Source organism: Amblyomma maculatum, chromosome 10, assembly GCF_055883805.1.
Source record: "Amblyomma maculatum isolate TAMU_Amacu chromosome 10, ASM5588380v1, whole genome shotgun sequence".
Taxonomy (NCBI): Eukaryota; Metazoa; Arthropoda; class Arachnida; order Ixodida; family Ixodidae; genus Amblyomma; species Amblyomma maculatum.
Window position 1 is genome coordinate 104,729,489 of NC_139353.1, and position 144,179 is coordinate 104,873,667.

Genomic DNA, 144,179 nt, shown 5'->3' on the forward strand with positions numbered 1-144,179 from the left:
AGCCCGATATTTTGAAGACGATGTATGGATGTAACATGTCATACCAAAGAGTTTTACTGGATAATAATGATTTGAATCAGGTGGCGACTCGCGCCATGATTTGCTGTAGCGCCGCACGATCCAAGGAAAATTTCTAGTTAGCATCGCTTCGCAGGCAAGTAACACGGAAATGTTCTTTGCTACGTTAACTATTAGTTTCAGAATTAGTCTCTAACGACGCACCTAAACATTAGCTGGCAGTCATAGGGCAATGCATACATTAGGACCACCTTATTTCGGAGAGAAGCAACGCTGCTCTGTGGCTGAGTGACTGCGTGTTGACATCGAAATGCGAAGGAACAATTTTCCTCTCCGCGGGTTTCCGTAAACGTTTATTCTTTCTTTACGTTCTTGTAATTTTCGAGATACGGCCAAAACGCTGACACCGGCTTTTTGGAGACAAGTGGCTCATAACGCCATCGTGTTAATATGCGTCATACTTGCGTGACAGGCATAAAAAATGTTGGTGCAAGGCCAGGACTGGTAGCACTCAATTAGAGAAATAGAATTAGCCTAAAGGTACTAAAATGCACCGAATGTAATCAAACGAACAGCACTCCATATGGAGGGAATAGAGCAATGTGTTACGGCAAGTTAGTGAAAAAGTCAGTGGATAAAATAGCTAAATTGCTCTGAATGTAATAAGATAAAAAGTACTTGAATGGGAGGTCATATAGTTTGAATAGTGAAACCTAACAGATATCGTAATTAGTTAATATAATTGGTGGACGAAACGAGATAATTTTCCATGGATGCAGAGGAAGCAACAGTAGTTGAACTACAGGAAGGAAAACCTTAAGAAAAAAAATGTGTTCTGTAGGTTAATTTCAAATGTACTGCATTTATTTCAGGGTGAATTGGTATCATTTTGCCCTATACTTAATATGCAGAATAAATGCGTTATAAATATACTAGGAGTACAATATTACCTACTTCTTAAAAAATCCTAAATATAAAATATTTGGCAGCTCAATGTATTTCTGCATATTAAAAAAGTATTGTGTAAAGTTCGGCTAGTTATGCAGGGAGGAAATATGTCCTGAAAACAGACTAATAGTGTACTTTCAGTTATTTATTAATACTTCATAATCTTTTTTTCTTCCAGCAGACCGTATACAAAATGTGCCAAAAGTAAATTTCTAGCATGCTTCGAATACACTAACAATTCATCAGAATTAGGATGCACTTTTCGAAACAGACAAGAAAAAAATAAGATCAGGAGAATGCACCATAAACATACTCATGAATGCTGTAAGAAAAGAAAACTACACAAAACTTTTTCTGAAGACACAAAAAATAAACAAAAAAGCTATCATTCACTAATGTACCTATAAGTTACCTTGCGTGAGGAAATGTAAATGGGAGCTGAAATGATTTTCAAATTGCATGAAGTTCAGTGGTTGGAAAGAAGGGGCTTTATTAATCACGTGCGGTATTTATTTCTGAATTCTGTCGATAGAAAAAGCTCAAATCAGCTATTAAAAACGTGCCACGAGCACGTCCTCTTCCAAGCCGGGAGCGGCAGGGGCGGGACGCCGAAAACGTGGAACAGGAGGATGTGACGTCAATGCCGGAATGGCGGTGGCCAACGCCGGTCCCGCTGTTTGCACGCTTGCTCCGTTCCATCCAGCGGTTTTCTTATCGACATATCAGCACAATCTGCTGCTGGTGAGGTTCGTTTTTTTTTTTTTTTTTTTTTTTTGTACGCAAGCTTGCCATAAGGCATACTGTAGAAACTCATGTAAATGGTTTTCTGAGAGGAACCGGAGCAGGCTCCCACTCTTAGCGTTGTCGGTGAGCCATTCAGAAACGTCCTCTTTCCTTGTTGTGGTCAGTTCCACTTCGCGCAGAATTTGTGTCCTTGATGCCCTTGCCCTGCACAAGTCCATAGCAGGTGGCGAACATCCACTTCTGCAGCTGGTGTGGAACACTTCGGGCATGTGGTTGGTCCGATGTCTGCTTGCAATTCCCATCGGCATTTTATCGGCGGGGTAAGGGCCGCCCCAGCTCATATCCTTCTAAGGGAAACCTCCTCCAATCTCGTTAAGTTACGAGGGAGTGGGAATGTAGACGGGGGAATGAGGGCACGTGTACTTTTCCTTAAAGAGGATGCTAAGATGGGGACAGCGGGGGGTGCATTAGTGTTTGGAGGTTCGTTTTCTCCAGTTCGGTCTTTATGTGCTAACGATTCCGGGTATTCAAAGGTTCTACGAGGTCGACCAAAGAGAGGCGGCTATTGTCGAGTAGCGCGCTCCGCGCTTCGAACTCCTCCGACGAGGGTGCCTCTTGCATTTTTGCTTAGTTGTAAAATAAACGTCGTTAGATGTTCGAGATGTATTTCCCCCTGTCATTAAACACACATTCTTAGTGTGGACGTAATTTAACTGGTAATGTATTATAGTTTGCCAGAAATTAAACTTTCAGCGCAGTGGTGGGTCTCTGAAATCAAAAAGAAAACTTTCCTGCCTTTGAAATCATCTGTTATGTGCACTGCAGATTTTCGTGCCGACGACGGTAATCGAAAATTGGCAGTGACTGCGGCCACTTCGGATCCTAATTAAATCAGTGCAGTGGTTATCGGGTGCCGCTCTTTCATTGTTCGCGCACTTATTAAGTTAATACCCTTGCAGCACGGCTAACTTCACCGCTGTTTCGCTTAACCGAAGGTACTGAATATAAAACGCGTGTCGCGGCTCACTTGTTACAGAGCTCGTCGCCGTTCTTGGAGACGGTAACAATTACAAATTAGGTGCAGCAAACGAAATGCACAATGTGGTGGTCGTCAGAACGAAGCTGCATTTGCAAAAGGCACTTTTAAAGCAGCGTTTTGAATGCACTACGGCTCGCACAGTCACAGCGGGCTCAAAGATCATCGGACGGCAGCACTACATGACTCCACGTGCCGCGCTGGCTGCGTCTCTCGCAAGCCGTACGTGGATTCCTATCGCTGGCTTCAGAAAACTGCGCTAAGATTTATTGTTGCCTTAAATAATAAGCCCAGGGGTAAAAGAATATCACATATGTACTCTTATGGAGGTTCGCTGACCAGACCACTTCCTTTCCATTCATTTCTCCGACCACAAAGCCTCTTTCATGACAGCCAAGAAGTGTTGTGGATTCTTTCTTGAAGGAATACGTGTGAAAAAAAAAAGTTGTCTGTAATTGTAGATACTTGTCTTGCTCGAAATCGTTGCCTCAATCTATCAAAAAGGTAAAATAGCTGATGAGCTGCGCTCAAATGTCGCATTCTGAAGTAAAATAATCGTCTGCAATTCTTTTGTAAACACCTGCTGTCCGAGTTTATTTCTGAAATTTTTAATCATGATAGTCGTGTTCAGTGAACTTAAAAGTGTTCAAGATTAGCAAATATGTTTCAGCCTCCCTTTAATGACGCATAACGTGAGCACTAGGCATCCTGTAACAATAGACGTCATCCCTAGTGGATGTAAATCTGGTGCTACTTATGAGATATATGTGTCAGGTATGTGCTCGTCACCTATTGTTAGCCCAGCGTTCCGAGTGTTGCCATGCAATTACTTGTTTAATGTAGCATAGAACTGTTACTCAAGTTATACATTGCTTGCAACAGAGATTATAGCTTATAGAAGAAGTGGGCATTTATAAATATGAATTTTAGTGGCGAGCAATACTCGAAGTGCACTTCAGAGGACTTAATTTCATAAGCAAAATATTACATTTTGTATACATTCCCCAGATGCTTAAATATATGTTGTTGTTTTTTTCACATATGTGAAATATGTTCGAAGCGCACTTCCAGGTTTAATATTTTTGTCATTTTAAAATACATATTGAATATAGAGCAAGACTTGAAAGGCACTTCAAGAGAATTATTTTATATTTACAAAGCTACATTCCAAATACATTCGCAGTGTGCTAAAATCACATATCTATTTTTCACTCTTTGAAGGATGCTTTAAGCGCACTTTCAGGTCCAGAATTTTCGGCAGGTTTAAAAATACATTTCGTACATCGAACAAGACATGAAGTGTACTTCAGGGCAATTAATTTTATATTTACAAAACAATACTTTTAATGCATCGCCAACAGGCTAAAGCGAATACGTACTTTTCCCTATTTGAAATAAGCTCTAGTGCACTTTCATATATGTATTTTCGACGCATTTAAAAATATATTTCGAATATTCATTAGAAATTTAGCAAACCTATCTCTAATTTATTTTGAGCGCATTCTTGAGTTCATAGTGCGTTTTAAATACATCGCGAATATACCGCGCATGCTCCAAACCTATTATCTATGCTAAGGGAACTCTTACCAATATATCAGCAACCTGCCTTTAGCAAAAACGTTTTAGCTTATTTGTTGACATCAGCAGTGGCAAAAGGGCATAATTTGGGAGTGCCCACAATCTCCAGGGATAGGACAAAATATTACAAGTAGAGAAGCCTGGGATACCCTGCTGCGAAGCGCGGACCCTGCGATCCAGCACCGCACCCTCCATCTGACGGAAAAGGCCGCAACAAGCCAAGGGCTACCTGCCAGCCTCTAATCCGCGGGCGCACGACTCCCCGTCTTCCCCGGCACGCGTGGCGGGGGCGGGGAAGAGGACACCCATTTCTGCTGGAAATAAAAGTTGGGCAACCAACCAAGGGCACTGATGAGTTACAATGTATTATATTGGTCATATCAAGGGCGATGACGTCAAACAGGTTTTCTAAAAACTGATGGCACCAGAGAAGGGTCTCGAGAATGCGAGGTGGTCACCGAGCCCGCTATAGAGGAAAGGAAAACGCTAACATTTCTGAAGAGTCAGAGGTCACCGCTACCTTCGTCTGCACGCAATATGCACATGACAGCGGTGCGCCGGAAGTGTGGGAGGAATATATGATGGTGCGCGCGCTCAACGAAACAAGGAATGAACATTCCCATAATATCACAAAATGCAATCGCAATAATTTTAGGTAGGAAAACTTAACAAACACTTTGCATTGTTTTACACGGAATAATTGAGTGCCTTGTGCCACCACCGTGAGCGTTCCGAAGCGGTATAACGGGCTGCCTTATGTGAAGAATGTTTAGTGCCATGTGTTGCTATTATTCGCATTGCCATTTGTCTATGAAACGGTCACAACGTCATTGCATCATGACATTCGCAGGTTATATTTGCCGCCTGTTGTTACTATCATATATTCGTTCCATTGCATATATAGGCTAGCGGATGCTGTAAAAATTATCTAAGACCGAAAGAATAAAAGTCCATTTAGAGAAATCACGACACTTACCGAAAGCAGAACACACAACCGCAAGGAGGATGTACGCCTTCATTTTTCCATATGGTGGCAAAAACATGGGCACTTCATTCGCAGCTGCCACCTTTATGCTCCTAAGAACAATAGGAGAGATAAATGGCTTTTATCGACTGCCACAATACTTCCGGCTTGGGCGGAGAAGATAAACCCAGTTCGTGTAAAAGATGTTCGTGAATCCATACTTTGTAACTGTTTTCCAAGGAAGACACTTAGTCTTATTAACTATAAATCGCTATAATATCTTGTGCGATATAATTTCTATTGACAGAGGAATGATGTTCTTTTGAACAAAAAACCAAAATGAGGTTGGCTAATCAAAACGCGACCATGCTGAATCATACTGAGTTTCCCCAGAATAGTGTCAGTTGTGCCAGGGGATTAAAGAACTTGGTACCTTTGCCATTATTGTGAAAATAAAATGTTTTGTTATGAGCAAATATTTGAATCAATTACATAAACTCTTCTCAGCCGGTGGAGAAACGCAACTTGACAACTTTTTTGATAATGTAGCGTACAAACTATACTACAGCTATAAAGTAAACACTTAGAAGGGATGTTTCGCATGTTCTTTGAGTAGTGTTGCATTCTTGTAAAATAATTGTATTATACCTGAAAGCTGTCATAAAGATCGATGCATTCTTCTGAAATATCTTTATCTTTACGAAATGTACAATAGACACGTCTGAATTCGCCGGATAACAATGGCTTCGTGAACAGTGTTTAAGGATAGGAAAATTCGCATGATTTATCTCTACTTTAATTTTTGTCTAACAATCTCAGGCATCACGCCAATATTATACCAGTACTATTGTTATCCGTGATAGCTTAATTCTCTCACGACAGTTTCAACGCCAGAGCACTGGAGTCTACCTCCGCAACCTTCCATTCCCACTGTGAAATCTCGCTCTCTATACGCGAACCGAAGCTAAAACCTCGTGTACTAGGTTCGAGCTAGACAAATTGACAAAGGGCATTTAAAATAATTCACGGAACCCCCTGGAAGTATTTGTCCGTACGAAAACGCGCAAGACTAACCTGCCCTTAAGGATGATTATTTCAAAAAATGAGCGTGGCAGAATAGCATGGCCTAGTTTCTGCAAGAAAACCTGAACCTGCTGAGCATGTGCGACCGTTTTGTAGCTAAAGTTTTCCTCAGAAGAATTCGACTTTCTATCATCCTATCCCGACAAGAGCCTTCAGGCTTTCTAAACTGATGTCAAAGACTTGTAATACTCTGCCGCATGCCTCTCTGCTTGAATATGTTCGAGACAGCATCGGCCGCTTCGGGGTTGTCTTCTTCCAGACTGATTCCTGGGTTTTATGCGGCGGCTTTCCGAAACCTTTGCAGTTTTATCTGAAAAATACCTTTTTTGTCTTGGAATAACGAGCCCTTCCTACAGACGGAAGGTGTGTGTATTGGCTCCTGTATAGCAACGGTGCTTAGTGATCTGTTTTTAAGCTACCATGCAAGAGGCCTCCATCGCTACCTTGAGGGTTCAAAGGTGTTTAAGGTTTTCAGATTTGTGAATGACGTTTTTAATTGTTTATTGACTGTGACTGGACCTCCCTTAAGAATGAAGCTGGGCAGATTTTGGCAGCCTTGCAGAATAATCGCAGGCTACTAAAACGAACCCATGAGCTACCATCTGACGGGAAAATACGCTTTCTTGACATTACCTTTTCAGTCACCGACAACCACATTTGCTGGAACTACGAACCTCGTGGCAATAAGCCCCTCTTAGCGTTTCGCTCCGCCTACTCAAAGCTGGTAAAACGGTGAGTCATTGCACTTCGCTTTAGAAACGCATTGACAAAATTTTGCCAAAACTGCATGCCCAGTAGTTTTCACGAACAAGTCAACCGGTTATCCGCCTTGGGCTACCCCGTTCCACTTCAAGTCTCGGCAGCAGATCGCACCCTTAGGCACCTTCCCGCTCGTGAAAAAAACGCACAGAAATCTAGCGAAAGGAAAAAGGTGGCTGTGCTCCCTTACGTGCGAAGTGTCTCCCGCATCTTAAAAAAGACAGCGCCGAAAGCAGATGTGCTGTTGTGTTCCCCGCCCCTCATTTGAGGAAGCCCAACCCTTCATTCGAACGAGCATGTGCCAATAAACACCTAACCCCGTACGTGAACTGTGTAGATTGCGTTGTATATTGCATCCCTCTATTGTGTCGCATACAGTATGTTGGACGAACAGGCAATTATTTGTCTTAACTACCGGCAACGCCAGCACAAAAACAATGTCAAGAATTCTTGCGGCATGGCGACTAAACATAGCGGGCCGTCTAGATCTTGTTTCAGAAAATTATTCGCAGTATCGTGTCTGGATATATTTCAGGGTAGAATAATAAACCACGTATCAAGGCAAAGGACGAAGGCGGGAGTGTCAGAAGCAAGAGCTTCCATAGTGGTGGGCACCGGATTAACTTCGACTACCCGGGCATATTTAGCGTGCACTGAAATCACACATCACAACGACGCTTTTGCGTTTCTTCATCGAGCTGAGGCCGCCGCAATCGGGATTGAAGGCGGCTGAACATGTTGTGATGTCAGTGCAGACAGGGCTGGGTAACATACAGTCCAGCCCACTTGTTACGAACTTGATCGTCACGCGGCATTTGTTCGTTGTATCCAAAGTTCGTACTAAGTGGACCACCTATAATACGGGCAAAAAGAGCAAGCGAGACGAAAGTTAACTTTATTTTTGAAAAAAGTCCGTGATGCATGTCTGCTTCTTCAAAGCTGATCGCATCACTGCCGTTTCTAATTTTTCCAGCGCGGTAATATGTTCATCGCCAAGACCTCTGCTGGACACGAGTTCCTTAAGCGACGCGATGTAACCGATCGCGGTTGAAGCGTTCACAGCAACCGGCGGTAGAGCAGCATCCTCGTCATCATCCTCGTCGGTCTCTGGGCAGTCAGGAAGGGCTCGCACTTCACGCACAATAGCTTCGTCAGTGCATGGCTCCTCAATGTCGACGTCGTCATCAGCAGAAACGAAATCGTGCCAGGCGACTTTAGGTCCGGCCAGCTGCGTGTCAACGACGCGTTGCCACAAGTCCTCCTGCGACCGGCCTTCCGGTGGGTGATCTATGGCTTCCCCGGTGCCTGGGCCCATAAAACCTGTCTTGCGGAAGCAATTTGTTATGCACTCCGCGGTGAGTTCCATCCACGCCACTTAAATATCTCCACGGCGGCAAGCAAGCTGATGCGAACTGGCATGGCAGCGTCAATCGCGACCAACAAGAGTTGGATGACGCGCCGCCGGTAGCACACGTTGAACGCATGAATGATGCCTATAACCAGCGGGTGAATTTTGCAGGTTGCATCGGGAAGCAAGAAGAGCACTGTCACCGCACTCAAGGAAGGCTGCACATCGTGCGCCGCACAGTTATTCAGCACGAGCAGGACCTTCCTGTTTTTTCGTGCCATGTCGCAGTCGAACTCGACAAGCCATTCAGCAAATAAGTCACGACTCATCCAGGCTTTTGTATTGTTCTTGTAGCGTACGGGCACGTAGCTTCCAAAGCATCGCGGCTTACGTGACTTGCCAATGATAAAAGGCAACCGCCGGTCACTGCCGTCCGTATTGACACACAGAAGAACGGTTATGCGCAACTTGCTGTTCTTCCCTCCTGTGCACTTGTCGCTTTTCAAGGCATGCGTTTACAATGCCGACGCAGTCTCGTCGGCATTGTAAACGTCCTGTGGAGCATAGCTCGTGATTGTTGGGAGGTTGTCGGAAAGCCACGCATCGACGTCCTCGTTGTTCACAGACGCGGCCTCGCCGAAGACCGCATCGAAAACAATTCCGTGGCGAGCCTTAAACCGGTCAAGCCAACCATTGCCTGGGCTGAAATCGGGAAAGTCCAAAAGGAAGGCGAAGTATTTAGCCTTGGAGAGCATCAGCGGTCCACTGACCGGAACGTTGCGAGACCCGGTGTCAGCAAACCACTTAAGCAGTGCATCCTCAACGTCCGCGTAGGTCGCCTTCCGAAGGCGCTTTCTAGTCGTCGGGTTGGCATTCACGGTAGCACCAAGAATCTTTTCCTTGCCCTTAGCAATGGTTGAAATGGTCGATTTCGACAGTCCGTACTTCTTGACCAGTTCACAGTTTTGTGCACCTTGAGCAAGTTCATTAACAATGGCCATCTTCGTTGCAATGTCGACAGCTTTCCTTTTAGCACCTCAAGAGGTCGGCGTACAGTCCTCCATCACACCAGTCGCAAGTCAAGCCCTTGGGCTCTCGCGTTGAGGCACCCTTCAACTCCCCGATCTGGGAAAGGCACGGATGCCACTTTCTCTTCCGTCACCGCGCGCGCGCGCTTATTCGTTTTCAGTTTTTAACGCGCGCTTTTTATTTTTTTTACTTTATTTTACCCGCAAAGGAGCCCCGGGGAACGCTTTTTGGGCTCTGTGTTCGCGTCGTGTCAGGGGAGCATAAAGTGCTCGAAATTCGCCAGCCGCGGGTTCGCAGTCGAGCGAAACCGCACCAAACACCGCCGGCTGGGTCAACTTCGGTGGCCCGACAGCTTCGCGTTTGCTCTAACCGAGTGTTGAGGCCACAACAATTCGTTCTGTGTGAAACACTGTGCCATTGCCCCAATATATATTTTGACGGTAGCACCGCCCTCGTTCGTACTAAGCGAGAGTTCGTTATATCTGCGGCTGTTATAAGTAGGCTGGACTGTACTTCAAAAAAGATCTCCGATACCGATATTCGACACCTTGAGAAATTGTATTTTCGACACCGATATAAGATGCATAATCGATTTTTATACAGATACTCGGTACTGTATCGGTGGTGAAATAAGTAACGGCGCTATGAAATGTTTCCGTGCTTTCTGCAATCTTTAGTCTATTACTATATCGTAGTTTTTCAGAAAAGGCACAAACGAATCCTACAGCAAGAAGTTATTCAAGCTCCTCTGCCTGGTCATCTGGCCTTGTAAGAACTTCACACTGGGTTGGAGCCATGGTTGCAATGCAGTGATCGCTTACACAAGCGGCCCAGCGAAACTTTTATTGTTACTTCTGCTCTTCATACGAACCGAACGGCGGGCACCTGTCTGTATATACAAATATATCTGAACCTTTTTCTATTCCTTTTGATTTCATACGATACATTACTTACCCGCTGGCCCCAGCGTTTTCCCTTGTGCTAAAAGGCTCAAATTCGTGCGTTTAGAGAACTGAGCAGTTATTTTTCCATTATTACGATAGCGGACATTAGAAGCTGTGCATATTGTTCAGAGCTAAAAGGACAACGATAAAAATCAAGTGGCTGGACGTTTTTTTTTTTTTTTTTTTTTTTTTTGTCCGGAAAGAGCCCGATGGGGGCGTGCTAACATGAGGCAAATGAGAAAGCCTCGCTGCATACGTACACCACAGTGTATTAATGAATGAAGATCAGCGCCTAAGGCTGAGCCATAGACGCATCGATGCAAGGACATTGAATGTAGTCAGGTAACTCAAGTTTCAATGTTGTCGCTTGAGAACTACGGCTGGTTGTACATAAACGATAGAGGTCTTTTTTTAGCTTTGCGGCTGATATTCTGTCAATCAACCGCGTAAATGCATTAAAAAAGTAACAATTTTCGCCTTTTAGATACAAATACATCTTTAAAAGTTTGTCATTCAAAGTATGCTAAAAGGTTTGACAAAATAAAGATGCTTGACAAAGCATAATTTGTTATACAAACTTATGTGCTGGAAATTACATTCATAACTTTCGTGTCGCGTATTGCGTAAAATTTTAGACGTAATATGTTTTCAAGAAAGAAAGTCTAGTGCAAGTCTAGTGCGCTGTTGCAAAGAATGTTTTGTTTTCAAACACTGTAAACTACAAGAACGGCAGTTAGCCGACTGCATTGTGGCCGACGGAGGTCATGGAAGATCGTGTTCTTGCCGCTACGCAGAGCCGACACGCGGAGCGCAGGTCTTGCAGAAGGGTTGGGCATAATTTACTGCGTTCAACAGTATACCGAGCATACTGCTTGACGAGAATCAGATGCCGCAGAGGCGGACGTTTTCTTTTTTTTTTGGTGGGGAAGGGGGGATGGCAAAGGATAGGAGAGCGGCTAGGGGTACAGGAGTGTGCATATCCCTTACTACGCGTTGCCTTCCTTGCTGTTTCAGCTTTATCCTTTTCTGCGGTTCCGTTGACGACTTAGCGGCTTTGTGGTACGCACTCAATGCTCACAAGTAAAGAACCTCGTGGACACCTACTTAACTTTGGCTCCTTTATTCTTAAAGGAAGGCAATCTTGAAATGTGGTTGATTCTGAGGGCACGGGATATTTGCAGGTAACTCGAGGAGTACTAGAAGCCGAGCTGTCTCTGGGCTTTTACTACCGCCTGTGCTTACGCCCTCAACCCAAAGTCTAAGAGCCGCTTCAATATTTGCAGTTTTGTTTCGTATCGAGTATCATTGAATTACATGATACACTAAATATGTATTTTCAATACTGATACTTTCGTTTTCAGTACACGGCACCTAAAACAGATACACAAAATGTATCTAAAGAAAATATCAAATACATGTATCTTCGATACTGCCCATGACTGAGTGCAGTTTAGAGATCCCCAGATTGTGGAAAATATTGCAATGTCGTCCGCTAGGGCGGCCCCAAATTTTACTTGTTGCAGTCCCGCCTTCCTCCCTTGCCTTGCGGCGCGGGTCAGATGTCCGCCCAGACGTGTACCAGGTACTGCGCCTTCCCTTTCCTATAACTCAATCAAGCGATTTGTCAAAAGAAATAGTTGCGGTTTAGCGAGAAATATGTGAATAAAATAAACATTAAAACCAGCATTGTGCCCTATTTCAACTGAGCTATCGCTGACAGTTCCACACTGTTAGCCTCCTCTAATATGTTCTCCCGGCCATAAAAGAAACCATGTCGTTCATCCCAAAATTACGACTAATAGTCTTAGTCAAAGAGATCTCATTGGGTAAAAATAACGCATAGTATTAGTCTTTATTTATGATTTTCAGAGGAATTTATTGTTTTCTGTTGTTATTTGTTTTTTGATGTGCTGCTTGCCTAAATTATCAGAAATAATCGCCGGTTAGCGCTGAGCGCTGCGGCACACCGGCGGATCAGAGTAACTTGAGTGGCGAGCCTGCAGTGTATATGCCTAGCTTGCGGGCTGACGTGAGAGAGCCTTGTTCGGACGCGACTGGCAGTGCGTCATGCGCTACTGGCTGCAATGCAAGCGCGGCCACGATGCCGGCGCCATACCCGCTCTGGTTACCGGCAGATTGAAAGATCTGGCACCAAAAGAAAGAAAGCAAGGATTCAAGTACTGCCGCCGAAAAGAGCGGAAAGGCAGGTGCTTGAAAGAATGCTGTCATCGAATGGTGAGGAAAAGAAGGGCGATCCCAGCGGCACAAATGCACCCGTGCCGAGAAAATGCGCGATTGGTGCGCAAAGCGTAAGGAACGAGGCACATCGCTCAACAAAGCGAGCAACTTGTGCACGTCTATTCTTTCACGCACAAAGTGGAAATAAAGGTCTCATCTGTAGCGGAGGGAAGAGAGCCAAACCTCCCGAATACTTATGCTATTGCAACCGCCACTGCTTCGGTGGTGGACAACGGCTGTTGTTGTGGTGCTCGTCTTTCTCTTCCTCCTCTTTTTCCTTATCTTCTCTATTTTCTGTTTTGTCCGCACGAGGCAGCGGAGGTGGCTCAGCTACAAAGCCAGTAAGAGGCGCACGCATTTTCTTTTCCTTCTTCCTACAGGCGCAACAACAACCACTCACGTCGCACAGCACACGAACGCCATTTCATTTCACCTCCATGGAAACGCAGCCTCGGGTTGTCGGGATGGAACCCAGGTAGTGAGGTGGTGAAAGGTGGCTGTTCCTGGCCCTACGGTGCTGGAACTGGTAGGTCAACGCCGCCCAGTATATGGCAAGACGTGTGTGCAATATGAGGCATTATGTACACTGTGTTTCTCAGCTGACTAGCCCAGTTACACCTCTGTGAAAAGAATATAGAAAATGAATCTAACCATTCACTTTGATATTGTCAGGTGCGCTTCGTAACAATGTTTTTTATCATAAAAAGTATGTGTACTCTTGCCGTTGTCAGATTGGGAGGGGGATTGACACCCGAAGGTGCCGTGCCCCAGAGTCAAACATAACTCATCAGCCCATCATCATCCATTCAACACCTCCGGCAAGGTCCCCCCCCCCCAGGAACTGATCGGTAGGGAATGCTTATGGCAGGGGCCTCATAGAGAAACATCCTTACGTAAAGAGCGGATACTCCCGTAGGGCACTGCGGCCGAACTGCGGCTCTACCGTCAGCACCCCGAGCGGCTGGTCAGACCGGTAGTATCGTCCTTCAAGGTTTTAGGCTCGTGATTTCTCTCTATCTCGGTTTCAGTTTTGATAGCATTGCCTTCGAAACTGATTTACAATTGGCTAATAAAGTATTCAACTTTATCGTCTAAAGTGGAGTGCAAAGGCTTTAATTATTGCTAAGCATGCCATAAATACAGATATAATGAAACCGCGGATCGCAACCTTTTTACTCGAAATACCACCAAGCTCCTCAAAGGACCTAAGCAAGGCTCAATTAGTTCATGCAGATTAGAATAATACGATCAGAGATGTTCTCATTGTGATGTTTACCGATATTGAGCCGCTTTTCTCACTTGCACAGAATAAGAGGCAGTGGTTTCACAAAAGCAGTCTATATTTCTTTTTTACACATTGCATTGGTTAAAACGAATACTGGATCACATTATGAAATGCATCTTATTACAAACAGCAGCAAGAAATAAAGGACTGCAAAGCCTTGATCTGGAAGCCGGAAGTCATGAACAACCTGAAACAGTATAAAACTAAATGCGGGTGGCTTCATTCATTCGATATATTCTTGGGCATCTAGCTCGGCGGGGAAAACTACAAAGCCTTGCTCGGTGGCATGAGCATGCCCACACAGAACGAAAAATACTCGAGGCATTGCTTAGATCATTGTGCGCGTTACAAGCAAAGCGGTGAGGTCATATGTCCGCGGCTCTTCACAGCAGATAATAAAGATCATAATAGTTCGCGTCAGTATGACCCAGAGCCTACTATACCAGAATGAGCAACTCGGGGCAAATTAAAACAGGTGATTGCGAACCAGCCAAGCTGCACGCACCTTTCATATACTGTGGAGTAAACAGGCTTTACAAGACTTAAAATGTGCACTACACTGCTCGAGCACCGCCAAATAAAACGATTATGTCACGGGTGAGTCGCAGATAACAAATGGTGTTTAAAGGGAATGCATCGTAAATAAATTTTCGAAAATTATGCTTGCAAGAAATGCACATGCCCTCCCGTAGAAGAGCCCTACAACAAACGGGTGGATGCTTGGTAAATCTCCTTGATGGCTCATATTTTATGTTACATGTGAAAAATACGTTCACAGAGCATAACAAACAATCTGCAAACATGTTCTTAGCTCAAGAAACACTAAACTTTTCTATGAGCAAAAGAAAACAACTTACCGAAAAACCGACGCGACGCGTTATAATGCACTTTGAGGTGGGTGGCACCGGCAGCACATGACCGGTGCAAAACCAACGTCTATATAGAAACGGGACGCTTGAATGAAATCCCGTTGACGCATGATGAGCTGTCTATCTTTGAGGTGAAGTGGAAGCACAGATTGCTACGCCGCCTGGCGGGGGGTGAGACCCTTACTTGTTCGGCCGCAAAACGGCTCGAGTGTCCGCTCTTTACGTAAGTATGTTTCTCTATGGGGGCGTATGCCTAGCTGTACTTCGGCTGCACTGGCACTTTGAAGAATTTCACACAACGGATAATTTTTTGACAACCACTCCGCTGTAGTGTGGGAGCTGTATTTCAAGATACGATAAACAAGACTCTAGTGAAAAGAAAATTATGGCCAATGCACGCTTGGCACAAGCTGCACTTATTTTATGTCTAATCGTTAGGCTTGCTTCCTAACCATTTTCTAAACTTCTTGAAGACGTTGATTTCTTCAGAATTACGGAGTGCTACCTCCATAAAAAGGCACAGCTCTATATTCCTGCGTGCTAGTATGCTGCCAAATAAGAATCTAGCCTACAGCTCGGGATCAGCTGAAGAGGATAAAGTAAAGTGTTCACATGTGTCTTCAATGGCCTGTTTCGAATAAGCGGCTTTGTAGCGATTAGTTCCCATCAGTCACGTGAAATGATCCGAATTATGCTTTATCGTTGAACGTGCATTGAATAGCTAAAGGTCCTTCCGGGTGTGGTTGTTAAAGGCAATGTTGGGGTATAGTTGGTGTTCCAGAAGTACCCTAAAAATTACAAGGGTTCAACGCTGCTGAACCAAATATTGAGCGAAAGCATTAGCTGCGGGTGACCGAGCGTTCTTCTGTTTTTCTTCTTCCTCAGCCCACTTATAAAGCCCCGCTTTTACCAAACCGTATGAACGTGCCTTAGTGGCCTATAGGGGTAACGTGAATGCCAGGGTTCCAGCAGGCTGATTCTGACATAACCGATCCATTTGAAACGAGAGACCCAAGTTGGCAGCTCCTACCAGCCCGTGTGTCACGTGGGGTGTCACGTCAAAGCGTCACGTTGGTAAGACGTAACTGCGGAAGGGTCATCCGAAGGCTTGAAAGTGGAAGTAGTATTGCTTTCAAAATAAAACAGCACACCTCAAACCCCGCAATCTTTTGTAAATATTCTGCAGGTGTACACAAGAAGGGGTAACATTTGTTTTCATATGTGGTACCTTCATCATAGATGGTGTGAGATCCCCGCTATAACTTTGGTTTCGTGTAAACGGTGCATGCCAAGCAGAAGTCAGTTCGAACAATTGTAGCTTCAAATAGAAGCCTGGCGCAATCACTTCACCGCTTCGCACCTGTTCTATGATCGGTGGTTTTCATTATGAACGTTCCTTTTTTCGTCGAGTTTTATAGATATTTCACCCTCACCATGTGATAAAACCATATATTAGCCTCCGTTTTGTGATTATTCTTGTGAATATGTGCAAGGAAACCGTACAGCCTTCTCACAATGAATCCACCGCTGAGTGATTCTGTTTTAATTTCATTTTTCCAGAAACATATTACTTGCCCCGCTTTTCCAATGACGTCGCGCTATGCGGCAGAAGAATGTGTGCGCTGCGAAACGCCACCACCGTTTTCAGGATGGCTGCGCCGAATCTGAACTCTAACAAAACGAATCATGCAGATCGGCAAGTGCTTACTCGGCCCCTTGTACTGGTCGACATGCACTCTATCAGCTTGGCCAATGTACAGATATGTAGTTATACTGCGGACAAAGTTGGTTAGCTTTCTGTCTAAATAATACTTCTCTGACACGGAAGGGAACAGCATCTACGTAGCAGCTCAAGCAAGGAATCTTGAGCTACTCGCAGCCATGCAATCGGATGTGAACTGCTTCTCATCTGTAGCTGAACGAACGTACAAAGCGTCTGAACTAAACTACTGCTGACTCCCATCGCATGTCTGCGATGTCCGCGTCGATGCAGAAAACAAGGCCTGGACCATCATCTAAGAGACAAGCAAGGTAAAGCTTTTGCACCATGCCAAAAGCATGGAGCCCGCTAATGATGACAACTTCGACTTGTAGAGAAAGCGAGGGTAGCCTGTCAGAGCAATAAACATCAACACCTAATGACGCGAGTTAGAATAGAAGAAAGCAGGTGGAGTCTGGATTTGGATTTCCGTACACCGTCGCGGACTGAGATAAGAGTTTTCGCCACTACTGGTGGGGCAGAAGATATTCATCGTGCAGATAAAGGGCAAGTTGAGGCGTTTCTTATGTCCAGATAGCAACTGAACGGCGAAGCCATGACATAGAATTGATCATGCTGTGAGCTATTTGCACGCGGGCAGTGGCTGCATACAAGTTGATAATGGTGATAATATTACAATTCCCACAAATATGTTTAACCCGGTGGGCGGTTGCGCGGGGTGGAGAGCACGCGCAAGCGTCGCTGGCCTGTAAAGCATATATCATCATATTATGACGCAACCAATTCTCTGCTGTGTTTCCGTGCTCAATCGATTACACCACCTATCAATAATATACATCACGTTATAGCGACATAGATGTCACCATCTATGCAATTTAGTTTACTTGGAAATGTGAATGAACACACAAAAAAATTTAGTGTGAATAGGATTCAAGCCAGAGCTTCCGGTGCTATAGCACTAATCATGACACATGTTTTTGGGCGGCAGAGCAGCCTTCACTGTCCAGTGCTAAGCGTTCAAAAATTGTACAATATGACGCATTTGTCTCCCTGCCCGCAGCAGCATTGAAAAATATATATGGAGCGTCTTTTATCTGATATATATTATCATACCCCAGTAAACCATGTTCACCAACACGTCGCAGTTCTGGCGTTTCTTGTACTTCTTAATAACGAATAAAAGCACGTTTTTCTTTTGGCTTACTTAGTTGTGGTAAAGTGCATATATTAGCTTTTTCTATACACGTTATCGTCACGTAAAATATTGTCGCACTGACGCATGCTTGGTTTGGAAGCGCTATATGCCCGCGAAAATATGGTGATGCTGAACACTTAGGCTACTGGAATGTAGAGGAAGTGTTCTACTTCCATTTCAAGCCATGAAACAAGCTGAAATATACATGTCATGAATTTTCAGGCAATCATGTGGTGCTGTTAAAAGTAAAGCATGAAATGTATGCGCAGAGATCAAACTTTCTTCAACGTGTGCTTACATTGCTACTGAAATTCTCCCTGGCGCACTTTGTCTTGTTTCCAATATAGGCACCGCTTGAACAAACTGAGCCACTTTCTCATACAGTGCACGATTAGGGAGTGTACAAATCTTTTATGTCCTTCTTCAGCCATGTCCGAATGGTTTATGGTCACAATACTTCAGATTACTATGTATATTTTACCTGAGTAATTAGATATCGGATCCCTCGAAGTTGGCTAGAGACGTATTCAGATCGGGTACAAAGCTGTCTTTCGGAACCCTGTTTTGTCCCACGGTGCAAAAAGTATTCTAGTATTTTTCATTGAGATGTCAGAGTAGCGGTATTCTTTTATATACATTTTACGTAGAAATAATGTGCAAAAAAGATTAGTTTCTGCCCCACGTTGTACCATCATTTGTAAGGAAGCCGGTCATGAGAAATCATGTTTAATATTTAGCAGATGTTTATAGGTTCAGCTTCCTTTGATAGACTTCAAGGCTTAAAACGCATTTACATGTGTTGTATTTACAATTATTAACCGCACATTACGCCAACTCTTTCTTTCAATATCAATTCACTAATATTCGTTTCAAATGCGTACAAAGGGAACATACAGGTAGAAGTTAGAGGCGCAAGAACACCTTATGGAGAACCGCTAAGTGGGTTAACTGTGTTATCACTCCATGGCGTTTCTTCCATAAATAAATATCTATGCAATGTCTGTGAAAGCAATGTCTTCCATAAATATTAAAGCAATAACTCTCGTTAACCTTGTGAACATTGTCAACTTTTGAGTATATAATTTCATCACGAATCATCTGCTCTGCCTAGTGCTTTGCAACGGTGCGATATATGCTCGACAGAGTTCCTACATTCTTAATCTGGTTCCACATAGGTTCCAGTTATAAGTGAAACTTTTAAAAATGTCCCACTTATAAGCAAAACAGTTTTTAAAATTTGCACGTATAATTGGAACCTACGTGGAACCAGATTAAGAGTGCAGCCAGCTGTAACTTGCTCCTGTCCAGCCAAACTAGATTAAGAAATCTTATTTGTTTTTTCATGTAACGTTGAAATATATGTAAAATAACTGAAAACAACCGACTCTATTGTGCGCTTGGAGAAGTAGTAGTGACCACTGCATAAATATTCAGAGCAATGTACACCGACCTCACGCTGTCTATGCTTCGCTCGTTGCATTTCATTTCTAAAACTATGATGTTTACGCAGATACGCATCTCTATGAAAACGCATGTCCATTTGGAAAGCCAGCGACTTAAATGAAATCAAATAAATCAACCGGCCTACAGACTTCAAGCAAGAATTAATCATATTCGTCGAAATGGGGTAGCTCGTTTGAAAGCCTCCAAAATCGACCTAGCAGAACCTTATTAGAAACAACATTTACTTTCACTATTTCCAGTGAATCAATGCTTCCCCCAATTAGTTGAAGGATCGGAGTGAGTAATGTCATTCTGCACGCTAGGACATCTGCTATATAAGCAGTGGTATTCCATGTGGAGCTTGATAGGCTCGCTCATCGCTGACAAGCCTCAAGCAGGAGAGACGGACCACAATGCGTTGCCATCTGCGTGTCGGCGTCCTTCCGGTAAGCAAAGAGAAAGCGGAATAATTGGAACCGATTTACTGAATAATTAAAAAAATAAATGTAGCACAAAGAGAGAGTAACCGATGGTCACTGAGGATAATAAATTGGATTCCAAGGGAAGGAAAGTCTAGCAGGGAGCGGCCGAAAGTCATGTGTGCGGATGAGGTTAAGAAGTTCGCGGGGGGAAGTGGATGCAGCTATCACAGGACCGGGATAATTGGAGGAATATGGGAAAGGCCTTCGTCTTAAAGTGGGTATAAAACGGCTGATGATGATGATGATGATGATGATGATGACTAAATAGGTAAACATGACCTATTTCTGGTATCTAAACTTCATATTTTAAAGTATGATCTAGATATTTTCAAAGCATGTCGCGAGCGTCTGTGCAAAAGGAGGGTTCTCACATACTCTACACTTTTGTGCTTAGCTAAAAACATAAGCTAGAACATTCGCTTCGTGACTACCCGTAGGTATTGTTTAGAGAATATACGCCTCGAATTTCGACCCATAGGAAAAAGAATTACACGTGTGGCGGCAAGCTTTACATCAGGCTGAAGCAGTCAAATTATGCAGCTTCACCAAAACAACGGTGGGCACGACGATATGACCCAGTTCTTTTCGATCGTTTATCGAAGCAATCGGGAACCAAATATCTTGCATAAAGATGCTCAGGCATACGAACTAACCAGCATCTTAGTCTGTTATTTAAAATGGTCCTTCAGCTATAGTTCGCAATTTCTAAAACGTACTCATGATATATCATTTCCACAGCAATGTTAAGATCTGGAAGGGCACTACTTAGGTTTCAATGAAAACCAGCATTTTTTAAACACACCATATATTGTTAACATATGGTTAAAGGGTTAACACTATGTGTTAACCTCTTGCTGTGAGAGGATCGCACATACAAAACTGTGCTTTTGACTTGCTCTGCGTAAACCTAGAGACCAATGGCTCTTTCCACGCACATACCAGATGCGATAAGCGCATTAGCATTGCCAACACAATCGAGTGCAAGTAACCCGGAGTCACGGTGATGTGTTAGCGCGGTGAAACCAATAAGGATGACTTCTCGTTGCCCTTTTTCGTCCTGCTTGAGAAGTAGTGCCTCCCAGGACTCATCTGTCCGGTCAGGTTTTGCAAATCTAGGACACGTCCATATCATATGGATCATGTCCGCTATGCCATCGCAACGTTTGCACCTGGGGCTAAAAATTTCCGGGTGCTACTTGCTGCAAAGCTGGGGGTTCGGGAATACTCCAGTCTGTAGCTTACGCCACATAACCTCCTCACTTTTGGTGAGTTGCTTATACGCTTTTGGTAGTACTGATCTGCCTAATTTGTAATGATTTAGGATATCTTGGTAGGTGTTAAGGTCATCGTCAAACTGCTGGGGCTCCTCATCGCGCAAGGGGTACGGGGTTGCGCATAAGTCGTCACTGGGATCCCGGAATGTAGCTAATCCTCGGGCCAGTACGTGCTCTTTCTCGTTTCCCCTCAACCCCTGGTGCGCCGGTGTCCAAATGAGCGCGACCTGCTCTACCGATAGTGAACCACTGGCCAACACTCTTGCTGCTATGGCCGAAATGCGGCCCGCGTCAAAGTTTCTAATCGCTGATTTCGAGTCTGTAACTATAATTTTGACCTGTTGTTGTGTTAGAGCTAGCGGGATGGCCACCTCTTCCGCCTCCGTTGTGGTCGAATTTCGGGTGCTGCAGCAAACTACCGAGCCCCCGTCTTCTCTAGTTGCTACCGAAACACGTCCCCTACCGTTCGCGCATTCTGCGGCATCTGTATATAAGACGTCCTGTCTTCCCTCAAAACGGGCTTGCAGCGCTGTTGCTCTATCACTCCTCCGGCTCTCATGGCAAACGGGGTGCATGTTTTTGGGGAGCGGAGGTATTTTTAATTTGTCCCTAACCTGTCTAGGTACTTTTTCTGTACGTCTGGAGCATGCTTGCGGCTCATACCCCAGTTTTTCCAAAATGCTCCGACCATTACGACTGCGCAACAGTGTCTGGTATTGTGAAGTCCTTGCAGCTTCAATGAGCTCTTCGAGAGTATTGGAGACCCCTAGTCTCATAATCTTGTTTGTCGATGTATTGGGTGGTAAACCTAGTGCGGTTTTTATTCCTTTACGAATAAGAACGTCAAGTTTCTCCTTTTCTGCCTTGTGAAGCCGTAAATACGGCGCCACGTAGACTATCCTACTGATTATAAAAGACTGGACTAGCCTAAGGAGGTTAGCTTCTTTCATGCCCGCATGTTTGCGATCCGCTTCAGGAGTCTACAGGTTTGACTGGTGCTAGCGTCTAGCCTCTGTATCGGTTCCGAGTTCCTGCCGTTGGCCTGAATTCATAATCCCAGAACTCCAATAGTTGCCACCGTTGGTATAACGTTACCGTTGACCCTGAGTGTTATTTCCGGGTTATCCTGCTTTATACGCCGACGATGGGGCGATCGCATTGACGTGAGAGCGAGCGCTTCCGATTTCTCGGCCGAACATCTGAGCCCGATCGGTTCCAAGTATCTTTCTATAACTTCGATTGCCCGCTGGAGTGTCTGTTCAATTTCACCGTCACTGCCCTGCACATCCACAGAGTCAGGTCATCTGCATATAATGTATGGTGTAGCCCTTGGATTTCCTATAGTTTTGCGGGGCGACCAATCATGGCGATATTAAATAGCGTCGGGGACAACACCGATCCCTGTGGTGTGGCTTTGTTTCCCAGTCGAATACCTTCTACTGTGTGTCCCCCCATACTGATAGTTGCCGTTCTATTGCTGAGGAAGTCGCGTATGTAGTTGTACGTGCGAACTCCAACATCTCATGCACTGAGATTCTGCAGAATAGCCGAGGACTTCACGTCGTCAAAAGCTTTTGACACGTCTAGACCAACGATCACCCTGGTGTCTACTGTTGAATTGTGTACGATCTGTTCTTTTAGCTGCAGCATGACATCGCATGCGGCCAAATGCGGTCTAAATCCTATCATGGTGTTCGGATAGATATCGTTGTCCTCCAAAAACCGGTTCAGCCGGGCCTGAACAACATGCTCCATTAGTTTCCCCACGCATGACGTGAGCGAGATCGGACGCAAGCGTTCGAAACTCGGCCGCTTCCCTGGCTTCGGGAGGAATACGAGGTTTGCGACCTTCCATGTCGCCGGCAGCCGACCGGCCTCCCAACACTCCTGCATGAAGGCTGCGAGGTGTCGGATCGACGCGTCGTCCAAGTTTCTTAGCATTCAATTGTTGACTCTGTCCGGACCTGCAGCAGTCTTTGTTCTTCGGCAACCGTTATCGGGCTATCTAGCTCCGGGTTTTCCTGGCCCTTGTAATCAGGCATTTGTTGGCCTATACCCTCCGCACAGTTCAAATACCGGTCTCGGACTTGGGCTATGAGAGTAGCCGCGGTCCCATCAAAGGTATGTATTAGCCTGTGAATTTGCTGCCTGGCCTCCAGTTTAGATTTCTCGGGATCTAGAAGATGCCGAAGTAAGTGCCACGTACTTGCCTTCCCGATATTCCTGTCCAGTTTTTCACAAATGCTGCCCCAGTTCTGCCTCGTTAAAACGAGCGCATATTATTCAATTTCTTTGTCAAGCACTACCAATTCTCTGCGCAAGTTCCTATTCCCTCTTTTCTGTGTGAGTCTCGTTTCTAGATCCTTCTTCTTACGCCAGAGCCTGACCATGTGACGGTCTACTCCTTCAATGTCTTCGTCAATCTCCACCTCTTCCGTTGCTTCGTTGACCGACTGAATGACCTTTTCATTCCAATCGTCAATGTTACTTAGTAAACTCGTTTAATCGCTTCCTGTCTTGCAGACACGATGGACACACAATATATCTAGGCCTTGAATGGTTTCACCTTAGAATTTAACCCAGGCTAAAAATTTCTAAAAAGCAGTTACATTTAACACAGTGTTGTTCAATATAATGGGGATCATTTATTCCCCGTTTATCTTTTTCCTTTAACGATTAGGTTGGTTCATATCACATGCACATTTTGTGGCAAAAATAAAAGCCTAAAATAAATACTGAAGATATCCGGTAATAAAACAACGCCTGCGAACTACAAACGAAGCACAAAACACAACTGAAATGAACGCGACAGCATTAGGCCCTATTATGTACAAAGTCAAGCCCTGGCGGCATTCTCATTATCAGCAATGTGGGCGAAAATACACGGACTTGACTCTGACACGTGGTGGCTGGCTGGTGGCATGGCCGTGCGCTGAATGGCTGGCGGATTGCGTAACGTCGGCAGACCATGTGACATGACAAGAGCGCTGCCATTTCGTACTTCTTTTTTGAGACTTCAATTTGAGACGTGAATCTTCCCCTCCGGATTCCTTGACGATGGGTTATACACGCTAATCCTAAGCTAGTTTAAATCAGAGCTTTGTAGGTGCCTACGTGGTGTCGCCTTTCAGATATGTACTGTTTAGCCTACAACAGTCCGCTAAGAAATTGTGCCGTGTAATGCAGGCACATAAGAACCAGTGACTGAGTCAGTACGAAGGAATGTATACGCAAACGGGGACCCAGAAATCGCTTCACTGGTGGCAGCTAAAAATGATATCGCGTCATATCCTTGAAAGTCGCTGAGTTGAGCTCGAAAACATCGAGGAAGGCTGAAGATGAGTAGTCACCTGCGTTCTAACTGAAGCAAACTTACTCCTTCTTTCTGATAAGACTCGCTCGGTCGTGTCCGTGTATAAAAAGCTATAAGGGAAAGCCAACGCCAACTGCCCAACAATGCGTCACAAAAAGTAACTCTATAACCCTTTCCCCCCCCTCCCGGGGGGGGGGGGGGGTATAGAGTTAGGGCGCTCGGCTCCTGTGTCCAAGGATGTGGGTATGAGCCCTAGCCGCGGCGGCCGCTTTTCGATAGAAGCGAAAAGCAAGGCACCCGTGTGCTGCGCTATGTCAATTCACGTTAAAGAATTACAGATGGTCGAAATTTCGGAGTCCTAAAAGGCGGCGTCTCGCATGGCCTGAGTATTATCAAGATGTTAAGCCTCACAAACCAAACCAATTCTTTGCTCTCCTCCACTGGCCACTTGTCTCTATCGTTGTTTACGAGATGCGCGTGCTCCCCTCGGTGGTCGTCGCACTATGAATGCTCGTCGCGATAGTCAGCGGTAAGTGTGAACTCAGTGACAGAGCATAGATATATAACAAGACAAACCTCCGCAAGTTACTAGAGCAATTGAGAATAGTGTGGCAGCCCATGCGAGTGGCTATGATGATTCGAAATAAATATCAGCGCCTCTTGTGCTGCAAAGGAACGAAGTGATAAAGGCACATGTCGTGAACAAAAAGCACAGATCTTCAAGTTCTTTTGAGCGCTACAAGCAAAATTGATAAGGCTGCATGCATACAAGGCAAAATTACTGATAAAAATGTTAAATTTCTTTGCTGAAAGCCGCGAAATATAATTAAATTAATTATTCCTCTCAGAAAGTAAAATTAATCGCATTATACCACAATTCCTTCTGCTGAGTAATGCAATTACTTTTAAACTACTTTCTTATTTTCAACCTTACAAAGACTATTCACACATGTCTACAAACCAAACAAATATCACCAGACCCCAGTAACGTCCCGCACCATTCCTTCTTCACCCTGCTGAATTTCATCCCAGACGGCCGTTCTCTGCCTGCTTCGTACTGTACACGCTGCTAACAATATAACACGTCGCCAGAAAAAATAAAAGATTTGTCGGTCGGTCGGTCATTCAGTCAGTCAGTCAGTCAGTCTGTCGGTCGGTCGGTCGGTCGGTCGGTCGGTCGGTCGGTCGGTCGGTCGGTCGGTCGGTCGGTCGGTCGGTCGGTCGGTCGGTCGGTCGGTCGGTCGGTCGGTCGGTCGGTCGGTCGGTCGGTCGGTCGGGTTGGTTGGTTTTCGAAATTTCGACCACCTGGGGTTCTTTACCGTGCATTGACATTGCACAGCACAGGGGCGCCTTGCTTTTCGCCTCCATGGAAAAGCGGCCGCCGAGGCCGGGATTCGAAAAAAGAAACATGGGCAAAGGCTGCTTACTTTCATTGCGCTCAAGGAAGAATCAAGCGGCAAACCCAGCGCCTTGCTCACCCAGAGCTCTCTTCAACATTTATAGCCTACGAATCAGATTATTTTTTTCTTGCTTGTTTTTAGGAATCGACTTGAGCAGTTTCCGCTAAGTAATGTTCGCGTCATTGACATTTACGCATGTCTCTACCCTGTCGCTAAAGTCCCTTGATAATTTGAAAGTTGCGACACTCTCCTCCGCGCCGCGCTTTCCTCCTCGATTCTCCTCGCGCGGCGGCGGCGAGCGCTGCGCACGACACGCTTTTTCTCCTTGACGCCCGCCGGCCGGCCGCAGCAGTAAGTGAAGCGCAAGCTTTTGTGCCAGGTCTGCGCTCCAGGAGTGCACAAAATTTTTGAAAAATTGCGAGAAAAGCATTAAGAATGCCGAAAGTAAAGTTCATAAATTGATTAGTTTCTACTTAGAACTGTTTGAACGGGGAATACTGATAAACAGAGCTTTCAGGCGAGTTCTGTGCTGCAGACACTTTTTAAGTCACATGATAAGGTTTTACTTTGTGTACCTAATCTAGTACTGCCTCTGACTTTGTGTTTGTTTTTTTTAGAACGTGAAATCTGTCACCGCGGTAAAACCGGAAAACGATCCAGGCTGGTGCTTTGAACTTAAAGATCAGAGAAGGTCAAAGCAGGACTTAGTCGATTTCGCTACTGTCAAGCTATCTCTCTAAGCATAGTATATGTCACGTGATCAATCATGAGATTGAATTATTGGTTAATTGTACATGTATTTTGATCAATTACTGGGCCAAATTAATTGATATTTAGTAAATTGCAATTAAAATCTAAATTTTAGCTGCAACATCGAACCGTACACTATTGGAAAGCTTAGGCCAAGTGTAATGGCACTCACTGTGCTAGTTAGCGATCCGCGATAATCTGCGTTAATTAGTTAATTTTGTATAAAACCAAATTTTGAGCTGTTCCTTGCTGCTTCGAGGCAAGGAACAGGTTTGTCACGGCAGTTTTGATATGATGCTGATGGAGGAATTAAATAATTTTATGAGTACGTGGCCACTCACTGACTTCGCGTGTGGTTAAAAGACAGCAGGGTACACTGGGAGAAGTGGTGGGCCCTATTGCCGACACACTGAAGTTCTGGGGCAAGCATGCTGTGGCCTCATGCGCTATGTAAAAAAGCTTGATTTCATTGAACGCAACAATAAAATAAAAAAAATTACAGGGTGCACATAGGTCTTCAACGTGCGGAAATGAGAAAGCATATAACTGCCAAATTCATTAACTATCGCTATCCTATCTATCACTATATCTACTAATGCCACTATCCTACCACTAATGCCACTGTCCTATCCGCAACGAACACTATCACCTCACTATCCGGGCCTATTACTATAATTTACTATTATTATCCGTAACAGTCACCATCATTACCTATCACTATTCATAACCATCACTATTTAATCTGATGCCGTCCCATGACCAATTGATATACTTCAATTTTCATTGACTTACGTTGTCAGTCATGTCTCTATTATCTCATAATATCTGACGAGACAACTATACATTGATTTTTAATTCTTATACTTTCTTGTTTTCTCATAAATTGAGGTGGGAAAAGAGCGAGCCACAGAAATAACTGACTACTATCAGCGCGAGGTTCATGTCTCTGTCGAGGAGGCTTCCTTTACTTCAGGACAGGTCGGTGAGAGAAAATTGATGGAACTGCGTTTGGCCTGTTTTTTTTTTTTCGGGGTTGTGTAATATTGGCGGCTCAAACTGGTCTTCAGTGAAATGTAGCTAGATAATAGAGCGATGAGTTAATCACTCAGGCTAGGTGAAAAAAAAATCTTGCACACAATTGAAATGAGTAATATGTTACAGTGCTAAGAATTGTTGCTCGCAAAATGTTCCCCTATTTTTACATCATAACTATAATCATTATTGATTGTTTAAGTTTCGTAAATACAGAAAATTGATGCAATGATTCCGGCTGATTTGACATCGATGGGAAAACTTTTCTCGCAGTAAATGAATATGCGGAATCGCGGTTTTAGAGCTCCAGCTTTCAAAGCGAAGGTAATCTGCCAACGCCTTGTAGTCACGGGTAAAGTGGAGCGTGTGTGATCATGTGAACACCTCCTGCACATTGGCCGTATCCCTGATAAAACGAACGCATACTTTTTAACCCACGCGTGTGTCGAAGCATGGCAAGACACATTCAAGAATTGAAAAAAAAATGCCATACGACCTAACCAGCGCAGATTGCCCGCAATACCTCGGGTTTACTTGCCAAAGAGTTTTTCAGGGCCAGCATTCATTGCTCCCGAGTAACCGACGCACACTACAAGTACAAGCTGGAAAGGCTAGCTCCTCTACAAGCTCGAATTTTGATTTTTAGTGAAGGAGGCCAGGGATCCTAGCATAATCGCGACAAATGCAATCGAGAGACTGTAATTTTCCAGTTATCTCTGAGAGCAAAAAGCAGATTATAGCGCCCTATTTCTGACTGTACAGAAGTCGACAGCGTGTTATATGATGGAGCCTTGGAGCCTCGCAGAATATTCAGCATGCTGCAGAGGACAACCTTATTTTTATACAGTGAACATGTTGCCGCCGCAAAAATATTGAGGAGCAAGCAGGAATAAAAAACGCAGCGTCAGGTGACGCGTTATTACGGGAAGTGAGAAAGGTACCTTACGTCGCAAACAACTCTGTTCTTTCTAGGAATAAACGTCTTTCGACTAATCTTGTGAATCCATTGACTCGTGCGCAAGCCGTCACGCTTGCCTTGAGATATCATGAATACCGCATAACCATCTTCAGGCCGCTTGCTGCAGTTGTACGCGCAACAGCACGGCATAGAGCTTGCACGCTGCAATAAAAGCACAGCGCGCAATATTCGCTCGCCGAGACTAGGGGAAAATGGCGCGAAGGAAAAAGAAAACACAAGGAAAACGGCGGACGCGCATCGGTTTCCAAGGGCAACGGCAGGGAGACCAATCGTCGCTCAGGAAATCGGGCGGAGAGCCGGCCTTCAGCGAAGGGGCGCGCAAGGGGCGAGGAGGAGGCGAGGAGGTAGCGCGGCGGCGGCAAAGTTCAATCGTTGGCGTAACTTTGAAAGCATCAAGGGGTTTTACCCCTAGCCGCCCCAAACAGCGCTCTTCGCCCTGTGGCGACAAGTGTAACCAGGGATCACTGTGCCTTAGCCGATTTAACAGTGTGTCACTACGCGCTTCTAACTGCATCTCGTTTTGCCATCAGTTGTTCTGACCTGCGCTTGCCGAGCATTGTTTCGACTTTGGCACCACTCTACAATGTTGTGTACTGAAAGAGAAGTGGTGCACTTCAGCACAAGTCGTTTAGAAAGTAATGAATAACCTTTGCTTGCGGAAAACCTGCCCTAAATTAAATATTTACATGGAAATTACCACATTGGAGACGCAATTTGTTACATTACAAAAATACTGGGAAAAATAGTGAAGCTACCGTAATTTCATTATTGTACTTAATTACTCCTGATGGCAGCGCCAATGCCACATTCTAGATTCCGGCATTATTTTAAAACAAAATCATGGTCTACACGTGTCTGGCTGCATACCAGCTGTAGTAGGTAGCACGCGATAAATAAAGATTACTATGACCACGGCAATATGCAGACGTGTCGCGAGAGTTTAGAGCACTGCCAAGCACAACGCACCGTCATTTTACCCCTAAACGCCACAAGCGCACAACTCTCAACTAGCAGCAATGGAGACTCGGGCGCACGAAATTGCCTTCGCCGCTCGGGAGGCGGCGTTGACCACTTCAATGAATCAGTCACTGAGAATTGCAGGTACCGCAGTTTTTTCTACGCCACACGAAGCTTATTGGCTAGTTTTAATCAATACTCGCTTGAACAGCTGACTCAGCAACTCGGCGCAGCGGTGCATGCTCACGAGGCCTGCGAATGCACCACTCGTGTTGCATCAAAAAGCGCATTCCTTTTCGCACTTGGCGCTGTCCTGCCTTCGCGTGTCACGGGGCTAAGATCCCACTGTTGTGGCATAGGCTTGTTAGGTGGTAGTGCTGCGTGTGTTAGCCAAGAGATGGGCTGTAAGATTCGTTGAAGTTCGTTCACGTTCTATCTACGGTTCGGTTTCGCGTTATCCGCCTGTTCTGGTGACGAGGTCACCGTGGAACGCCGGAAGCCATAGCTAAATAAACATTAATATCCTAGCGTCAATCTCACATTTGTTTTTCAGTTACCGCTTGTTTGCAACGTCCGGCTCGTAAACAACCAAACTCACGTGACTGGAATTACGGACATCTTGCTATCGTCTGTGAGAAAGAACTTGAACTGTTCGTAAGTACCTATCAACCGTACCTATCAGCCGGAAAGTTCCTTTAGCCACAACAAGCTAGACACCTGCTAAGAGAACCAAAAACTGTGTAATTTAACGGAGAGAACAGTCTACGAGTCCAAAACGAACGTAGGCGATATTTGTTTTTGTGTTGTTGGTATAGAAAAGAGTTAGTCTTACGATGATGTTAAGGGATAAAGAATACTAAATGCAAAGGGGAAGGAAAAACAACGTGCCGCTTCGCATTTAGTATTCTTTATCCCTAAGCATCATCATGAGACTAACTCTTGTCGATACCAATAACGAAATACAGAAAAACGTATCGCCAACGTTCGCCTTGAACTCGTAGACTGGTCGCTCCTTTAAATTCTATAATAATGCACCCCTCAGTTCCCCCTAAGGTCCCCTTCAATACTCTGCTTAATAACTGTAAGAAATAAGCTCAGAAAGCTGGATGTCACAAATCCTACGCAACGACGACGGGACTCGAGCCCGTTAACTTCGCTCCGGGAAATGACTTGGCATTTGGTTGCACACTTTTGTTCTCCATGCTGGTAAACGTTTACGCGAGACGACAACTATAATAGCATGCGCATCAATATCTGGTTCCGTGTGGCTCATGTGGTTCCGTGGCTCATGAGCAACAAAGAACACCACATATCAAGATGCCTCTCGTCGTAAACAATTCGTGCAAACCCTGCAAGGAATTTATTGTGAAATAGAGCGCAATATATTTCGCTTCTCGACCAAAAACCTTTATCACGTACACTCAGGTGTCTAAAGGTCTCCTCCAGTGGCTACTAATCAATGTCGTAATGGCTCAAAATCAATTTGTTTATTGGCCGTTTATGACTATGACGTCCCTTAGGAGACATATATGAAATGTCTGAGGAAAGAGTAACAAGTTACCAGTGCATCCTTTCATATACATGTAATTTAGTTGTTGATTAGAATATATGTTTTTTTTGGTAAAGGAATTTGCGTGAGTCATAATGACTCTAGCTACTGGCCGCGTTCTGCGGCTCGGCTGCAGCCTCAAAATTGTAGGCGGTAAATGTACTGCAAATCTCGAAAAAAATATATTTCATGTTGTGAAGCGATGTCTATTGTAAAACAAGGCAGCATTTGTTACATGACTGCTGAAAAAATTAATACATGACAATAATCCGTAATCAGTATTCCGAACGACTAGTTTTGCTTTTAGTGCAATTTGTTAAAAAAATACAAACGATTGAGCTTCACAAGTAACCTATATAGCTTTTTCATTTTCCTTGCATTACCTTCAGTTTTAAACGTTGTGGAGGGCAGGACCCGCTAGGAGGCGTTGCATTCTACTTCCACGCGGTTCAAGAATAAAAAGGCATACATGGTTTTACTGTATGGGTGGACAGACTGTTTGGTTGGTTGGTTTGTGGGGTTTGACGTCCCAAAGCGACTCAGGTTATGAGAGACGCCGTAGTAGAGGACTCCAGAAATTTCGACCACCTGGGTTTCTTTAACGTGCACTGACATCGCACAGCACACGGGGGCCTTGCTTTACGCCTCTATCGAAAAGTTGCCGCCGAGGCCTGGATTCGATCCCGCGTCCTGTTTGCGAATGGGCCACCTGTTAGCCATCCTAATAACATAACAATGCTCATTTCATTGTGACCCTCACGTAAGTGCTTGATTCCACCGCTATAGGCACACAGCTGGCGGCCAAGGCCGGAGAGAATTTGAAACCGCTAGCGTTATCAGGCGTCATACATCCTTTAAGGGCAAAGAAATCACGTGAGCGACGCTGACTTATGTTTCCTACTTGCAGATATTTGCAGCAACTCCACGCATTGCTTCCATATTTAACTGCGCATCGATAGCATATGAGTCCAATTCAGTTTCTGGAGGACAACTATTATGACAAGAAAGCCGGAGTATATATATATATATATATATATATATATATATAGGATACGAGAACATTTAACGTACTTGGCCGCTTAAAAAGTTATAGAGCGAAGTGTACGCTTCATTTAAAGAAACATTTTATTGGACTCGGCATTTGGGCCAGACGCTGGCCTTCATTCGCACTCCTGATGAAGGCCAGCTTCTGGTCGAAACGTCGAGGCCAATACAATGTTTCTTTAAATGAAGCGTACACTTCGCTCTCTCTCTCTCTCTCTCTCTCTATATATATATATATATATATATATATATATATATATATATATATATATTTGCGAAAAGACATTCTTCGCTGCGGTCCGGTCTTTTTACCCCGGTCGAACCGTCGACGAAGAATAAATGAAGTTAAATGAAGTGTTAATGATCTTCGCTATATATATATATAGTAGCAACTTAATTCTTAGCTTGGGAAGTCTTATTGTTCGCTTTCATGGAGTTATGAAGGTCAGTGTGAGACGATAGTTGAGCTCACGTATTTCTTTTAACTCTTTTTAACCAGGAGTTGGTGTAATTAAAGGAAAAAATTTTTACAAAAACGCAATAATCTGTCTTTGAATATTGAAGCCGGTAAATATTGCTGACTGTTCAGATTGCGCTTCGGCGTCGGTGGGAAACAAGGTGTTCTGATTTTCGCGTCCTCTCACAGCTACAACTACCATCTGCCATCAGTTCTTACTTTCGGAAACGTGGCGCCGAACGGCACGTGGAGTGCGGGACTGATGGCCGACATCGCCAATAATGTGAGTCAATTTTTTGTCATCCGTGTTCCTAATTTCTGATGCCCGAATGGCAATATGAATGGCGCGACTGGCCTGGTATTGCTCTGAAAGCCGAAATAATACTTCATACCTGTTGACACAATTTTATAACATGACCATACCTCAACGCTAAAGCAAGGGCAACAAATTACCCGATTACGGCAACTACTAGATTTGGCAAATGACAATGATGATGTCTGTTTCAAAACAATAATGCGGAAATGAGAACCATCGCGAATTGCGCGTTACGCCCCTTAATATGAGATCGTTCTGTGTTTTGCTCCGGTTCTGACGTCTACACCGTTCATTTTTCTTTTTTTTTTTGTATTTAATATTATTTATTGCTTCATGTTTAAATTTTTAGTCTCATACGTTTACTTTTCACTTTATTATTTTCAACACTTTGCAGTTCATTTAGCACCTTTTCATTAATTAATTTCTCGGGTGAGAGTATCACGTGACTGGGACCACTATCTGGGCTCGCATTATGCGCCCAAAGTCGACCTTCAGATTTCGTGCCTCGTGTTGTTTTAGCCTAAATAAACAAACCTCAGTGAACATGCTGACGTAGGTGTTTCTAGCAGCCTTGCGTCCCACCACACTGTTGTACAGCGCCCACTTTTGGTATTAGTCTGATGCGACGCTTAGTTAACTAACTACTGCGGCATTCCATTTGCATCCCTAAAGTTAAGCACAGATGGACGAAAAGCTCTAAATTAGGTGGGAGAAAATGGTGAAGTTGATTGGATTTCGTGGCAGAGGATGTCCGACATGAAGCAATTCAAAATGAGCATCTAGAACGTTCAGAAAACGATATAGAGGAGCAACGTGACTATAAAAACAGATTTTCAGCGTATCCTACGTGCGTACTCGTGATAAATTGTTCCTAACCCCAGCTTCGCGTTCTTGGCATCGTTCATCATCTCAAAGGTACTCTGAGGCGATCACAATAGCAACGACCTCGGCCCTTACCGCCCCGATACTATTGCCTTGAACTCTTTATCTCATAGAGTGCTTGGTAGGTCGGTTTGTGGAGTTTAACGTCCCAAAGCGACTCAGACTATGAGAGACGCCGTAGTGGAGGACTCCGGAAATTTCCACCACCTGGGGTTCTTTAACGTGCACTGACATCGCACAGCACACGGGCACCTTGCTTTTCGCCTCCATCGAAAAGCGGTTGCCGAGGCCGGGATTCGATCCCGCGTCTTTGGGAACGGTAGTCGAGCGCCGTAATCACTGCGCCACCCCGGCGGGGCTCATAGAGTGCACCCTGTGCTGAGGAAATAATTTTTTTAAATATATCAGTGGCTATAAGGCGCCCGTTAGGAGCAACAGGGTGCACTCTATAAGGCGCCCGGCATAGAGTGCATTCTGTTGCTCCTAACGGGCGCAATATAGCCACTGCTTTATTTTAAAATTTTAATTCCTCGGCACAGCCTTAGCCTATCTATCTTGGACAGCTGGCTGACCAATTATCTATTGTACTCAAGGTGAATATGTGCGATAAATATTCATCCCATTTCCTTCTCAGCGTTGCCTAGGACCGTTGGCGACACTGGTTGTTTACCTAATGCCCCCTAAGAAAACATATCACCCAATTCAACTTCTCTAGTGGCGCACACTTGACTGAACGGTAAGCTGAAGCAAACGGAACAAAATAAAGATATAGGTTGGTAGCTCCGAATCATGGATTACCATAACAATCGTTCAGGTCATCAATGTGAATTATTAATGCAGAACATAGCTTGCATGTCTTTCCACGAACTGTGGCCTCGAGAGCTGAGTATACAGGACCATTCATTTTCGTACATTTTGCTTCAGCATTATCACAGACGGCCGTGAAAGCAGGGCTCGTTTTAAAATAGTTGTCTTTTGTTGCCACAACGCCGCTCAATAACTTAGCATTCTGCCGCCTTGTCGTGCCTTCTGATTATTTGCTGACGTTTAATAAATCATTACTTTTTCACGCCAGAGCAACAACGTGCACCCGCCCTTCAAATGTAAAATCCTGCTAAACTAATCGAGTGGTTTGTTGACTTCGAATTCTGTTTGTATAACTGGCTCTGTGCAGATATAAGAGTATATCGTACGGAATCGCCGCAACTGCCTTTCGTTCCAGGTCGTCGATATGACGTTTCCAAGTGTCCCGAGAGGTGTTGATGAGGACGCTCTGGCAGACCCTACGCCGCCGATTTTCAATGCGGCGATCAATATCCTGGCAGGCAGAACCCACATTCAGGACACCAATGTTACTGGCTACTTGCTGACATTTGATATACAAGTAAGCAATTGTGCAAGGTTTGCAGCGGCCTACAAAAGGTCACGGACTCTTTCGTGATATACTTACTTTTGAACTTCTCCAGAACAATTTTTGAAAACTCAATTAACTACTGTGCGACTCAATACAGCACCCTGAGTCAAGTTTTCTGACTATTCCAACAGTGTCAGCATAAGTGATAGAGGCTTGGACACCCAGATTGGTTCAGGAAAGCACATCAGTTACCAAGATGAAGGCATTTTGTACGTTAATGCTAAATTATTTGTTTGAAACTTGACTCCTTGATTCTCAGAAATATTGCGGCAATCTTATTCCTTTAAAAATGTCCACGAAAGCGAAAGCGAAAGCACACGTGTTTTTTTTTTTTGGCACTTATGTTGGAAGCATTGAAATGATGTAAAAGTCCAAGTATAACCCTTTGAAATGCATACCCTTTACCGTAAGCAAATACGGCGACCAACCAGGAACCCGTTAGGAAATTCAGCCTATTTTTCACAAAGGTGAAATTTTCACCAGCGGAGATCTGATGTTTTTTTTTTAATGCGGGCCTCAGAAGCTTGCCTAACTTCTGTAATCGAAGTCTATATATCACTGAAGCAGGCCGGCGAAGACTGCACCATGAGGCTATGAATTCACTTTAACTATGAGGGCACTTTACCGACTGAGAAAGGGAGAAGGAGAGGGACAAATATAACAAATGCAAAGAGGGTGTGCGAAGAAGTGAAAAGATAACTAGATGGCGACCAGTGTGTTACCACACGAGTGGAATTTCGAATAAAAGAATGAAAAGAAAAGAAGTACAGGAATGTGAAATTAGTTTGAACCGTTTCGTTAACCTATAATACTAGGACACACAGGGCGCCCAGTAGAATTTCACAGCATTGAGTGAACCCTTGTGCGTTTAAAAATTTGAGTAGTCCATTAACGGATATGTTGTCTAAGATATTCCAAGTGCCCGGAATCTTGGCTTCCGCTGCGGATCTAGTATTGAAACGGCAGAACGTGGAAGGCAGGTGACACCTATACGCAGAAATCGTGGATACTCAGGTCCTCAAGCACTTCACGGCCCTCTGCAGTTCTCTAAATCTGGAGTATTTGCAATTGTGATAGTAAAGATCTCGCTGTAGTTGCCTAAAAGCGCTTCAGAAGCAGGGGATATTTGATCTTTTTAGCCTTAAAAAGAACGTCCACTAAGCCTAACGGCGGAGTTTCTTGTTTTGGTGAGGCTTAGTAGAGTTTCATTAAATCTTCGTGGAACCGCCTTCTGTCTTGAGAAAAAAGACGGTCGCCTTTTCTAAACTCTCTCCTGTTTCCTGCGCTGCTATTTCGTAGGTATGGGCATTGCTTCTGTTGTTCCTGGCTCTACTGAGCGCCGTCTTGGCTATTCTCGATGTGGCATCCAGCCGGATGCGTGGAGAAATGGCTGTAGCCGCTAAATGCTGGAACCAACACTTCTGGATGCTCTTCGAAAACATGTTTTGCGAAGGTGGGTGCCTTTGAAGAAATCTACTTTGCAAAGAGCTTAAAAAGAATTTAAAAAGCCAACAATAGCATCCTGACACCGGGGCTTGAGCTTTATTCGTCTGGTCTGAAAACTATTGTACAGCCATCATGATAGATCCAAAGACGCAGATGCACTATCTAGATCAGTTCGCCGATCCCCTGCCGGTTTTATAGGCTCCCAAGTGTCTCCCGCCGGGGGGGTGCAGTGCTCAGGAATCCCGCCTGATGTCCCAAAGGTGCGAGATCGAATGCCGGCATCAGCGGTTGCTTTTTCATTACAGTGCAAATCAAGACGCCTATGTTCTGAGTGGTGTCAGAGCACGTTAAAAAACTCCAGGTGGTTGAAATTTCCGGAGGCAGCCTCTAAGCCGTCTTTCATACTCTTAGTCTCTTTGGGACGTTATGCCCCACAAACCAAACCAAAGATTTTCATTCAATGAATTTAAAGGAATCGTGTGCACTCCACACTGCCATTGGCGTTCGGGTATACGAACCATTCACGTTCAATCCTCCTTGACGGCCCCTGCAACACGTGCTGGTGTCCGTTGAGACCCCTGGACACATAATTTTCTACAGCTGCGATCTCACAATAGACCCTACTTGATTACTTCATGACGAACGAATTGACGACGCATATTCTGTGGTGAATTACTCGCTTTCAAACACACTCGTATTGTTGCTTTCATGCCTTTGAAATATTCTTATGGAAGCATTGCACCTATACTGCGAGATGGAACGTCTAGTAATCCTTTTTTACAGGCGTAAGGGCTTCCGGTCAAAGTTAAATGCCAGGAATAAGACGATTATTCGAGCAAATTTTCTTCACATCAGAGATTTCCCAGATAACAGCCCTTATGTTGTCTATTCAAAGACGAATAATACGAATATTAGAAGCATAGGTTGCTCTTGTATCAAAATATGAATATTATATTTCTATGAGACTAACAACAGGGAGGACCTAGGCACCACCTGCGTTGGCTTTCCAATGTGCTCTGTTTTCGTTCTTCTGTACACTAGAGGTGAGGTCGTGGCGTGAAAGACAGTAGGACGTTAGCTAGGACAAGTGGTCACAGTAAAAGATATTCTGCAATGAAGATAGTCAACACAATCTTGAACGAGAACATCTTCGGCAGAACTCCGCCTGGTTAGGTACTTGAAACAAAACTTTGAGAAATTCTTATCACCGAAGGAACCAAGTTGGTCCCGAAACGTCGGGTTCTAATAAATAATTTGGTCGGTGCTAGGTGTTTCTCAAACTTTTGTTTAAAGACAATCTTACATTAATTTGTGCTGAAGCGAAGGTTCAGAAATTTAATGGAGCCTGTAAAACCATTACTCACGCAAAGTGCGTTGCTAAGCAGGTACACACTCTTCACACAGCGGGAGCAGCCATTTCATGCCTTCACCATTTACGCCGGCTGAATCGGCTATGTGAGGTAATGTGAACAGTCCCGGATGTATGTCTTCAGTTCCAAGTGCTCCAAGGCACAGGTGAAAGTGACAGGGTCAAAAACACTGTGACTTCATAGAAAACCCACATCGGGCTAACATGTTTGCAGCATGCAGCACTACGAGGGTTTGAATTATCGCTCAATTGTCTTTCTCCATTGCATATTAATTGGGGAACAAAGCGTAAAATATATTGAAAATAGCGGACGTCACACTTCATATCACAAATCGCTTTTGCAGCATCTGTGGTAACGCCAAAGAGGACAGTGCTTCGAGTGGTAAGCGGCTCCTGGTGGTTAGCCATCGTGGTTCTCATGAACGCCTTCACGGGACACATGCGCGCCTGCCTCCTGGTGAAAAACGAGCTCGAGAGAATCAACACGCTGCAGGACATCGCTGCTAAACCTCACCTCAAGGTTTACCTCCTCAAGAATACCGTAGTTACCCGGCACTTGGAGGTAAGAGTTTATCTAGTTCACAATACCGCGGAACCAAATCTGAGAAAATACAGGGTGGATTGAAAAAACATCCCATCGAATTTTTAACAGCCAGACTGCACATAAACTTGAAGACAGAACAATTTTCAGCAAGTACCGTTAGACGTTTCTCCCATTCAGTTATAAATTATTTGAACACACTTGCTCCAACACACCTTAAATTATCAATTGCAATGCATCCAGATCTTGCTTATATTTTGGCTCCAGAAAACATTTTCTCTCGTGGTGAATAATACAAAGAATATAAATTTGACAGAAATCTGATTTTTGTTTCAGGTGAAAAGCAAGACGCTTGTGTGCTGTGTGGTGTCAGCGCACGCTAAAGAACCCTAGGCAGTCGATATTTGCGGAGTTCTACATTTTGGCGGCTCTCGTACCTTGATTTACTTTGCGACATAAACGCCATTAACCAAACCAATTTCGTCCCATCACAGAATTTAGAGACATTCGTAACTTTAATGCTTATAATTGGATATAACTTCTATACTCTTGGTCATCATATTGCAATTGTCAATATCGCCTTCAGCATCACTCCAAAGCGGCTTCTTTTGGGTCGCCGAAAGTGCAGATGCTGAGGATTTCGAATTATTTCTGATCAAATCACTCACGTTAATCTTCTAATTCTGGTACTGAAGGCCATAGACGGTTGTATGCTACCTGCATGTCAAACTCTAGAGCTAATATGCGAGCGTTTTAGTCTATACAAGCATTTTAGAGTAATAAACCTTAGTAGCGTTTATGTTTGAAAACTTCCACATGGTGGGAGAATCAATACAATTGTTTTCCGCGTCACTTTTAAAGACGTGTAGGGCTCTGAAAAAAAAAAACGGTGTCTATCGCCAGGCACACAATCTTGCTATTAAGACAAAAACGACCTCATACGAGTTATTCTGTTTCTAGCACTGATATATAAAGTTTTAGGACATATATATTTGCATGACTTTGTCAGCATTTATATAATTGAGTTTGGTGACGGTGTCGGCGACGGTGAAAGGCCAAGCCAGATGTGTAATCAATGGTAGCTGCTGCATAACAAACGAAAATCTTGCCGCCACATGGCAATATTGTCAAAGCACTGTAGTATGCGCCAGCTCTTTATTTCCTAGAAGAGACTGCCCTTGATCAGGGCGTCCGCGGTATTCGAGGTGTTGCCAGTCTTTTCTTACCCCGAAATGACGGTATCAACTTGGTGGCATAAGGCTAGCCCGTCTTAAATGTAGGTGACGTGGGTTTCAGGTCAGGACTGCGCACACGACTGACGGCATTTTGGCCGCGAGCATCAGAACATCTGTTTGTCAAAAGAGAGCGCGAAGCTTTTCTTTAAAGATATCCCAACTCAATTATTCTTTCTCATCGGTGTCGTGCAATAGGCTCGCTGCGCAGGGCTAATAGTAAATGGCGTTTTTCAGCAGAACGGTAAGTCCCCCTTTAATACTGCTGACACAGTGCATGGACATCCATTTGTCGACGTTTTCACCTGAGGCGATGAAAATGGTGTCAGGGTCATGGGGATGAGCCACGATCGTAAATGTAGGGGCAGTGAGGTTGCGCCAGTCGCCGTGTTGAGTCATGGTGGCAGTTCTGGTATAGCACATCTGTGAAGCTCCGTAATGCAATATTCTGGGACACGGAGAGTGGCAAAGCCGGCACCTCCACCAAGATAGTAGGTAGCAGGAAGCGTCCACAGCAAGTAAAACACGTATGCACTCTCACAGCGCAATGGCCAAGTTGAGAGCACACAGGACGTCGAAGCAGAGACCGCTGCGAAAGATTCAGGCCTCGAGTATGCATCAGACTGCCACACACACACTTCTGCCGTTCGAGTCGAAGACGAAGTCAGGGAGCTGTCTCCGCTGCCCGCTGCGAAATCTGCATGGTTTTCTTTTTAACTCTGTTTCTCTCTCTCTCTCTCTCTCTCTCTCTCTATATATATATATATATATATATATATATATATATATATATATTGAAATGTGGGTTTAATGGTTGGTTGGAACGTCTAGCGCTGGCAGTACTTTGGGCACAGCAGGATCGAATTACCAGCCGCAGGGCACAGCTTCAGCGCGAGCGAGAAGGGCGCCGGAGACAAGCGATGGGGATGGCGATGCCGCAGCGTTTTCTGGTCTTTGTCTTCTTTACATTCCCCCCCCCCCCTCTTTGTCTTCTTTACTACCCCGCCGGCTGAAAAGCACCGTCCCGGTGCGTACTAGCGTCCAAACCAGGGTCCATGTAGTACGGTTTTAGGCGTGCAACATGGACCGTCTCGGTGCGTGGTGTAGAGGCATTGCGGACGGGATGCAAGGGCGCAATTTCGCATGTCACTGATGTCACTTGTCGTAAAATACTGTAGGGTCCTGTATACCGGGGCAAAAGTTTTTCCGAAAGGCCAACGCGGCGAGCTGGAGTCCAAAGCAGCACGAGAGAGCCGCAAGAATACTCGGTGTTGCGATGACAGGAATCATAGCGACGTTTCTGGGAGTGCTGAGAGGCTGCGAGTCGGTTGCGAGCAACAACGCGGGCAGCATCAGCTCGGGCTATGGCGTCACGAGCATATGAGCTGGCAATGGTGACAGACGGGAGCAGGCTGTCAAAAGTAAGCAGAGGTTCAAGGCCGTATAGAAGATAGAAGGGGGAGTAGCAGGCAGTGTCGTGACGCGACGAATTGTAAGCGAATGTCACAAATGGCAGCGTTATGTCCCAGTCACGGTGGTCATCAGAAACGTACATAGACAACATGTCAGTCAGTGTCCGGTTAAGTCGTTCGGTAAGCCCGTTCGTCTGTGGATGGTAGGCAGTCGTGAAAGAATGACGAACGTCAACTATACGAGCTAGAAAGCAACGGCCACGGTCGGTGAGCAGTTGGCGGGGAGCTCCATGGACGAGTATAACGTCGTTGAGGAGGAAAGCAGCGACATCAGTGCACAACTGGTTGGTATTGCTCGTGTGACCGCGTAGCGTGTGGTGTAATCAGTGGCCAACGCAATCCATTTGTTCCCCGATGCAGACAGTGGAAAAGGCCCTAGAAGATCCAGACCCATTCAGGAAAATGGGTCTATGGGGATGTCGATTGGCTGCAGAAGTCCAGCTGGTAAAACTGATGGCTTTTTCCGGCGTTGACAGCGGTCAAAAGCAGCTACGTAGCGGCGGACTGCGCGATATAGTCCTGGCCAAAAGAACCGACGACGCAGACTGTCGTATGTACGAGAGACGCCTAGATGACCCGCTGTAGGAACGTCGTGAAGCGGTTGAAGGACGGCTGAGCGTAGGTGCTGAGGGACTACTAGTAGAAGGTCGGGGCCATCAGGTCGCATATTGTGCCGGTATAAGGTGCCGTCGTGGAGCACAAACAAACGAAGGGAAGGGTCATGGCGATCGGCGCTGAGGCGATTGATAATTTCGCGAAGCTGAGGGTCCTGGCGTTGGTCATGGCGAATGTTGGAGAAATCAGAAATAGAGAGCACACAAGCGTCATTGTCAGATTCAGGTTGGCTTGGCGGGTCGACTGGATGACGGGACAGGGAATCGGCGTCTCGATGCAACTGGCCAGACTTATAAACTACTGAAAAATTGTACTCCTGAAGGCGCAAGGCCCAACGTCCAAGGCGGCCAGTAGGGTCTTTGAGTGTAGAAAGCCAACACAGTGCGTGGTGGTCATTGACTACTGTGAATGGCTGCCCATAAAAGTAAGGGCGGAACTTTGTAATGGCCCAAACTAGGGCTCACACACGTTCAGTGATGGAATAATTTTGTTCAGCCGCAGAGAGGAGTCGGCTGGCATAGGCGATGACGCGAGGTAACCCGAGCTGACGTTGTGCGAGAACGGCACCAATTCCATGACCACTTGCGTCGGTGCGTACTTCTGTGGGCGCTGACGGATTGAAGTGAGCCAACACTGGCGGAACGGTGAGGTGGGCAATAAGAGCGACGAAGGCGGCCGATTGTTCGTGGCCCCAGGTAAAGGAGACCTCTTTTTTCAGAAGCTGCGTGAGCGGACGGGCTATTTCTGCGAAGTTTGGTACAAATCCCCGGAAATATGAGCAAAGTCCGAGGAAGCTACGCACGTCGCTGCTAGATTTCGGATGAGGGAAATCCCTTACAGCGCGAATTTTGTCGGGGTCCGGCTGGATGCCATGGGTGTTGACTAAATGTCCTAGGACCTTGAGTTCCCGGCGACCAAAGGTACACTTCTTGGAGTTCAACTGAAGGCCAGTTCGTCGGAAGACGCCAAGAATAGCCGAAACACGATGGAGGTGGCCTTCAAAGGTTGCTGAAAATACAATGACGTCATCGAGGTAGCATAGACATGTGGTTCATTTGAGCCCGCATAATAGGGAGTCCATCATACGCTCGAATGTCGCAGGGGCATTACATAAGCCGAAAGGCATCACCTTGTATTGGTAGAGGCCATCCGGGGTGACAAAAGCCGTGTTTTCACGATCTCTTTCGTCAACAGAGATCTGCCAATATCCAGAACGGAGATCGATGGAGAAGTGGTTAGCACCATGCAGGCAGTCGAGAGCGTCATCGATCCTTGGAAGAGGGTAAACGTCTTTCTTTGTTATCTTGTTTAGGTGTTGATAATCAACGCAAAACCTCCAGCTGTTATCTTTCTCTTTGACGAGTACTACCGGAGACGCCCAGGGGCTGCTCGACGGCTCAATAATGTTGCTTGCCAACATTTTCTCTATTTCTTCCTGAATGATCCTGCGTTCGGAAAGAGCAACTCTGTAAGGCCGTCGATGAATAGGTCGGGCATCTCCAGTATCAATACGATGTGTGACGACGGACGTTTGGCCCAGGGATCCGTGACCGAAATCAAAAATGTCGCTGTATGACCTCAAAAGGCCGGCAATGGCGCTGGCATATTCGGGACGCAGGTCAGAATATATTGGGATCGCTTAGAAGCAGTCAATAGAGAGGCAATGCGAGCCGTCACTGGCCTCCCTCGCCTGACATCCCTTACCACTCTCCAAGCGGAGGCCCAGATGAACAAAATTGACGAGCTCTTCGAGTAGCATCTTGAAGCGCGCTACCTGAAGCGTGAAGCTATTCCTGCAGCGTCTGTATCAGCGCATTATTTTGATTGGTCTTGTACGCTGCTTGAAGCAACGCCTTCGGAACCTTCATGGAATCGGCCACAGATTACAAGCAACCGTGCGCTACGAGAAAGGCGTCGGCGGTTTATCTCGCCGTGAGGAGATGGCTCTGAGAAGAATCCCCTGAACTACCCTTCCTGCCCAGCCCCAGCTACGGAGGCCACACTAGGCCACTTCGTAACAGCTTGTCCTGGTCTTCGCGTGGCCCGCATGTCGCACCTTAGAAGCCACTCTTACCGTCCTACCAAACCGCCAGAGACAGGGGTATCATGGACACATGACCCTCAGTCTGGCGGTTTGGTAGGATGGTATGGTAGGGGTATGGACACATGGCGAGAAGACGATGATTAGCTGATCGGCTGTCTGAGACCGGTCTCTAATTTTCGGTGTTTTTTTGAAGTATTCGAGTATTAAGTGTTCCTGTGATTTGTGCCCTCAACTTGCGGTGATCTGGGGGTCCCTGGCCACCGGCGGAAGCACGTCAAGTGACCTTTTAGGCGCTCTGCGCGTGTGCCCTCCGACACAATACACCACCTCCAGCCGCACTCCATGCTGCACTAATGGCAGCAGAGCCATCGGCTAGTCAAGCGGCCCCTGTAGTGGCGGCAACAGCTCAGGGCCCTGCAAACAAGAGACCACGCGAATAAAAAGCCAGCCAGCGATGCGGCTTTGGGTGACCACGCAGAGGACATGAACCACACATCCTTCACGGTTGTCTCCTACGAGAAAAAGAGAGCTGCTGGTGTTCCGGTTGTCTTCAGACCCACCAAGGTAGGAGGCAATCTATGGAAAGCCAACCCTAACATCGTGGCTTCGGCAGTTGTAGCGTCGGCACAAGAAAAAGTTCTCAGCCATCGTCTCAATAAGGATGGGAGCTTAATGGTTACAGTATCAACAGTGCCGGCTGCAAACCGTTTGCTCACTGTAACTATACTGGATGGAGTGGCTGTAGAGACCCGGGTACCGTATTCCTACACAGACAGCTACGGGAAAATTCAAGACGTACCTGTCACCTACTCAAATGAAGATCTGCAGGAGTGTCTACGTGACCAAGGTGTCCTCTCAGCTAGGAGGCAAACAACATACATTCCTGAGGACGGTGGCAAGTTCAAAGAGGTACGCCGTCGTCCTGTTATATTAGAATTCTCAAAAGATGCACCACTGCCTAAAAGAGTCACGCTTGGGTTCTGTAGTTACCCTGTAACTCAGTACGTTGCAGCAACGACACAATGCTACAAATGCCAAAGGCATGGCCACATATCGAGACATTGTACCGGCCCCGTGCGATGCAAAGTGCGTGCTAGCCCCCATTCGCAGAAAGACTGCACCTCGAGAGCGCAACCTAAATGTGCAAGCTGCGATGGCCTACACCCTGCTTCATATGGAGGTTGTGTTAAAAAGAAAGCTGCTACACTTGCACGCTCAGTGGAGCAAGCACAAGGGAAGCCGCCCAAGCGTCATGATCCGCCACCGAACCCTGACGTGGTTTTTACAAAAACGTTAGATATATCCCAAAATCAGTCACCACAACATGAAAAATCACATGATGGATAAACGTGTGATGACACGTACGCGGCTACAGCCAAAAAGAAGCGTGAAAAGTCGGCTGGAGTTTCTCCTCCAACAAAGCAGCAGCGACACTCCGCACAAGGCCCGTCAAACAACCTTTCTAACTCTCAGCCTAAGGCAACGCAGTGTAACAAGATCAGCGAAAGGCAACAAAGCGGAAGCACCGAACAAGAAATCACAAACCTACTGATTCCGATGCTGTTTGCCGCCATCAAGGCACTTGTCCGCGGTAGCCCTTCGTCACAAGGACTCCCAGAAGTACAAGCTATTCTAGCAATGGAGCCGTTGCTGTCGGTCTCTTACGCTCCGCAGGGGAGTAATAGCACACATCTGTAATCATGGCTTCGACAGGAAGAGCTTCACCACAGTTAATCATCCACAACATCTATCGCACATGCACAATTTTCCTGTGGAACGATCGTGGTTTACGCTCGAAACTCTGATTTTCGGCAACTTGTGCGAGCGTACCACTTTCCTTTCATAGTCATCTCTGAATCGCGCGTGGATGAACCGTTTAGACTACGCGGATACTATTTCCATCATTCACAACGACTAGATGACGTTAGCAGATTGGTAATAGGCTTTTGCAAGGAAATCCCGGCCTCCTTGGTGGAAGTTCCGCCTCACAATGATAACGAATATGTGTGCGCATTAACAGTAATTGGGAGACAAGAGTACACTCTTATTGGAGTATATCTTGGGCCAGGCAGGCCATTCGATGCTTCGAGGCTTGAAAATTTGATAACAAGGACGCCCACTCCACATATTATTTGCGGAGACTTCAACGCTTACAATGAAATTTGGGGAAGCTCACACACATGTGCCCGAGGCGCCAAGCTGGCAGAACTTCTGGCAAAACATTTAATTGAACCGCTAAATGACGGCAGCATAACCTATCTCCGAGGCCTGACGACTTCCAGCAGCATTGACGTGACCTTTGTGACAAGTTCAGCTGCCACACGTAGAAGTGACCATTACCCAATTCTCATATCGGCTGTCAGTGCGCAGATGGCTTCAAAGAAATTCGTTATAAAATCTACAGACTTGGATATGTACAAAGATGCTGCTAGCAGAGGAATTACTGCCGCAAACCGGCATGAGAAACTAATATCGACAATTGCTTATTGCCTGAGAGAAAGCACGCGAATCACAACTAAAAGCAATGGCTTACTCAAAAATGATGAGACATTCCAAAGGCTCTGCACTATTCGCAGACGAGCTGAAAGGAAAGCTAAGCGCACAAAAAACATTGAAGACCTCCGTGCCTGCCGACGCACACAGCGTCACATTCGACGCTACCTGGATAAGCTTAGTCGGCAAAGATGGCGTAACTTTTGTTCTACACTGGACGTGCGCCAATCAGTAGCCAAAATTTGACGGATAGTCCGCGGTATGCGCACGCTCCTCCAACAGCTTTACCCTTTAACAGCACTATCTCTGCATGAACGAAAATCCATTAAAGAAGCCTCAGAAGAATACTGCAGACGACTGTCCGCAGGGTCAGTGACTTCCACACATTCCACAGATGGTCTGTCAAACATCCCCCCGGCGGCCTTCTAAACAGCCAAGTTATGCATCCTTCCAAGACATCGCCCTACTGAGCTGCGTCGGTAAGCTTATGGAGCGATTAATCTCCAAACGCGCCACCTGGTTCCTCGAGCAGAAATGAATAGCCTCAAGAAATGAACGGGTTTCGCCAAAATAGATCTGCGACTGATAATGTTATTACCCTTGTCTCATCACTTGAAAAGTGCCTTCATGCTGGATACATCCCGACAGCCGTTTTTCTTGACATCAAGGCTGCTTTTGACTGTATTTCATCATGCAATTCTTGCAGCCTTGGCGAGCCTTGGCCTCGGAGGAAAGCTTTACAACTGGAGTGGACACTATTTACAAGAGCGGCAAATTTTTGTGAGCACTCCACATGGTCAAACTGCCTTTTATACAGTGAAGAGGTGCGTACCTCAGGGAGCTGGGCTCAGCCCTCTCCTGTTCAATATTGCCCTTATACATATAACAAAACACCTTCCCCGTGGAGTACGCATTACAATTTTTCCAGATGATACTTGCATCTGGAGTGCATCACGTTCGCGTTATACAACGCAGCAACGAATTCAGAGAGCGTTAATGCACATCTCAATGTACCTGGCTCGCCGGGGTCTTCGGCTCTCACCAGAAAAGAGTGTTGCTATGGCTTTTATAAGCAAAAGAATGACTCGATACCAACTCCTTCTGGGTGGACGGTCACTGTCCTATGTACGATCACACCGATTCCTAGGGGTTATAATTGATAGTAACCTCTCTTGGGCCCCTCAGATTAAAAAAAAAACCTCCATGAGATAATCACTGCTGGATCACAGGTTTTCAGATTCATGGCGGGAACACAATGGGGCAGCAACTGCCGATCGATGGTTCTGCTTGAAAAGGCCTACGTTGAAGGAGCTTTACCCTACTATTTACCGATACTTCAAAGATTATCTCCAACAAGCAAGAATATTTTTGAGGCTGCACGGAACAACTGCTTGCGGATATTCCTTGGGCTCCCAAAGGGATCCTCTGCATCAGGGGCACTTGCAGAAGCAGGATGCCTCCGCTAGATATGATTGCCGCCCAAGAAACTATGCGCACCCACCTCCGGCATCTCCTCCAAGGGAAGAAGTATTTCTTGCATCGTTTCCACCAAAGTCACAGCCACTCTGGCTTTGGTCAAGCAGTACAGTTTCTGCCTCTCCCTACTATTATTAAGCCACTTAGGTTACTACCAGTCACCTTTCCTCCATGGACACTATCGTCTTTAAAGGTGAATATGTCTGTTCCTGGCGTGGATGCGAAAAGCCGCATGCCACAGGCAGCACTTCTGCAAGCCGCTCTCGCCTACATAGTCAAGGAATACACGCACCACACCCACATATTCACCGACGGTTCAACTGCTCAAGAGATTTAATCCTGTGGCCTTTATGCACCCTCAACAAACAATGTCTTGTCTTACCGGCTGCAGTGGAAGACATCATCTAGGACAGCTGAGCTCCATGGTATTAATGAAGCTGTCTCCTATATCCTGTGCGAAACTCCCGGAAAATGGGTTATCTTCACTGATTCCAAAGCATCTCTGCAAATCCTGATTAACCTGCTGAAGAAAAACAATCATCCTCCTGTTTCCCTTGACATCCGGTATCTTCATCATTTGGATATTGCCGCAGGCCACTGCATAACATTTCAGTGGATACCGGCTCACTGTGGCATTAAAGCCAATGAAAAAGCAGATGAAGCGGCTCGCAAAGGCCACCAACATCAAAGATACATTAGGACCTTCTTCACAAAATCTGATGCATCCCAACTGGCTAAACGAATTGCTTCCGAAACAAGGTATCGACTTTGGAGCTTGCCGACGCATCACTACCAATTTCTATATTCTATTGACCCACATATAAAATCAAGACTTCCTTCGAAACATCCTTGCCAACTAGAAACTCTTTACCATCGACTTCGTCTAAACTGTGCATACATAAATGGATTGCGCTACCGTTTAGGTGAAATGAACAGCCCGTATTGTGACAACCGTGGCTCCATTGAAACTGTGGAACATATCCTACTTGAGTGCACTACGTACGCTGACGAGCGTGCAAACTATGAACACTGCATGGAGAAGCTCTCCCCACAGCCTTTAACGATGAACAGTGTTTTAGGTCCCTTAGCATGCCCTAGGCAACAGAGACTCGCGATGAATGTTTTATTTACATATTTGAAAGACATTGGACTCCTTGACAAACTCGAAATGCACCTCGCATATTTACCTCAGGTAAGCTGTGAACTCTATAAGCACTTTTTTCGGATCATGCATTTCATTATTTGACTTTATATCATTACTCCACGAAGCACCTTAACACGTATTTAATGGCCGTATTTTATCTCCCCCTTCAATTGTATTATTTCCCTCACCATTCGTTTTTCAATCTTTCCCTCCCGAATTCCCCTACTCCCACAAGCAGCATGCCAGCGAAATCTAAACGCCGGCAAAATTATCTGTTTTTCCAATAAAGTCTCTCTCTCTCTCTCTCTGCCTGGACACATGGCCCACACCACCGAGAGCTGTAGGCATTCATAGGGGCCACAGGCCTGTATCAATATATTTAAACTCTTACGCTGAAGGGCAAACTCACGCAACAAAAAAGGCGCTACCTCTACGGCCGCCCGTTTGAAGTGTTCACAGACCATCATTCTTTGCGCTGGCTCGCCAACCTCCACGACCTATTGAGGCGCCTAGCACGATGAAGCTTTCGCCTACAAGAATTTGTGTAAACCCTTGTTTCTAAATCTGGCCAGAAGCACGATGATTCTGACGTACTGGCGCGCACGCGTCCGTTTAGTCGATGTGAGCAAGGACGACGAGAACCGTTTTCTGGGACTGGTTAGTGGCTGAGACATAATGAACCGACAGAGAGATGGTTCGAACCTTCAACCAGGCATGAATCATCTGGAGGGACGCGCTGCTGATATCCCTCGCGAATTTGCGTGGAACATGTCCGATCTCTGTCTTTTGAATGGCGTTGTATTTAAGAAAAACTCCACCACTGTCTACCGAGCATACCTCATCGTAGTGCCGGCCGACTTCCCTGTCGATATTCTTTTTGCTTGCCATGATGAGCCCACCTCTGGCCACTTGGACTTTGCACGCACTTTTGCCCGAGTTCGTCAAGCTTATTATTTTCCTGCACTTGCTGACGCCGTTCATCGCTACGTCAGAGGCTGCCATGGGTGCCAACGTCGAGAGGCGCTGCCTCTCAAGACTACTGGTTTGCTCCAACATATTGGGCCTCCCCGGACGCCATTTCACCAAATCTGCATTCACCTTGTGGACCCATTTTCGCTGACATTGGTGGGTAACGAATGAATTATAGTCATGACTGACTATCTCACACGGCACATTAAAACCAAGGCTGTGCAGCGTGACACATTTTATGAGATTATCTAGTTTTTTATGAACCAATTCGTGTTGCGCCACGGGTCACCGTCTCACCTCATCACCGACTGAGGCACGGCGTTTATGGCACAACTTATTCACGAGGTATTTGAGCCTTTTGAGCTCTGTCACATTAGCCATCGCGAATCCGCTACGTATTACCAACAGACGAATGGCCTCACGGAGAGGCTCAATAAAACGATCGCCGACGTGATTGCAATATACATAGGCTACCAGCACAAAACCTGGGACGCAATTCTGCCATACATCACCTGGGAGGTAAGGCGAAGCCTCGTTGCCAGATGGAAAACACAGAGAAAGATGAAAACATCGGCCGCTGTCCCCCTGCTACTTTCTTGGGTATTTAATGATGTCTGTGTACTGTTGCGACCGTGCATCCGCATTTGCGCGCTCTATTGTTCGCCTGTGGGCATGGATAAGTGTTGTGGATATGTGGTGATGGTCCAATGGCTCTAAGTGAGCCTGTTTCCAGGAATCCTGTTTTGTAAGCCTGTTTTGCTTTGTGGACACCCTGCAAATGCCAAATTGACCCTGTCAAGAGAACGTCTGGAAAAACACAAAGAAACGTCCCCCTGCGGGAAATGCAGGAAGTGCTTTCTTTCTTTTGTTCACCCTTCAAGTCGAGAAGCCCTATCGTCCAGTGAGGAATGCCTACTTTCCAAAGGAGACGACAGAGTGACATGTCCGCTGACGTGCAGGACAAGAAAGGGGCATGACGCATACAGCCATTAAGTGATTTCCCAGGAATGCAGGAAAGATTTGCAATTGTCGAAAACGGACAATGCTGGGAGCGTATGCGGCGCCCACGTGCACTTGGGTTTCTGAGAAGTAAACCCACTTGTCAGAACCAGCCTGTGGTTTCTTTGCTGAAGAATAGAAATGTACCTCCTCTCCTCGCCGTTCCCAAGCTTTTCCCGCCAACAAGTGATCACGCCCAACGAATTAATGCCGGACCAGTCAGTGCTTCAGACCATCAGTGCAGTGATGTGTTCGATTGGATGCCGATATCTGAGGGGCGTGCCCTGGATTTGGTTGGTCAGCATCTTCAGAGAGGGGCTGGACATAGGGGGTTTTAAGGACGCTGCAGAGCACGAAATGTCGCTCTGAGCCCTGGGTAAACGGCTCATCCAGTCGCTTCTCGCTATGAACTCTTAACGCTTGCCATTTTGCTGATGTACCCTTCTTTTTTGTGTAAATAATCATGTAAATAAGTTTTCTCAAAGTGCCAGTAAACCTGCTTGTACATATTTCACCAACTTCGAAGATTCAATCCTACTTCAACCCCGAGTCTCTGCACGCTACCAAGTGAAGGCCGGGTCGACGTAGCCCCAGCGTCACGACAACTGGTGGCAGCGGTGGGATCTGAATCTACAAGCCACAACATCTGATGACTGGAGGTGGGATCTGGATCTACAAGCTACAACATCTGGTGATTCGAGGTGGATCAGAATCTACAAGCCACAACATCTGGTGATCGGAGGTGGCATCTCAAGTAACAAGCAGGCGCAACAATCGGCCAACAAGAGAGCAGCTCGGAACATCGATCGCATGTGTGGGTGAGTGCTTGGCTTTTCTTCTGATGTGGACCAGGTTCTAGAACAGGGTTAGATTTTAGAACTGGTAAAAAGAGTGTGGAAACGCCTTTAGGTTTGGTAGTTTGCACAGTTGTTTTGGAAGTAGCCGACACTCGGAGCGATCATGGACCTACAAAAGCTGCAGAAACCGGACCTGTTGCTATTGTGTGAGGAATTGGGAATTTATACAAGTGGTTTGGCACGAAAACCCTTGATTATAAAGGCAATCACTGATCTGGGAACCGATGATGAGGAGCTCAGTGAAGCATGGAACCTCATCGGTCAAAAAAAGGAGCAGCTCAGACAGCAGAAAGAGCGGGAAAAAGAGGAAAGGGAGCGCGAACGTGAGAGGGAAAGAGAGGAAAAGAAGCTAGACATTGAGCTCCGGAAATTAGAACTAGAGTTGAGCAAGAGGTCGGGCGATTGTCCCCAGCTAGCGGTACCTCTTCTCAACAAGGAGACAGATTTCAAGATGTCAAAGTACATGCAGCCATATGTGATATCAGGGGATATCGGTCTGTATCTGGCTAACTTTGAGCGAACTTGCGAAAAACTGTCCTTCCAGCGAGACACTTGGTCTCAGAGATTATTGACGGTTCTGCCCTGCGAGGCAGCGGAGGTTGTCGCGCGGCTAAGCAAGGAGGACGCGGACAACTACGAGAAGGTCAAAGCTTGTCTTCTGAGAAAGTATAGGCTTAGCGCCGAGGCGTTCAGACAACGTTTTCGGAATGCTACTCAGTCCAGGGACGAGAGTTACCCTGAATTCCTGTACAATTTAAGAGTTAATTTGAGCGAGTGGCTAAAGAGCACTGATTCCTACAGTGATAGGGACGCGGTAGTCGAGCGAATTCTTTTGGAGCAGTTTTATAACTGCCTCCCAGAAAAAGAAAGAAATTGGTTACAGGACCGAGGCGAAATTAAGTCGGCAACTGAAGCTGCCGAACTTATTGAGGAGTATGCTTCGCGCCGACAATTCAGCAACCCAGCAGTGGATAGGCCCCGCAATCCCAAGTTGAGTGTGAATAACCGTCAGGAAAGGCACTTTGCTAGAGTTGGAAACGAAGAAATGAAGGTTTCTTCAGGCAAATTCCCTAGAAAGGACGGCAGTGAGAAAAGTGGGGAAGTGACCAACGCGCAGAACACAAAGAATAAGCTTGAGGCTAGGAAGCCGCTCACATGCTTTAGGTGTAATGAGCAGGGTCACATTGCCGTCAACTGCCGGAAAGAAAAGATTGCTTTCTCGTATGTCAGTGACTGCGATGAAAATATGCAGCTTTTAGAACCCTACCTGCATGACCTAGTAGTCAACGGGAAGCCTTGCAAGGTACTGCGCGATTCGGCCGCAACGATGGATGTTGTCCATCCGGCGTATGTGTCGCCTTCCGACTATACAGGACAGTGTGCGTGGATCCGCCAGGTAGTGGAGGAACAGAGTGTGTGCTTGCCAATCGCGAACGTGGTCATCGAGGGCCCTTTCGGCAAATTGACAACCGAGGCTGCCGTTTCAGGAAAGCTTCCTAAGTGCTATCCGTATTTGTTCTCCAACAAATCGGACATGCTACTGCGAAAGAGGGGCATCCTTTTCGGAGACAGAGTTGTGCAAGCCTTAACACGTTCAAAGGCGCGAGAACTAGCTACACTGCTCATTCCAGAAGAATCCACAGCGGAGGAAACGGCAGTTAAAACAGTGGTAGATGCGGAAGATAGCAGGTCAGAAAACTTTGAGAGCGAGGCATCTCAGATAAGTCTACTTGAAAGTGAGCTTGATGAGACGCGGAATGAGGACGTTCTTGAGAGTAACCTCTTGCCGTCAGTGTCTAGTAATCTAACGAGACTTTCAAGTGAAAACCGAGAGGACTTAGCTATGGAGAAAACCGTGGTAAATCTAACGTTAAACCTTCCCGAGGAGATGGGGGACAACTTGATTTGCCTCAGCGGAAAAGGAAGCAACGCTCAGGAGCTTCTCAGAAAGACGGAGCAGAGAGGAGAACTAAGGAAATCCCAGCTGTCCGATCTGGGCGAGATAATAACAGAGTTTGAGGCCTGCTTCGTGGACAGGCCAGGCAGGACTGATTTGACTGAGCACGATATTGAGCTGACTTCAGACGTGCCAGTGCGATCAAGGTGCTACCGATTCTCTCCAAGGCAAAGAGAAATTCTGGATAGGGAAGTAACTCGCATACTGGAATTAGGAGTAATAAAACCCTCGGAAAGCGATTATGCTTCGCCTATGATCTTAGTAGAAGCTCCAGGTAAAGACCCTAGGCCTGTGGTAGACTACCGAAAGCTAAATTCTCTCACCAGGGATCAGGTGTATCCTATTCCGAATATTGAGGAGAGAGTGGAACAGGTCAGTAGAGCGGCATATGTGACTACGCTGGACCTTACTCGAGGATACTGGCAAGTACCGCTCACTGAACGCGCCAGCAGATACGCGGCTTTCGTCACTCCGACGGGCAGCTACCAGCCAACAATGATGAGTTTCGGGCTCAAAAAGGCTCCATTTTGTTTTTCCCGACTCATGGATAGGGTTTTAAAGGGGTGTGAAACATTCGCGGTGCCTTATTTAGACGACATTGCGGTTTTTTCCGACTCATGGGCGGACCATAGGGTACATCTAAGAGCTGTACTGAGCCTTTTGCGTCAAGCTGGACTAACCGTAAAGGCCGAGAAATGTTGCCTGGCAAGGGCGACCGTGGACTACTTGGGTCACAATGTAGGTCAAGGTTTCAGGAAACCCAGCGAGATTAAGATTTCTGCGGTAGCAGACTACCCGCGGCCGAGCACGAAGACGGAAATTCGGGCATTCTTAGGGCTGACGGGATACTACAACCACTACATCCCTCACTATTCATCTTTGGCTAGCCCTCTGACCGACGCTCTCCGCAAAACAGAACCGACAAATGTAGTCTGGGACGAACAAAAGGAAGCCTCCTTCGTAAACCTGAAGGCTGTGCTGATTAGCTGTCCGGTATTGCGAGCTCCAGACTATGACCGAGAATTCACGGTCCAGTGTGATGCCAGTGATCGAGGGTTAGGTGCTGTTCTCTGCCAGAGAGATGACGACGGTAATGAGCACCCGGTGCTCTACCTGAGCAGAAAACTGAGTTCTAGAGAGAGGGCTTATTGCGCGTCAGAGAAAGAGTGCGCTTGCATTGTATGGGCCATTCAAAAATTGCAGTGCTATCTTGGAGGGGCCAAATTCACCGTAGAGACGGACCATTGTCCCCTGGCTTGGCTGCAAACTGCGACATCGAAGAACAGTCGCCTTCTTAGGTGGAGCTTGATTTTACAGCAGTACAATTTTGAAATAAGATACAAAAAGGGGAAGTTAAATGGGAATGCGGACGCGCTTAGCCGCTGTTTCTAAGCAGTCCGAGGTGTTCCTCACCATGTATCCAAATTGATAATCAGGTTTTTATTTTTTTTTTCTCGTGCGCTTGTATATGTGTGACTATGTAAAGCAGCACGTTTGGTTTTCTAGGAATACGTGGGTCCTGAACGTCTTGAGAGTGGGCTTTTCTCGAACAACAATGGCAGTTTTCTTTTGACCTGGTCTCTTCAGACGGGAGCCGAGTGCTTGTTTAGACATGTGGTTGAGTTTCAGACAGCTCGAGCAATTTGGCCTACAACAATCAAGACAACGCGACAAGCAACAGCGAGCTTCAAGCGTTCACGTGCAGGCCATTAAGTCGTCTCTTCATGCAGCAGCTGCGACTGCTGCCCTCCGAGACTCTTCTGGCGGGGGAGGAGGCTGTTACGACCGTGCATCCGCATTTGCGCGCTCTATTGTTCGCCTGTGGGCATGGATAAGTGTTGTGGATATGTGGTGATGGTCCAATGGCTCTAAGTGAGCCTGTTTCCAGGAATCCTGTTTTGTAAGCCTGTTTTGCTTTGTGGACACCCTGCAAATGCCAAATTGACCCTGTCAAGAGAACGTCTGGAAAAACACAAAGAAACGTCCCCCTGCGGGAAATGCAGGAAGTGCTTTCTTTCTTTTGTTCACCCTTCAAGTCGAGAAGCCCTATCGTCCAGTGAGGAATGCCTACTTTCCAAAGGAGACGACAGAGTGACATGTCCGCTGACGTGCAGGACAAGAAAGGAGCATGACGCATACAGCCATTAAGTGATTTCCCAGGAATGCAGGAAAGATTTGCAATTGTCGAAAACGGACAATGCTGGGAGCGTATGCGGCGCCCACGTGCACTTGGGTTTCTGAGAAGTAAACCCACTTGTCAGAACCAGCCTGTGGTTTCTTTGCTGAAGAATAGAAATGTACCTCCTCTCCTCGCCGTTCCCAAGCTTTTCCCGCCAACAAGTGATCACGCCCAACGAATTAATGCCGGACCAGTCAGTGCTTCAGACCATCAGTGCAGTGATGTGTTCGATTGGATGCCGATATCTGAGGGGCGTGCCCTGGATTTGGTTGGTCAGCATCTTCAGAGAGGGGCTGGACATAGGGGGTTTTAAGGACGCTGCAGAGCACGAAATGTCGCTCTGAGCCCTGGGTAAACGGCTCATCCAGTCGCTTCTCGCTATGAACTCTTAACGCTTGCCATTTTGCTGATGTACCCTTCTTTTTTGTGTAAATAATCATGTAAATAAGTTTTCTCAAAGTGCCAGTAAACCTGCTTGTACATATTTCACCAACTTCGAAGATTCAATCCTACTTCAACCCCGAGTCTCTGCACGCTACCAAGTGAAGGCCGGGTCGACGTAGCCCCAGCGTCACGACAGTACGAACCTTGAGAGTGTTCACCAGCGCCACCCTCAACATAGTTGAGGGTGGCGCTGATGAACACTGTGGGTGGCGCTGGTGAACACTCTCAAGGTTCGTACGGCTGAGAGTGGCGCTGGTGAACACTCTCAAGGTTCGTACGGATGAGAGTGGCGCTGGTGAACACTCTCAAGGTTCGTATACCCAAGAAAGTAGCAGGGCGGGCAGCGGCCCAAGTAGCTCAGTTGGAAGAGCACCGGACGCGATATTCGGAAGTCGTGGGTTCGTTTCCCACCATCGGCACGTTGTTTTTTCTTCTACTTTGTGTTTATATTTCCCCTAAATAGGTTGCATTACTAATTTCTGTGATTATCCAAGTTAAAAGTTAAAAAATGACATAAAGTACAATCCCCAATGCTTTGCTTGGCCTCGCCGACTGTTGGCTTCTTTCCTTCATGTAATATAACGAGCACCCTCCGTTCCCCTTCATATTGTCACGTAGCCGTTTAGGCCCGTAACCAGAAGGTTGGTTTTAGTAAGGGGTTGACCTTGTAGGCACAGAAGAGCAGGTCCAGAGAGCACTGAGTTACAGCAGCCAACTTCAGCTTGTTCTCGAACGCCACGGGGCCACTTCTTCGAGTCCGCGCACGAGACTCTCCATGAGCAGCCGCCTAACGGCTGCTGTTGCACACGCTACATTACCCCCCTCTCGAAAAAAATAAATCTCAACTTGATGAATTCGAAAGCTGAGGAAAAAAAAAATAAAGCAAGAAACATGCGTTAGTCGGCGCGCTAATTTTCTCGAGAAAAGTACTGCTTCATGCGCACGACATGGACAACCTCGAATTTCTGCTGGCGACTAGCAGAAGAAAAGCCGTCCGGAAGCACTTCGTACGTGACGTCGCTCAGCTGACGGAGCACTTTTTATGGGCCAAAGTACTGCTTCAGAAGTTTTTCGGATAGTCCCCTACGTCGAATCGGAGTCCAGAGCCACACTCTGTCACCCGGTTCGAAAGTCACTACACGGTGGCGGTGATCGTAACGCTGGGCGTCTCGGCCTTGCTGGTTCCGGATGCGTGCCCTGGCCAGCTGTCGTGCTTCTTCTGCGCCAACTTCGAGGTCACGGCCGTCGTGGGGCAACATGGCTTCGAGCATTGTCGAAACTTCGCGGCCATACAATAAGGAGAACGGCGTCATTTGCGTTGTTTTCCGCTGCGCCTTGTACGCAAACGTGACGTACGGGAGGATGTCATCCCAAGACCGATGTTCAACATCCACGTACATGGCCATCATGTCGGCGAGAGTTTTGTTCAGACGTTCTGTCAAGCCATTAGTTTGTGGATGGTAGGCGGTTGACCTGCGACGGGTAGTGCCGCTTAGCTGCATGGCAGATTCCAGTAGCTTGGCAGTGAAAGCAGTGCCTCGGTCCGTTATTATAACTGTCGGGGCGCCGTGCCTCAGGACTATGCGTTCGATGAAAAATTTCGCTGCCTTGATTGCCGTACCACGCCGGAGGGCCTTCGTTTCACCGTAGCGCGTGAGGTAATCTGTAGCGACAATTATCCACCTGTTGCCGGAATCCGATATTGGAAAAGGACCCAACAGATCCATGTCAACTTGTTCGAATGGGTATTTTGGCACTTGAACAGGATGTAGTAAACCGGCCGGTTTCACAGGTGGTGTTTTCCGTCGCTGGCAATCATGGCATGTTCTCACGTAATGTCGTACTGCGGCCGCAAGGTTTGGCCAGTAATAACTCTTCTTAATTCGGGCCAGAGTTCGAGCATACCCAAAGTGACCCGCGGTGGGCTCGTCATGACACGTCTGTAAGATTTCTTCGCGAAAAGTCTCTGGTACGACGAGGAGATAATCTCTTCCCGTCGGAGCGAAGTTGATCTTGTATAACACATTGCTTCGCATGCAAAACGACGAATGCGTTCTGGCGAAGAGACGGGGAACTTCTGTAGTGCGCGATTCCAGAAAATCGATAAGTGCTGCGAGAGCCGGATCGTTACGTTGCTGCTCCGAAACAGTGAGCGCGTCGACGGCTGCGATAAGGGGAAAGTCTGGTTCTTCGTCTTCCCGCGCAGCCTCGACAGGTGAACGGGACAAACAGTCAGTGTCGTTGTGCTGACGTCCAGACTTATACACGATAGTCATGTCGAACTCATGTAGCTCCATCGTGCAAGGCGTCCGGAGGGGTCTCGCAAGTTAGTTAACCAGCACAGAGAATGGTGGTCACTGACAACCCGAAAGTGCCGGCCAAAAAGATAGGGTCGAAATTTCATCACCGCCCATACAACAGCCAGGCATTCTTTTTCTGTGGTGGAATAGTTCGATTCGGCACGTGACAAAGTCCGGCTGGCGTATGCGATAACTCGCTCGGCACCGTCTTGCCACTGGACGAGTACAGCGCCTAGACCCACGTTGCTGGCATCTGTGTGGACCAGAGTGTCGTCATTCGCATCGAAATGGGCAAGCACAGCTGTTGTCTGCAAGCGGTGCCGTAACTCGTCGAATGCCTTTTGCTGTTCGTCCGTCCACGTGAAGGTGACATCATCCCGGGTGAGACGTGTCAATGGAGCGGCAATGCGTGAAAAGGTTTCAATAAACCTGCGGTAATAGGCGCAGAGGCCCAAGAAACGGCGAACTGTCTTCTTGTTACATGGAGTAGGGAATTTGGTGACGGCAGTTGTTTTAGCGGGATCGGGACGAACTCCTTGATGGCTGACGACGTGGCCCAAGAACAGGAGCTCTTCATAGCCAAAGTGACACTTTTGTGGTTTTAACGTGAGGCCGGCACATCTGATAGCCCGTAGCACAGCGGAGAGACGTCGGAGGTGTTCCTCGAACGTTGGTGAAAACACAACAACGTCGTCCAGGTAGACTAGACACATCTGCCATTTAAGACCATATAGAACTGCGTCAATCATTCGCTGAAATGTCGCTGCAGCGGAGCACAATCCGAAAGGTAGAACTTTGAATTCATAAAGTCCATCGGGCGGGACAAACGCTGTCTTCTCGCGATCACATTCATCGACTTCGATCTGCCAGTAACCGCTCTTAAGATCAAGCGATGAAAAGTAGCGCGCGTGGCGCAGCCGGTCTAATGAGTCATCAATGCGTGGCAGCGGGTAGACGTCTTATTTTGTGACCTGACTGAGCTTACGGTAGTTCGCACAGAACCTTAAACTTCCGTCTTTCTTCTTAACGAGGACAACAGGCGAAGCCCAGGGACTCCTCGATGGCTGTATGACACCGTCATTTAACATCTCGTCTACCTGTTGAGCAATGACTTCGCGTTCCCGCGGTGACACTCGGTAGGGGTTCTGTCGGACTGGTCGGGTGCGGTGGTCGGTTATTATGCGGTACTTGGTCAAGGGCGTCTGTTTAACCGTAGAGGCGGATGAGAAGCAGTCTTGGAACTGAAAGAGTAGCCCGACGAGTTTGTCCTTCTCTGCCGGGGATAGAGCGGGATTCACATCAGGGTCGATGTTGGGCGTTTGGCTGGCAGACGGGTTGGTCTCAAGAACAAAGCAGTCGTGGGCTGCTTCTGCGACACCTTCAAAGTAAGCTACCGTGGTGCCTTTAGTGATGCGTTGCCGTTCGTTCCCGAAGCTTGTAATCAGCACGTGAGCTGCACCATTAGTCAGATGAACTATACCGCGTGCAACACAGACTCCATGATGTAACAGAAGCTCTGTGTTCTCTTCGGGAACGCCGGCAGCACAGGACTGGTCATCGCACCTAACTGTGACGAGAGCAGACGAACGTGGCGGCATGAATACATCCGCGTCAACGATGCGTAAAGGTGCGTGGCGTCGTTCGGAGTCAGCAGTATCGTTGCAGGTGTCGAAAACGTTACAGTACGGCGAGGAACATTAATAATGGCCCCATGCTCACGTAAAAAGTTCATGCCGAGCATGAGATCCTTGCAGCAGTGTGGCAGTATAACAAAAACGGCTACAAAGGCTGAATCGGCGATGGTTACTCGCGCAGTGCATCGTCCGATCGGCGTCATAAGGTGACCGCCAGCAGTACGAATTTGTGGCCCCAGCCATTCAGTTTTCACCTTAGAGAGCCGATCTGCAAAATTCTTGCTTATTATTGAAAAGTCTGCTCCAGTATCTAACGAAGCGGTTACTGGGTGTCCGTCGACGAGAACAGAAAGGTCGGCGCTAACAACGTGATCTGCTTGAGGTTGATTGGGAGTTTCGGCTTCATGTGGCGGCGGCGGCATCGTAGTCAAAGCATCGGGCTGAGTCGTCACGGGAGGGTCTTCGGGACATCGATTCCGTTCGTGAGCAACCTGCCCCCCTGAGGTCACCGCCTTCAGTTTCCCCGGTCTGGGCTTGGCGTCGGGCGCCTCGGTGCATCATTAAAATCATGGCGGCTAGGTGAAGAGCAGCGCGCGGGAGAAGACTGTGTACAGCCGCTCGAAGAGGTTGCACGGTTCGCGAGGTATCCCTCGATTTCTGGAGGGCGTTCGCCGACCCGGGGACGCGGGGAATCACGAGAAAAACTCCGAAGACCGAGCTCACTATATGGACAACGACGATACAAGTGGCCGGGTTCTCCACAGTGGTAGCACAGCGGCCGTTGGCGAGGAGTGCGCCAGTCGTCTGCCTTCTGAGCCGGTGGCTGCATGACGGGGCTCTGCTGGGGTGGCGGCTGGTAGGAAGGCTGGTAGTATAGTGGCTGATGAGTGGAAGGCTGCATGACGATGCTCTGGTGGGATGGTGGTTGGTAGGAAGGTTGGTGCAATGGTGGCTGCAGAGGAGGCGGTGGCTGTGATTCGAAACGAAGCTCTTGCGCTGGAGGCACGGCAGGCCGAAGGAGAGTCGCTGCGTAGTTCATAGAACGTGGCTCCGACAGCGACTCAGGCGGTGAAAATGTTTGACGGATTTCTTCACGTACGGCTTCGGTGACAGCAGCGGCAGTCGGGTTAGGCGATCCAAGATTAAGCTTAAGGAGCTCCTCGCGAACTACCTCGCGGATTAGCACACGCAGAGAGTGACCTTCAGCAGACCCATACAATGTGGCCACACTGCTGAAGGGCTGACTACAGGCAGACTCAGTGCGCCGGCATCGTTGTTGCAGAGCTCGCTCAATGAGGGCAGCTTCATTGATGAAGTCTGCGACGGTTTGAGGTGAATGCGCACCAGACCAGCGAACAGGGGTTCTTTTACGCCCTGCATCAGGTGGCGCAACTTCGCTGATTACGTCATGTCGGGATCAGCCCGTCGGCAGAGACGGGTCACGTTCTCAGCGAACATGGCCACGCTCTCGTTAGGTAGTTGCACACGAGCTTCTAGGAGGCGGCGTGCGCGATCACGGCGGTCGTGGCAGGCAAAAGTGTCGCGCAGCTGCTGGCGAAAGGAATCCCAGCTTTGAAGACTGGCCTCCCTATTCTCATACCACGTTTTTGCGCAGTCTTCAAGGGCGAAATATACATTGCGCAGCTTCTGAGCAGGGCTCAACTGATTGAATTGCGCCACTCGCTCGAACTGGTCGATCCAGTCGTCGACATCTTCCTCAGTAGCGCCATGGAAAGTGGGAGGCGTACGAGGCTGCTGAAGCAGCAACTGGTGCTGACTTGCCTGGGCCAATACAGATGTCTCAAACTGCTGGTCAACTGACGTCGGTTCAGGTAGAGGAGCGAATTCCGGCGCCAGACCTCGGAGGCGACGGCTGCAGCGATGAACGCGTGTCGACACGAGCGGAAGCCGGTTGGGACTCCATGAGCGGCTGCGAGAGGCCCGAGACATGTAATTCAAGGCCTCACCTCCAACAGTGTCACGTAGCCGTTTAGGCCCGTAACCAGAAGTTTGGTTTTAGTAAGGGGTTGACCTTGTAGGCACAGAAGAGCAGGTCCAGAGAGCACTGAGTGACAGCAGCCGACTTAGCTTCTTCTCGAACGCCACGGGGCCGCTTCTTCGAGTCCGCGCACGAGACTCTCCATGAGCAGCCGCCTAGCGGCTGCTGTTGCACACGCTACAATATATTGTCACGCGCCTTCGTAGAACGTCGACAGAAGAAGAAAGAAGAGCAAGGGCAGAGGAACGTTTGTGCGCTTCGCCGCAGTCCTCTTTCTAGCGATCCCTGTAAATAAACCCCCCGTGCGTACAAAGCACGTAACATCTTGGTGACAGGTGCTTGGGTAGCGACCACGGAGCGTTTCATCTACCGAAGAAGCCGTAGACTTGCTGGCCTACCACCAATGCCATCAGACATGACTGAAGACGGCAGTACCGAGCAGCCAGGATCATCCACGGAGAACAAATGGCCCCGTTATCGAGAGCCGCGTACTTTTTCCTGACAACCTGAGGAGGACGTTGATGAGTGGCTGAAGCACTACGAAAGAGTGAGTAAATACAATCACTGGACCGCCGCTACTGAGCTGGCTAATGTGGTGTTCTTCCTTGCCGCCACTGCCTTTGACTGGTTCGATAATCACGAGAATTCATCAAGTACATGGACTATCTTTACAAGCGAAATCAAGAAAAATTTTGGAGATGAACCTGCAAAGAAGAAGCGCGCGGAACAAACTTTGTTTCATCGGGCGCAAGTACCCGGAGAAACGTGTACTGTATATATCGAAGCCATCTTAAAGCTATGCAAACTCGTCAACTCCACTATGCTTGAAGAAGACAAAGTCGGTCACCTCCTGAAAGGAATAGCGGAAGACGTTTATAATTTTCTTATTAGCAAAGAGAACCTGAGCACCACCGCTGATGTTATAAAGCATTGTAGAACATTTGAGGCTCTTAAGCTGCGACGAATTACACCTAAATTCGGAAGACTGGCCAATGTCACCTCTGTAGCCAGTGTTGAAGCCTGTCCTTCAGTTTCCATGGCTGATATGATACGAGAGATTGTGCGCGAGGAATTGTCAAGATCTAGGGACGCCATCTGTAGTGAAGAATATGTGCGGCAGAGTTGTGCACCGCGGGCAAATGTTGCCGCCCTGTCCACTCCGTGGGTTCAACCTAGCGGCGCCTCGCATATGGACGATCAGCGCAGCTGTACTCAACATTATGACCACCAGCCGATGGAAAAGAGGCCCGCCTACTCTGAAAATGTGGTTCGTCAGCAGCGAGAGCCTCGCTACAACCAACGTCGCGACTTTGTTAGGGAGGACTCTTATGCTGATCGCTGGCGCCCTCAACCTGTGTGCTACAGGTGTGGCATTGCGGGGCATATCGCTAGATACTGCCGCCGTCGTTTTCCAACTGTCCAAGATTACCGACCCCACGCGAACATTCACGGACTGCTGCACACCGAACAACAGCGATCCCCGACTATGCCTACTGGGGACTCATACCATTCGACATATTTGCGGAATTCATCTCCTGCATCTGATCGTAGTGTGACGCCGCCACCCCAGCGCCCGCGCAGGTCACCTTCCCCTCTTACGTCGTTCTTCCCCTCCGCCTCAGGGAAACTAGGGGGCGCGGCCGATGGAGGTGAGGCCGCCGGCGAGTCGATGACGTCCATACCTCTGCCCATGTTTATGTTAAAGAACATATTGGAAATGTTCGTTGATGGTGTGAAAACAATGGCTCTTGTGGACACTTTATCTGTTATGAGTTTGAGTTTTAAGAACCGCTTAGGTAGAAAAGTAATGTTCAGTGGTGACCGTGCAGTGTTATTCCGTGGTGTCGGTGGTGAACCTTTAGTTCCTCTTGGTGTGTGTGCTTCGGATGTTGTTATTGGCGGCCTCAAGTTTAGAGTAGAATTTGCAGTACTGCCTCGGTCTACGCATGATGTGATTCTTAAGATTGATTTTCTGCAAGAGCGTGGTGCAACTTTAGACTGTGGTACGGGAGAGATTGCTTTGAATCCTTCACTACTTTCGGTTCTTGTGGATGACTCGACACCTGAATTTGGAGCATTTGCTGTGGAAGAAGACAGAATTGTGCCAGCGTTATCTGCAGCATTCGTGCGGGGTTTCTCTATTCGGAACCAGTGCGAATATTTTGAGGCTATAGTAGAACCTACCGGATTCACCTGCTCTAAGAAGAGTATCCTTGTGCCTCGTTGCGTAATTCCCGTGACTAGAGGCCGCACTGAGCTATGGACAGTGAACCACTCCGAAGAGCCAACTGTGTTGCCTCGGGGCCTAAAACTAGCCCGTTTCGAGGAAGGCATATCCGGTTCCGTCGCGGCGTTAAAAAGCTCTGTCACTGAGCAGCAGGTGCGACCAGGCATGGAGACCCAAGTTAGGCTATGATTAGTAAGTCTCTTTCTACAACTGAGCGTCGTATTCTAGTGGAACTACTACTGAAACACGTGACAGTGTTCGACTTTGCCAAGGATGACTAAATGCCACTGCCTACCAGTCGTATTCATCACACGATCAACACTGGGTCCGCCCCTCCAATACGTCAGAAGCCCTATCGAGTCTCAGCAACTGAACGTAAGGTAATAGATGAGCAAGTTCAAGACATGCTAAAGCGCGGCATTATTGGAGAGTCCTGTAGTCCTTGGGCAGCCCCAGCTATCCTTGTTAAAAAGAAAGATGGCACATGGAGGTTTTGTGTTGACTACCGCCGTTTAAATTCAGTCACGAAGAAAGATGTCTACCCGCTTCCACGTATAGATGACGCAATTGACTGTCTGCACTCAGCTTCATACTTTTCTTCTATTGACTTGAGATCCGGTTACTGGTAAATCCCCATGCACATTGCAGATAAAGAAAAAATGGCATTCGTAACACCAGACTGACTTTACGAATTTAACGTTATGCCTTTTGGATTATGTAATGCACCTGCCACATTCGAGCGGTTCATGGATACAATTCTACGTGGTCTAAAGTGGCAAATTTGTTTATGTTATTTGGACGACGTAGTAATTTTTGGCAAAACATTTAGTGAGCACAACAGCCGTCTGGATATCGTACTTAATTGCATGGAACGAGCTGGTCTTGTACTGAATGCAAAGATATTTCATTTTGGCGATCGTGAAACAATTGTCCTCGGTCAATTAGTTGACAAAGAAGGTGTTCCACCAGATCCCAAGAAAATTGAAGCCGTCAAAAGTTTTACCGTGCTCAAATCAGTAAAAGAGCTGCAGAGCTTTTTGGGGCTATGCTCGTACTTTCGACGCTTTATACCAAGGTTTGCAGACATCGCTTACCCACTTACGAGTCTACTGCATAAAGATACACCATTCAATTGGACCAGCGAATGTGACTCGGCTTTCCGTCATCTGAAGTTTCTTTTGACCTTGGGCCCAATCCTCCGCCACTTCTGCCCATCCGCTCCAATTGAAGTACATACTGACGCAAGTGGTATCTGTATCGGCGCTGTACTTATACAACGCCATGGACGCGATCAGCACGTGATAGCGTATGCCAGCCGCTCGTCGAGTAAATGTGAAAGAAATTACACGGTTACGGAGCAAGAATGTCTAGCCGTTGTTTTCACCGTACAGCGCTTTCGTTCCTATCTGTACGGAAATACTCTCACGATTGTGACCGACCACCATTCCCTTTGCTGGCTCGTGAGTCTTCGTGACCCCTGTGGGCGGCTCGCTCGATGGGCTTTGCGCCTACAAGAGTTTAATTTTACTGTGGTGCATAAAAGCGGCCATAAACACTCAGATGCTGACTGTCTTTCGCGTTTGCCGCTTCAAACGACTGATGACAATTTCGATGAATATTTGGCTTCAATTTCACAAACCTTCCCCGATCTCCGAGTTTTCCGAACCGAGCAACGCAAAGACAAAACATTAACTTCACTGTTTGATTCCGCCAACGATCCTATGAAGAACACATTTAGCATTCGCGAAGGAGTGCTATACAAGAAAAAGTTCCCCTCTGGGGGAGCACGTATGCTTCTTGTCGCTCCGGAAAGCCTACGTATCACAGTTCTAGAAATAACGCATGATGACGCCACGTCTGGTCACCTGGGAGTGGCCCGAACACTCCACCGCACACAGCAGCGATTTTACTGGCCGAAGATGCGCCCAACGATCAAGCGATATGTGGCCAGCTGTGTGCAATGCCAGCGCTTTAAGCTGTCGACTTCAAGCCAACATGGAAAACTGCAGCCAGTCATAACTCCAACAGCCCCGTTTGAGCAAGTTGGCATTGACCTTCTTGGACCTTTTCCACGGTCCTCTAAAGGAAACCGATGGATTCTTGTGTGCGTTGATTATTTAACCCGCTACTGTGAGACAGCCGCGATACCATCCGCTACTGCGTCTGAAGTATCAAATTTCTTACTTCGAATCGTCATTCTTCGGCACGGCCCTCCTGCAGTCATCATTAGTGACCGTGGACGCCAATTCACAGCGGACATTGTCGAAGTTTGTCGAAGAACTTCTTCGCTTCAGCGCCTGCAGTTTTCGCCACTCCACGCCATATCATCCCCAAACGAACGGTGTGGTAGAACGAACTAATAGGACGCTTACCACCATGTTGGCTATGTACGTCGTTGCAGACCATAAGGTCTGGGATGGCATTCTACCGTTCATTACGCATGCATATAACACAGCGCAACATGAGACAACAGGTCCCTTCTACCTTCTCTATGCTCGCACGCCTCTCTGTGCCCTCGACACCATACTGCCATTTTTCATACATGACGAGCCTTCTCTTGCTACCACGCTCTGCAGAGCTGAAGAAGCCCGCCATCTGGCCAGAGTTCGATTCTTATCTTCACAAGAACGTTCTAAGAACCACTACGATGCCCGACACCAACAAGTTTCCTATGCTCCTGGTGACTATGTGTGGTTGTGGACACCTCGCCGTAAGCGTGGTCTTTGTCAAAAACTTCTGTCACACTACACCGGACCGTTTGTTGCGTTAGAACGCATCAATGACCTGAATTACGTCATAGCACGCATAACGGCGAATGGTCGACGGTCACGGCAGTCGCAGGTGGTGCATGTAGCCCGCCTCAAGCGATTTAGATCCAGAGGATCTCTGTAACTCGCCCGACGGGCTTCGTCTGCGAGGAGGGAAATGTCACGCGCCTTCGTAGAACGTCGACGGAAGAAGAAAGAAGAGCAAGGGCAGAGGAACGTTTGTACGCTTCGCCGCAGTCCTCTTTGTACCGATCCCTGTAAATAAACCCCCCGTGCGTTCAAAGCACGTAACATTATATATATATTACGGTCATATATTACGGTATATATTACGGTCACATCCGAAGTCCCTCAAGGAAGTGTCCTAGGCCCATTGCTTTTTTAATTTACATAAATGACAGTACCACTGCAATCAATTCCACTGTGAAAATCGGTTTGTTTGCGGACGATTGTGTGCTCTTTAGCGAAATCATGTCACCAAACGATCAAATTGATTTAAATGCTTCTCTTGCTGGCATTTCTGATTGGTGCAAAATCTGGGGAATGAGGCTTAACACTGAAAAAACTGTCTTTCTTCGCTTCTCTCGTCAAAAAGCTCCATTATCCTTTACTTACACGTTAGATTCGTTGCCTTTGCAGGAACAAACCAATTATAAGTACTTGGGTGTCACAATTGCTAACGATTTATCATGGAATTTACACATTGATATCTTTTATTCTGCCCTGCGTAAATTATATTTTTTGCGGAAAAAGCTTAAAAGTATTCCACCTAACGTAAAATTGCTTGCCTATTATTCCTTAATTAGACCTAAACTTGAATATGCGTGTGTAGTTTGGGACCCGTTTACAAAACAGAATATTAAATGTCTCGAAAGGGTACAGAGAAAAGCAGTACGATTTATCTATTCCAAATTCTCTCGATACGACTCTCCCTCAGAAATAATTCGTGATAATGGTATTGAACTTCTTGAACATAGAAGGAAAGACTTACAATTGCGGTTACTTTCCATGCTTTGTAAAGGAAATTTAACATTTGGCTCTTCATCTTATCTGTCTCTTTCAACATCTAGGCTTACTCGACACCATCACCCGAATTCACTAACACCTTATTTTGCAAGGACGGATGTCTTCAAATTTTCGTTTTTCCCCCGAACAATTGCTGATTCGAATGACTCGCTGTTGCTTGTTTCCATTGACTGATGTATTGTTCACTTGTAATATAGTTGTATTTTACCACCCTGCTTGGACCTGAGCAAGGTCTGCAGTATATAATAAATAAATAATTAAATAAATAAATACCATCTTCGCTCGCTCTGTTCGCAGCAGTATGACAAAATCGCTTTTAAACAGCAGTCATAATAGTGATTCGATCACTTCACCTGCGTTAAAGGCTTTTAAATATTAGTACACAAACACGAAACCCCCTTTAAGTGACTACTACTTGGCTTATACATACTGTAGAAAGTCTTAAACTGAGCATGCGGCTAATATAATAGCCTTGCACACAATGGAAACAAAACCAGAATGCATAGCAAATGAGCGATAAGAACACTGCGATTCACTGAAGTCAATCAAAAATTAACAAACCTATGTTCCATCATGTATCGCGGCTTAAATACAATGCCTTATCGTCCTTTGACAAATTGATTGCTTAATACTTGATCACCCAATTTAAAGTGAGCTTTACATCACTTTCTTCATTTTGTGCTAAACCATGAATGGGGCTAAAATGTCATCCAAACCATATCCGCTAACCTTGGTATCTCGCGAATATAAGTTGGTTCGATTACCCATACGATTGTGATTTATTGCCTGATTGCGATACAAAAATAATAATCTCAAAAGCTGTGTGAGCAGTGCAGTGTAGGAATAAGGTTAAGTAATTTCTTCTGATTGCTACGCTCTTTGCGTCGCGCGTTAGAGCAATCTTTTATATTATAATATCTTCCGGTCTCAATTTTTATGGCGTCACTGAAAATGCGCTTTGCCATCTGCATTTCGTGCTTGGAGTACAAACGTTCCATTTTAGTATAAAAATAAATAAATAAGTAAAATATTGTTTGTTCGTAGGGTTTAATGATCCGAACCGACTCAGGGTATGTTAGACGCTGTAGCGGAGCGCTCCGGAGATGTCAACCGCCTGCGGGTATTTAAGATGCGGGGACATCGCACAGTACACAGTCGCTTTGCTTTTCGCGTACATCTAAAAGCAACTGCCCCAGTCTAACTTGATCCGCATCTACGGGCTCGGCAGTCAAGCGCCTAATTACTGAGCCACCACAACTGGCCTGACTAAATGAAGGAGAGAAGGGAAGCAGATATAAAGTTCGACTGTATTGCATAAGGGCGCGACCACTAAAGTAGGGTGCTCATGTATGTACGGTCACAAAAACAAAATTTCGTGGGTGCTGAAAAAAGGTTTGCAACTCCTCCAAGTGTGCGATTGGACGGTACACTGTCGCTCCTGTCGCGAGGTGTTCCTTGGCGCGCGTTCTTTGCAATGCTTATTCAAGTATGGGATTGGCGGTGGGGGTAACTCCTGTCTTGCTGCGTTCTCATAGCCAGGCGACATTCTGACACAAGCCGGAAGGGCCGGAAGCGGCGGTGACGCGCTGAAACTTTCTAGGTTTTGTTGCGAAAGCAACACTGCGCTAGTCATCGAGCCATTTCGCGTGGCATAGCTGGGCCAAGCTGCGCATGCGCGATGAGCTGCGTGACGTCAGAGGCAGCAGCTGGTGTGTCGGAACTGCCACCGCGGCCACGCTCTGCAGCGCGATCCGCTGGTACCGGAGAAGTGAAGTCATAACCACAGCCGGCGCCAGCTGCGCATCACTCCCTGCGTTGGTTGTGCGGAGAAGAGATAGCTAGAAGCGAGGGGCCTGAATCGACCAACTATGGAGGAGAGCCCGGCCGCTGCTCAGCGCGTAGCCTAAGCTATCCTAAGCAAAGCAATGTAGCTATTGCTTTTGCTACTCAGCTAGGTTTAACCGAAGCTAAACCATTGCCATTTTTTCCATCGCGCACGGTTCTCCCCCCGCCACGTCTTGGTGCCACCGCCCTTACCCATGATGCCACGTTTTTGCTAGGATGCGCCATCATGTGAGCAGCGGCGGTCTCCATGGTAACCGCATTGACATGGCGTCACGATGAGCGCACCTCTTTTGATGTTTTTCATTAAAATCTGTTATAAATATTATTTGTTAATTCATGATAAATAATCATTTTTACATATATTTGAGATCTTTATTCGCATTTCTTGGGCTCATTATGCAGCAGCTTCACGACTTCCGCTTTAGTCTTTCGTTACTACCGGTTGTGCACGTCCCTGTGCTATATGGATGTTCGTGGCTATTACGACGTTTAATAGACTTTTTTTGCCTATAAATGATTACCTGGTTACTCCAAAGACACCAAATTTATTATTTAGTGATAATTCTTCACCTTCGATCTCACCAATAATATTTCCCCAACTCTTCACAAAACGACGCAAGCGCGTCACGTTTTGCGTCCACTTTCAGATGACACTGAATCGCACACATACTCGTGTCTTTATCTTTAATAAACGCTACATAAGTGTGTTACCCGTAGCGAATGAGCTGCACATCTCAATATAAGCGTGACTTTACGTCACACTTCCAGTCAGGTTGCTTTTGTGTGAGTTCATATTTAGGAGGCTGTAACATCAATAATAATTATATGTTAGTAAACTTGTTCAATCGTAGAATGAACACTTTCAGGCGTTTGCCCTAAGTATAACTGAAGCCAGCACATTGTTATTAATTTTTAAAAGCTGTCTCTTTTTATTTTTTCAATTTGCTGACCTACTGGTCAGTGTGGAGTGGTGATTTTTGGTTTCTGTCAAGGATGCACCACAAGTACAGTGATGCCGTGGTGAGTGACAGGCCACCAGAAACTACCGTTCACTGCAGCCACGACAGCCATGCTTCCCATAGCCGATGAGCCCCTCGAGTATGCGAGAGCAAGGCCAACGTTGTCATGCATGCGATTCTGATTTACCACTGCACCACTTTTCTGTTGGTGCCAGTTTTGCTTTGAGCTCCATGCACTGCACACAATGTAAGCTAGAAGAGAAACGCAGTGACTGACGAAGGTATTGGAGGGAGAAAGCCCACACTCAGGAAAAATGGGTGCGACAACCAGAAGTCGGCAAACCAAACATCATCTGGTAACATATTAATGGGCAGATGCACTCCCCAATTTGTTTTTCTTATTTTCTTTTCGTGTCTTGGAGCATACAAGTTGCGAGCTGAGGAGGGTTGGGAGCGTTACGTTTAATTACCGATATCTATTGCAGTGAAGCTAGCTCAAAAATTCTTGCGGTGGAGTGAAGAATGATGGATTGCCTCACTCATTTGCTTTATTTAGCCTCGGTAAATGACATTTCATTCTCTGTTTATAGGCAACACAGGGCCAACAAGTGTGCAGGGAAGCTTTTTTGGCAGTGGCATTGGCTGCTGTTAACCATGGGGCTGCACTTCAGAACATGTGCATCTGTATTTGCATTCACTGAAAGTTTGTTTCAGCATTCCCATGCTTAAAGCTTTTTCTATTTTACTACATAGAGTGATCACAAAAAGATGTGCTCAATGCAGGCAACAGTCACATATATAGGATAATATATAATACCGTTGGGTACAGCGACGTTTTGTGAAACAGGCATTTTAAATTGGCAGGATTTGTGGTGATTTTGCACCAGGAACTCCAGAAAATTATACTGTGAACATGCAATTGCCATGCTTTTTCTTTCAGCAAAAGTGTGAATGAGAAAAGCTGGTACACCTGCAGCACCTGCAGAAGTGTTTTTGCTGTGTCTGCTTGTCTATTCATGTGCATATTTTAATACACATCAGTAGGTAATGTACTAAGTGTAGTCAAGCATAATTTGTTTTATTACTGCAGAATTTAAAAGACGCTTGTCTTGCTGTGTATGTCTGATAGACACACTGATTTTTAGGTGGAATGTACAAAACAATTGAGGTGATACTCCCCTTGAGTTTGGAAACCAAGAACCCCCCAAAACAGCTGTTTAATTGCATTCACCTTCTGAAATGTAGTAATCAAGTCTCGCTTCACGTCCCTGCTGGCTTCACGGGATGAATGCAGCCAATGCCACTCAGCCTGACCGATGTGAAAATGGCAGAGAAGCTGCTTGCTTTCAGGCCAAGTTGCACACAAGGCAGCCTTATCGGCTGCGGAATTGTCCGGCATTCTGTGATGCCTGCAGAATATAAAAAGCAATATTTGAAGCTTTATTGGTTCAATACAGAACTGCATCATATATGCTAAATAGCACAAAGAGACTGTTTAACAAGTGAACTGGACCTCCGTGATGACCCCCCACCCCCCCATCGTGGCTTAGTTGAGTGACTGGTGTGACTGGTGGGACCAAAATGTTAGACGCCCTGTTTTGCCCCTTACAGCAATGGTGCTAATATAACAAAATGCATGAAAAAATTTTTGATCGACAGTCTTGTTCCTTTTCGCTGCAGGGTATATATACTTTGCTGATACGTGAATGCTTTGAACATTAGTTGTTACTTACATGAGTAACGCCAAAGCAAGTTGGGGAGGTCTGCTTCAGAAGACCAAATTCAGCCTTGTAGCTTTCACTGCTCTACGAACTATGGAGAAGCACAGCCAGGGACACTGCACAGACTGCAGTTGCTGCTAGAATAAATGTTAGGCTGCTGTGTGTCTCGTCACATGATGCCGTGGAATCCACAAAAATTATTTCCCTCGCAGCGCTCAATCTTTGGGTTCTTTCCATAACTTGCGTCACCACAAGAGCTGCCCAGCAGGTAAACGTAAAGCTTGGATGGATCTTCACGAGTTCTTCCTCATAGTTCCTCTTTTGGGGTTGAGGAATCGTCTGGCAGTGAACTGCAGGAGAACTGGAGAATATCACATGCACAGACATATATGCGAAAATAGAAGGGAAGAATGAGAAAGCTTTTGCAGTCCAGTAGTTTTCAGATCGAGCCACACTAATTTCACACACACACAAAAAAAAGAAAGTACACATACTCACATATAATATACAACTTACCCTTCTCAAGATACTGTGCCTGCGCTCGGATTCACCGCTCCATTGGCAAGCTTTTCGGCTGCGCTATCACAGACGCAAGCTTCTGCTGAAGCACTGTCAAGTCCTGTGCTGCCGTGAAGCCATCATGAAAGTAGCTATGAAATTTAGCTCGCGTGTCCGATGGGGTTCAAGAGAGTAATTGCGGTCATCTCTGACCCTCACTATGCCACGTAAAGGTCTTTCCCTCTTCAAGAATGGATCACGCAGCCTTGTGTCTCTTGTGATGTTTTTTTTTATCTTAATATCCACAAAAGCAAGGCATTTGGTGACTGTTTGGCCAGCAGTCTTATTTTTGTTGCCTTGCTGACATTTCCACTCCTTATAGAATGTGATGCTGGGAAAAAAAGGTGCAAGTTTGTTTATTCTCGCGGTTAACAACCAATTTATTGGCTTTATACGATTGAATGTTATAGAAATGCTAGTAATAACGATGTAATTATTACGCGTTTCTTCGCACGACACTGCGGCTATGTGATGGTGATGAAGCCAGCTTATCAGGTGATGTATTGATATTTAGGATGATTTACTGTTCATAATTGCGCAGTTCTTTTATGACAGACGTAACAATTTCGGCACTTAACGCACAATTAATTCATGTACGTCAAGCAAGATATGGCAGCTTCAGCGCTGTGTGGTCGCTTTTCTAGGGCAGGTGATCGCGAACCATCAGCATAAATATATGGGCCTAAATTGAATTTGGTGGCGGCTACGGGACTAGCAAAACTATACTAACTATACAACGTGGAGTCTTGCTCTACTTACAGCTACGCTCTTCTATTCCTGGAGCAGCAGGTTTCAGCGTGCCAGTCTGGAGTTCGGGTTCCTAACTTTCGTTAGCCACTTTAACGGTTGACAGTCGGTAACAAATTTGAAAGGGCGGTCCAAAGAGGTAGCAAAGATAGTGGCGCAATCCCCAGTGCCCACACGACTGCCAGGCACTCTTGTTCAGTTGCCCCGTAATTCCGTTGCTCTGTGTGCAGGTGCTCCTAGACGTACGTTAACCTCTAGTCGAAATACTTCTATCCCTTTCATTTGTCTGATACAGGTGACACAGGTCTATAGGCCAGCAGGCACTCGCTCATCGCTAGGAGCAGCGTAGTTTCGATTAGCATGACGAGTACGTTCCTTTCAGGCTTACCGCTGACATAATCTTGCATCGCCGAGTTCTCGCAGGTCCGGTTATCAATCGAGACCCAAGATTTGCCCACTCCAAGCATGCCCTGACTGAACAGCATGTCGACCCGCTGGTCTCTTAAAATATCATGTCCGATGATGGCGACCACAGGGAGCATGACACTGTCATCGCACACACAAAAAAAATTGGATGTGAATGCATGGCTGCTCAGTGCCACATGTATGCGGTAGACGCCAAACGCGTCAGTGTGGTCTCCGGCGATGCCCATAAGAGTTATGTGGCTTTCGCACTTCTCCAACGCATCCCAGTTTGCGTTTGTGCCTGTCAAGGCGCTGCGCTTTAACAGACACACTTTTGAACTTTTGTCCACATGGCATTTTACTGCTCTCACTGCCACCTTGCGCTTGTGATTGGGCTCGTCTTCCGGCACAAATTCATAACTGCTTAGCACGACCCCCGTCCGCCTCGGTTGACGACAGAGGCCGTACTCAGTTTCCATGCACCCCGGGAGCGGCCTTTTGTTTTTTTGGTCAAACAACACTTGTTACAAAAGGATGAGCACACTACAGGATATCGAATGCAGTATACATGCATGGTGTAAATTTGCACATGCATGTAACTTTACAACATATATAAATGCTCTTCACATCATGCGACACCAATGACATTGGCAGCATGCTCTCCTGACAGAAGAAACAAAACCATTTTTCCGAAGGCACAAGGACTGGCTTAAATAAAATGATTGTGTTATTGAAAAGTGTGTTTCGAATTACAGACTGCTTTTATGCCGCCTGGTGAGTGAAAAAAAATGACATCAAAGCTCATAGTTGTGAACTTTGAAGGCCTCCGCCTTCTCTCAGGGGGCTCGGGAGCCGCACACCGAACGACGAATGACCACAAAAGAATGCTGCCTCAGGAACAAAAACACTTTTATTAGGTTAGGAAAAAATAAACAAGAAATCAACTGGGTTAGCGTATATCAAGGGATATATGCAAAAGAGGGGTCTACTGGTACTGCAAACGTTGTACCGGCGAGTCAACAAAGTATCCGTGTTCTCGAAGATAAAAAGATACACACCGCTGGCGGATACACACGCGGCACGTTAAAGCGCGCGCGAGCGAAAACAGCAGCGTACGCACATTGCGATGTCTCGGAGGGGTCTTTCCCAAGGTCCCGCTCGGACGGTCGCGCGAGCGCGGCCGTAGAAGCAGTGCCGTGTTCCCGCTGTTGCCGTTGCCGTTGGCGGTGCCGTGTTCCCGCCAAAAGGCGCCAATGAGAACAGCAACTGGGACACCGGGGTGGAGCTGTGGCCGAACGACAGTGACAAGTCGTCCGGACACCTCTCCGCTGCCTAAGGCGGGAGAAAAGGAAAGAGGGGAACAACAGGAGCGGGCGACGGCCGCGCAACAGAAAGCCGCGGAAAGCCCGAATCCCACAATAGTAACAACAATACTTAGGTTTAGAGTTTAGTTAGCATAGCAATTAGTTGAATATTAAGAACTGCACAAAAACAATGGAAAAGACAAACTGAACCACTGCCTAATTACTAAGCTGTGTTAACCTCTTATAGTTATGGATAAAATGGCACTTGGTTTGGCAATACTTGCGTGGCAGACAGTGCAGCGGTGGCGTAGCGGTAGAACATCCGCCTCGCATGCAAGAGGACCGGGGTTCAAATCCCGGTGCCGCGCAATTCTCCACCGGATGACAAAAAATAAATAAATAAATAAATAAAATCCGCGTGTCGATGGAATTGCATATACAGGTTTGGGGTGCGACCTGATGCCGGTGAACACCTCCGGCAACGCACTCCCTCACCAGAACAGGAGTTGGCCACCCTGGTGCAGTAATTGGCCACAACCTCCTATGATAAGCTCCATAAAACCCCGGCCCTCAGTCACCAGCGGCTGCGGAACAACTGACCACGGCGGCGGTCAGACCTGTGACGCAGCAGGGGGTGCTAAGAAAGCCTGGCTCCGCTGGACAGGCCGCCATTGGAAACTGACCCTGGCAACGTTTAATGCTAGAACCCTTGCTAGTGAAGCTAGTTTAGCAGTGCTGTTAGAGGAACTACAGGCATGAAATGGGATGTCATAGGGCTTAGTGAGGTTAGGAGGCCGAATGAGGCATACACAGTACTGAAGGATGGGCATGTACTGTGTTATCGAGGTTTACCAGAGAGGCGACAACTAGGGGTAGGTTTCCTTGTCAATAAGTATATAGCGGGTAATATAGATGAATTCTATAGTATTAATGAGAGGGTTGCAGGCATCGTAATTAGGCTTAATAAGCGGTATAAACTGAAGGTTGTACAGGCCTATGCACCTACATGTAGTTATGATGACCAGGCAGTTGAAAGCTTCTATGAAGATGTAGAATCGGCAATGCGAAAAGTAAAGACGCAGTATACTGTACTAATGGGCGACTTCAATGCCAAGGTAGGGAAAAAACAGGCAGGAGACAAGGCAGTAGGTGACTATGGCATTGGTTCTAGGAATAGCAGGGGGGAGTTTCTAGTTGAGTTTGCAGAGCGCAATAACATACGAATCATGAATACCTTCTTCAGCAAACGGAAGAACCGGAAATGGACATGGAAAAGTCCTAACGGAGAGACTAAAAATGAAATCGACTTCATAATGTGTTCAACCCCCGCCATTGTGCAGGATGTAGAGGTAATCGGGAAAGTTCGATGTAGTGACCACAGGATGGTGAGGTCCCGAATTGGCCTAAATCTGAAGAAGGAACGCAATAGATTAGTAAGAAAGAAACCCATCAACGAACTAGCGGTGAGGGGGAGGGCAGAAGAGTTCAGGATCTCGCTACAAAATAGGTATTCAGCTCTAACTGAGGATGGCGACATTACCCTAGAGGCAATGAACAATAATTTCAGAGATATCATTACTGAGTGCGCGGTAGAAGTAGGCGGTAGGATAGTTAGAGAGGATACCGGTAAGCTGTCTAAGGAGACGAAAGATTTGATTAAGAAACGGCAGAGTATGAAAGCTTCCAATCCAACAGACCAGATCGAATTGGCCGAGATATCAAAGCTAATCAATAAGCGCAAGGTGGCCGATATAAGGAAGTATAACATGGAGAAAATTGAGCATGCTGTAAAGAACGGGGGAAGCCTTAAAGCGGTAAAGAAGAAATTCGGCATAGGCAAAAACCAGATGTATGCGATAAGGGACAAGGCGGGCAATGTCATCACTAATATGGACAAGATAGTCAAAGTAGCCGAGGAGTTCTATACAGATCTCTACAGTAGCCAAAGTAGCCAGGACCGTAATGAGATTGGCGGTAGGGAAAAACAGTCAGGCGTTCCACCAGTGACGAAGGACGAGGTCAAGAAAGCACTAGAAACTATGAAAAGGGGGAAATCAGCTGGAGAGGATCAAATAACTACAGATTTGCTGAAGGACGGGAGGGGGGATATCGTGCTAGAAAAACTGGCCACCCTGTATACGCAGTGCCTGCTGTCATGGACGGTACCGGAACCGTGGAAGAATGCAAACATTATCCTCATTCACAAGAAAGGGGCTCTAAGGACCTTAAAAATTACAGACCAATCAGCTTACTGTCTGTTACGTATAAGGTATTTACTAAGGTAATCGCTAATAGAATCAGGACAACCTTAGACTGCAATCAAGCAAAGGATCAAGCAGGGTTTCGGAAACGGTACTCTACTATCGATCATATCCATACCATCAATCAGGTGATAGAAAAATGCTCGGAATATAACCAGCCCTTATACATAGCATTCATTGATTACGAAAAAGCACTTTACTCAGTTGAAACCTCGGCGGTGATGCAGGCATTGCGAAATCAGGGGGTAGACGAGCCGTACGTGAAAGTGCTGGAAGATATATATAGTGGCTGCACAGCAACCATAGTTCTGCATAAAGAAAGCAACAAAATTGCCATAAAGAAAGGTGTTAGGCAAGGAGACACAATCTCCCCAGTACTATTCACAGCTTGTTTAGAGGAAGTATTCAGAGACTTGGAATGGGAGCAGTTAGGGATAAGGGTAGATGGAGAATACCTCAGTAATCTGCGATTTGCTGATGACATTGCCTTGCTAAGCAACTCGGGGGATGAACTGCAAATAATGATTGATGACCTAGACAGAAAAAGTAGAAATGTAGGCTTGAAAATCAATATGCAGAAGACTAAGGTAATGTTCAACAGCCTCGGGAAGGAACAGCAGTTTACATTAGGTAGCGAAATACTGGAAATAGTAGGCGAATATGTCTACTTAGGACAGGTAGTAACCGCAGATCCAGACCATGAAAAGGAAATATCAAGAAGAATAAGATTGGGATGGAGCGCATTGGGCAAGCACTCGCAGATTATGACTAGCAGCTTACCGGTATCGCTCAAGAGGAAAGTATACAACAGTTGCATCTTGCCTGTACTCACCTATAGGGCTGAAACGTGGAGACTAACCAAGAGAGTTCTACTTAAGTTGAGGACAACCCAGAGGGCTATGGAACGAATAATGGTAGGGGTAACATTAAGAGATAGAAAGCGTGCAGAGTGGGTCAGAGAAATAACTCAAGTTAACGACATTCTAGTGGAAATTAAGAAGAAGAAATGGACATGGGCAGGACATGTAGTGCGAAGAGAGGATACCCGATGGTCGCTGAGGGTAACAAACTGGATTCCAAGGGAAGGAAAGCGTAGCAGGGGGAGGCAGAAAGTTAGGTGGGCGGATGAGATTAAGAAGTTCGCAGGTGTCAAGTGGATGCAGCTAGCACAGAACCGGGTTAAGTGGAGAAATATGGGAGAGGCCTTCGCCCTGCAGTGGGTATAATCAGGCTTATGATGATGATGATGATGATGATGAACATCAATACGGTCATCATGATCTTGCTTTCATGGAAGAGTGTGAAATTTATGCGCCCTTGTTTTTAAACATTGCTACGCAGTCGTCTCAAGACACTACTGAACAAAAAGTGTGGAGTATGATTCGTCGCGACAAAACGGACCTTTACGGTCTCCTCCATTACCCGGAAAAGATGCTCCACGAGGTTCTCCAGGAGAAAGCGATAGTCATACATGGAGACTTGCTTTCTCAAACCGAGGTACGCCCTTCACTTCTATACTCATTTTTAGTGGACTTTTCATTTCTGAACATCTGCCGAAAATAAAATCCCCCCCAAAAAAGGAGCTTGATTTCACCCTCATGAATATACATTTCTTTTATAATCAAGAGGCATAGAATACATCCTTTGCTATAAACGAAAATCCTCGAAGGAGTCTAGAGCAAACGCACCTTTTTTTTGCCTCAACGTCGACATTCCGTCAGATTATCAACGAATGGGGGTTGCTTATGAAAGATGCTGTTTTAGAGTAACTGCGTAATTGAGTGGTAAAGAACAAACCAATGGTAAGTGTAGTAAAAAAGCTACAGTACATATTAGACTGATTCCGCATGTTGGTAAATTAACCATAACTCTTCTTTATGCCGAATAAAATCCGAGGCGTGCTCATTGGTATTAAAATTCATAAATAGCGTATCGCTTCGACATAAAATTTTATATATGCCTGGGGCAATGCTTTCGTAAAGTAGAAATGTCCGCAAATATGAAAAGGAATAAAAAACAACATATATGGCAAGCCGAATGACTAAAACTGAAGAGTATATCCCTCGGCCATACAGTACTCAAAAGTATACTTTTTATTTCACTGTAATTCGAATACGGAGACAAATTTTATTATGTATCTTTTTTTGCTGAAGTCTGAATCCATTAGGTCGAGTCACGACATATTAGAAGAACAGTTTTATGATGTTTTTCAGGGATCTCCGCAGTTCGCGGTCAAAACCATTTTCAGTTTAAAAGCTACGGTACCGGAGGCTATGTATCTGCCTGCGCTCTATTTCCCTCCGCGCAACAGATCTATACATTCCATTTCCATTTACTATTTCGATCTTCGTTGCTATACTTTAAGAAGCTCAATGAAAATAATATTTTATGCACTACGTCAACCTGCGGTTAGCTTTGGCTCGAACACATATATAATATCTATATCGTCACTGCATCTTAGCGGGTAAAAATTATAAATTGATTGAGTTAATTTATTAGTCCGCATTGATGTTTTAGAGCGTAGAATCCCCATTCCACCCCATAGCCGACAAAGCAACTGAGCCATTGAACCCGAAGCACATGCTGAGATATATTTGTTATTTCGCCCTTCGCTATCAATTCGTAATGGAGGAGACGCTGAGTGAGTCTCTTTTTTTTTCCACAAAACACGCGAGATTTCTTTAAGCTAAAATTGGCATAATGAAACAAATTATGCACGGGTTTGATTTGTGTTATCCTCCTGAACGTTCATAAAAAAACTTATATCTCCTCTCCACATCAGATGTTTCCTTTGAGACACAAATAATCCTTTCTTTTTTCGTTTTTTTTTTATGTTCTCCTTAGCAACTTTATTTATTCAAAAAGGGGAAAACGTGCTGTCGAGACACACAAAAACGCCCACATGTATGAATGCGAAAAGAGGATCACGCGTTGGGTGACTGTGAAGCCGAGTCTTCTAAACTTCCTCGGTAATGTAAAATAACCCTCTTTCCTGGGCGTGCTTTCTCTTCGTTTCCCTTCGTGCACTGGCTCCCAATGAGACACTCGCACGCTTTTTCGTCTTACCGCCCGCAGGCTGCCATAAGCATTTATTGCAGGCGTGTATTTTTATACTGGCTGGTGACCTCACTGACTTTGTAAATCTTCACAGAATGTGGTAAAAGCATTCTTAACGCTGAAAATCACCTTGTGGGTATTATGGTTTCTTTTCATCCAGCCTTAGCACGACGTCATTTGAGCAGTAAAGTTTTCTGTGGCGTTGATGCTTTATAAAATTTTCTGCTCCAAATGAACCCGTTGAAAGACATATATCGAACTTAGCTTTAAGGATGACAACGGCCATCCGTGTAAGGGTTCGCTCACTCCGTTCACGCATACAAAGGGTGCTTCTCTTATGTCCTGCTGGCCTTATGATAAATTAGTTGCGAGTGCAGCGCAATAAGAAGTGTTTGCTTTCCTTATCTGAACCCTGCTCGAACACTTCACTGAATCAGAACTACATCGCGGAGTACCGCATGGGAGAGCGCCAGCGACGCCGCCGATCGCTTATCGATCGCAGTAATAGAAGCTGGCATGCAAGACCTACTAATGTTAATGCGAAATCATTATATAGACCACTGTGCGGAAACACTGGCGCCGTGCGCCCAATGTCATTGGTTGAGTGCCGTCGTACCGAACTGAGTATGATGCGATGCATGGCAAATAAGCATATATAAGAACAGTAATCATGAGGAGTGCATGACTAATACGCGAATGACTAAGTAGTCACTGCTCATTTTTGACCATTAATTTGTGAACATAAAAAGCATAAAACGCCAAGACAGGTAAGATGCGCTGAATGAAACTGTAACTGATAGTGCTTGAGTTATGGTCGTTAAAGGTGCAGCCACTAATTAGCGTCCTCTATTTAGTGAGTAAAATAGCTTTAATAAAATAAACCACCGGTAGCTGAACCGGACGAAGTAAAGGAGCATTTTGCGAGCGTTAAAACTCACACCTTATTAGTCAAATATATGTCAGTAAAATAGCATGTAATTGGCCCCTCTGGTGGAAGCGCCCGATTGCTTTCTTCTGTAAATCTCACATTTCCACTCACTGTAAAGTAAGCGTCCCCCATTTTGGAACGGGAAGTCCTGCCGAAACGGTTCCTATTTAAATATTCGCTTTTGAGTGCGCATGCGTATTAATTGAAGCCAATTCGGGTCCATTGTCCTTGTCCGCTCCACCTCTCCATCTGAAATTCGACAGCACCGAGAATGTTTGGGCTTTTGTGTGCAGTGGGAATTCGTACTCCGCGCAAAAAAAGTCAGATGTCGTGCACAGGCATAGGCAGAGTGGCAAAAACAGGTATCGAATGTCTCGTGTATACAAGGTAGATTCTAAAACGTGCGCGAACGGCACTAGAAGTGGAAACCACGCACTCTAGACAGACTGAGAAGGGCGAGCTATACTTGATCGGCTCGGCGAGATTTGCGTTATCTATTAACCTAGAATGAATGTACTAATATCTTATGCATTATTCTCGTTGCTGTGTTCAATATAAAGGAACACTTTGATAGTTTTTACTGCGGCTAAAAGAGGGTGGTGGTTCTCTCGGGACTTGGGCTCTGATCTCAGAGCCAAACACCAGACCGCTAGCTCGGGACACAGGGCCGTGAAGACTGGAACACCGAGACACAGTCAGCGGGCCAAGCTGTTTATTGGGAATGGCCAATATTCATCTTCGGTCATAGCAGCATCCGCGAGTTCGGGCTTCGCGGCGTCCTCTCTCTGGATGAAGATGCTGTCCGTCGAGATGAGAGTGGAGGGGGAAGGAGGAGCCACCCGGAGCGCTGCGCCAGTTCTCTCACTCCCGCCCTCTCCGCCACAGCTCTGGGGGAACGAGGCCAGGAGGGGAAAGATGACGGCTCCACGTGAGAGAGAGAGACTGGTCGCCCCATCGTGCGAGCGAGGGGAATGTTGAATTCGCACAAGAGGAAGGCCGCAGCGAAAGTCGCGCAAAGCTGTTTCGCTGACTGAGTGCAGACAGCATTGCATACTGTCAGAGGCCACAATTTATTTTGAGCCGGCCAAAGCGGTGGCCTTGTGGTAGAGCATCCGCCTCGCATTCGGGAGGTACGGGGCTCGATCCCCAGTGCCGCCGGGTACCCACCGGTTTCCAAAGGGTACAAGAGTTCCCCCGGCCTGGTGTTCGGCTGTTCTGGGGTGAAATGCTTGGGAAAAGGGGCCATGAACCAAAATGTTGGTTCAAATGTTGGTACGTGAAATAAAAAAGGGGCCCTCATATATCTTACTCGATTTATGTCATATGTAGAAGAGGGCGCTTTCTCGGTGTTTTACGGCAGTGACTAAAATAGAGAATCAGTTTCGACATCTTCAGTCCCGCATTTCTCACATTTCCTTCCGGCTCAGAGCCACACATCATTTTCTGAGCTTTGGGACTTGAAGTCTAACATGTCATAGGCTCAACCAATGTACTGCTATTTTCATCATGTAAGCATTGACGTGTTCCTTCTCGGTTTTCTTAGAAGGCTGCAATGTTTTCTTAATGCATTGCATTTCTCCGCTTTCTTCTTCTGTCTTACAACCGTCCTAATGCATGCTAGAGATCACACATGCTCGAGCAATAACTTAAACACCCTTCGTAAACCCTCGATATAGAAAATCGTTTTGTTACAGGCTGGCAACTTCTGCAGCCGGGGTCAAACCGGCGAATTTTACTTCGGGACTGAAAACATGTATTCCTTGCCCTGCGGAGCCTACATGAGCCGCCTCATGAATGCGACACTTCGACAGCGCATCAAGAGAATGTGAGACACTTTCGTTGGCATTTGCCGGTCACTTTGTTAGTATTCGAAAAGAGACAAACAACATCCATTGTGTTGAATGTTTTTTTCGACATAGTGCATTGAAGAGGAATTCTTTTGCTGATAGTTCGTGTGCATATAGCAAAGTAAAGAAAATAATGCAAAGATGATACGGATATTGCTACGTAAGCGCTTTAGCGATACATTCAGAAAAATAATTTTAGATATACCTTTGTTTATACATGCGCAGTTACAAAAAAGGTTTTATTCTTCTCGCGAGCCAAAGGTCATTTTATAGAGGAACAGAAAGAGTCATTAACGAGGCGCGCGGAGCTCGTGGCTTTTCTTTCGCTTCTGAGAAATTCTCTTTGATCTTGATTTACTTTCGCTTCGTTTACACCATGCAGAGCTACGATGCAGTGTACCCTCGAAAAAGGGAGTAAAATCTGCTCGAAAACAACCAGGTTCTTAGGACACACGAATTCACTTACACCTCATGACACAGAAACGTAATTGTGCGTGAACGCTGCTACAGCTCTGGCGAGAAGGAGCTGGACACGCATTGTAAAAGCTTGAAGACGTACCTACTCGAAACAAAATTGAGCGTAAGCATGCGTCCCTACTCTTGTAAATAAGAATAGTAATTGACTATTCAAAGCCCTGCCTTCCAAATGTGAAACGCGATTGTCTTCGTTTCATAAAGTGGGTCTTGCAAACATACCGTGATCTAAAAGGTTACAACGGCTTCACATGGGCAACAGAGGCTGCTAAAGAACAAGGTACAATATAATTAAGGGGGAAAGTATGCCGCTCCATGAGATGAAGAAAAAACTTGATCTCATCTTTTTATGCGTGTGACTGCGTTATTTTGTATTCTACGTAAAGTCTTATTATTTGCAACCCGTGGGGAAGATGTTCTTCTAAGCGAACCGTTTTATTTGATACCGTTGGCAATCGGATTCGGTGCGACGTTAGTGCTAAGTGTCTTGACCATATGATCGACCTTGATATACCTTGCACCAAACTTATTTCGCACACTGCTTCCTACTTTCGTATATTCGTGTCTAAATGCACATTCTGTTCAGTGGCCCGGTCTATTGAATGCTACCACGACATGTGGAGGAAACGAATGAAGATTGTTATAAAAGGTTGCTGAGGTTGTACGCTATTTAACCAGGTTTGGCGAACGATAGCTGTGTGTCCATTGCGTAAAGATCTGCCGAGGTCGCTCCGATGCATCTGTTACATGTTTTGCCACGTGTTCCGCTGGCGTCATCGCGCACCTGTCACGTGCTCTCTCATGCTTTTGAAGATTAACTGTCTTTCAGGCTGAATGTCAATGTCTAATGGCAAGTTTAAATGTCATTATTCATTACCTAGGGGTCCGTTAGTCATGAAACCATGCACGAGCTTGCCATATCATTTAACACACTAGGCAACACTTGTAGCTAGACAGCATAAGCCCACATTTAACATTGGTTCAGCTTGAATATCTTCATGTGGTAGCCAAGCAATCCCCAATTTTTTTACTTGAAAACGTAGCGGCTAACGCTCCAAAAATATCAAGTTTGTTTTGTTTTTTTCTCGTGTTTGTACACAAATTAGAAACATGTTGAAGTTGGTATGCGCCGAAATCGTCTATGCACAACTAATCCCCATTCGTTGTACATGTATATGCATCAGTAATCATTGTGACTGATGATATTACTTTAATGACTCTGCGTTATGATCCTAGCACGTATTAAATAACGTATTATCTCTTCAATTTCTTCCAGCACGACTGCAATCGTGGAAGCCGGCATCGTTCGTCAGAAGTTTATCCTGGCTATCCCGTCCTTGGATCGCTGTCAGGTGGTTGCAGAAAAAGCTGCTCTCGCGTTGTGGGACATGGTCTCCATCTTCTACGCGTACGCCGCTTTCATCGTTGCAGGTATCCTCGTCTTTGTAGCTGAGATAATCTCTGCCTACGTAACGCGTCATGCACGTCCCTGAAAACGCCTATATCAAGAGATGTGGCCGAAGCCTCTGTGGAGCTGCACTCTTTCGCGGCCAGTTGCGCTATATTTACTGCGTGACGATTTCAAGCCGTTTTCGTCAACCATTTTAAATGTTTGCATGAATTGTTTAATGTTGCACTGGCCCTGCCGACTAGTAGTCAATTGTTTGGAGATTCCCCTCCTTCCACTGCATTCTTAATTAGAAAAAAGCAAGCGACTCCCCACACAACTATTGCATAAATAAATGTTCTTGCTAATTATACGATAATTATTTTGTCTATTGCAGGAAACTTGCACTACGCAATAATAAAGCCTCATTTCCTAACGTCCGAACGCATGACCGATTCAAAAACTGTGTCTTGCATACGCACCTTGGGATGCTGTTTCCATAGTTTTGATATAAATGACAATTGAATCTCTTTAAAAACCCGTATGGTATGACAGTCGCATAAACTCCACGGTCCCTTGCTGCTATATTTTACATTTCTTGCCATTCTACAAGGTACGGCTGGCGGGAACATTTCAACAATGCTGAATGTTTCAGCGGTATCCTAAATACATCCCTTTCGCTGGTATTTAGTTCTGATTTCGCTATAAGCAATTGCCATTTTTCCGTTATTGTCATATAAATTTTTATCAGACGACCAACCATTCCTCTTCAGTGAGAGAATCCCTCCAAACGTGCATTTCATGTACATAGCAGTCAAAAATAAGACTGCAAAGTTGATGCCTCGAAGTGAGATCAAAAGCTCGCCACTCTGTAAACTAGACGAGAAGTAGCGTTTTCAAAGCCTTTACATACATTCCCTTTAAATACATATTTGTGGCATCATGTTTGTGGCAAATACCGAACAGTACATTAATTTTGAAGGACACTGGAGCGAGTAGAGACAAAAAAAAAGACAAATTTTACGGCACAACAGAAGCCAGCGGTGAACATGTTGGTCACTTTTCAGTATACGGCTCTTACGTCCGGTAGAAACGTTTGTAGTATTGACGAGAATCATGCTACCAAATAATATTGACCGCAAAACGACCTGTCAAATTTATGTCATACTTCTTCATTTTTTGTATATAGCAAAAATATATCTGCGCATTATGGTTACCACATAATAAGCTAGACGAAATGCAGTCACCAGGGAAATATGTTCTGTTAGCTTGGTTAATTTGCGTCGGCCCTTTTATTGGAGGGAACCGCTGGCTACTTACCACAATAAAATTATCATGCCTTTCAAATACTGTGTGTTGTCGTTTTGTACCTGCTATATTTCAAAGGAACATGCATCTTGGGATTTAGACATTGACCTGCTGCAGCATGCGCTGAGGAAAATGTTTAACCATTAGATCAAACACTTTATAACATTACTATGCTGCCTTCGTAGGGTAACTTATAGTTCAGCATCTGTAATACTCGATCCAGTTTGTCGTAAACAAAAACTAAATAGTAGATGGGTCTCTTTCTCCGGGTCACGAGGTACATGCACATATCTGCAGAAATACGCGCGCATTTTTGCAATACTTTACTAATATTTTCCCGTACAAAACAAGTGTACCAGAATGAATGAGCACATCACAGCTATAACTACATATTCAGGTCCTCGAACGGCATTGACCTGACGCACGCTCCACTGCAGCCAAACTTGGATTTTGTAATTTTCAGTATGTCCGAAGCCTAAGTCATCTATCGGTCACTACATTGGACGCGAAAACATTGGTTGTGCCGCAGAAAGGTAAATGAGTTCCTTTAAACGAGGTCAATTTGCTCTCTGATTTGTTCTGTCCCTAAATTTTGTCTAAACAAAAGAACTGAGTCTCCTTCACTCCAGTGAATGCATGGGAGTGTTTGACCCAAAAATGAAAAACAGCGTGTACTGACGTCCTGCTTTCAATCAATGGTCGTCACATTTGCATTTCTATGCAAATGTGTATGTTTAATGAAGCCACGTGTGCTCATTTTTCCAATGACTCGTTTTCGAAGAAGTAAACTACTTTAATACAAGCATTACGCACTCCTTTTTCATATGCAGGATGGAACTGGGCTACTGAATTCCCTGCTTGAGTTATTCACATTCGTCAGAGCTGAATTCATTTGAAAATAATTGCACAAAAGTGTATCGGATCTCATCTCATATACTTTTTCTCTTGGTGACGCTTGTATAGCACAGTATTAACCATAATAAAGGAAAATGCCGTACCGAATGTTTTACGTACGTCAAGAAACCAAATTTCACCAAACCGTGGAAAGATGGGAAAGACATGGCATGCAGAATAATAAGATATTTTTACTATACAGACAATATGCAGCTATAGAGCAGAGTTCCGAGCATGAAACAGCCGGCCTTTAGTGACGCACCTGTATCGCAAGCAAGCACGTTCGCCTAACATTTGTCATCTAAGAATGAGTACTCGTCTGTGATAATTTCGAGTCTTGATCTTTGCTCTACAGCACAAAGATTGCCGTACAACATATCTAAAGTCTAATCTCAAACTCACTAACTAAAACTTAGACACATGTAAGTTCTGTCGCGTACCCGATGTGTACACATTGACCTACAAATCATGTTCTCTACTTAACCGTTATCATTCCAATTCGGAACAATCGCAATAATAACAGAAACTACATACTCTCTTCAGGACCACGTGCAAGGCATTGCTTAAAAGGATCAATTTATTCTCTTTAAACACATAGATCAAATTATAGACAGTATTAGGAAGAGAGATCTTTAAAAATTCGTCTTGGGTATACAGCTTCGGGCAAGCGGCACGTGGCGCCCCATTATTAGAGTTATTTCTTGTCAAGAGTTTTTTTCAATCTACCATGCACTGCCTTGTAAAAGAAGTGAAAGTCATACGAATGATTGAACATCGGAACCTACTCTTTTCAGAATAAGCGTCCTGAGTTGCAAGTAATTTATTATTTCAACTGAATTTTAACGCATCAGGGTTAAGAGCCACATCCAACGAATCCCGGGCTCGCATTTTCTCCGTAAACACAGCAATGGTTTGGTTTTGGTTTGTGGAGTCATAGCCTCCTTTATACTCTTTGCCTGTCAACGCACCGCGCGAACAATAGAGCGGCGCCGTCGAGTTAAGTCCCCTCGCTGAGGGCGCCGCTGACGTAGGGGTCGAGGTCGAGGCGCACGGGTCACACGGGTACGAATGTCGGCGCGAGGCGGGAGCGCTGTTATTCGCTAGCGGGATAACTGTTCCTAAGCATGAGTCGTGCATATTCAGCATATTTACTTATAAGGCCGACATCCACTAAGCATAACAAGTGATCATGATACTTGTTAGGCAATAACACCAACGCTATATGACATTATATGTCAGGCAGTTTCAAGAAATTGCGCATGGCTCGAAAAACTGCATGACTGCTCCGCTAGCACCAAGGGTAATAGAAAAATTACAATGCTAGTCTACACTGCAATAAAACAAAATTTAAGAAGAAAGACATCAGCATTTATTTACACATATCACAACAGCAATTGTGCTTCAAGAGTACCATGTAGAAGTGGAGTGATGAATAGCTGCCACAAGTAGGGAAAAACGTTCACGGTGACTGCTGCTACTGATAGCACTTCAGAAGCCAGCTTGGTTTACAGATGATGGAACAACTGCATCGCAGTATGCCATTAAGATCAGTAAGGAGAACAATTTTGGTATCAGCTGTTAATTTCAATGATTCAGCGCGTCGTACAAACGTTTTTTGTTTTAACTAGAAAAACAAGGAAAGACAAATATACGCGTTGCATCTTTCTGTTTCGATCACTCCAAAATAATCGTCACAATAGGCAAAGCTCGTGTTTTTATTTTTTCACAGAATTGTGCAGTTAGCGAAACAAAAAATACTACGCTGGAGCACATGTAAGATACCACACAGACGAGCTAACCAGGGAGGAAGTTCGCATCGCAGTCCAGAAAATACACGTGCACATTTAATATTATTATTACCTTACTCGACGCGTAATAAACACACTTCTGGTGCTGTCATTATTTCACACAAGCCTTTATGCGGTTGAGTGCGAAAAGGGAAATTAATATAGGCTTTGCAAGATTTGGTTTAACTCACTTTAAAGTAGTCATCTTCACAATAGGTAAATGTTGTGTTTCTATTTTATCACAACTTTTCTTAATTAGCCCATACTACAAAAAAAAAGCTTCGCAGGAGCACACTAACACACCACGCAGACGAGCTAGGCAGGGAAGCAATTAGCATTGAAGTCCAGAAAGCACAGGTGCGCATCTAACATTACTATTGCAGTATTTACGCTTAATAAACTTATTGGTGCTGTCACTATTTTTTACAAGCATCAAAGCAGCTGAATACTACGCAGCGATCGCCGGAAGCACAAAGCAAAGCTGGCACTTACCAGTTGGTGCAATGCTGTATTCCTGCAGCAACAGAAGGCAGAGAAAAGTAGAAGCATGACCTTGCACAAAGCAGAACAGTCCACGAAACAACGAGACAGCGGCAGCGCGTGGCTATCCGGACCGCTTTGCAACACGGCGCACCCGGCACTCGCCTGGCGAAGGTGACACTACGTCGCTGTCGCCATCTCTCGGCAGCCAGCGGCGTAACTTGTCAACGGAGGAGGAGCGGTGGCGACGGCCGCGGAGCGCGGAGTTGACAGGCACAGCGTGTATAAAGGAGGCCATGGAGGAGTTTAACGTCCCAAAGCAATTCAGGCTATGAGAGACGCCGTACTGGAGGACTCCGGAAATTTCGACCACCTGGGGTTCTTTAACCTGCACTGACATCGCACAGCACATGGGCGCCTTGCTTATCGCCTCCATCGAAAGCTGCCGACGAGGCCGGGATTCGATCCCGCGTCCTTGGGAACAGTAGGTGAGCGCCGTAACCACTGCGCCACCTCGGCGGGCTAACAGCAATGTATAACCTCGGTCATCCCTCTGGTAGGTGGTAGAGGTGATGATTTCCAGGTGGCATGCTCATGCAGTTGAGTTGTATGACGTCACCGCAACGCATGACATGGTGGAGTTGCCATGCACTGCGAACTCGGGCCTCGTCTTTGAGATGCAAGGAAGATCGAGTCCCAGCTTTCCACAGCATTTGGATTTTGATTTACACTAACGGCCGGCAAACCACACTGACATATTCATATAAAGCGGGCCTCTTACGTAGGGTAGTACTTAGTGTATATAAAGCGGGCCTCTTACGTAGGGTAGTACTTAGTGTAATATGATATCTTATGAGGCGTATAGTCAGTATACGCGGTTACCTGTATTTGTGTTCGCGTTGCCACTAAGGCTGCAGGCATCTCGGCTTTCGTTTGGCGCTTAAGAAGGCATGCACCTCCTCAATATATATATATATATATATATATATTTGTGTGTGTGTGTGTGTGTGTGTGTGTGTGTGTGTGTGTGTGTGTGTGTGTGTGTGTGTGTGTGTGTGTGTGTGTGTGTGTGTGACAGAGTGTGTGTGTGTGTGTATAAGGTGTCCCTGATAGCAATGGGTTAATAGTTTTGCGTCGTCACTTTTGAGTTGCCCAGCAAAAATACACACGATGACAATGCAACAGCGTGGAAATGAAACATATGTTCATGACTATGGTCTTACAGTAAATTAGTGATCTATTAGAGAATAGTTTGGAAATGAATATGGCTCTGGCACACACGTTGGCCATGTGCATTTACAAATTGTTCGATGATAGGCCGCTGTTTGCCTTAGGGGAGTAAATAATGTAATTAACACATGGCGCTTTTTTCAAGACGCTACTTCGGCATTGTATAAAGAATTCTTGCGCAAAGTAAACCAAAAAAAAGTTACAAACACTTTGGTTTCAAGACCGCGACCTAATGTATTAGGAATTCGTATGGCTTCGAAGGCGTCAAATGAGTAGCTTCTATCACTAGCCGAAATAAAAAATTTCGAGCACGGAGAGGTAAAAAAGCCGAAGGAAACGAAGATAACAAACGCATTACAACAAATATACGCAATCAAAGAGGTCAACTATATACCTCTGCGGTGGTGATGAATATATCGGACCGCTCGTCCAGAAGTGCATAATGGAAAGTTCTGGAACGGGTTGAAGAGCACGTTGCCCGATCTAGACAAATTAGTGATTTGATCACGGGTTGTGAGACGTATTTGTTGTGCGTTTGTTTTTTTACAAAATTGGAAAGTGTGCTTCTCCATCTTTTTCGTTCTTGCAGGAAGAGAAAAACGTGCGCAAGCACTGAAAATGTGACTCTGACAGCTCATACTGCGTGCAAAACAATGAAATACTTCGCCGAAGCATCAGCAACACGTGGTAAATTCCCAACACACGTAAATCTTCAGTGCTTCACCGGCATACGTTGCTGAGTTAGCACACACTAATTACTCAGAGAGCAAAATGGCAAATAATTACAAACAAAAACCCTTCAGATGCAAAAGCAAGCATAGCATGCTCTACTCCGATTCGTCTGTAGTAAATACCGGCAAACGAAACGATCAGGGAATTACGGCACGCATGTCGTGAAAGAGCCGATGTTAAGGTAAACGTATGTTATCGGGCGCTAAGAAGGCAAAACGTACGCAGAAGAGTGCGTAGTTCAACTATGTATTAACGCCAGCGTCACGCTTCAATCCGGCAAATGGTCGTCTGCCGCGCCATGATCTGCAGCGCAGCGAAATCCGAAGAGGAACCGCGAATGTGTGTGCCACACTATTAGAGAGCGCGAACGAAGTAGCCGGACTCACTCTCAGCGTGGTAACTCGTCCCCGGCTCGCGGCAGGGCCCGCATCTGATAGCAGCGCCGCGATAGCGGACGGAAGCCGCTTCCCGGAGATTCGGAGGGGCCTGGGAACTTTTGACTAGACCTGTACATTCGAATATACCCGAGAATCTGCATCGACTGACATTGGGAGGGAAAGGATAATATCGCTACGCATTCAATTCACGCAGATCGGACTTCTTATACTACTATACTTTTAAAAACTGAGACATGTGGTTAGTGCACTCATCTGATGTCGCAGACACAGCCCATGTTATAAAACTGGCTAGTGGATGATAACTTAATACATGACAACATAAATGATCGCATTATCTACAAAGCCCTTACATCAATGTCATGGTAAAGAACATGAGTAATCGCTGGTAGGTGCGTCTTCAAGGTACGCCACACTGCAGATACTATGCTATTAAAATGATCTTTCATGCAGTGCATGATATCTGTCAGCCCACCATTTCGGTTGATGAATGTGCCATAGAGGTCATTCAGAAATTTGAAATTGCTGCGAGAATGTGATGATACCGCCAGTGGCTATGTCATAAGGTTAAGAGTGTTTCACTGTGGTCGTTGATCAGTCGTCTGTATTGGCTCGTGCAGAGGGTGAAAGACCGCTCAATGTAATATATGACTATAGTATAAAAATACGCTCATTCACGAAATTTATAGCCACCGATACAAGAATGTTCATCTAGAATTTCTTCTTTACAGTCTCAGAAATGCCTGAGCGTCTCTTGTAACTTTTTAAACAGAGCCTCTGATTGATACGGTAAGTCATTTCTTTCAAGTGGGTAGGGAAGCCAGATAAAAACTATGATTTCACCCGAGTAGCGTAGACATGTACGTGTCACATCCAGCAACGGAGGAATGTGTCTAACATAAGAACAAAGGCGGGGACGCAATAATCAGGCCGAATGACAAAACGTTAAAGTCATGGAATCAATTGGGAGTGCCGAAAAAAAATCTCTTCTGGGCTAATCAGCCTCTCCAGTTGGAAGTCTCCAACGTCGGGAAAGTGAATTGATAATGTAGAAAAACATGGCTCCTCGTAAAAACTCAAATGCATCGTCAATGATTTGTAGAGTTAAGACGTTTTTGTTTGGGATCGCTTTCAGGTGGGGACAATCAGGGCAGAAATTGGAATCGACTTCCTCGAATAAATATATCCCAGCCAGACCTGCATATTTGTAGCGAGGTGGCTACAGGACTAGGCGGCCACATCTGTCAACCTAAACCTGTTGAACAGCTCTACTGCAAGACATCTGCTGGTGCATATTTTCAGAGTATTGATGATATACATATAGAGCTCTTAAATATTTCTTGCTTCGTCATTTAAGTTTCTCCGCTGAGTGTTATGTTCATAATTGCTGCAGGGAACATATACCTGCATACGGTTTTGTCATTTCAGAAACTAACATGGGATTAAGAGTACACTAAAAATTACGTAAATACATGTTAGCGGCGTTCTAGCCTCACTGGGGCATGTTTTTTTGCAGAACAAGTTGTAACCTTTATGATCAAAAGCTGACGAAATTTAACCGAGTATGATTCAGACGACAAAAACATTAATGCAGTTTCGTGTTTTAATGCCTCAACCACTGAATGTATGACCACATCTGAAACGTGCTGAGATTTTGACCCTAAATTTAGGAGGTTCCCAGAGCTCCTTGTTAGGGCGTTTTCATTTAGGACGAAAAAATTTGAGGTTATATGTTTCGTCCTGTGAAAGGTGGTTACAAGTAACGGCGCGTTGTTCTGCTTCAGTAGAGGTAGCGTTATGCGAAATCAGATGGTAAATTTTTACCTCTCTCGCAGCAACTACGAAATGCAAGCAAAACTAGTAGAGATTACCGAACCATCAGTATCGAAATAAGCACGATTTCAATAGTCATTGTGTAGCATGCATAGTGTCAATTGCCGAAGGGCTGGAAGTATTTCGATTTCTTCGATATCCTCGGAGTAGAAAGTTACGCACATGACAGCCGTAGACACAATATTGGCAACGGAGGTAGCGCTGCCGGAGTGAACTGTTATGGGATGGATGACTGGTGGGCTGCTATGATCTTTGCAAATGCAGAGTGTGGTCTCTGCAGAAGCATCTGCGCAAGGTGATGTTATGGAACCCTTGACATATGTCGTGTGTGCGTTCGCAAGGAGTTTAGGGCAATAAACGTCGAAAGATCGTAATTTCGAAGCGCTCCGAGGGAGGCCTAGGCATGTGCGAGGGGTTTGACGTTTGACTGCCTGGAGGGCACTCAAATTATTCTTGCATGCATTTGAACATACGGGCGTGCTGTGCCGCAAGAATTCTGAAAATAGTGCTCTGTAAAACTCCAGCACTGAATGAGCTTACGAGTCCCATGATTGTCCGCCAAGAAAGCGGAGTAAGTTAGCGACAGATGCTAGCTCTATTTCATTAGGACGCAATGCGGGCTCAAATATAGATTGCATCTATCAGAATCCCTAAGAAATCATGAGATTTGTAGTAAAAAATAATATGACCATCAATGCGTACAGAATATGGATTCATAGATTTGTATGTAAATGCCACTAACACGCACTTTTATGTTGAAACGCTGAGACCTTGCTTCTGAAGATAAGAGGAAGTCAGTTCTGCGGCCCATTGACATCTTGCATGCCCCAGGAGACGCTTCAGAGAGGAGGCCAAAATGCAGATGCTATCACCGTAAATTGACATTTGGACGGTGCAAGGGAGGTTCTCTGGGAGGGCAATGAATGTTAGATTAAACAAAGTTGGGCTGAGCATAGCACTTTGGGGCACGTCACGGTGGATATAATGTGCTGGAGTCGAGACAGCTTCACACTAAATAAAAAGTTATCCTGTCAGATAGCTCTCGCCACGCAAACAACCGACAACCAATGCCCACTTTTTCAGCACATCAAGGATGGCTTCATGGGCCACGTTGTCATAGTCATCTCTCACGTCAAGGAAGAGTGCCACGGAAAAATGTTTGATTCTGTTTTTAACCGTGAACACGATGTCAACCGACGCTGTCAGTAGAGGAGCGGCCGGGCCGAAAACCTGCCGTTGCTTCGGGCGGGTATATTTTGCAGTACTCGAGGTACCACTCGAAGAGCGTAAATCCATTCATTCCATGACTTTTTCCACGCAACTGGCTAAAGTTATTGGCCTGTAGGATACGAGCTCGAGCAGAGATTTCTCTGGTTTTAGTAGGGACATCAGCCGAGGCATTCAATAGAATCGTTCAAGAGCATTTGGGACTAATTTCGTAGTTCCTCTGTTAAGCAAGTTGTCTTGACTTGCTTTATTCTTTTTGCTGGTAAATAATCCGGTGACCTCGCTCCCCTCCACTAAAATATTTGGTAGATATAAAGAATGTACGTCCTGTCAGTGCATTTTATAAAAACCCATTTCTCCTATACAGTTTAGAGGTTTGAATAAGATGAATTACAAGCGATGTATTTAAAATTTTGAAATTATTTTTGCCGAATCAAATATTATTTGAAATAAACATTTGCTGATCCGTCGGTGCACTTACAATACCTGTTGATCAATTAATACAGAAACATAGATGAAAGAACCATGAAAAATAGAAATTTAATAAGTACATAAAATACATGTGTTTTCAGTTTACTGATCAAAGCAGCTAGAGGTGGTGTTCAATTTCTTACAGTAGCGCCAAAATCAACAATATATATTGTTTATGTAACCCTGAAAAAGAAATAATTTGGTGGGATTACAAAGAAGTTTAAACAGAGACAGAGAAAAATGAAAATAACTTTGTAGTTCGTTATACATTATTTTCATGCTTGTTTGCATGAAAAACAAATCACGCAAAGTAGTTCAGGAAACACTTCATTTTTAATCGTTTTATTTTCCAAGCCCTTATTTGCTTAGCTCCAAACCGCAGGCTCCAAATAGGTCTAAATGATAAAAATGTTACTTTAGGTAGAATTCGCATCAAACCGACTTTACTATCAGATACAAGAACATGTCAATGACAACCATTTGAGCATGTCACATATGGCACCTTTGTTATGAAGCGAATCTTGAGCATTACGCCGTATCTACCCTTCCCAAGATGGCTGACGCTGGCTTCACTTTGTGGGTGCGGCTTCCACTTCAGCAGTTTATTATAATCTCCTTGGTCTCAAAACAGTGTGCTCTAGCCTCAAGACAAGGATTTTTATACTTTACATTTTTTATAACTCACATTTTAGTATAATTTGTGAATTATGTTAAAGAATTTTAAGCTCGACATTTCAGCCGAACATCGCCAAATACGCAGTCAGTGTCTGCAGTCAGTGCCTACTCTGAACCCCTTCATGGATCCCTGCCTTGTGGCGGAGGGGCTTGCGAAACTCAATGAAGCCGTGAGCTCTGCTGTGTAGGGCCACCCAAGCTATACAGGTCACGGCAGAAAGTTCTAACAAAATGTGATTCACTGGAGAAGGTAATGGAAACCCACTCCAGTATTTTCTGCCAAGAAAACCCTATGGCCAGTCACAATAGCATTAATGATATGGCGCCGGAAGATGAGCCCCCCAGGTTGGATGGCGTCCCACATGTTACTAGGGATGAACAAAGGGCGATTCCTAGTAGCTCCAGGACGAATGAAGCGGCTGGGCAAAAGCCAAAAGGACGCTCAGTTGTGAATGTGTCGGGAAGCGACCGGAAAGTCCGATGTTACAAGGAGATATATGACATAGTAACATGGAATGTAAGATCTATGAGGCAAGATAAATTGGATGTCGTCAAGCGAGAAATGGACAGATTGAATATTGATATCTTCAGTATCAGCGAGCTCCATGGACCGGAATGGGAGAATTTAATTCCGCTGATTATTATGTCTTTTATTGTGGGCAAGAATCCAGGAGAAGGAATGGGGTCGCTCTCATAGTAAACAGAAGAATGGGCAAAGCAGTGCTAGGGTACAACTCCAAAAACGGCCGAATGATTTCAATTCGGATCCAAGGTGACCCTTTCAACATAACAGTTATCCAAGTCTATACAACAACCACTACTGCTGAAGAAGCTGATGTTGAGACATTTTATACTGACCTGCAATGCCTTTTAGACCGCACTCCATCATCAGACGTCCTTTTTCTCATAGGAGACTGGAATGCTAAGGTGGGGTGTGAAGAAATATCCGGCATTACAGGCAAGTTCGCTCTTTGTGAGCCAAATGAAGCTGGGCAGAGGCTAGTAGAGTTTGGTAAAAAAAACAACCAGACCATAGCAAATACTCATTTTCAACAGCACAGGAGGCGCCTGTACGCATGGACTTCACCGGATGGTCTGTACAAGAATCAGATTGATTATATTATTTGCCGGCAGAGATGGAGAAGCGCTATACAAGCAGTAAAAGCAAGGCCTTGGGCTGATAGTGGCACCAATCATCAGCTGCTTGTTGCCAAATGTAAGCTTTGATTGAGGAAAACGCAGAAAACTAGAAGGTCTTTCAGGTATAATCTGGATCAGATTCCATCAGAATATACAGTAGAAGTGAGGAATTGAATTCAAGAATTAGATCTAGAAGACAGAGAGCCTGAAGAGATGTGGACTGATGTTTATGATATAATACTAGAAGTTACTACTAAGGTAGTTCCAAAGCAAAAGAAATGCAAGAAAGCAAACTGGTTATCTGAATAGGCTTTACTTTGCAAATAGCTGAGGAAAGGAAGATGGCAAAAGGTATGGGGGAAAGAGAAAGATACAAGGTTCTCAATGCGGATTTTCAGAAAATAGCAAGAAGAAATAAGAATGCCTTCCTGAACATACAGTGTCAAGCAGCTGAGGACAACAGCTAACTGAGGAACACAAGAGCTCTGTATAAGACAATCAAAGATATCAAAGGAAGCTTCTGTGCTACGATGGGCGTCATAAAGGACAAACGAGGCAGGGACCTCACTGAAGCCTCAGAGTTAAAGAAGAGGAGGCAGGATTACACAGAAGAACTGTACAAAAAGGACCCGGATGTGCAAATCCAACTTAAGACAATTTTGATTACTGATCTCGAGCCGGGCATCCTGAAGAGTGAATGGGCCTTAGCCAGCCTTGCTAAGAACAAAGCTAGAGCAATTGATGGCATTCCAGGTGAGTTGCTTCAAAACCTCAACCATGCCAACGCTGTTAACGTTCTGTATACATTATGTAAGCATATTTGGACAACCCTGCAGTGGCCACAGGATTGGATGAGGTGAGTTTACATCTCCATTCCAGAGAAAGGCAGAGCCAAAGATTGTTCCAACTACCGCGCGATCGCGCTTATTTTGCATGCTAGTAATGTGATGTTGAAAAACCTTCAAGGTAGGCTGCAGCAGTATGTGGATCGGGAGCTTTCGGACGTGCAAGCTGGGTTTCGCAAGGGCAGACGAACTAGAGACCAGATTGCCAACCTTCGCTGTATCATAGAAAAAGCATGAGAGGTCCAGAAACCCATCTACTTCTGCTTTATTGATTATGCGAAAGCGTTTAGCGGCTTAGATCACAGCAGATTGTGGCAAGCTCTCCAAGAGATGGGAGTTCCAATTCACCTCATCTGTCTCCTCAGGAACCTGTATGAAGGCTAAGAGGCCACAGTCAGAACTGCGCATGGTCTTACTTATTGGTTTACGAATGAGAAAGGAGTGAGCCAAGATTGCATACTGTCGCCCTGCCTGTTTAACCTATATGCTGAGTGCATCATGAGGAAGGCCGCTCTGGACGAGTCTTCAGCTGGAATGAAGATTGCTGGGAAACGTATCAGCAACCATAGATATGCGGATGATACCACTTTAATGGCAGAAAGTGAAGTGGAACTCAAGAGACTTCTGATGCGCGGACAAGAAGAGAGTGAGACGTTTGGGCTTAAACCGAACATTAAAAAGACAAAGATCATGGCGTCTTGCCCTATCAAGTCCTGGAGCATCAAGGGATAAGAAATGGAAGGACAGATTTTTTCTTCTTGGGCTCCAAGATTACCCCGGAAGGAGACTGCAGCCATAAAATTAGGAGACGCCTGCTTCTGGGAAAGAGAGCAATGGCACGCCTTGACTGCCTAGTAAAGAGCAGAGACATTACACTGCCAACCAAGATCGTGCTATGGTCTTTCCAGTTCTGATGTATGGATATGAGAGTTGGACTGTAAAAAAGGCTGACCGCTGAAGATTTGACGCGTTTGAATCGTGGTGCTGGCGGAGACCCTTGAGAGTTCTTTGGACGGCACGAAGATCAAATCAGTCAATATTGTCGACCATAAACCCTGACTGCTCATTAGAGGGTCAAATCCTAAAGTTAAAGCTCAGCTACTTTGGTCATCTGATGAGAAGAGAGGAGTCGCTGGAGAAAGATTTCATGTTGGGAAAGGTTGAGGGCCACCGGAGAAGGGGTAGGCAGCAAACGCGATGGTTAGATGGCATCCTCCAGGCGCTGCAGATGAAGTGTTTATTTATTTTTTTATTTAGTAACACTGCGGAGCCGTTTGACTCCAAGCAGGAGTGAGCAAAGATACAATAAAAAAATGTACAACAAAGTTACACGAGCTTCATTGAAGTGAAAGCAGATGATTTAAAAAATAAACAAGGTTTTTACATGCGTAAGGCTCTCAAGTTATCAATAAACATTTCTACATTCTGGCTGTTGATTACACACATCGGCAGATTATTCCATTCTGCAGTTGTTTTGACAAAAAGAATGCTTACCTGTAATAGAGTATGCTCGCAATTCTTTAGCAGTTTTCTGTGATTAAAACGCGTACTTTCGCGTGAAATAGGGGTAATTTATTCATGGGAGTTAATTTTATTTGCATTGTTGTATATTAGGTACAGAAATTTCAACCTTGCTTCAGTGCGCCTTGCCTGAAGGGATTCTAAACTTAGGAACCCAATCGTGTCTGAAACACACTCTGTGCGCTTGAATCTGTTACAGATGAAGCGGGCTGCGATCTTTTGCACTCCTTCTAACTTTGAAATATACTTGGCTGTGTAAGGGTCCCATAGACAACATGTATATTCGAGATGAGGACGCACCAAAGCCTTGTACGCTACAAATTTCACGTTTGCTGGGGCCTTTGACAGCTTACGCCGCAAACACCAGAGAGCCTTCAGAGCTGTCCCGCAAATAACGCCAATGTGAGCGTTTCCAACTTAGGTTATTGCTTATCTGGACGCCAAGGTATTTCACAGACGCGGATTCTGGAAGCTTTACGCCTGCTATATAATATGGATGTGTCGGGACAGTTTTCTTTTTACAAACTCTGAGGACCAAGCATTTATTAATGTTAAGAAACATGCCCCATTGGGTGCACCAATTAGAGATCTTCTGCAGAAGACTGTTGAGCTTAATCTGGCCCACTGTGGAGTTAATTGTAGAGCATAGAACGCAGTCATCAGCAAATAATTTAACTCTAACTTCTGGGTCAACTATATTCGTTAAGTCGTTTACATAGATCAGAAATAGAATAGGACCCAGAACATATCCTTGTGGGACACCACATGAAACCGGTAGTGTATCAGAGTACTCATTGTTAATATTAACATATTGAAATCTGTCTTCCAGGTAGGCTTTAATAAGGTCGATAATATTAGGATTGATTCCGGCAATGTAAAGTTTTTCTACGAGTTTAGTGTGCGGAACCTTATCGACGGCTTTGGCGTAATCTAGGAAAGCAGTGTTCATTTGCAGTTTGGTATTAACTGCAATAAAAAATCATGACAAGTGGTAATCAGTTGTGAGACGGTTGATAAGCCACGCCTAAACCAATGTTGTTCATTAGAAAAAAATTGCTGGCTTCCAAACATTCTGTTATGGTACGGCAAATAACATGTTCAAACATTTTGTAACTTATCGTGAGCAAAGAAATCGGGCGATAATTAGATACACAAGTTGGCTCGTTTCCCTTAAAGATTGGTATGACACATGCAGTTTTCCATTCTGACGGTACTGTACACTGAACCAAACAGGCATTGAAGATAACAAAGAGATAATGGGACAATTATTCTGCATAGTGGCGAAGAAAAGCGGGGGAAATGTTATCAGGCCCACTGGACACTTTGACGTTTCAAAAGCAGGTTAAAAATACTTTCGCGGGAGACGACAACATCTGGCATTAAAGAGGAACTGCGCTGCTAAACTAGCATTAAAGCTAGTTTAGCAGCGCTGTTACAGGAACTAAAGGGTATGAAATGGGATGTCATAGGACTTAGTGAGGTTAGGAGGCCAAATGATGCATATACTGTACTGAAGGATGGGCATGTACTGTGTTATCGAGGCTTACAAGAGAGGCGACAACTAGAAGTAGGTTTCCTTGTCAATAAGTACATAGCGGGTAATACTCGCTTTTTCATCCCTCTCAGCACGGTTTTAGGAAGTCTTATTCAAGCGAAACACAGCTACGTTTATTCACGCACAAACTTGACACAATTTTAGACCGTCGCTCGGTTGCCGATTGCATCTATCTTGACTTCGCGAAGGCGTTTGATACGGTTTCTCATCCTCTCTTGTTACTAAAACTGCGCACGACAGGATTAGATACTAACATTCTAAAATGGCTGGAATGTTTTCTTACGCACCGTCAGCAGTTCGTTGCAGTTAAAGAAGTTAATTCCACCATTCATCCTGTTCTTTCCGGTGTTCCCCAGAGCACTGTCTTGGGACCTCTGCTCTTTCTTATGTTTATAAACGACTTACCCAAAAATCTCTCCTCTTCTGTGCATCTGTTTGCTGACGACTGCGTTCTTTTTCGGGAAATAACAAACGACAGAGACCAGCACTTGATTCAAACTTACCTTAACACTATCTCATCCTGGTGTAAAACTTGGCACATGACACTCAATCCTAACAAGTGCAAACTTATGCGCATTGCACGTGTTAATAATGATCTGCCTCACTGTTCCCTTAATGATGTCTTACTTGAACCTGTTACAACATATAAGTATCTCGGAATTCATATTACTTCTAATCTCAGTTGGTCCACACCCATAGAGTACCTTACTAACAAAGCTAATCGCATGCTCGGTTATTTGAGACGTAACTTTCCCGCAGCCCCAGCAAACATCAAACTTCTTTTATACACCACACTCGTCCGCTCACAGCTTGAATACGCTTCAGCAGTCTGGGATCCTGGTACTAAACGTTTGATCGACCTACTGGAAATGACACAACACAAATCAGCTCGTTTTATCCTCTCTGACAACCAGCGCACATCAAGCGTAACCACCATGAAACTTAACTTGGGCTTAACTTCACTTGTATCACGACGCAAAACTGCACGTCTATGTCTTTTTCACAAAATGCTTCATCACGAATCGATTCGCCGTGAGCTGCTCGTTCCCCATTCATACATTTCACCTCGAACCGATCACATACATAAAGTAGGCATCACCATCTGCAGAACAAAAACGTTTATGGACTCTTTCATACCTCGTACATCTCACACGGTCAATAATGTCCGTCCGACGTCCGGTTAGAGTCCGAACGTCCGGAGCCGGAGCAGGATGACCGCCGGAAGAACAAAACACATCCGAAAACGGATCATCCGAATTGGGACATAAACCGGTAGGAACGAAACACAGCCGAAAACGGACATCCGTATTGGGGTGTCCGTAGGATTTACGAGGGATCATCTTTCCCGGATCAACATTCAATTATTTCAGAAAAATAGTCTCTCGATACAGACCTCAACCGAACCCATGCTCATCAGATGAGTTCATGTGTGGACACTGGTGGGCACTCATTAGTGGAATGGGCTACCAAGGGAATTCCGACCTGAGCGCACTCATTATAACATCAATGTACTAGTAAAAAAGCAATAATCCTTGCCAGTCATTGCAATTTATATCAAGTTATCAATAGTCGTGTTTTCTCGCGAAAAGCTATCCATTTAAGAAGCGGTCAGGGCGGTTCTGCGTTATTCAGCAGTGCCTTGGCCTTTTCGCACCACTCGATCTTTGGACGCGCTCACAGTGCTCTGATCCTAATTACTACATTTATGATGTCACTAACCGCAAAGAAACGTCCTCAGTTTATAAACTTCAATCGCACATGCATTGAGCCAGCGCTTCGAACGCAATACAACTATGGTATATTGAATGTGTTATCGACGTTTTATCCGCCATGTTTGTTTACATATCATAGATGGCTTCCACTTGTCTTGACTCAAAGTGTACAAATAATATTAATAAACTGCTGTTAAAAATTGTATTATTAGAAAATACTGCATATTATTTATTTATTGTGACACATTAAAATTTTAACTGGAAGTTTTATTTTGGCATAATGGGGTAACATGCCACATATGCGTTACTGGCGGTTCACCGAAAGTCTCAGCTAAGCCAGCCTAAGCCTACGCCAGCCATAGCCACTAGCCGCTCAGCACGAGTGGCCGTGTTCTCACCGTAACTTAGCTCGTCGGCGTGCGATTCACAATCCCGTGCATCTAGCTGTGTCGTGGTAAGTAAACATCTTTTGATGCACCCATCAGGGATTTTTAAGTGCTCTTCAATCTGTCTAGTAATTAGCAGCGCACATTTTGGTTTTGAGAGTGGTTCATTTGGTACGAATGTTCCAACGGTCAACCCGGACCGCAAAATGCTTCTGTCTGTTAAACCGCTCGCTTATTCACGCTGAAATTCGGCACACCTATATCATACAACCGTCTGTCATTTTTAATAACAGTTTAGATTATGTACTTGCCTGATTCGACCACAAATCATTCGAAATCCTTCTGCAGCATCGTTGCTGCGGCGACCCATAAGCAGCCAAGCCTCGTTATCTGGGTCGCCGACCGCCGATGCTGCAGGCACAGGTTTCAGCTTGATTCTAATCGTATCAGGCAGGTAAATTGCCGAAACTGATATTCAAAACGATACAGTTATGTACTATCTGGCATGTAACAGCCGAATAAGCGAGCGGATTAACCGGTAGAAAGATGTCACGATTCGCGTTTAGTGTTACAAGTTGCCACAGTTAAAACGCAGCTCTGGTTAAAATCGCATACGTTCCTACTGTTTGCTCCCAGAGACACTGCTTTTATCTTTTTAGATAGTAGTAGTAGTAATCTCATCCCATAATTGTCATTCGCTGTGCAAATGTTTTGCGCAACCAAACAATTTAGAGTTCTCATTGTGGTACTTTGAACTGCATTTTTTTCTAGCTGCAGTGAGGAGCCTACACTCGGACTCAAGGGGCACCTCTGAGGCTGTCGGGAAATCGTGGCCGAGGCATTCGTCGGAACGGTCAGCTCAACCCGCAAGAGCACATCTGATTAAGCACGTTCTTCTTGATGTATGTACATATCGTGAAATAAAACTTTCATTTCATTTGCGATTGGTTCTTTTAATAAAAACAGTGGCTTGCCACCGTTTTATAAACAAATGCATGTAGAAACCACGCGGATTTGCTAGGTATGCATGCTACTATGAAACGTCCGAGAATAGTCCGTATGTCCGCGCTCGGACGTCCGCTGGATTAACTGTACATGTTCTGCGGTCTTGCATCGGATCGTCCGTAGGACGTCCGAGAGGTGACTTCGGGACAAAAACCGGATGACCGACGGAGGTCCGAACGTCCGAACCGTTCTCACAGTGCTTCCCAACCGCTCTCAATGTTTAATATTGTATTATTTACTTGTAATGATTTTTTTTCCTCTTTTGGTTTAGCGATTTGTTGCGTCCTGTTCATGTTTCACATTTTTCAGTGTTTTTATGTATTTTCCCACTCCCCTCTGTAATGCTTTGCCCCGAGGGTATAATAAATAAATAAATATAGATGAATTCTATAGTATTAACGAGAGGGTAGCGGGCATCGAAATTAGGCTTAATAAGCGGTATAAATTGAAGGTTGTACAGGCCTATGCACCTACATGTAGTTATGATGACCAGGCAGTTGAAAGCTTCTACGAAGATGTAGAATCGGCAATGCGAAAAGTAAAGACGCCGTATACTGTGCTAATGGTCGACTTCAATGCCAATGTAGGGAAAAAGCAGGCAGGAGACCAGACAGTAGGTGACTATGGCATTGGTTCTAGGAATAGCAGGGGGGTGTTACTAGTTGCGTTTGCAGAGCGCAATAACTTAAGAATCATGAATACCTTCTTCAGCAAACGGAAGAATCAGAAATGGACATGGAAAAGTCCTAAAGAGGAGACTAAAATGAAATTGACTTCATACTCTGTTCAACCCCCGCCATTATGCAAGATGTAGAGGTAATCGGGAAAGTGCGATGCAGTGACCACAGGATGGTGAGGTCCCGAATTAGCCTAAATCTGAAGAAGGAACGCAACAGATTAGCAAGAAAGAAACCCATCAACGAATTAGCGGTGAGGGGGAGGGCAGAAAAGGTCAGGATCTCGCTGCAGAATAGATACTCAGCTCTAACTAAGGATGACGACATTACCATAGAAGCAATAAACAATAACTTCGGAGATATCATTACTGAGTGTACGGTAGAAGTAGGCGGTAGGATAGTTACAGAGGATACCGGCAAGCTGTCTAAGGAGACGAAAGGTTTTATTAAGAAACGCCAAAGTATGAAAGCTTCCAATCCAACAGAGCAGATAGAATTGGCCGAGATATCAAAGCTAATCAATAAGCGCAAGGTGGCCGATATAAGGAAGTATAACATGGATAAAATTGAGCATGCTGTAAAGAACGGGGGAAGCCTTAAAGCGGTAAAAAAATTGGGCATAGGCAAAAACCAGATGTATGCGATAAGGGACAAGGCGGGCAACGTCATCACGAATATGAAGACAGTCAAAGTGGCCGAGGAGTTCTATACAGATCTGTACAGTAGCGAAAGTATTCAGGACCGTAATGAGATTGGCTTTAGGGAAAAACAGTCAGACGTTCCACCAGGGACTAAGGACGAGGTCAAGAAAGCACTACAAACTATGAAAAGGGGGAAATCAGCTGCAGAAGATCAGATATCTACCGATTTGTTGAAGGACGGGGGGAATATCGTGCCAGAAAAACTGGCCACCCTGTATACGCAGTGCCTGATGTTATCGACGGTACCGGAACCATGGAACAATGCAAACATAATCCTGATTCATAAGAAAGGGGACTCTAAGGACCTTAAAAATCACAGACTAATCAGCTTACTGTCTGTTACGTATAAGATATTTACTAAGTATAATCGCTAATAGAATCAGGACAACCTTAGACTGCAATCAAAGGATCAAGCAGGTTTTCGGAAACGGTACTCTACTATCGATCATATTCATGCCATCACCCAGGTGACAGAAAAATGCTCAGAATATAACCAGCCCTTATACATAGCATTCATTGGTTAATAAAAAGCGTTTGACTATGTTGAAGCCTCGGCGGTGATGCAGGCATTGCGAAATCAGGGGGTAGACGAGCCGTACGTGAAAGTGCTGGAAGATATATATAGTGGCTCCAAAGCAACCACAGTTCTGCATAAATTAGTAACAAAATTCCCATAAAGAAAGGTGTTAGGCAAGGAGACACAATCTCGCCAGTACTATTCACAGCTTGCTTAGAGGAAGTAGTCAAAGAATTGGAATGGGGAGCAGTTAGGGATAAGGGTAGATGGAAAATACCTCAATAATCTGCGAGGATGAACTGCAAATAAAGATTGAGTAACCATAGCAGTAACCATAGCTCTGCAAAAAGAAAGTAACAAAATTCCCATAAATAAAGGAATTAGGCAAGGAGACACAATCTCCACAGTACTATTCACAGCTTGCTTAGAGAAAGTATTCAGAGACTTGGAATAGCAGTTAGGGATAAGGGTAGGTGGATAATACCTCAGTAATCTGCGATTTGCTGACATTGCCGTGCTAAGCAACTCGGGGGATGAACTGCAAATAATGATTGATGACTTAGAGAGGAAAAGTAGAAAGGTAGGCTTGAAACTCAATTTGCAGAAGACTAAGTTAATGTTCAACAGCCTCGGGGAGGAACAGCAGTTTGATTTAGGTAGCGAAGTACTGGAAGTAGTAAGCGAATATGTCTACTTAGGACAGATAGTAACCGCAGATTCGGACTATGAAAGGGAAATAGCAAGAAGAATAAGATTGGGATGGAGCGCATTTCGCAAGCACTCGCGGATTATGACTGGCAGCTTACCGGTATCACTCAAAAGGAAAGTATACAACAGTTGCATCTTACCTGTACTCACTTATGGGGCTGAAACGTGGAGGCTAACCAAGAGGGTTCTACTTACGTTGAGGACAACTCAGAGAGCTCTGGAACGAAAAATGGTAGGGGTGCGTAACGTTAAGAGATAGGAAGCGTGGAGAGTGGGTCAGAGAAATAACTCAAGTTACCGACATTCTAGCGGAAATTAGGACGAAGAAGTGGACATGGGCAGGGCATGTAGTGCGAAGAGAGGATAATTGATGTTCGCTTAGGGTAACAAACTGGATTCCAAGGGAATAAGAGCGTAGCAGGGGGCGGCAGAAAAGTGTGCGGATGAGATTAAGAAGTTCGCAGGGGTTCTGGAGCTTCTCTGAGAAAACGACCATGCGTATTAGTAAAAAATGAGTCCCGGGCTTGGTTGATATTAATTCTTAATATGTTGCCCAACATGCTCACATTTGTCTCATTCCGTCTACTAGAACGCCGCATCCGCTTTAATTTACTTTAGTGTGGGTTATGTCCCGCGTAATCCAGGGCTTATGTTTCTTTTTCTTCACAATATTAGGGACATACATTCTCAAGCAATCAAGACATAGTTTTTCAAACATGCACCATAACACATTTATGTGATGTTAGGAAGATAGCGAGAGACCGGAAAGCGTGGCGTGATATGGTCCATATGGTCACGAAGAGTCGGACACGACTGAACGACTGAACTGAACTGAACTGATGAAGGGTGAGGTAAGTGGAACAATCCGGGAGTCTCATTTCAGAATCACGCACAATCATGCGAACCATTGGCCATGAGGTTACGCTCTTAAGGTAAGGATAAACGGGGCATCATTTATGCCAGCTAGACTTACACACGAAGTGGAAGCTGACGATTGTATTTTAATGAATATGCATGAAATATCAAAGGTATATACTGCTCAGTAAAAAAAGAGTAGCGAAGATCATAGAAGTGCACGGGTGCCGCAAGTGGACATGCTGGTGGGAGCTATTAACATTGTTGCCTCATGCTGTTTAATATGAAGCTCAAATATCCCTCGGTGTTTTCTTTACTCATCGGTGATATCGCTCTTCATAGAACCTTTTTATAACTTAACTTTCAAGACTTGATAAAATAGCGTATATCTACAGTTGTACTTATTACATTTAAGTGTAAACTCTATTTAAGGGGCTAAACATTGTAATTTCGCCTCGCTGAGTCAGAACTATCTTGACGGAAGACAGACATTGCGTTGGGCTGAGTAGGACGCCTGACTACTATGCCGAAGTACCCGTGTTCGATCTCGACCGTCGGCGGCTGCGTTTAGATCGAGGCAAAACGAAGAGGCGTCCGTGTACTGTGCGATATCAGTGCACGTTAAAGATGCCGAGGCCACTGTACCGAGGTGGTTGAAATTACTCAGGAGCCCTCCACTACGGCAGCTTTTTAGAGCGCAGCTCTTTGGCGGCTGTTCCTGGGTTTCGCGGTGCCGTCGGCGTCGGCCTCGTAACCAGTTCCGCCCCCTTTTCAACCCCCCCCCCCGTTCGAGCCGGCGCTTTGGCCACCGGAGCCTCGCAGGAAGAGGGGGGGGGTACACTCAGCGGCGAATGATGGGGGCAGGAGCGCGCCCAGCTACCGGAGCACACGAGGAAAAAAAAGGGGGTCGCCCGAGGCAGCGCTAGCAGCGACTGACTGACGTCGCTAGCTAGTCAACACAACGTGCTGCGTAGAACACCGTCGCCGCCATGCAGAAAGAGGAGACCACCCCCCTCTTCCTGAGTGGAGGCGAGGGTGCTGTCCGGTTGCGGAAACGCCGACCCGCTCCGCAAGTATGCGGGCGCACCGAGACGATCGTTCCGGAGTGGGATACAATACCGCTCGCATCCTTCATCCGCAGAAAGCAACCGTACAGCGGCGGATCACGGTGCGTGCATCCCGTTCTCACTCGCTTCCAGGCTCGCTTCACTCGCTAGCGGCGTCAGCGAGTCGCTGCTATCTGTTCGTTGCGCAACGTTCCTATGGACCCACGCGCTGCCTCCCGCAACCTCCCGGTAACTGAATGCTCTCTTCATTTCTCGGACCACAAAGCTTCTTTCATGACAGCCAAGAACTGTTAGTGGAGTGTTTCTTGAAGGAATACGTGTGAAAATAAAAAAAAAGAAGCATGTAATTGTGCTTATGTGCCTTGCTCGAAATCCTTGCCTCTTTTTTTCTCTATTGGTTCACGGGAAAGGAAAGGCGCAGTATTTGTCACATTTGCTCTGTGGACACCTGAACCGCGCCGTAAGGGAAGGGAGGAAGGTGGGAGTGAAAATGGAAAGACAGAAAGGGGAGCCGTAGTGGAGGGCTACGGAGTAATTTCGACCCCCTGGGGATCTTTAACGTGCCCTGACATCGCACAGCACACGGACGCCTCTTCGTTTTGCCTCAATTTATCAATAAGATGAAACAGCTGATGAGCTGCGCTCAAATTTCGCATTAGGAAGTAACATAATCGTGGGCATTTTTTTCTCTTTCAGCTAGGCGTGCAGGGGAGAGGAAAGTGTGGGCCTGTAAATGGCGCCACGTATTCTGTTCGATTTTAGATAAGGACTTGTGAGGGGGAGGGAGGGATGATCGTGAGCCTTCTCGCCCCAATGCACGCTTTGCAGCTCTCCCCGAGCAGACTATGCTCACATTCTTTACTCTTGTCCGGCGCACTTTCCCCCCGTCTCCTGGCAAATAAACAGCCCGCAGCTGTGGGAGGCTGCTTTGGCCAGCTCGGAGCCGCATATTCAACAGCGGCTTACGACCTGGGCAGCGGAAGTCGCCGCCAGGCGTGACCTGGAGGCCACGACCTGCAGTCGGAAGGCCACCCACGGAACGGCGGCCACATAATTTTACTTTTTTAATTTTTTGGCCCTCAATGATTAACGTATGTACCACCACCTTCTCTTTCAGCTTTCCCACCCTCCTTACTCCCTTCCTTACGCGCGGTTCAGGTGTCCGCAGAACAAGCGTGACGAATACTGCGTCTTTCGTTTCCTGTGAGCCAATTATTATACATTCCCCCAAACCTAACCTGAACCAAAATATAGAAAATCGCCAAACAACAATTGGTTTAAGTTTGATATAAATTAGTTAACCGAAACAAGGCAGATACTGCGCCTTCCTTTTGCTAAAAAAATAAAGAGCACTGCAGAATCTGCATTGCCGTAATGCAAAAGCACGAACGCTTCCGGTGGTTCCTTCTGATATCTTCTAGTTGCTTAATTCACTTCTTGCTTACCCATTTTAGTAATTGGTACTTTAAAATTGCGTGTCAATTCCTTCTTATGCCCTTTTCTGGCTTCCCTTCCGGTTTCGTGGCGTCACATCCACTAAGGCACTCCTTTGTCTCCGCTTTCACTCCCACAATGCTTCCTTCCCTTACGGCGCGGGTCAGATATCTACAGAACAAGCACGACAGATACTGCGCCTTTCCTCTTCTTTCCGGTTTCAATTTTTGGGTTTAACGTCCCAAGCCGACTCAGACTATGAGAAACGCCATAGTGGAGGACTCGGGAAATTTCGCCCACCTGGGGTTCTTTAACGTGCACTGACATCGCACAGCACACGGGTACCTTGCTTTTCGCCTCCATCGAAAAGCTGCCGCCGAGGCCGGGATGCGTTCCCGCATCCTCGGGAACAGTAGTAGAGCGCCGTAACCACTGCGCTACCGCAGCGGGTAAACTTCCTTTCCTTTCCTGTGAACCAGTTATTGTAATTAATTACGTCACTTATTGGCATAAATAATTTTTCCGACACAAAATTACGTCACCCTCAGTCGATTGACACCTCTAACCTCTACCACTTCTCTATTCTCATAACTGCTGCGGATACGATTTTGCGGACTTGTTTTGCGGACGGAAATCTGTGAACATAGCGAAATAATGCTTTCGAATTAAAAACAACTCAGGCAAAAGTGCAAGGCCCCGCCGCGGTATTACTGTGGTAAGACGCCCGACTATTGTTTCGGTGTTCACGAGCTCGATCCCGACCGTCGGCGGCTGAGTTTCGATACAGGCGAAATGACGAGGCGTCCATGTGCTGTGGGATGACAGCGCACGTTAAAGACCCCCAGGTGGTCGAACTTTCTCCGGAGTCCTCCACTGTGGCTCCTCTTTCCACTTTCTCCCTCTTTCAACGGCGCGGTCAAGGTGCCCAGCGATCGTGTCAGATACTACGCCTTTCCTTTCCTGTAAACCAGTTAATAAAAATTCAAGTGCTGTGGGATGTCACTGTTGTTGTGACCAAAGGAAAAGGAAAATAGATTGCCGACGATTACGATACTTCCTAATGCGAAGCGCAGCTCCTCAGCTGTTCGCCATAGACTGAGGCTAAGATTTTAAGCAACCATGTATGTAATATTACCGACTACAATTTTATTTTTCACACATATTCCTTCAACAAACACTCCACTAACTGTTCGTGACATTCATGAAGGAAGCTTGGTAATCGGAGAAATGAAGAGAGTAGGATGCGAGAGGCAGCGCGTGGACCCATAGAAACGTTGCGCGCCCAAGAGACTAATGTCACAAGTGCAGACGTGAAGAAAGAAACTTCGCAAATATCTTAAACTGACTTGAAAACGCTATAGCCACAGTTAGCGTGTCTAGCAGTATATGTTTTGAAGAAAAAATTCACAGTGGCTTAGTTGCAGTTAAGCCTGGGAAATTGCGGAAGCTCGCTGTCGTTTCCTGGCTTCACACTGGCAGCTGCCTTCTCCCTCTGCTTCTCCGACTGCATGACGAACTGCGTTGTTGTTGTTGTGGCTGTAGGATGAAGAAAAAGAAAATGCGCAGGCCTGCTACTGGCTCTGTAGCTGAGCTACCTCTGCTGCCTGATTGATTTATAGGAAGGGAAAGGCGTGGTAACTGTCTCACTTGTTTTCTGTGGACGCCTCAACCGCGCCGCAAGGAAAGGGAAGAAGGTGGGAGTGAAAGTGGAAAGAGAAAACGAGGAGCCGTAGTGGAGGGCTACGGAGTAATTTCGACCACCTGGGGATGTTTAACGTGCGCTGACATCGCACAGCACACGGACCTCTCTTCGTTTCGCCTCCATTGGAACGCAACCGTCGAGGTCGGGTTCGAAACCTCTGCTGCCTAGTGCGGACAGGAGAGAGAATAGAGAAGATCGGTGGCTGGCTAGCCCCCGCCGCAAGCGGCGTTGACCTACCGTCCCAGCCCCGTACGGCCAGGAACTGCCACCCTTTACCACCTCTCGATAAAACCGGTGGCTGGCTAGCTCCCGCTGCAAGCGGTGTTGACCTACCGTCCCAGCCCCGTCGGACCAGGAACTCCACGCCGAACAGTCTTACAAGCGCTGAAATGGCATGCTTTTACAGCGCAGCCTCCCTTCCTCTTCTCACCGAAGACAGAAGAGAGGCGAAGAGTCTCCAATGGAAGACGACGCCACCTGTTATATCTCAGCGCACCTAGTGGGAGAAGCGCGAAACGCCCGGCGTGGCTACGAGACACGCTACGCTGAAAAGACGACTTGGTAGCCCAGTTCTCAGGCTGGGATAACGTCAGTATTCACGTGGTGTAAAGCGTAAGTACCGGACCACGCTACGCTGAAGGCTCGAAACCTGGCGTAGTACTGCTTTTGCAATAAAATGTGAGCGGGCTAGATATCAAGCCTTCCTCGAAAGCCAAGAGATGATCGGTTAGTGATCCGGACTATCTTAACTACCTGTATATACGCAAACTACATCAAAATATGATGATTTTCTTTCTGAGTGTGTGAATCCTCGATTACTGTACATGGTACCCTGAATTTCGGTGTTTGCACGCGCATTATTCATACATGATTATTGCGAAAGTAATACTAGGCCAGATTTCGACCCTGTTGTTGTTTGTGTGGCAGTAGGAAGAAAGAAAAAAATACGCGGGCCTCATTTCATTCATTTTTTTTCATTTATTCATACTGTCAGCCCTGGGCGGGCTATTACAGGAGTGGATATCAAACTTGAAACAGAACAAGAACACATCAAACAAACACTGAGATCAATACTAAATTTCATACATAATTGTGTTTGCCACTTGAAAAAAAAACAAAAACATTGTCATAGAAATCAAGCAGTACATAAAACATTATGCAGTTTATCTAAAAATTCGCTAAGTGATTGTGACGTGACAACGGAGTTTGGTAACATATTCCATTCCTTAATGGCTCTCGGGAAAAAACTAAATTTAAAGCAATCATTTCTGACAGGCGGCATTGGGATGTACAAACTGTGACGATGGCGTGATGTTTCCCCTGTTTTAATTTCAAAGTATTTTGTTTGATCGATTTTCAAGTAGTGGTTAGCGATCTGGAAAAGAAACTTGAGTCTGTCACATTTGGTTCTAATGTCAAGTGTTTGCAAATCAGCAGATTTACACAAAGAAGTTGGAGAATCAGAATAACGATACCTATTAAATATAAACCTTGCTCCGAGGCGCTGGATTCTTTCCAGTTTAGAACAGTTGGAAGCAGTGTACGGGTCCCAGACAACTTTTGCATATTCGAGGATAGGCCTAACTAGGCTTTTGAAAACCAGACTTTTTATTTCGGGAGTTGCCCTGCACATATTGCGTCTCAAGCTCCAGAGTGCCTTGGAAGCCTTAGTACATACATTATCTATGTGTGAGTTCCAGCGTAAGTCAGATGTGAGTGTTACTCCAAGGTATTTAAAATTACTTACTCTAGTTAGTAATCTACCATTAATGCTGTAACTGTAATCAAGGACAGTTTTCTTTCTTGTAATGGACATAAAAACAGTTTTGTTTGAATTTAATACCATCTGCCACACCTTACACCATTCATGTATTTTCTGCAAGTTTTGATTGAGTTCTGCCTGATCTTCCGGAGTATTAATTTGTTTATAAACGATGCAGTCATCTGCATACAGTCTAACTGGAATGCTCAAACCAACCGGCAAGTCGTTGATGAAGATCAAAAACAAGAGAGGGCCCAGAACGCTGCCCTGGGGAACACCGGAATCGACTGGCATGATATTGGATTTATACTCTTGAACCTGAACATACTGTACTCTAGACGAAAGATATGACCTGAACCACTCAGTTATAGTTTCATTTTTAAATATGGCACTGATTTTTAGTAATAGTTTAGGATGCGAAACCTTATCAAACGCCTTTGCAAAGTCCAAAATTACGATGTCAGTTTGCATGCGGGAATTAATTGACTGGGAAAGATCATGTACAGTTTCCGTGAGTTGAGTGATGGTAGAAAGCCCCTTGCGGAAGCCATGCTGGTTTACAAATAGGAGATTGTTACTCTCAAGAAAAGTTGATAAGTGAGCGTACATAATATGTTCGAGTAACTTGGAACACGTGCTAATGAGGGAAATGGGTCTATAATTTTCAACGTTAGAAGTGGGACCATTTTTATGCACAGGCACTATTTTCGCACATTTCCAGGCAACGGGAACACAACTGCTGTCGATAGACGATTGAAAGATTTTGGTAAGAAATTTAGAATTCCACTCTGCATATCTATATAAGAATTCATTCGGGATACCGTCCGGTCCTGAGTTCTTTTTTGTGTTGATATTCAAAAGGAGTTTCAGAACTCCTTCTTCACTTATTTCTAAATCGGGTATAGGAGGGCAACCTGGAGGCTCAAAAAACGGTGATTCGCCGTCATCTTCAGTGAAAACAGATGCAAAAAATGAATTAAAACTTTCAGCCCTCTGGGGGCTCTCTTCTTCATTAGAATGGTGAGATTTACCGCCGCCATTTATATATCGCCAGAACTTACTGGGCGCTTCAGTAAGAAATCTGGTGAGAGTCTGACTGTAAAAGGTATTTTTACTTTCTTTGATGAGTCGCTTTAACTCTTGGCTCATACGACATATGGAGGTTTTTAATTCAGGGCTTGGGTATTGTGAGCATCTTTTTCGTTTCCTTTTGAGCTGTCGTTTTTTGTGAATAATGTCTCTATTAATCCAAGGATGCTTCCTTTTTGTTATTTTCGTGGTTTTAGGAATGAACATCTCAATTGCTTTGGCTGTCATGTTTGCAAAAAAAATCCCACAACTTATCTGTGCCAAGTCCGTCTTGATATAAACACATGAATTCATCAAACGAGATTTCAAGGTAGTCCAGTAATCCGACATCATCAGCAGCCGCAAAATTCAAAACAGTCTTTCTGCAAGATTTGTGACAAATTTCGCGAGTCATATTGAGCGACATAATCACCATTTTATGGTCAGACAATCCTTCTTCAACATCACAACTCAGCAAAAACTCTAGTAGACCAGATGACAAAAAGACAAGGTCTAGTATCGAGGATGTTGTCATACATACTCTCGTACTCTCTTCAACAATCTGAGTCAAACCATAGCAGTAGGCGAGTTCGATCAGATGTTCACTGCTAGCTGTATCAACTCTGCAGGGAGAAAGCGACATCCAATCAATTCCTGGCAAATTGAAATCACCTGTCAGAATAATATTGTCACCAAAGTGTACATTTATGTCCAGAAACCTTTTTAGGTAATCAAGCACGTCTATGGTTGAATTGGGAGCTCTGTAGAAAGCACCCACTAAGACAGTATGACCATTCAGTCTGGTTTTAATCCATGCAGTTTCTAAATCATCAAACCCTTCTATAACTGAGAATACTATATTACTCTTAACCAGTATTGCAACACCGCCACCCCTCCTTTCACGGTCTTTTCGTACTATGGAGTAGTTTGGGGGAGCAACTTCACAGTCTCTAATATCTTTATGTAGCCATGTCTCTGTGATTACCATAATATCAGGTTCATGTTCAAGGCATATACTTTCTATGGCGTCAACCTTGTTAAGCATGCTCCTAGCGTTCACATTTATAATTTTAAAGCAGACCGTCTTATGATTGTTTAGTCACTCATTGCTAGTGCTAGTGGCAACCTGGCATTTGAACCGCTGCTTGGTCTCCTCGTTCCATGCGTATAAGGTATTCTTGACTTTTAACTTATCAAAAATTAACTTAGCTTTCACACCGTTCTTCCGTTCATCGGCACAGGAGTTCCAAAGGTTTTTTCGTATTTCCACAACCCTTTTAGAAAAATCTTCATTTACACTAAATTGAGTGCCTTTTAGGTTGAAACAGCTACTCATCATTTTCATCTTATCCCTGAAGTCAGTAAGTTTAATAATAATCGGACGGTCTCTACCTGGTTCCCTCTTTCCAAGTCGGTGAATCCTTTCAATAGTGTCCACCCTTTGTTTCAGAATTTTATCAAAGATGTCATTGTTTACTTTCTGTAGTAGGTCCTCTTCACTCTCTGATTCCTCCTCCTTGACTCCGCGTACAATCAAGTTATTGCGCCGCGAGCGGTTTTCCAACTCATCAAGTTTTCTCGAAACTGTAGTCATTTCTATTTCACATCTTTCAGCAAAAGTTTCTAGTTTCGAAAGCCTATCCCGAGACTCGTCAAAGGTTTGTAGCTTTTGTTCTATAGCAGACAGCCTGGATTGCATGTCCAGAATTCTTGCTTCAGACGATGTTTGGTTTTCCTGTATTTCGCTTAATTTGCTGAGGATTTCAGTTTGAGAAGCAATTACTTGTTGAATCATTTCCATTGTATCCGGGCCAGGATTTTCCTCAACATCACCGGATAACTTCAGCAACAGGCCTACAATTGAGATACAATCACTAAAGAAAACCAGCAATGTGCGTGGACACGGCAACACGATCAAAAAAAGGCAGTTGCTACGGCAGCAATATGTTCGTCCACCAACCTGCACAAATAGTGGCACATCAGTTGACATTGTCACGACGGGGTTGCCGTGTCCACTGCTGATGGAAGGCGCAGACGTCCCTTTTATAGGCAAAATCCGGGCTGGAAGTGTGGATGACGTCGCTGTGCTCGAAGAGGGTGCGCAGAAGGCAGTATCCACGTGCCACGACAGCAGCTCGCAGTGTAAAAAATGTACGCCCCCCGCGCGCGGCAGTCGATAGGCATCGGCAGAAGCTGGGTGACGATTGAAGCCGCTGTCTGGGCTTACTGCACTGCCCAAGGCGATGGAAAAGAATCCGGTAAGTACCTGCACAAATAGTGGCACATCAGTTGACATTGTCACGACGGGGTTGCCGTGTCCACTGCTGATGGAAGGCGCAGACGTCCCTTTTATAGGCAAAATCCGGGCTGGAAGTGTGGATGACGTCGCTGTGCTCGAAGAGGGTGCGCAGAAGGCAGTATCCACGTGCCACGACAGCAGCTCGCAGTGTAAAAAATGTACGCCCCCCGCGCGCGGCAGTCGATAGGCATCGGCAGAAGCTGGGTGACGATTGAAGCCGCTGTCTGGGCTTACTGCACTGCCCAAGGCGATGGAAAAGAATCCGGTAAGTACCTTATATTGAAGGCAGCACGGCCAGCAGACCTCGCACTCAGACCAAGGAAATAGGGTGACCACCACCTTATATTGAAGGCAGCACGGCCAGCAGACCTCGCACTCAGACCAAGGAAATACGGTGACCACCACCGCTTGAAATGTCACTGCCGGGGGTGTGCAGTTCCACATAAGCTGGAGCTCGAGGCTGCCTTGGAAACGCAAGTCTTTCCTTCAGCAACGGGCGCATCCCCACCATTGGCAGCGGAATGCTCTGGAATTGCTGCAAGCCTTGAGGAGGGCCCCTGGCCTGGCTGCCTTACAAAACTGTCATCTGGCTGATTACAACGCTGTTCTGGCTGATTACAACGCTGGCCTGCTACTGGCTCTGTAGCTGAGCCACCTCCGCTGCCTCGTGCGGACAGAAGAGAAAATAGACAAGAAAGAAAAAAGAAGAGGGACAGAAAGACGCGCGTCGCAACAACAGCCGTCGTCCATGCCCTCACCGAAGCGGTGGCGGGTGCAATGACGGCCTACAACAGACAAAATTCAGCGGCAGGCTAGCCCCCGCTGTTTCGTCCGTGATGGGGCTGGGACAGGCATTTTCGAGCCTTCAGCGTAGCGTGGTCTGGTAGTTACGCTGTACACCACGTGACAACCTGACGTCTTACCAGCGCGAGAGAGGTGCTTTAGGGCTACCAAGTCAGCTCTTCCGCGTAGCGTGGCTCGTAGCCGCGCAGGGCGTTTCGCGCTTCTCCCACTGGGTGCGCTGTAGTCTAGCAGGTGGTAGGACGCCTCCATGCGCGCGCCCTCCTCTGCCGCTGCGGAGGGTGGGGACATACTGAAATGATAAGTGCCGCCTCTATGCCACCATATTTGAGCCTACGCATGTGTGTCCCGCTTTTGCGGAGGCTGTCGCGTGGCGTTCCTTGGCGCACGTTCAGGTTTCGTATTGCTAATGGCAAGAACGCTAGACAAGATGGAACTTCTGGAGGGAAGGCGCAGTATGTCACTCTTTCTCCGAGAAGTGTGCGTTTGGATGGTACGCCATCGCTCCTGTCGCGTGGCGTTCCTTGGCGCGCGTTCAAGATTGGGACTGCAGATAACAGGAACAATCCTGAAGCACTATGAGAAGGGTGGGGCCAAATATGACGGAGTTGTCTCTACCCTTCTAGGGAGCGAGTGCGCGCGCATCGAGGCACCCTTCACGCTAAGTACGCTAAGTGCTTGAGATTGAGCTAGTTGGACCTCCCCTAACAGGTGGTGTCGTCTTCCATTGGAGGCAATTCACCTCATTTTAGCAATCTCCAAGGCTTAACTACATCTAAGCCACTGATTTTTTATCTTAGCGTGTGTGCCGTGTGTTGTCACGTCTTCCACTTGAGCTCTGAAGTGTGCCCTTCTTATTTGGCTGACAGGAATGGAAAGGCGCACTATCAGTCACACATCTGTGGACACCTGAATCACGCAGTAAATAACGAAGTTGGGAGTGAAAGTGGATCTAGTTACAATGAAACGACGAAGTATCTGTCATATTTGAATTTGTTGACACCTGAATGGCACCGTAAGGGAAGGAAGGTGGGAGTGAAGTGGAGCTAGTTACGAGGGACAACGCCGACGCCGCGACACCCAGGAATGGGCGCCAAAATGCTGCGCTCTAAAACGCACGGACCTACTGGATCTATAGCTAGGCCACCTCCGCTTCCTCGTGCGGACAAAAGAAAAAATAGAGATTAATGAAAGAAGAGGGAAAGATGCATATTGTAACATCCATTGTCTGTCACCGAAATGTTACCGGGTGCAATGACGGCCTACAACAGATAAATATATGGTGTCAGGCCAACGCCACCGCAAGCGGCAGTGACCTGCCAGTCACAGACACGTAGGGCCAGGAGTTCTGGCTGTAAGAAGGAAACGAAAATGCACTGGTCTGCTACTGCCTCGTAGATGAGGAAAGAGGTGGTGAAGTGGGGCAGTTCCTGGCCCTAAGGAGCTGGGACCAACGTTTGCTGGGACGGTAGGGCAGCGCCGCTCGTTGATTGATTTATAGGGAAGGGAGAGACGCGGTAATTGTCTCACTTGTTTTCTGTCGAGACGAGCATGCTAACCACTCTGCCACGCCAGCTATGAGTAATGGGTGATTGACTTATAGGAAGGGAAAGGCGCGGTAACTGCCTCACTTGATTTCTGTGGACACAACCGCGCTGTAAGGGAAGGGAGGAAGGTGGGAGTTAAAGTGGAAAGAGAGAAAGAGGAGCAATGGTGGGGGGCTGCGGAGTAATTTCGACAACCTGGGAATCTTTAACGTGTAATGACATCACACAGCACACGCACACCTCTTCGTTTCGTCTCCATCAAAACGCAGCCGCCGAGTTCGGGTTCGAACCCGGGTACTCCGGCAGTGTAGTCGGGTGTCTTGCCACTGCGCCACCCCGGCTGGGCCACTCCGGCTAAAAAAGCTGATTTATTTATAGGAAGAGACAGGCACGGTAACTGTCTCACTTGTGTTCTGTGGACACCACAAACGCGCCGTAAGGGAAGGGAGAAAGATGGGAGTGAAAGTGGAAAGATAGAAAGAGGAGCCATAGTGGAGGGCTACGGAGTAATTCCGACCACCTGGGGATTAACGTGCGCTGACATCGCACAGCACAGGACGCCTCTTCGTTTCGCCTCCATCGAAACGCAGCCGCCGAGGTCGGGTTCGAACCCGGGTACTCCGGCACAGTAGTCGTGCGTCTTATCACTGCACCACCCCGGCGGGGTCACCTCCGCTGCTTCGTGCAGAAAGAAGAGAAAATAGAGAAGAAAGAAAAAGAAGAGGGAGAGAAAGGCGCGCGCTGCAACAACTGCCGTCGTCTACCACCGAAACAGTGGCGGGTGCAATGACGGACAGGTAGGTTACCGCCGCTTGCGGTGGGGCTTTCCTACCGTCGAATTTTTGTCTGTTGTGGACCGTCATTGCACCCGCCTCCCGCTTGTTGTTGTTGTTTGGGCTGTAAGAAGAAGGAAAAGAAAATGCACGGGCCTGCTACTGGCTCTGCAGCTGAGCCACCTCCGCTGCCTCGCGCACAGAAGACAAAATAGAGAAGAAAGAAAAGGAAGAGAGAAGGAAAGACGCGCGACGCAGCAACAGCCGTCGTCCACCTCCGAAGCGGTGGCGAGTGCAATGACGGCCTACAACAGATAAAAATGCTGTGGCAGGCAAGCCCCCGCCGCAGGCGGGGGTGGCCTATGTGTCCCAGCCCCATCAGGGGAAAGCCTCTGATGGACGACGGCTGTTGTTCCGGCACACGTCTTTCTCCCCCTGTTCCTTTTCTTCGTTTTCTCTTCTGTCTGCACGAGGCAGCGGAGGTGGCTCCGCTACAGAGCCATTAGCAGGCCCGTGCATTTTCTTTTCCTTCTTTCTACAGCTACAACAACAACAGCCTACAACAGATAAAATTCGATGGCTGGCTTATCACCGCCGCAAGCGGTGTTAACCTACCGCACCCACCGGCCCAGCCCCGTAGGGCCTGGAACTACTACCCTTCACCACCGGCAGGGGTCACTGCACCTGCCACTGCTTCGGTGGTGGACAACAGCTGTTGTTGCGGCGCGCGTCTTTGCCTCCCTCTTCTTTTTCCTTTCTTCGTTATTTTCTCTTCTGTCCGCAAGAGGCAGCGGAGGTGGTTCAGCTACAGAGCCAGTAGCAGGCCCGTGCATTTTCTTTTGCTTTTCCTACAGCGACAACAACAATAACTGTAGCTGAGCCACCTCCGCTGTCTCGTGCGGACAGAACAGAGAAAGTAGAGAAGAAAAAAAAAGAAGAGGGAGGGAAAAAAAGAATCGCGCCGCAAGCAACCGTCATCCACCAGCTAGGGGGTGGCGGGTGCAATGACGGCCTAGAACAGAAATTTTTTTGAGGCAGGCTAGTCCCCGCCGCAAGCGGTGTTAACCTGCCACTCCCAGCCCCGTAGGACCAGGAACAGCCACCCTTCACCAACTCCATCCCCTAACCCCAAGGGCAGCAGCAGCCTCCCTCCACATATGTCAGTGCACGTTAGCCGCCCTCCACATCTCCTGTGATTACAGGTTAAAAATCTGCTGGTGGTAAAATTTACTCTGTAGCCCTCCACTAGCCTCCTCTTTATCTCTATGCACTTTCACTCCCTCTCCTTTCTTTCCCTTACGGACGGGATCGGGTGCACTCTGAACTAGTGTGGCAGATACTGAGCCTTCCCTTTTCTGTTAACCAATAATATCAGTCAACTGAAAAATTTTCTCAAGGAAAACGCTGGGTTAGTGTCAGCGCCTATCGTTTCTACTCTTAAGGACTAGCTTGAGCGTCCCTCTGTTTGACGCCGTCAAGCAGTTTACAATCTTGCTAACTCAGGAAATCTAGTTTTTAAATCCTATTTGTATAGTAGGAAAGGAAAGCATGAGTGTCTATCACACCTCGCTGGATGCCTGCACTGCGCCGTTATAGCTAAGAGCTGAAGGTTGCAAAGTGACAAAGGTGCATCCTACGGAAGGGCTTCAGAGTAATCTCGGCCAACTGGGTATTTTAACGCGTACTCACATCGCCCAGTACGCAGACTGCTTTCCAGTTGGCTTCTCTTTTGGGTAATGACTTCGATAAGAACGTGGTCAATGCCCGTTCCGTCGATGTCGTGTCTGATTGCGGTGATAGTTTTGGCAACCAGCGTGGCGACCCTGCTTTCCCCCTCCCCCTCATATGCTGAGTAACCCGGGAGAGTGGGTGAGCAGCCGGTTTCCTGTAGGGCGATTATGTCTGGCGGTACTGTACAATTTGTGATATGTTGTTGAAGAATACCCCGCTTTTTGGTGATCCCGCGGCAGTTCCATTGCCATATTTCAAGGGTTTCCAACTTGACCGAGCTCTTACGGTGCCTCGCCATGCTCGGTCAATGGCCTTTCCTGCTTAACGTATACAGCCCGCCCAGCCAAAAGAACGCTAGCTTCAGCTACCTGCTGGGCAAGGCAGAACAAGCAGCAGGCGAGAGGGGTCTTCTCATCCTTGGGGACTTTAATGCCTGGCATAAAAGCTGGGGCTATGTCAGAGAAACTCCGAAAGTCAAGGGTCTAGCCAGAGAAGCTGATCGCAGAAGCCTCAGCCTAATCACAGATCACACCCAGCCAACGCGAGTGGGAAATAGCATCAACCTCGATTTGTGCCCAGACAGCGTTCGTCAAAGGAATAAGGCAGGCAAGATGGGAAAACGACGGAGAGACGCTAGGCAGTGGCCACTGCATCTTGCGCATCCAGATAGAAACTCTTCCGATCAGGAAAAATTATAGCCAAGCTAGACTCACACAGTGGGAAGCCTATAGAAAGACCAGGGCGGAGTCCGAGGATACAGAGATCAAGGACATTAAGAATTCATTAGAGGGTATCAAATCCGACTGGGAAAAAGTCACTAAGAAGGTCACTCTCACCAACAAAACGCCCAACGTGGATAAACATCTTTTACACCTCTGGGATGCTATACGGGGGTTGCTAAAGAGATGGAAAAGGCAGAAGCACAACAGAAAGCTAAAGCTAAAGATCGCCGAGGTCACAAAACAAGCCGAAGAATATGCGATGGAGCTCTCAAAACGGGACTGGGACCAGAAATGCAACGATCTACAGGGGACTCTAGGTTTGGCCAAGACGTGGGCATTGCTAAGGGCTCTTATAGACCCAACTAAGACCAAATGTGAAAACTATAAGACAATCCAAAGGATCGCGCACCAATTCCAAGGTACAGACCGGGAACTGCTAGAAAACATCAAGCAGCGATACATCGGTGACGAAACGGGCGCCGACTACAGCTCGCCATACACGGGAGAAGCAAATCCTACACTTGACGAACCCATTACTATAGAACAAGTCAGACGCGCTGTTATGTCTGCTACAAAAAACACCACCCCAGGCAAGGATGGCGTTACCAACGCCATGATTAGAAACTTGGACGAGAATTCAATCCACAGATTTACTGAATTCATCAACACACACTGGGAGCAGGGGACCATCCCGAAAGACTGGTCTCGTGCGGAAATAATAATGATTCCTAAATCCGGAAAAACTCCCAGCCTGGAAAATCTACGACCCATTTCATTGACGTCATGTTTGGGAAAGTTATACGAAAGAATTGTGCTTCAGAGGTTGCAGACCCACCTGGAGGACAATGACCTCATGCCGCACACTATGTTCGGATTCCGAAAACATCCATCAACACAGGACATCCTCCTGCATTTCAAGGAGGAGGTGCTTAACACGGTCCCGAAATACGGAGAAAACATCTTGCTCGTGCTCGACCTCAAAGCGGCATTCGACAATGTCAGTCACAGGGCAGTGATAGACGGGCACTTAGATTGCGGGCAGAGAATACACAGCTACGTGGAAGCCTTCTTGAGTTACAGAACCGCCACCATTGGAATAGGTGGCATCAGGACAAACACCTTCCCGACCCCCAAAAAGGGAACACCGCAAGGCTCAGTGATATCCCCTATGCTCTTTAACGTTGTTATGATCGGCTTAGCAAAAAAACTCGAAGAAATTGAAGGAGCCAGACATGCTATCTATGCTGATGACATCACGATCTGGTTGACCAGGGGATCCTTAGGAGAAAAGCAAGAGTGTCTGCAGAGAGTAGCAGACGCTGTCAGCGCATACGCTCGACATTGCTGCCTTGAATGTTCTCCGGAGAATTATGAGGTGCTCAGAGTCCACAGAAGAGGGTACGATCTGCACAACTCCATAGACATATGCATAGGGGAAAAGAAGATCCCGGAAGTGTTGCAAATAAAAATCCTAGGCATGCGGATACAAAGCAACTGCCGTTTAGATCAAACAATCAGGCAGCTAGCAAGTACCACCGCGCAGATCACGCGAATGATAGCAAGAATCTCCAACAGAAGACGAGGCATGCCCGAGGAGGACACATGTAGGCTAGTACAGGCCCTCGTTGTAAACCGAATTGTATATAGTGTCCCCTACCAAATTCCGCTCGAACAGGAAAAAGAACTGAAGGCAATTCTGAGGAAAGCCTACAAATGCGCTCTTGCACTACCGGTCAACAGCTGGACCAAAAAATTCAATAAACTGGGCATAAACAACACAGTGCAAGAGCACATCGAGGCCCACCTTCTCGCGCAGAAAATAAGACTAATGCAGACGCAAACGGGAAGGAACACGCTAAATATACTGGGCATGAGAGATGCTTGCAGAGAAATAAACAGCACGGGCAGCATACCGAAAGAAATAAGACAGATCATTAAGGTCATCCCTATTCCGAAAAACATGCATCCGAAAATACACAAGGCCAGAAGAGAGGCAAGATCCGAGGCACACGAAAGAAGCCTCGCAGGAAAAAACATATTGCACGTCGACGCGACCACATACAAAGAACAACGCGGAGCGGTAGCCAGTGTGGTTGACCACCAGCTTAACGAAGTCAACTGCGCCTCGATCAAGAGCAACAACATTCTCGAGGCTGAGGAAGCGGCAATCTCTCTCGCTACCACCCACCAGGGTGTGGAGGCTACCACAAAAATAATTACGGACTCGCAAGAAGCATGCAGAAGGTATAGCAGCGGACGCATATCCACTGTGGCCATCCGCATACTCAAGGCAAGAAAAATCAGCTTTTCGAGATGCTTCATAACGTGGACACCAGGCCATGAGACTGTCAAAGGTAACCAACGTGCCGACGCCAATGCCCGATCATACGCCAACCGGGGGGCGCACAACGACGGGGAACCGGACGCAGTCACTAGACACTATGGAGCCATCCTTGAACATCAAGAGCCTTAAGGAGGATCTATCCACCTCCCCACGAAGACCTCAATAGAGAGCAGTCGGTTGCCTGGAGACAGCTACAGACTAACACATACCCCAATCTGAGTCTACTCAGTAAAATCCACCGCACTACATATGAAAATAAATGCCCACTATGCGGAGAACCCCCTACACTCTACCATGTTACATGGGCCTGTCAAGAAACACAGGTAGCCCCAATAAACACCATACCCACACCGGAGCAGTGGGAGGCTGCGCTGTCCTGCTCGACGCCCGACGACCAGCTCAAGCTGATTGACAGAGCGCGCAAGACGGCAAAGGCCACTGGGGCCCTGGACTGAGGGCCCCACCAACGCCGGGAGAATTCCCTTTGTGTAAATAAAGTTTTTCATTCATGCATTCATTCATTCATTTCATTCGGCCATCAATGAAGGAAGGAAGGCAAAACATTATTTAGCCCTATATTACTTACGGTTTTTGGGATGTCTTCACATATGTCTGCGTGTTGAATTCACAAGAGTCTTCTCCGTCGACCTCGTCCACTTCTGCACAATGGTCGGTTGCCCTCAGTCCAGGGCTTTGCTGGCTACTGCCGCCCGTTGTGCTCGCTGTACCAGACTTTGCTGGTCTTCGTAGCGGTCGCTTGACAGCAGAGTCTCCTATTGCTCCGCACTCGTGTTTCGAATTTTGTGGACTACATCTATGTTTTGACAGGCCCATGCGATGTGATATAATGTTGATTTTTCATCGCACGACGGACATCGGTCCGAGTATCTGATAGGGCGCATTTTGTTTAGTATGTATAGGTTTGGGTATGAACCCGTCTGTAATTGTCTCCATATGACAGTTTCCTCTCTGGTCAGAGAACTGTGCGGTGGGTGATATCGCATTCTTCTCCTCCTCCTCTTCTTACTCTTTAGTTTTCTAGTATGGCTGAGTAGGCCTTGGGTGCTGGCAAAAGTTCCGCGGACTCGTCGGATGCTCGGAAAGTAGTGTATGCTCGAGCTATCCTGTCAGCCTCTTGATTCCCTGCCACCCTCATGTGCCCTGGCACCCACACAATTTTGTGTCTGGTCTTGTTTTCTTCTTGGTTTTTAATTCTGTCGCTCGCTTCGAGGAGTATACGGAGCGCGTGACGACCAATCCTACCATTCATGAAATTTTGACAGGCTGTTTGAGAGTCCGTGAGCATCGTTAGCAACCGCCTAGTTCTATAGCCCTCCGCCGCCGCTAGAGCAACGGCTAGTTGCTCGGCCTCTGCTAGTATGCTTTTGTTGCGATTGTATTCGAACCCGGGAACAGCCGTTCGGTAGCCGAACGTCTTAACCACTGATCCAACGCGGCGGGTTGCAAAACAATGCTTAACAGAGCTTTCACGCGCATGTTCAAGCCAAGCTTAAACCACACCGTTTCTTGTGAAAGCTGACGTTCTCTTCGTGACGTTGCGGAAGTATTCAATGCTGCCAGCTCTATTCTCATTGGTCTTCAATGACATAACTAACTCTAACCGGGTCTCATAACGAACACAACGTAACATGGGCCCGTGCTTTAATATTGCCTGTGCTTCATCTGTGCTAACATCACAAAGTTCCTTGACATCCTATTTCATACCTGCCTATTTGCCGAACATAATCAACTTTTTATGCTAAACTATCAGCTGGGAAGTGTAGGAGTGCATGAAGGGCGGACCTTCGCTCACCTGTGTCGGGCGCAGCACTGTGTCTTGCAGATCAGAGTTGAGATCTCGACCGTTCGAGGCAGCAGGATTAACGTAGATATAACAGAGCGTTCACAACCAGAATAGCGACGATTACCTTGGCCTCCGTTGCAATGTTGAACTGGCGGTTAGAAGCTGACGATAGCAAGGCCGCGTTCTGCGACAAAGAGCGATTTGAGACTGAGAAACGTGACACGCACTTGAATTCGACGTCAATTGAGACTAAACGGAGACATTTGAGGAATAATAGAAAGGAATACCTCGCTTCTAATCTTTTGGTATTTAAAGAAGACCTGTGTCAATAGCATGAATAGAATTATTGCAAACGTTAATTGAACTGTAGGTTAATTATCTATATAAGATGAAAAGTAAACTCTAAATCAGCAAGGAAAAATAGTAGTCTGAACAAAAATTAGGAACACAATCTTTTGCTAAGAGTAGATACGATAGAGACTTTAATAGTGTATTTTCTTTGCACGCTTTGTTTTTTATTTTGCTTAAAAATGAAGTTTTTAATAATGTAATTAGCGTAACATCACAAAAGAAAAATACGTTAGCGATTCATACGCATTCGAACGCGTTTATTACCTGCTTTCCTAGAAGGTTTGATATCAACGACCTCCGTGGCAGCAACATAACGTACATCTATACGATCACGGCTGCACGAAAGGCACGTACCATATTTGTGCTAAAATATGTCATCAAGCAATACTTTCTTTATTATGACCCATATGCGTAGCATGTCCCTCTGTCATGCAAAGGGCTTCGGTTCCAACCCGAAATGATACAAATTTATTTGAGTGAATGTGGTATGTTTCTGATGTGTTCCTTGGTAAGCGTTCTCATTTTCGGGTTAGGGTAATGGGGGTGGCTTTTGGGCTGAACGACCCCTGTAAGCTTTCGCGTAATTTAACGAACGACCCCATCACCACAGGGCTGCTCAGGCGCTAAAACAAATGTACACAAGAGCTATATATAAAATTATTTTTGCTTTGAAACCCACGCATGAGACGGTGAACGTGAAAATGGACTACGTCATAAAACACGTAAACGAAGGAAAAAAAGGAAAATTATTTGCACGTCATATTTTCAATTACTATCGCCTCACTAATAACGGTAAATGCTTCTAGACATCTAAAAAATTACGAAGTCTAAACTCAGCATTTGTACAGAGAAAGCAGATATGTCCCGAGTAAAAATTTAGATGTATCCAGTGAGGGAAATTTAACCAATTGGTATAGTTTTGGCACATCAATTTACAGAGTAAGCTATGGCATCGTCGCGTATGACACGAGAGTTGTGATGTACGAATTGTCACGACGTCTAGCAATGATAGTGACGTCTTACTGGCACCCTCGATTTCTTTTAGAGTTGCAAACTCGCAATAATGAACTTACGAGATGTTTGCGTCCTTAATATCACTAACCATAATAGCTTCATGTCCGCACGAAGTCACACCTAACGCTCCTGCCTGTCTGTGAAACAGTGACTGGCCGCCACTAAACCTGCCACCGCCACTCAAAATAACAGCATAAATGTTTCCAACCCCATAGGAATTTTTGTTCTAAAACAAAAAGGCAACTAATTGCCTAGGCTCTGATATCTAAGTGCATACGACATACACAATATCCTGTTTTATGTTTGGCAATCTCACACCACTTCCTTTCAGCCAGATATTAACTTTTTGCGTGTGGATAAATGCTATAGTCAGCGAGTTGTGTTTGTATGAAGGTCTTGCTACCCGCTTGACAAGCAACGTTGGCAGTGCTTATATGAAGAAACGCTAGCCAACACTTAGTGCTTCTAGTGTGCTCGGCTGCTACAGCACTGTTACCTTACCGTTTGTGACTGCGGGGACAGTTTTTGTGGCGACATATCCCTATAACGAAGCTATTCGGAGTTTGACGTTGTGCCTTTGTTACGACAGTCAGGCCACACAACTACGCCGGATCAAGCGGTACGCAAGGCGCTGCATTTTACCCAGGGACATCACACAAAACAGCATGGTGTCTTTCCTCCTCTCTGCTTTTCCAATACATTAGAGAAAGCCTTCCTCAGCTCAGGGTAGTAAAGACTCTCAGCGCAGACTTTGTACCCCAGTGTGCCCGAAGAGCCGAATATCAGCTAACTTTGTTGGATGCTGCATCTGTGCCGGCGGATAGCAGCTCGTTCAGTGCCTTTACGGACTCCGCCTTCATCTGCAAGCTGGCTGCCTTCGACGCAGTGGAGTATGGCGATGTCGCATGCGATCCAAGGCCCAGTGACTGCATGCGCTGCGGGGATGCCGTTCCGGAAACGCAGGCACCCGTATCCGGAGACTGATGTTACTGGACGGCTTTATTGGCCTCCTGCGAAAACCAGTTTACGGTGTGCGCTCTCTGCAGACTAAAAACTTTGCTGCAGACACAACACAATGATGCCGCCATTGTGGAACATAAGCGTGCTTGCTGCCTGTGCACTCTCTAGCGACGTTGAGTTTTTTAAGTTTCCCCCTTTTGTTTCGCAACAAAGTAGCAAAATAAAACATTGTGGGATTTCAGAATCTCAAAAACAATTAACATATTTCATAATAGCAACCTTTGTGAAAGTATCCTAATCCCACCTGCTTAATAGCTCGAAATTCGGCATGTTTCTGGCAGCCGTAATTCGTAAGTGCTGTTAGAACACTTTAACACACCTGATGGCCGCGCTACTTCGTTGATGCACTCCAGGGGATACATGGCACTCTATCACCGCCGCTATGAGCGATACTTCTACAGGTGCATACTTTAAACATTAGACCACATGCATCGTATATACCCACCAAAGCGAGAGGTTGGGCGGTCACCGCCATAGCGTAGTTGGCGGAGCTTCGTACATTTAATGCGGAGGCCGGAGGATAAGTGCATACTGGTTCTGTGCGCGTATTCCGACGTCGGCTACCTCTATTATCTAAAATTCGCAAATGAATTATACCTCAAATTATTCATTGATCGATGGCATAAATGAAAAGGTCCTCTGTACTCCCCATGGTTTTTGGCAGTATTCGTGCGGTCGCTATGCTCTGCAGGGCTCGTTTGCAGTGAATTCGTATTACTTTACGAGCTAGCAGAAAGAGCACCATGGTACGTAATGCATCACACAAACATAGTGGGAAAAACGAAAGCAAGACAGCTTATTCTTCTTCCGAAAGATCAAGTTGCTTTGAGTATTGATGCTATTGAGGGGTGTGTTGATGCTGTCGTTATGTACTGCCCCTTATTCACAAAACATTGGTTACATGTGTTGATGGTATTTAGAGGCGTCAGCGTGAAAATTAATGCCCGGGACAGGACGCGAACCGGTATTTTCTCGAACTGTTAACTGAAGTACTAGCCACTTCACGGCGCGCGGAGGAGGGGCGTCGATACCATACGCTGTTGTTGCAAATTATGGCATAATTTTTTTGCGTTTTTAAGCTTAGTGAAGATGCATGGCTAGACTATATTTTGATAGGCGGCAACGCTTCTGTATGTTGCGTATGTGACACAAATTAAATCAGATGTGCCCATGAAAAACGAAGCAGAATTTTACTCACAGTATGCTATGCAACTACAAATTTGCTCGGAGGGTGCAATGATTCAAGAAAATGTCTCTCTCCCAGCGATATACTCACGATAAAGGCCATAGAGGGAATTAAGCCCCGTTGTAGGTTGTTATTGCAGCAGAAAGTTTTTTATTGTAGTGTTTTGGCACTCGGAAAAGACTTATCGTGAGGGTAAACCGATGTACGTTTTAGGCATTCCAATTAAAGTACAGAACATTCTATGATTTTTTTATTTCATGTGAAAAACGATGTGATTGCATCAGACCCTGGTGTTTTGTCTCGTGAATTGATTAAACAAATTAACATTCAAAATAAAATATATACCTAATTTAGTAAACAGAAGGAAATGTAGATAGATTTAACCCAGCTCTAAACAATATGGCTACCTCACGCCGTTTAGGGGGGTGAACAAAATTCAGCTCTCCTGCATAGCAGGCAGAGAGATGCATCATTAAAATCTGGTTGAGGCGGTGGAATTTGTGGATGAGGTCAATAACAGTTTTCGAAGTTGATGAAATTCATCGCGCCATTGACTTTATGAGGAACAGGGGCCTAAAGAGCTGCCTGTGCGAAACTATCGAAAGAGGAAATAGTGAAATGCTTTGAAGTAGATCAAACGGACAAATGCAACAAGAGAATTCGTAACTGCCGGTTTGCCTTAAACGCGGACGATATATTGTGTAATAATTTTGTACCCTATAATATGCATGGCCCCGTGATATTGAATGTATCCTACCACAGTGGCTCAGTGGTTGGACAGCTCGTCTCGTAAAGCCAAAGTTGGGGTTCAATCCCGGATGCGGCTGCCGCTTTCTTGTGCACTTGCCCATTAATAACAATAAGCTCAAAGGAAAGGAAATGCGCAGTACCTGCCAGACTCTCTTCGTGGGCACCTAATAATAATCAATCAATCAATCAATCTTTATTTAATGTGCGCAGGAACAACCGTCTGGTCTTCGTGCTGCAGTACAAATAAAAAAAAGAAACAAAAATGAAAATGCCCAAAAATGCTTACACACACAGAGAGAACACAAAGGAAGAAATAAATAATACATGAAATAAATGAAACTGAGACGAAAAGTATCACGCAAAGTAAGCAATCAATGAGTAGCATCACTTATATACACAGTGAGAGAATTTTTGAGCCCATCAGGAACGAAAAAAAAGAAAAAAGAACGGTAGGAAGAGGAGAAAAAACAACAACAACAAATAACTGACATTGATTATAGTAATATAGAAATATACATAAAATAAACAACCATTCCAGGCGCAACAAGGCGCAACAAGGCTAGAAATACAGAATAATACAATAAATAAATAGAATTGTACACGGTACAGTAAGATTCGAATATAAAGTTTAAAGTTGAAATTTAAGTAAGAAACGGATAAAAAGCAGTTCAAGATACAGACAGCATTGAACAGGAGAAAAAGCAAAAAGGGAAGCAAATACAATATTAAGGCTAGAAAGTGGGAGTTATATGTGATAAAGTACTATTTAGAACACAACGCTACGAACATCCAATGTAAATGAACAGAGCGAGTGCTGGAAGATGTCAAGGTGAGGACAAAAAGAGTTAAATAACCACTGCATCCTGTCCAGAGGGGAGTGGAAATGAAGAGGAGAAACTTGAAATGGTCTGAATTCCCTCATGCTCTTTCGCGGAACGCACAGTAGGATGTACTTTAAGAGCTGAAGGCACATAATGTGGCCATGAAGGAGTTTGTGCAGAAAAATGATATCAAGTCTGATACGACAGCAGTGAAGAGAAGGAAGATTCAGTTGGGCACTCCTGGTGGAGCGAGAGGGGGAAGTTGCGCAAGGAAAGCGATAATGAAATATCCGTAAAATTTTTTCTGTACTCTGTCCACCTTGTCCAAGTTCGATTTGCAAGTGCCCTTCCAAACAAGCGACGCGTACTCCAAGAGTGGCAAGCATATGGACCGGTACAGTTTTAGGAACGGAAGTGGAGTATGGAACACTCTCGAAAGTCTGCAAACGAATCCGAGTGTGCGCATAGCCCGCTGAGCAATGCGTTTAGTGTGAGAGGAGAAGCTGGGGTGTGATCAAAAAGTACACCAAGGTCATTAATTTCATCAACCCTGTCCAACAGCACACAATTAACAGAATAATGGTAGAGAAAGCTACGTGTTTTCCGAGTAAAGGACACAACACTAGTTTTGGAAGAATTGAGGGTAAGTCGATTCTTCGCACACCAATCAGAAAAAGCAGATATGTCCGATTGGAACAACCAGCAATCTTGAAAAGAACGTATTACCTTGAATATTTTTATATCATCAGCATAAAGAAGAAACGAAGAGCTCTTTATCGCCGAGGAAACATCATTAATAAAAACGGAGAAGAGAAGCGGGCCTAGTACTGAACCTTGAGGAACTCCACTCGTTGCAGGGTAAACGAAATAAGTCTGTCCATTGACACTGACAAAGCAGAAGCGATCAAGGAGATTGTTGTGTAGGAGGGCTACGAGTGAGACTTCAACACCAGTGAGTAGAAGTTTTTCAAGAAGTAGTGAGGGAGTAACAACGTCGAAAACTTTGCTCATATCACAGTACAAAGCGTCAACCTGACCCCTCTGAAGGACTGCTGCAGAGGCATACGTCATAAACGTGACATAGGCTGGTAGAAGTAGAGCGACCCGACATGAAGCCATGTTGATTCGGTACTATGATATGTTTGAGATGGAAGGAAAGTACGTTGTGCAAAGCTAATTCGAAAAGTTTAGAGGTTGCACATAGAAGAGAAATCGGACGATAATTGGAAACATCAGATTTGTTTCCAGACTTGAAGACAGGAAACAAGTGTGCCATTTTCCACGCGCGAGGAAAGGCAGCATTTTTTAAACAGTTATTAAATATGGCATTCAGTACTGGTACAAAGATATAACTGAAGGCTTTTATTATGGCGGCTGGAATGCCATCAGGTCCAGGAGACAAATATGGTCTCAGACGCTTAAGACTCTCAGTTATCAACTCCTCGTCAAAGAGAATGGAATTAGATAGTGCACCAGATGGGAGGCAAACAGAATCACAATGTGGGTGTTTGTAAACGGAGGAAAATTGTTGGGCAAAACCGTCGGCAACATCCCGAATTTCCAAACCATGAAAGTCAACTAAGCTGATACTTATATCTGATTTAATGGAACGCTTGCGAACGTAACGCCAGAACTGACTAGGACGATTTGAGGCGCTTCTCTCTAAAGACTCAAGATACGAGTCGTAGTCCCGCTTGTATAGGTGTTTGCAAAGAGAACGCACACGGCGAAACTCATCTGGCCAATTGTGAAACCCAGGGCGTTTCGCTTTACGATGGGCCCGTTCCTTGAATTTTAACGCCGTTATTAGTTCCGTTGAAAATCGGGAAGGGAACTTCCTACGCGTAGGAGTATGCAAAGGTATTTACCGACGCATACCATCAAGAACTATTTCTGTAAAGCGACTGACTTGTCTATCTGAATCATTAATGTCATTTAAAAGGGACCAGTCGACGGACGAGAAGGAATTGAAAAGACCGACATAATCACCAAGGCATACGCGAAACGGGGCGAATTTTTCACCCGACCTGAATTAGTAGAAGATGAGGCAGAGACAGCAGTAGTAACTAGAAGCGGAGGGTGAAATTTGTCACAGCGATTCAGTGGTATGTCTGAACTCGAGACTCGAACACTTTCAAAATTCGATAGACTGATGTCAAGCATGTTACCACAGCAGTTTTCAATGAAATTGTGTTGCTACAAAGAGTCAAAGGCTATAAAACCAAGTAGAGCGCAGCACTTACTTAATATGTAATGATTGTTGTGAGAAGAAATAATAATAATAATAATAATAATAATAATAATAATAATAATAATAATAATAATAATAATAATAATAATAATAATAATAATAATAATAATAATAATAATAATAATAATAATAATAATAATAATAATAATAATCAATCAATCAATCAATCTTTATTTAATGTGCGCAGGAACAACCATGTGGTCTTTGTGCTGCAGCACAAATAAAAAAAAAAGAAACAAAAATGAAAAAGCACAAACATGTTTACACACACAGAGAGAACACAAAAAAATAAATAAATAATACATAAAATGAAACAGACGAAAAGTATCAAGGAAAGTAAGCAAACAATGAGTAGCATCACTTATATACACAGTGAGAGAATTTTTTAGCACACCAGGAAATAAAGAAAAAAAAAAGAACGGTAGATAGAAGAGAAAAAAAAACAACAACAAATAACTGACATTGATTATAGTAATATAGAAATATACATAAAATAAACAACCCTTCAAGGCGCAACAAGTGCATGGTACTTAAAACACAGGCTAGAAATACAGAATAATACAATAAAGAAGTAAAATTGAACAAGGGGCAGTAAGATTCGAATATAAAGTTTAAAGTTGAAATATAAGTAAGAAACGGTAAAAAGTAGTTCACGATACAGACAGCATTGAACAGGAGAAAAAGCAAAAAGTGAAGTAAATACAATTTAAGGCTAGAAAGTGGGAGCTTTAAGTGATAAAGTACTATTTAGAATACAACGCTACGAACATCCAATGTAAATGAACAGAGCGAGTTTTGGAAGATGTCAAGGTGAGGACAAAAAGTGTTAAACAACCACTGCATCCTGTCTAGAGGGGAGTGGGAATGAAGAGGAGAAACCTGAAGTGGTCTGAATTCCCTCATGCTCTTTCGCGGAACGCGCAGTAGGATGTACTCTAAGAGCTGAGGGCACATAATGTGGCCATGAAGGAGTTTGTACAGAAATATGATATCAAGTCTGATACGACGGCAGTGAAGGGAAGGAAGATTCAGTTGGGCGCTCCTGGTGGAGCGAGAGGGGGAAGTTGCGCAAGGAAAGCGATAATGAAATATCCGTAAAAATTTTTTTTGTACTCTGTCAACCTTGTCCAAGTTCGATTTGCAAGTGCCATTCCAAACAACCGACGCATACTCCAAGACCGGCAGGCATATGGACAGGTACAGTTTTAGGAACGGAAGTGGAGTGTGGAACTCTCTCGAAAGTCTGCAAACGAATCCGAGTGTGCGCATAGCCCGCTGAGCAATGCGTTTAGTGTGAGAGGAGAAGCTGAGGGTGCGGTCAAAAAGTACACCAAGGTCATTAATTTCATCAACCCTATCCAACAGCACAGAATTCACAGAATAATGGTAGAGAAAGCTATGTGTTTTACGAGTAAAGGACACAACCCTAGTTTTGGAAGAATTGAGGGTAAGTCGATTCATCGCACACCAATCAGAAAAAGCAGATATGTCCGATTGCAACAACACGCAATCTTGAAAAGAATGTATTACCTTGAATATTTTTATATCATCAGCATAAAGAAGAAACGAGGAGTTCTTTATCGCCGAGGAAACATAATAATAATAATAATAATAATAATAATAATAATAATAATATTAATAATAATAATAATAATAATAATAATAATTATTATTATTATTATTATTATTATTATTATTATTATTATTCCAAGATGGCGCCCAGTAAGGACGCATGTGCGCTGTGCTCCCGCCCGTTTTTTGGCAAGCAGCAGTTTTTACGATGTGCCGACTGTGCGAAACGTGTTCACACGAAGTGCGTCACCTGGGCGGATGACGAGCTGCAACTTCTGAAGTCCGGCTCTCGGCCATTCTTGTGTAATTTGTGTGCGTCGTCGTCGTCTGACGGTGTTAGTCTTAGCGACGGTGGTGCTAGAGTCCCTGGTGCCCCGCTCCTGCCCAGCCACCCGACCGGTTTTCCCCCTTCAGCCGCGACCGGCGAACATGGCGGTGAGTTTGCCTCGCTACGGGCTCTCCTCCTCGACGCGCTTGAGGGAATCTCTTTTCTGAGCGATGAGGTTGCCCAGCTACGGCAAGAGAACGAGCGCCTTCGTGTAGAGAACTCGCGGGCTTTCGTACAACAAGCCGAGGTTATCGCCTCTTTACGTGCCGATGTTCGCGGCCTACGCCAGGAGCTTGTGCGGTGCGCTGCTTCGCAGTGTGAGCGTCCTCTCGTCGAGCGTCCTCTCGTTGTCTCCGTGGGCAATCCTACCCGTGAGGAGCAGCCATCTGTGGACTACTCCGCCGCTCTTCATCGAGGGATGACTCCTGGAGATATTCCCTGTTCATCTTCTGCCTCTGCTCCTCGCCGTGCGGTTGACTTACCCAGTGAGATGAAGAAGCACCGAAGTCGAGCCATTACTGGCGCATCGAGCTCATCTGTCCTGAACGTTGCCATTTACCAAAAGAAGCATCCGAAGACTATTTTCGTCTCTAAACTCAGTCCCGATACTACATCGGTAGACCTTACCAACCATCTAAAATCAGTGAATATTACTCCCATTTCCTGCCGGCAGCTGAAAACAAGGTACGACTCCTACTCGTCCTTCCATATTGAAGTTGATGAAGAATCCTACAGTAAGCTTGTTGAGCCTTCGATGTGGCCGATGGGTTGCATATACAAGGACTTTCGTGGGAAGCTTTACGACGATATGCTTCATCCCTCTGAACTGACGCAAAATTGCAGTGGCCCCTAATTTGGATATCTATTATCAAAACGCCCGAGGTCTTCGGACTAAGGGATCAGAATTTTTTTCTAGCGTCTTGTCCTCTTGTTATACCGCTGTTGTGGTTACCGAAACCTGGCTGTCAAGTGATATTCCTTCCAATGATTTCTTTCCAAATAATTACTCTGTTTTTCGTAGCGACCGCCCTGAAACAGGTCCCAAATCAAGAGGAGGTGGAGTGCTCATTGCTATTGACAGTTTTGTGAAGTGTGTTCGACGTTCCGATCTGGAAACTGTTGAAGAATGTGTGTGGCTCGAGCTCACTTTAAATCGACATGAAAAACTTTTACTTGCAGCTTTCTACATTCCTCCGAATCTACCTCCTTCAGCCTATGATGATGTTCTGCTCTCAATCGAACATGTTATAACTCGTCATAGCAAACACAAACTTCTTATTTTAGGTGATTTTAATACTCCTGGTATCAACTGGAACTCACTTATTTCTTCTCACAACAATCATTACATACTAAGTAAGTGTAACTCTCTACTTGATTTCATAGCCTTTAACTCTTTGCAGCAACACAATTTCATTGAAAACTGTTGCGGTAATATTCTTGACATCTGTCTATCGAATTTTGAAAGTGTTCGAGTCTCGAGTTCGGACATACCGCTGACTCGCTGTGACAAATTTCACCCTCCGCTTCTAGTTACTACTGCTGTCTCTGCCTCACCTTCTACTAACTCAGATCGGGTGGGGAATTCGCCCCGTTTCGCGTATGCACGTGGTGATTATGTCGGTCTTTTCAATTTCTTCTCTTCCGTCGACTGGTCCCTTTTAAATGACATTAATGATTCAGATGGACAAGTCAGTCGCTTTACAGAAATAGTTCTTGATGGTATGCGTCGGTACATACCTTTGCATACTCCTACGCGTAGGAAGTTCCCTTCCTGGTTTTCAAGGGAACTAATAACGGCGTTAAAGCTCAAGGAACGGGCCCATCGTAAAGCGAAACGCCCTGGGTTTCACAATTGGGCAGATGAGTTTCGCCGTGTGCGTTCTCTTTGCAAACGCTTATACAAGCGGGACTACGACTCCTATCTTGAGTCTTTAGAGAGGTATGCCTCAAATCGTCCTAGTCAGTTCTGGCGTTACGTTCGCAAGCGTTCCATTAAATCAGATTTAAGTATCAGCTTAGTTGACTCTCAGGGTTCGGAAATTCGGGATGTTGCCGACAGTTTTGCACAACATTTTTCCTCCGTTTACAAACATCCACATTGTGATTCCGTTTGCCTCCCATCTGGTGCACTATCTAATTCCATTCTCTTTGACGAGGAGTTGATAACTGAGAGTCTTAAGCGTCTGAGACCATCTTTGTCTCCTGGACCTGATGGCATTCCAGCTGCCATAATAAAAGCCTTCAGTTATATCTTCGTACCAGTACTGACTGCCATATTTAATAACTGTTTAAAAAATGCTGCCTTTCCTCGCGTGTGGAAAATGGCACGCGTGTTTCCTGTCTTCAAGTCTGGAAACAAAACTGATGTTTCCAATTATCGTCCGATTTCTCTTCTATGTGCAACCTCTAAGCTTTTCGAATTAGCTTTGCACAGCGTACTTTCCTTCCATCTCAAACATATCATAGTACCGAATCAACATGGCTTCATGTCGGGTCGCTCTACTTCCACCAACCTAGTCACGTTTATGACGTATGCCTCTGCAGCAGTCCTTCAGAGGGGTCAGGTTGACACTGTGTACTGTGATATGAGCAAAGCTTTCGACGTTGTTACTCACTCACTACTTCTTGAAAAACTTCTACTCTCCGGCGTTGAAGTCTCTCTCGTAGCCCTCCTACGCAACTATCTCCTTGATCGCTTCTGCTTTGTCAGTGTCAATGGACAGATTTCTTTCGTTTACCCTGCAACGAGTGGAGTTCCTCAAGGTTCAGTACTAGGCCCGCTTCTCTTCTCCGTTTTTATTAATGATGTTTCCTCGGCGATAAAGAACTCCTCGTTTCTTCTTTATGCTGATGATATAAAAATATTCAAGGTAATACATTCTTTTCAAGATTGCGTGTTGTTGCAATCGGACATATCTGCTTTTTCTGATTGGTGTGCGATGAATCGACTTACCCTCAATTCTTCCAAAACTAGGGTTGTGTCCTTTACTCGTAAAACACATAGCTTTCTCTACCATTATTCTGTCAATTCTGTGCTGTTGGATAGGGTTGATGAAATTAATGACCTTGGTGTACTTTTTGACCGCACCCTCAGCTTCTCCTCTCACACTAAACGCATTGCTCAGCGGGCTATGCGCACACTCGGATTCGCTTGCAGACTTTCGAGAGAGTTCCATACTCCACTTCCGTTCCTAAAACTGTACCTGTCCATATGCCTCCCGGTCTTGGAGTATGCGTCGGTTGTTTGGAATGGCACTTGCAAATCGAACTTGGACAAGGTTGACAGAGTACAAAAAAAATTTTTACGGATATTTCATTATCGCTTTCCTTTTGCAACTTCCCCCTCTCGCTCCACCAGGAGCGCCCAACTGAATCTTCCTTCCCTTCACTGCCGTCGTATCAGACTTGATATCATATTTCTGTACAAACTCCTTCATGGCCACATTATGTGCCCTCAGCTCTTAGAGTACATCCTACTGCGCGTTCCGCGAAAGAGCATGAGGGAATTCAGACCATTTCAGGTTTCTCCTCTTCATTCCCACTCCCCTCTGGACAGGATGCAGTGGTTATTTAACTCTTTTTGTCCTCACCTTGACATCTTCCAAAACTCGCTCTGTTCATTTACATTGGATGTTCGTAGCGTTATATTCTAAATAGTACTTTTAACTCCCACTTTCTAGCCTTAAATTGTATTTACTTCACTTTTTGCTTTTTCTCCTGTTCAATGCTGTCTGTATCTTGAACTATTTTTTATCCGTTTCTTGCTTATATTTCAACTTTCAACTTTATATTCGAATCTTACTGTCCCTTGTTCAATTTTACTTCTTTATTGTATTATTCTGTATTTCTAGCCTGTGTTTTAAGTACCATGCACTTGTTGCGCCTGGAATGGTTGTTTATTTTATGTATATTTCTATATTACTATAATCAATGTCAGTCATCTGTTTTTTTTTTCTTCTTCTACCTACCGTTCTTTTTTTTTTTTTTTTTATTTCCTGGTGTGCTAAAAAATTCTCTCACTGTGTATATAAGTGATGATACTCATTGTTTGCTTAATTTCCGTGATACTTTTCGTCTCAGTTTCATTTCATGTATTATTTATTTCTTTGTTTTTGTGTTCTCTCTGTGTGTGTAAACATGTTTGTGCTTTTTCATTTTTTTTTGTGCTGCAGCACAAAGACCACATGGTTGTTCCTGCGCACATTAAATAAAGATTGATTGATTGATTGATTGATTGTTATTATTATTATTATTATTATTATTATTATTATTATTATTATTATTATTGGTTAACAGGAAGTTAAAGGCGCAGTATCTGTTGCACTCGCTCTGTGGACACCGAAACCGCGCCGTTAGGGAAGGGATGAAGGTGGGAGTGAAAGTGGAAAGAGAGCAACGGGAGTCTTATTGGAGGGCCACGGAGTAATTTCGACCGCCTTGGGTTGATTAACGTGGATTTTTAACAGACATTATCCTCATTCATAAGAAAGGGGACTCTAAGGATCTTAAAAATTCAGATCAGTCAGCTTATTGTCTGTTACCTATAAGGTATTTCCTAAGGTAATCGCTAATAGAATCAGGACAACCTTAGACTGCAATCAAGCAAAAGGATCAAGCAGGTTTTCTGCAACGATACTCTACTATTGATCATATCCATACCATCAATCAGGTGATAAAAAATGCTCGGAATATAACCAGCCCTTATACATAGCATTCATTGATTACGAAAAAGCATTTGACTCAGTTGAAACCTCGGCGGTGATGCAGGCATTGCGAATTCAGGGGGTAGACGAGCCATACGTGAAAGTGCTGGAAGATATATATAGTGGCTCCAAAGCAACCACAGTTCTGCATAAATTAGTAACAAAATTCCCATAAAGAAAGGTGTTAGGCAAGGAGACACAATCTCGCCAGTACTATTCACAGCTTGCTTAGAGGAAGTAGTCAAAGACTTGGAATGGGGAGTAGTTAGGGATAAGGGTAGATGGAAAATACCTCAATAATCTGCGAGGATGAACTGCAAATAAAGATTGATGACCTAGACAAGAAAAGTAGAAAGATAGACTTGAATATCAATATGCAGAAGACTAAGGTAATGTTCAACAGCCTCGGGAAGGAACAGCAGTGTACATTAGGTAGCGAATTACTGGACGTAGTAGGCGAATATGCCTACTTAGTAAAGGTACTAACCGCAGATCCGGACCATGAAAAAGAAATAACAAGAAGAATAAGATTGGAATGGAGCGTATTTGCAAGCACTCACAGATTATGACTAGCAGCTTACCGGTATCGCTCAATAGGAATGTATACAACAGTTGCATCTTACCTGTACTCACCTATGGGGCTGAAAAGTGGAGGCTAACCAAAAGAGGTCTACTTAAGGACAACACAGAGGGCTATGTAACAAAAAATGGTAGGGGTAACATTAAGAGATAAGAAGAGTGGTGAGTGGGACAGAGAAATAACTCGTTACTGACATTCTAGCGGAAATTAAGAAGAAGAAATGGACATGGGCAGGACATGTAGTGCGAAAAGAGTATAACCGATGGTCGCTTAGGGTAACAAACTGGATTCCAAGGGAAGGAAAGCGTAGCAATGGACGGCAGAAAGTTAGGTGGGCGGGTGAGGTTAAGAAGTTTGCAGGGGTAAAGTGGATGCAGCTTGCACAGAACCGGGTGAAGTGGAAAAATATGAGAGAGGCCTTGGCCCTGCAGTGGGTATAGTTAGCTGATGATGATGATGATGACATCGCACAGCACACGGACGCCCCTTCGTTTCGCCTCCATCGAAACGCAGCCGCCGTGGTCGGACTCGAACCCGGGAACTCCAGCACAGTAGTCGGGTGTCTTACCACTGTACCATCCCGGCCGGGCGGACACCTGATCCGCGACGTAGAGAGATCGATTTATAGGAAGGGAAGGGCGCGGTAACTGTCTCACTTGTTTTCTATTGGACACCTCGACCGCGCCGTAAGGGAAGGGAGGAAGTAGGGAGTGAAGGTGGAAAGAGAGAAAGAGCAGCCGCAGTGGAGGGCTACGTAGCAATTTCGACCACCTGGGGATCTCAAACGTGCGCTGACATCTCACAGCACACAAACGCCTCTTCGTTTCGCCTCCGCGACGTAATGAGAGAGAGGAAGTGGATTTGAAATCAGAGAGAGGAAACGAGGGTGCGTAGGTGCGGAGTCATGTCGACCCTCTGATGATCTTTATCGTGCACCAGCATCACGCTGCACACGGATGCCTTTCCGTTTCTCTACATCGAACCACACCCACCAGCGTGTCGGGTTCGAACCCGTTTTCTTCGGCACAGTAATTAGGCATCAACTGCTCCACCACCGTGGCGAGCCGCAAGGCCCATGCAGGCAGACATTTTTGGAGCCCTCTACAGAGGTATCCCTTATGGTGGCGTCGCATCGGGATGTTAAGTCATATAAACAAGTTGTAAACCGCAATGACGTCGAAGCTACTGGGAGGATGGAATAAATCTAATTGTAGTAACCCTCTGGAAGGATAATACCAGTGTCGTAAAATACCGTACGACTCCGATAATACTTAATCCCTGAATAATTACGCATCGAGCAGCTTACATTCGCTAGGCAGAGTCCAATTACAAGAATATCAGTACTAGACTGAATTCAGAGGCCCACTGCCAATGGTGTGCGATGCCGTGATAGTAGTAAGAATATGCAGCCCAGTTATGCTACCCGCTATTCCCTAAGAGCTAACCATAGCTAATCGGGGGGGGGGGGGAGGGGGCATCAAATCTAGTTTTGCCACTGGTTGCCCAGCTCTCTTACATGCCTCGGAGTGCTGCGACTCCGCATGTGTCAAGCGGGCAACAGATCTGTGCAGCTGCGACCGCCCCACGGGGTCGGAGGCGGACGTGTCTGCAGGGGGTTCCCGATCGGCCATTTGCAGGAAATGGAGTGAATTCCTGCCTGAGCTTCCCTCATTTCATGATGGTAATGCTGTTTGCATCGAAAAAATTATTTTCTTTGTGATAGATTTCGTGAACATCTTAAGATGGCCATGAGGCTTTACTATTCTGAACAAGATGATTGTGCCTTGCATCCCTGGTGGAGTGATCTTCACGCTGAGAGCTTAAAGTGCAGTGTTTCCAAATATACTAGAGCACCCAAGATACAGCACGTGAATAAAATGACGTGGATGTCACCCCGCGTTTATAAACGAATGACCCCCGATTCATACTCCTAAGCTAACTAACCCTAGACCACACATAGTAGCCTGCCTGCATTCCGTACAATTTATCTGTAAAGCTTTATTGTAGTTGGAGCTTACAGAATACAAAATCCTCGCTTAACTCACTCTTATTACCTGCTCTATGAAACATTGAAGGTACATTTGGCCGTTGGCCATATTGTGCTTGCGCACTAAGAAAGACTGGGCAAATTGAATACCTGTTTCATCCTGCACACTGATGA

The 144,179-nt window shown here is 45.6% G+C and overlaps 2 protein-coding genes across 2 annotated transcripts; one reads left to right on the plus strand and one right to left on the minus strand.

Annotated features, from left to right (window-relative positions):
• Positions 1 to 29,944: 29,944 nt before the first annotated feature.
• LOC146177176 (ionotropic receptor coreceptor Ir76b-like) lies at positions 29,945 to 83,855 on the plus strand. Its single transcript, XM_084581102.1, has 7 exons — positions 29,945 to 30,042; positions 32,628 to 32,721; positions 34,859 to 35,020; positions 36,350 to 36,503; positions 38,210 to 38,427; positions 79,383 to 79,538; positions 83,721 to 83,855. The coding sequence occupies exons 2-7, from the start codon at positions 32,701 to 32,703 to the stop codon at positions 83,853 to 83,855; spliced, it is 846 nt and encodes a 281-aa protein (XP_084437228.1). The 5' UTR covers positions 29,945 to 30,042; positions 32,628 to 32,700.
• Positions 83,856 to 116,159: 32,304 nt separating this feature from the next.
• LOC146177177 (uncharacterized) lies at positions 116,160 to 117,990 on the minus strand. Its single transcript, XM_084583108.1, has one exon. It carries the CDS (start codon positions 117,715 to 117,717, stop codon positions 116,521 to 116,523), a length of 1,197 nt encoding a protein of 398 aa, XP_084439234.1. The 5' UTR covers positions 117,718 to 117,990; the 3' UTR covers positions 116,160 to 116,520.
• Between the last annotated feature and the right edge of the window lie 26,189 nt (positions 117,991 to 144,179).

What these genes read in the sequence shown, in the direction of transcription:
- LOC146177177 (XM_084583108.1), bottom strand. Translation starts at nt 117,717, where the DNA reads ATGTCAACTGATGTGCCACTATTTGTGCAGGTACTTACCGGATTCTTT.
- LOC146177176 (XM_084581102.1), top strand. Translation starts at nt 32,701, where the DNA reads ATGGCCGACATCGCCAATAAT. An exon ending in TGGCCGACATCGCCAATAAT is followed by an intron (nt 32,722 to 34,858) that starts GTGAGTCAATTT and finishes CTTTCGTTCCAG; the next exon opens with GTCGTCGATATGACGTTTCC. An exon ending in ACTTGCTTTCTCAAACCGAG is followed by an intron (nt 79,539 to 83,720) that starts GTACGCCCTTCA and finishes GTTTTGTTACAG; the next exon opens with GCTGGCAACTTCTGCAGCCG.